General features: G+C 39.5%; 2 protein-coding genes, 1 long non-coding RNA gene and 1 other non-coding gene across 10 annotated transcripts; 2 read left to right on the forward strand and 2 right to left on the reverse strand.

Moving 5' to 3' along the window:
- The first annotated feature begins 230 nt into the window (after positions 1–230).
- Positions 231–82,401, forward strand: RPRD1A (regulation of nuclear pre-mRNA domain containing 1A). 5 transcript variants are annotated; one of them, XM_038543493.1, is made up of 8 exons: positions 234–569; positions 35,820–35,949; positions 40,455–40,561; positions 40,641–40,738; positions 43,692–43,818; positions 43,928–44,103; positions 78,890–79,087; positions 81,613–82,401. In XM_038543493.1, the coding sequence occupies exons 1-7, from the start codon at positions 419–421 to the stop codon at positions 79,037–79,039; spliced, it is 939 nt and encodes a 312-aa protein (XP_038399421.1). In that variant the 5' UTR covers positions 234–418; the 3' UTR covers positions 79,040–79,087; positions 81,613–82,401. The 5 variants fall into 5 exon arrangements, 4 of the variants coding, with proteins under 4 accessions (XP_038399422.1, XP_038399424.1, XP_038399421.1 ...); XR_005362508.1 differs by lacking the exon at positions 43,928–44,103 and having other exon boundaries at positions 231–569; XM_038543494.1 differs by lacking the exons at positions 78,890–79,087; positions 81,613–82,401 and adding an exon at positions 45,376–45,523 and having other exon boundaries at positions 232–569.
- Positions 82,402–98,252: 15,851 nt separating this feature from the next.
- C7H18orf21 (chromosome 7 C18orf21 homolog) lies at positions 98,253–105,885 on the reverse strand. 3 transcript variants are annotated; one of them, XM_038543497.1, is made up of 5 exons: positions 105,650–105,872; positions 105,516–105,538; positions 102,102–102,301; positions 100,562–100,758; positions 98,253–98,452 (listed from the first exon to the last, which is right to left on the reverse strand). In XM_038543497.1, exons 1-5 carry the CDS (start codon positions 105,724–105,726, stop codon positions 98,299–98,301), a joined length of 651 nt encoding a protein of 216 aa, XP_038399425.1. In that variant the 5' UTR covers positions 105,727–105,872; the 3' UTR covers positions 98,253–98,298. The 3 variants fall into 3 exon arrangements, 2 of the variants coding, with proteins under 2 accessions (XP_038399425.1, XP_038399426.1); XM_038543498.1 differs by lacking the exon at positions 100,562–100,758 and having other exon boundaries at positions 105,650–105,885; XR_005362509.1 differs by lacking the exon at positions 105,516–105,538 and having other exon boundaries at positions 98,266–98,452; positions 105,650–105,808.
- A 2,088-nt stretch (positions 105,886–107,973) lies between these two features.
- Positions 107,974–118,142, reverse strand: LOC119872591. Its single transcript, XR_005362511.1, has 3 exons — positions 117,942–118,142; positions 108,812–108,950; positions 107,974–108,113 (listed from the first exon to the last, which is right to left on the reverse strand). It is a non-coding gene; the product is annotated as an uncharacterized LOC119872591 (long non-coding RNA).
- LOC119872779 lies at positions 108,927–109,033 on the forward strand. Its single transcript, XR_005362795.1, has one exon. It is a non-coding gene; the product is annotated as a U6 spliceosomal RNA (small nuclear RNA).
- Positions 118,143–144,179: the final 26,037 nt, after the last annotated feature.

Raw genomic sequence — 144,179 nt, forward strand, 5'->3', positions numbered from 1 at the left:
CTTCCAAATTGGCTGTATCAATTTGCACGCCCATGTAGAGATTTTTAATCACCCTTTCTTTAACATACAGCTCTACCCCAGAAAAGGTGCAGGCTGGGGAAGCCCCACCCCTCCCCTGGCCAAAACCCCGAGGGCACGCCCCCTCGTGCGCCCCTTGCGCCAGCTTTGGCCCCGCCCTTCCGCTCAGAGGCCCGACGCTTGGCCTTGCCTCTTCCGATGGGCGGGGCGTGGAGGGGCCCTGACGTCACTACCGGCCGGACGCCATCTTGCTGGTCTGCGGCCGGTCTTGGATGTGGCGGCAGCGGTGGTGAAGGCGTGGGGAAGGGTGGGGTGAGGGGGCGAGGCCGCAGCGCGGGCGGCGAAACTCTCCTCCCCTCAGCCCCACGGCGTGGGACGGCGTGAACGCGGTGTCGGAGGGATGTCAGCCTTCTCTGAGGCGGCGCTGGAGAAGAAGCTGTCGGAGTTGAGCAACTCGCAGCAGAGCGTGCAGACCTTGTCCCTGTGGCTCATCCACCACCGCAAGCACTCGCGGCCCATCGTTACGGTGTGGGAGCGGGAGCTGCGTAAAGGTGAGTGGCCCCGCCACCCGGCCTGTTCCCGGGTGTCGCCGGGACCCTCCTCCTCGCCAGCCCCATTCTCCCAGCGACCCCAGCTCCCCGCTGCCCGGCACCGCCCTGCCCGGCGCCCCGGGCTCCCTGGCGGCGGGGGTCTGCGGGCTGGGAGGAGCGGCGTGCACCGCGCTTCCCACCGAACCTGCGCTTAGTAGGTATTGTTGCGTAAGGATTAGAGGATTAAACAATAATAACGACAGCAAAACAAAACAAAACAAAACAAAAAACCCCTTCTGACTAAACACAGACGCAATAGCCAGGGGCTCAGGACTCTGTCCCTGATTGGGGCCAGAAATTCAGTCAGGTATTTTTTTTCATTCTCTTGATTATAATGGAGGATGGAGGTGGAAAAGGGAAGTGGAGAGACAAAACGATGGGTGGTGTGGGGATGGGAGTTAATTCCATCATTTCTATAACACATCAACTCAATCTCGTAAAATTCGCAGGGGAATCTGAGTTTTGCAATTGGGGAATCTAAAACTGCATCTCTGCATGATGCAGTGGGAGAACCCTGAATTTGTAGATTTTAGAGGACTAGGATTCGGGGAATTCATGAATGCCTGGGTTGCAATTTCCTCACCTCGAAATGAAAACGTTAGATTGAGTGATCGAAAGCCCTTTTTGCTGTATGATTATGTATCTCTAGGGCAGCGTGCTTGTTTGCCAAAACATTAGTTCTCCTTGAAATGAAGTAAACTACTTTGAGCAGTAGTCTGTTCTCACTAAAATACTCAGAATCCTTTCAGTTCTGCAGAGCAACTTTTATCTGTAAGAACTGATTCTATGTCAGCGTGACTGAAAATAAAAATTTTTCATTTGTTTATGGAGTCTTGATTTGCACCTTAATTCATTGGGTCGAGAGAACGGGAACTCATTGTTTCAGACATCCTGATGTAGCCATATGATGGTTATTTACTAATTAGGGGTTTTAGCCACCGTATTTAATCAAAATAGATGCTTGTTTACTGACCCGTATGAAATCTGTATGAGGTATGGATATGAGGGCTAAAATATGGCATTGGCTATACGGAAGGAGAAAACTTGTCCTTAGGTATTTGCTTGTTTTTTTTTTTTTTTTTTTTTCTTCTTGTGGTTTTAATGTCTTAGGAGAAGATGACTTAGAACCCTGTTTTTCAGTTCATATATAAGTGTGTGTGTGTGTGTGTGTGTGTGTGTTGGCACTCAGGGAAGAGTTCATCTTCTGTGAGTGGCCAGAAACGTTTGAGAAAGGAATAGGTATATGAAGGTCTAGAAAATAGTTGTGAACTCTGAAAAGGTAGTAATTGTCTTTGCTTCTCCTATACTGTCCTGATTTCAAAATAAGCAAAAGGCTTGGAGGGAAGAGTTTTAGAAACACACATAGTCAATAAAGGATTGATACCCAGACTATCTTATAAACTACCAGAAATTAATAGATAAATAGCAGTATTGTTAAAGGCATTGCACATGAGAGAAAACCTGAAAGGCCAATAAACGATACATAATAATAGTAAAAAATAAACCAATGAGGTACCACTTTATACCCTTCAGTGTGCAAAAGTAAAAAAAGTATGACAGTATCAAGAATTGGTAAGGATGAGGAGAAACAGGAACTCTTATACTGCTGGTTTGAGTGTAAAAACGAGATCAACTTAGTGACCTCTTAGGAAGTTGAAGGTACAATAATCTTTGACCTAGTAGTCCTCCTCCTAGGAGTGTATCCTAGAAACTAGTATCTGTGCTCAAGAAATTTTGGATATTGCAACTTCTTAGTAACAAAATTAGGACCTGTTGGAGTATGGATAAATGTATTGTAATATTCACAGAACAGAATCCTGACCAGTAGTTGTCATGAAACAACATGACTGAATTAAAAAACAACAAACAAGCAAAATGTTGAGCTAAGAAAGCAGGTACAGACAATATGCCATTTGGTAAAGTTTGAAAACATGTAAAAACAAACAGTACTCTGTTTTGTTCACAGATACCTGTGTGGTTACAATTAAACATGCATAGTAATGATTAACATATTGCAAGATAATGGTTACCAAAAAAGGGAGAGAGGAAGTGAAAATGGATCTGTGTTACCTTGTATTTCATATATATATATATTTTAAGATATGATGCATGTGGGAAAATGATAAGATGTGCTATTAACTGGGTTTGAGGATATTTCCATACATTTAAATGCTTCATTATTAGAAAAAAAAAGTCATATAAATAGATGCTTTAAGAGGAGAGTGGTGTTGAGTGATCATGGGGGTGGTGGCGGCGGTGGCGGTGGTGGTAGTGGTGGTGGTGATCATGCTGCTGCTGCTGCAGTTTTGTTTGGTCTTGGATTATCTGCCAAAAGTTTTCTTGGCATGACTGTACCTTTGTAGGACAGAGCCTCTGTGTCCCCCTCACCCCCACTGTGGAATTTTGCTCTTCAACTTTCGGATCCTTCATCGCTTGTAGCATAAAGATAAAGAATAATTTCCTGAATATCAGGCTTTGTTTGAGCCATCTTACTGTGATATTGTGAATTCTCACATTATCTCTACAAAATGTGTTTATAAAAGGAATGATCAAACTTGAAATAAGTCAAAGAATAAACTCAGTTGAACATTTTATATTAAACTTGACTTTCTTGAAATACTTAAAGGAGACAAAAGTGTAACACTAGTAGGAAAAATTACTGTTCAATATATGAGAATGAGTAGGTAAAATGATAATGTCACAGATGGTAATCATTCACTTTTGAAGATTTCCTTTCTTGTTCTATCTTCCTTATTTTTGCCTCCTTTAAAGAAGGAGAATTTCTGGAGAGGAGAGAAAAAAGAAATTTCTGTTTAGAGGGATATACCCCAAGGCCTTTATGAGGACTAATGTAGCTATAATATCCCTGAGAAATCCAATAGAGTGTAACCAAAAAACAAGAAGATTTTGTTGTTTTGTAACAGCTTTATTGAGATATAATTGACATATCACACAATTCACTCATTTAAAGTATGTAGTTCAGAGGTTTTAGTATATCATACAGATGTGAGTCTGCCACCACAATTTTAGAATGTTTCATCACCCAAAAAAGAAAACTGCCTTTTAGCCATCACCCCCGCCCCCCACAATCCCTTCCACCTTCCCCAGCCCCTAGGCAACTGTTAATTTACTTTGTCTCCATAGGTTTGCCTCTTCTTAGCATTTCAGTAAATGGAAGCATACAGTATGACATTTTTCATGATTGACTTCCTTTGGTTAGCATTAATGTTTTGCCAGCTCATCCATGTTGTAGCATTTATCAGTATTTCATTCTCTCTCTCTCTTTTTTTTTTTTTTAAAGATTTATTATTTACCTTGGAGGGCATGGATGGGAAGGGGAGAGGGAGAGGGAGAGAGTCTTAAGCAGACTCTAAGCTCTGAGTGGAGTCTGATGTGGGCTCAGTCTCATGACCTCGAGATCATGACCTGAGCCAGAGTCAGATGCTTAACCAACTGCACTACCCAGGTGCCCCAGTATTTCATCCTTTTTATGTCCAAATAATAATACATTATATGAATTTATTCATCAGTTGACAGATATTTGGGTTGTTTCCATGTTTTGCTATTATGAATAATATTGCTCTGAATATTTGTGTACAAGTTTTTGTGTGGATAGTTTTCATATTTTTTGGGAGTATACCTAGGGGTAGAATTGCTAGGTCATGTAGGATATCTATGTTTAACCTTTTTTTTTTTCAGGCATTTTAATTAAAAAAAATTATTTTATTTATTTATTTATTTATTTATTTATTTATTTATTTATTTATTTATTTATGATAGTCACAGAGAGAGGAGGAGAGAGAGAGAGAGAGAGGCAGAGACACAGGCAGAGGGAGAAGCAGGCTCCATGCACCGGGAGCCCGATGTGGGACTTGATCCCGGGTCTCCAGGATTGTGCCCTGGGCCAAAGGCAGGCGCTAAACTGCTGCGCCACCCAGGGATCCCCTATGTTTAACCTTTTGAAGAACTGCTAGACTTTTCCACAGTGACTGCATCATACATTCCTACCAGCAGTGTAAGAGGATCTAATTTTTCTACATCTCTGCCAACAGTTATATTATCTTTTTTTTTTTTTTTTAAAGATTTTATTTATTTATTCATGATAGTCACAGAGAGAGAGAGAGGCAGAGACACAGGCAGAGGGAGAAGCAGGCTCCATGCACCGGGAGCCGGATGTGGGATTCGATCCCAGGTCTCCAGGATCTCGCCCTGGGCCAAAGGCAGGCACCAAACCGCTGCGCCACCCAGGGATCCCTTATCTGTCTTTTGATTATAGCTATTCTGTTGGGTGGTAAATTGGTGTATGGTTGTGGTTTTCATTTGCATTTCTCTTTTGGCTAAGGATGTTGAGGGTATTTTCATGTGCCTATTGGCCATTTGTATGTTGTCTTTGGAGAAATGTTTGTTCAGATCCTTGCTTTTTTTTTTTTTTTTTTAAAGTATGCTCCATACCCATCCTGGAGCCCAGTGCAGAGCTTAAACTCAGCACCCTCAGATCAAGACCTGAGATCAAGAGTTGGACATTTAACCTACTGAGCCACTCAGGTGCCCTGATCCTCGCTCATTTTCAAATTGGGTTTTTGTTTTTTGATTAAGTTATAAGTGTTCTTTATGCATTCTGGATACAAGTCCCATGTCAGATCCATGACTTGCAGATTCTTTCTCTCATTCAATGGTGATTTCTTCCTCTCTTACCAGCTAGCTGTCTTTTGAACGCAATTATTTTAAATGCTGACTCCGTTTGGGGCTGAATTGTAAAACTGTTAACATATATCACTAAATAAATTACATATTACATTCATTGCTATGGAAATAATGACCATGAACATAACAATTTACAAAACAACACTGACATTTGGCCTTTTTTTCTACACATGAACACAACAGCAACAATCTGTGAGAATTGTGGAAAACAAGATAGATAGAAAGTTCCTTGCAGTCGAGAGTTGCTGCCTTCAGTAGTCTAGTTGGTTGAATCCTTTACACTGGCTTCTGGTATGTTTTTCATATTTGAGTCCTAACAAAAATCATAATTGCCTCAACCCTTTAGAATATATTAATTCATCTTGTATTGATTATCTTTTATGTGCCAGGCATTGGCTATTCCAGTTCTTACATATCAAATGTATTTCAATAAAAAATAAACATATAAAAAGAAGAGTTTGTCCCTGTCCTCATAGAATTTAGTCTCATGGGGAGAGCTAGCAATAAGCAAGAAGATTATAAATATAAAGTTTATTTATTTAGTTATTTTTAAAGATTTTATTTATTCATTCATGAGAGACACAGAGAGAGGCAGAGACATAGACAGAGGGAGAAGCAGGCTCCCTGCAAGAAGCCCAATGCAGGACTCGATACTGGGACCCTAGGATCACACCCTGAGCCAAAGGCAGACGCTCAACTGCTGAGCCACACAGGCACCCCTAAATATAAAGTTTAAATTAAGTTCATTAAAGTAGGAAAACCTTAAGTGGTTAAATGGGTGAAGGGAATTAGCTCTGTAAGGTGACTTTTACTAAAAGACCTCTAGGGAGCGGCATTCAGGTCCTGAGAATATGTGAAGACACTAAGGGGAGAAGAAGTAAGATGCAAAGAGCCAAACCTGGGAGTATTCAGCTGGTGAATGCTTGTTACTACTTTACCAAAAGTGACACCTAAAATATTATTTAGAAGTTAAATTTTTTTTTCTGTGTGTAATCATTTGCTAAAATCAGTACTTTGTGTTAAGTAAGCTGTATTAGACATCTTTCAGGGAACTAATTATCACTTTATATCATATGGAGTGCAGATTATGTCTTGGTTACAAAGTAGATAGTGGGCACCTTTAGGTGATGGTTTTCCTTTTTTCAGTTTTTAGCCTGTATAACCCCAGCATATTGCCGTTGATAAAGGTCTTTAAATATGTTGAATTAACATTTATATTTGTGAGTATGATTAGGTTTGTAAGAAGTGTTAAAATAAGTACAGAATATTCTTAGCAGCTCTAATTTATTTGGTTTTAAAACAATAAAAAAGGTAAAGAACATTTTTGTTTGCTCTGAAAATGGAGCAATATAAACATATAAAACAAGTTCTATTTTGATAGTTCAGTGTCTTTTATGTTGTTTGATACTGTTATTTGCTTCTTATTTTAGAGTTAGAATTGAACAAGTAAGTTAGACAATATATATATTTGTTTCTTAAGTTCTGCTACTTAAAAGGATTTGATGTTCCAAACTGCATGTCTTATGAACTCCCCCCCCCCCCCCCCCCAATGTGGTCATCACCCAGCTTCACTAGTTATACTGTTAATAACTAAAAAAAAGTTAATTTCTTAAAATATCACCAAATATCCAGCTAGTCTTTGTTTTCTTCATTGTCTCACTTTTTTTTTTAAAGCCATTTGTTTGAATCAAGGTACAAGTAAAGTTCATTCATTGTATTTGATCATTGTTTTCCTTAAGATCCATTACATGTATGGATTCCTCTCTTTCATTTTACATTTATTCTTTGAAAAAAACAAATTTGTTGTTTCATAGAAATTCTCTCAGTCTAGATCGGGGGCTCTTGGACTGTATGATTGAAGTACCCCTTTACTGTCTTAAAAATTATTGGGGTGCCTGAGTGGCTCATTTGGTTGAGCATCTGACACTTGGTTTTGGCTCAGATCATGATCTCGTGGTCATGGAATTGAATCCCACATCGGGCTCTGCACTCAGCTCAGAATCAGCTTCAGATTTTCTCCCTCTCCTTCCTGCTCATCCTCTTTCTAAAAATAAATAAAATCTTTAAAAAAATTATTAAGGACTCAAATCTTTCATTTATGTGGGTTTTAGTATCTAGTTGCAATTATATTAGAAACTAAAACATTTAAAAATATTTACTTAATATTTTAAAACTGCAGTGCTAAATTGACTTCATGTTCATATACAGTAACATACTTAATGAAAGATAACTATTTCCTAAAAATATTAGGGAAAGGAATGATTTACAGTTTTGCAGATCTTTATGTCTGTCTTAATTGAAGCCAGCTGGATTCTCTGTTTGCCTTTGCATTTAATCTTGCTGTATTGTATATCACATGACTTCTGGAATACACCACTCTACATGTGTGAGAAAACTAGAATGAAAAAGGCATACTGTTAAAAAATAAAAGGCAAATAATGTCTTGATATTACTGTGAAAATTGTTTTGACTTCATGACTCTGTGAAAATGTCTTGAGGACCTGTAGGGATCCATAGACCATATACTGAGAACTAGACCATTTCCGGTAAATTGGTAGTTCGATCAAGAGGCTAGGATACATTGCATTGCCTAAAGCAGGCATTACTTTGCCTTAAGCGGACATGTTCCCTCCAAATATTAATTCCTTTTCTACTCAGTGTGAACTTTAACTGAATTTATGAGATTTTCCTTTGTCTTGTAATTTTTTTAGGTTCTCTTTCCTACAACAAGCTTTTTTTTTTAAAAAAAAAATTGTTCATTTGATATTTTTGCTGCTGTAAAATTTTAAGCCAGTTACCCTTAAATTTCTAATAAAAATGAAGGTGTACTTTAAACAAACATAGTATGATAATCCATAATTTTACAGTTGTGTTTTGGATAAAATGAATTTTTCATTTGAAATATACCAGTAAGTTAACCCTATTGGTTTCCTTTATTCCTCAAATATCTGTTAAGAGAGCTCCTACTTGGCAGGATGAGCACTGGGTGTTAGGCTAAATGTTGGCAAATTGAACTCCAATTAAAAAAAAAGAGAGCTCCTGCCCTGTTGCTAGACCAAGGGATGATTTCAGCAGATAAGACATATATAGCTGTCTTTATGGAATTTACATATCAGTCAGGGAAATGGACTCTATTAAATTAGTACCTGCACAGTGATACAAAGGAGAAACCTAACTGGGAAACTAGTCTAGGCAATCAGGGAAAGCGTCTTTGATATGAGACTTAAAATATGAGAATTTACTAGGGGTTTACAAAATATATAGACAATTTTTACTGTTGCTTTAATCATTTAAATGTGGTTTTATGTAGAACATACGTTACTTGGCATTGTAAATATAACATTTCAGTTCATGATTCCTTTTTGGAACTAGGTAGAACAATAAAGTAAGTGTTTTAGATAAATTTTAAATGTTCTGTGTCTACAAAGAACTTTAAGTAATTTAAGATATTTTAAATCTTTTTGTTCGTAAAATGCATTAAGAGGCTTATAAGGATGAATTAGTCACCTTGATTTTTTGGCCATTTTTGGTTCTGTAGCATAACTCTTGGCTGCTGATCAGGTACCTATTAGTCTTATTCTTCTTTTTATAGCTTTTCCTTAGTCCTTTCCCTAATAACTGAGAAATTAAGTGTGAATTTTACTGTGATTATGTTAATTGCTTTACTTGCCAGGTGTTTTGAAAACATACACAGCTATATTTTAGTAATAATGTGCCCATAATTTAAAAATCAAAAAGGAAAAAAGTTTATAAAGAGAGGAGTAAGACAGACTCTTTCCCATTATTCACTTCTTTACCCGTACATTTTCCCCACCTAAAGTCAATTTAACAATTTATGTCTTTCCAGAATTTCTTATGTATATATAGTCATATATATGTTACAATTTCCTCCTCTCGTTAGACAGATGGTAGAGTATTATATAGAACAACATAAAAAAAAAAGAACAACATAGATTTCTCCGTGCATTGCTATTTTCCCTTTTAATTTATCTTTCGGATTGTTACATGTTTTTATCTATGGTGTTGCCTCATTTAAAAAAAAATTGCAGTGTTGGGATCACCTGGGTAGCTCTTTTGGTTAAGCTGTGAACTCTTGATTTCAGCTTAGGTCCTGTCAGGGTCCTGGGACTGAGTCCTGCATGGTTTTGTACTCAGCAGGAGGTCTGTTTAAGGATTCTCTCTCTCTGCCTCTCAAATAAATAAGTGGTTCTCAAACTTGTTCAGATACCAGTTCTTGATACTTTATAAATGTTGGTAAAGACCATACTGATATGCATACTTCACTTTAAAATAACTGTGCCAAATGTATCTTCATTAATTCTAGTACTGGCTAATAGAAGGAAGTATCAAAGGATTAAGCCACATTATGCAAAAAGACTTAAAACTGAAAAAAAAAATTTTTTTATATTTTGAGAAAATGGCTTGCATTGGTTGATTTTTGTGATGGCTCACTTTTTGGTCCAGCTCAAAGAATGTCATTCTGCTTCTTCAAGAGCATGGCTTAAAATCCTTATCTATTCAACAAATTGTCTTTTTTTTTTTTTTTTTGATTTGCACAAGTTATAATGTGTACTGTATTCTGTTTCATAGGGTTTTTAAATTTTAAATTTTTTATTTATTTAAAAATTTAATTTATTTATTCATGAGAGACACACAGAGAGAGGCAGAGACGCAGGCAGAGAGAGAAGCAGGCTCCATGCAGGAAGCCTGATGTGAGACTCAATCCTGAGACTCCAGGATCATACCCTGGGCTGAAGGCAGGTACTTAACCCCTGAGCCACCTAGGCATCCCTCATTAGGTTCTTTTTTAAACAAACTAAATTTGTTTGGGTAGTCAAGAACCATGTTTGCTGATGAAAAATTCGGTTTTCTTTTTTCTTTTTTTTTTTTTAATTTTTATTTATTTATTCATAGAGACACACAGAGAGAGAGAGAGAGAGGCAGAGACACAGGCAGAGGGAGAAGCAGGCTCCATGCAGAGAGCCTGATGTGGGACCCGATCCAGGGTCTCCAGGATCACGCCCGGGGCTGCAGGCGGCACTAAACCGCTGCGCCACCAGGGCTGCCCAAAATTCGGTTTTCTTATAAGAGTATCATGAATTATCTTGAACAGTACTTGTGATGGTTAATTTTATGTGTCAGCCTGACTGAGCCATGAGGTGGATAGATATGTGGTCAGATAGGATTTCTTAAAGTAATTTCTGGAGATTTAATATTTGAATCTGTAGACTGAGTAAACCAGATTGCCCTTTAATGTGACTGACCAAAGTCAGTTGAAGGCCTGAATAGAATAAAAAGACTGACGCTTCTGTGAATAAGAAGAAATTCTTCTTGTCCTACTGGCTTCTTTTCCTGCCTTTGGACTCAAACTGGAACATGGACTTTTCCTGGGCCTTGAGCTGGGATTCAGATTAGAATTATACCATCAGCTCTCATGGGTCTCCAGCTTGCTGCCTGCAGATCTTGGGACTTGAGAGCCTTCATAATCTAATGAACCACTTCCTCTTAATATTGTAATCTCTTTATATGTATATACATGCGTATTAAGTAATATAACAACTTTATTTAGATTTATTCCAATTTAGTAAATCACCTCTATTTATTATGGATTTAATCCAAGAAAGCTATTTGAGAATTTTATTTATTTATTTATTTATTTTTTTTTTATTTGAGAATTTTAAAAATGCAATTGATATTGCTATAACTAGCACACAGAAAACTTAATGATTAAAAATAATTTCATTTTATGTATTTATTATTACTTTTTTTTTTAAGATTTTACTTATTTATTCATGAGAGGCACAGAAAGAGAGGCAGAGACACAGGCAGAGGGAGGAGAAGAAGCAGACTCCATGCAGGAAGCCGGATGTGGGATTCGATCCTGGGAATATGGGATCAGGCCCTGAGCCAAAGGCAGATGCTCAACTGCTGAACCACCCAGGCATCCCCCATTTTATGTATTTATAATTTGGTATTATATCTACTTTCTACCATCAGTATGTTGATGACTCGGTGATCTCAGTGATTCTTTTTGCATAGTTCCAGTCTCAGTGTTGTTGAATGGTATTTCTTGAGCACTACAAACTCAGTTTGCACAAAGCATCCCTTTATGTCATCTTTCCCCACTTTTTTTTTTTTAGATTTTATTATTCATGAGAGAGAGAGAGAGAGAGAGAGGCAGACACAGGCAGAGGGAGAAGCAGCAGGCTTCATGCAGGGAGCCTGACGTGGGACTTGATCCCAGGTCTCCAGGGTCACACCCTGGGCTGAAGGCAGCGCCAAACCGCTGAGCCACCCGGGCTGCCCTCTTTCCCCACTTCTATCCCACTGTTGCTCTTTTTAATTTTCTTTTTTAAAGATTTTATTTATTTATTCATGAGAAACAGAGAGAGGCAGAGACATAGGCAGAGGGAGAAGCAGGCTCCATGCATGGAGCCCAATCAGGCCCTGGGCCGAAGGCAGGTGCTAAACTGCTGAGCCACCCAGGGATCCCCCCACTGTTGCTCTTCTTGGCTTTCCTATTCCAGCGAAAGACATTACTGTCCATCAGTAACCTAAGCTTAGAACTTTAAGTTTGTCCTGAGCCCTCCGTATACATACCTCATCTTCAGCTATTTTTTTGCTATTTTAGTAATATCTCTACTGCCCACATCCTCCTCTTTAGTAGCACCTCTGCAGTAGCCTCCCATCTGATTTCCTTGTACTTAGCCTCTTCAGCCAACCAGTTGTCCTACTTACTAATGTTAATATAGAATTACCATATGACCCAGTAATTCTGTTAGATACATATTTCAAAGAATTGAAATATTTAAATATTTAAACATATACTTTACAAGAATGCTTATAGCAGTGCTATTCACAATACCCAAAAGGTGGAAACAACCTGAATGTCCATCAGTGGATGAATAGATATATGTAGTGTGATGGAATATATACAATAGAATATTATTCAGCCATGTAATGAAAAGGAATGGAGTGCTAATTCTGCTACAGTGTGGATGAACCTCAAAAACATGTGAAGTAGAAAGAACCCAGACACAAAAGGTAACATATTTTATGATTACATTTGTATGAACTATCCAGAGTAGATAAATTCACAGAGCTAGAAGGTGGAGCCAGGAGCTGGGGGGAGGGAAGGAATGGAGAGTGGGTGATTGTTTAATGGGTCTGAGGTCATTTTTGTGGGGATTGTGGGGTGGGGTGTGACAAAAATGTTTTGGAACTAAATGCAAGTGATGGTTGCTCAACCTTCTGAATGCACTAACTGCTGCTGAAATATGCACTTTAATGTGGTTAATTTCATATGAATTTCCCTTTTTAAAAAGTGATATAAATACCTGCACATTTATGTGTTTATATGCTTTTATACACACTCTCTCTCTCTCTTTTTTTTTTTTTTAAGACAGAGAACTTGAGCAGGAGAGAGAGGCAGAGGGAGAGGGGAGAGAGAATCTTAAGCACACCCAGTATGGAGCTCCATGTGGGGCTCAGTCTCATGTCTCTGAGATCATGACCTGAGCTGAAATCAAGAGTTGGACGCTTAACTGCCGAGTCACCCAGGCACCCCATATATATACTCTTTTTTTATTTTTATTGTCTCCTAACCTCAGAGCTCTGGTGTCAACTCCTTTCTGCAGCTTTCTCTAATCTCCAGGAAGTTAATTGTCCCATCTATAGTCCCTAATCCTACTTTTTGGGGGATGAGGGTTTTTTTTGGGGGGGAAAATTTCCAGTTAACATGCTAAATTTATAACAATGTAGTTTGATACCAACTTTTTTTCAATAGCATACAAAAACTGTTCTTACACAGTTGTCTCCCCCCTTTATGTTATTATTGTCACAAGTTACATCTTTATAAGTTATATGCCCATCAAAAGAATTACTTATGCATTTGTCTTTTATGCATGGGAAACAAAGAGTTACAAACCAAAGCATAATACTGGTTTTTATATGTGTGTGTGTATTTGCCTATGTGTGTAGTTGCCTTTGTTGATGATCTTAATTTATATGGCTTCTAGTTACTATCTAATGTCCTTTCATTTCAGCCTGCAGGAGTCTGTTTAGCATTTCTTGTAGGACAGGTCTACTAGTGATAAACTCCGTAAGCTTTTGTTTAGCTTGAAATGTTTTAATTTTAGTACTGAAGTATAGTTTTGCCAGATTTCTTTCAACAGTTTTTTTTTTTTTTTTTTTAATTTTATGGCATCTCACTGCCTTTTGGCCTCTATAGTTTCTGATCAGAAGCGGGATGTCGATCTTAATTGAATTTCCTTTATACATTACAGTGTGTCATTTCTTGATGCTTTCAAAATGCTTTGTCTTCTAGGGGTGCCTAGTTGGCTCAGTTGGTTAAGTCTGTCTTTTGCTCAGGTCATGATCCCAGGTCCTGGGATTAAGCCCTACATTGGGCTCCCTGCTCAACAGGGAGTCTGTTTCTCCTCCTCCCTCTGCCCTTCTCTACTCTTCTTTCCCTGCTCATGCACGAGTGCTCTTTCTCTCAAATAAATAAATACAATCATACAAACAAAACCAAAATTCTTTGTCTTCTGAAAGTTTTCTTATGATGTGTCTCAGTGTGGGTCTCTTTGAGTTTATCGCACTCTGAGTTCATTGAGGGATGCCTGGGTGGCTCATCAGTTGAGCATCTGCCTTCGGCTCAGGGTATGATCCTGGAGTCCTGGGATCAAGTCCCATATCAGGCTCCCTGCCTGGAGCCTGCTTCTCCTTCTGCCTATGTCTCTGCCTCTCTCTGTGTGCTCTTGTGAATAAATAAATCAAATATTTAAAAAAAGAGAGAGAGTTCATTGAGATGCTTGGATTTGTAGATTCATGTCTTTACTAGATTGGGGGTCATTTTTGGCCATTGTTTCTTCAGATATTCTTTGTGCACCTTCCTCTCTCTCTCCTGGAATTCCTGTAATATTTATGTTTGTTGTATTGGTAGTGTGCTACAGAACCCTTAGGTTCTGTTCACTTTTTTTCATTCATTTTTTTTTCTGGTCCCAGACTCCATGTCAGTGGTCTTATCTTAAATTTGCGGAATCTCCCAACTCTGACATACTCTGTGGTGTTGTGGTGTCACCTCCCAAGTACTTTATACTGCTATTCTTATAGTACTTATTGTCCAGTATTTTAATGGTTCTGTGTTGAGTTTCTTATTATTGGAGGGCTGAGCCTCTTCCTTTGTTGCCTTAGAATCTAATCTAGCACAAGGTTACATACTCAGTAGATATGTGTTGAATGAGTTATTCAATGAATGTTGAAAAATATGTAGAATCTGAGATTTTTAGAGTTGGAGTATTGCAGAATGTTTTGGTGTTTCTTTTAAAGGCAGTGCCTGATGTAGGAACTTCTGACATTTTAAGGCCAATAATGCATTCCAGTTATGAACATTTCCCTTATTGAGAAAGACTTGGAAAATTTCCAGCATTTTTTTTTATCATATTATTCTGTTCTTCCTGTATTTATCAATTCTTAAGAGTAGTGTTTCTTAAAGTGTGGTTGGTGGATCACCAAGACTCTTGTAGGGAGCATATGAATCTACAAGGTAAAAATTATGTCCATAATACTTCTAAGACATTTCCCCACTTTCAACTGCTGATATATGCTGTGATAGTGTAAAAGCAGATGTGGGTGAAAACTGGTAGTACATAAATATTAAGGCAGAGGGATCACTCTGTACTAAAATTGTTTTTCACATGATGTTCACAGCTAAACTATCACTTTTCTGACTGCTAATCAAAGCAGTTCACACTAATTTTGTTCTGTCTTGACCCTTGAGTGCACATCCGTGTTTGTGTGTGTGTGTGTGTGTGTGTGTGTGTGCAGGTGCACATTTCTTTATTGTGGTAAGCTACACATAATATAAATTTACCATTTTAACCACTTTTTAAATGTGCAGTTCAGTGGCACTATGTACTTTTCACATTGTTTTGCAGCCAACATTGCCATCCATCTCCAGACCTTCTTTCATTTTCCCAAACTGAAACTCCATATCCATTAAAAAATAACTCCCCATTCTCCCCTCTCCCAACCCTAGCAACCACCCTCTACACTCTATGGATTTGACTACTGTAGGTACTTCATAGAAGCGAAATCATATAATTTATTTTTGAATGTGTGTGACTGGCTTATGTAACTTAGCATGCCTGCAATGGATGAAACCATGTTGTAGCATATGCCAAAATTTCTTATCTTTTTAAAGGCTGAATAATACTTCATTTTATATATATACCACATTTTGTTTATGTTGATGACACTAGGGTTGCTTCCATCTTGTGGCAATTGTGTATAATGCTGTTATGAACATGGGTGTACAAATATCTTTTGAATCGCTGCTTCATTTCTTTTTAATATGTATCAAGAAGTAGAATTGCTGAGTCATACATTAGTTCTGTGTTTAATTGTTTGAGGAATCACTATACTGTTTTCTACAGCAGCTGTACTATTTTATATTCCTACTTGTGTAGGAATGTGTACCAGGTTCCAATTTTTTTTAAAGATTTTATTTATTTATTCATGAGAGAGAGAGAGAGAGAGAGAGAGAGAGAGGCAGAGGAGATACAGGCAGAGGGAGAAGCAGGCTCCATGCAAGGAGCCCAGTATGGGACTCAATCCTAGGACCCCAGGATCACGCCCTGAGCTGAATGAAGGCAGATGCTCAACCACTGAGCCACCCAGGCGTCCCCCATGGTTCCAATTTCTGCACATCCTTGCCAAGGCTTATTATTTTTTGTGTTTTGTTTCTATTTTTGAAAACAATTCTAATGAATTCGGAGTAGTATCTGTTTGGGGTTTTAATTTTGTATTTCCAAAATCACTAGTGATAATTCTATAGGTAAAGGTTATTTCTGGGCTATTTTGTTCCTTTGATCTACTTGCCTGTCCTTATGCCTGTACAATACTATTCCAATTAGTGTAGCTTTCTAATAAGTTTTGCAGTCAGGATGTACGAGTCTTCCAACTTTAATTTCTTTTCTGAGGTTCTTTTGGCTATTTGATACACTTGAGAATCTATATGAATTTTAGGATTTTTTTTTTCCTGCAAAAATACCATGGGGAGTTTAATAGGGTTTGGATTTAATCTGTAGGTCACTTCAGGAAGTAAGTACCTTAACAATAGTTAAGTCTTCCAACCTATGGACATGGGATCCATTTGAATTTACGTCGTCTTTCATTTCCTTCAGCGGTGTTTTTAGCTTGCAGTGTATAAGTCTTACACTTGTTGATTCAGTTTATTTCTGTATTTTGTTGTTTTCATATGATTATAAATGGAATTGTCTTTAGTTTCCTTTTTGAGTTATTATAATTTACAGAAGCTTTTGGGACGACTGGGTGGCTTAGTTGGTTAGGCATCTGCCCTCAGCTTGAGTCATGATCCCAGGGTCCTGGAAATGAGTCCTTCATTGGGCTCCTTGCTCAGTGGGGAGCCTGCTTCTACCTCTGCCTGCTGCTCCCCCTGCTTGTGCTTGTGTGCACATATGCTCTCTTTCTCTGACAAATAAATAAATAAAATCTTTTTTAAAAAACCTGACTTTTGAGTGCTGATTTTGTATGCTGCAACTTTGCTAAATAGGTTTGTTTTTTGTGGCATCTTTAAGGTTTTCTACAAGTAAAATCATGTCATTTATGAATAGTTTTTTGGAAGACTTGCATGTGCCACATTAGGCCTGACAACTTCCCAGTACTTTTAAACACTTTTCTAGTGACATCAATAATGATATTTACACATGTGACTTTTGATACTGCCTGATGAAATGAAATGTTTCAAAATTATTATTTTGATACTGCCTAAGAGTTGGAATGTCTCTGTAACTCTGAACCAGTATTTTTCAGAAGACCAATGCATGATGTTACAAAATGATGCATGAATAAAAGATCCATTCGAAGAGCATGATAGATAGGATTTTAACATAAGTTTTTAAAGTTCATTGATATGTTTTAGGATTCCATATTAGAATTTAGAATTTAGAAAATAGAATTTATTTATTTATTTGAGAGAGAGATCACAAGCAGCAGGGAGAGAGAGAAGCAGACTCCCTGCTGGGAGGGAGCTGACTCAGGGCTTGATCCCAGAACCCTGGGATGATGACCTAAGCCGAAGGCAGATGTTCAGCTGACTGAGCCATCCAGCTGCCCCAGAATCTTTTTAAAATTTAAAATTTGTTGAGTTTTGTTGTAGTTTCAAAAAAGAATATCAATAGTTATCTGTAATAGCTATTAAAATACTTGGACTGACTGTATCGGGGTGAAGCCTGCCTTTTTTCATTACTTCTACTGAAACAACATTATCATGGTTTATTTAATAGAGAGCAGATAATGAGAATCCAGCTATATTCTGTTGAGCTGGAGGTTTGCAAAAAATGTATAACAGAGCTCTTTTCACTTTTAAGTTTTGGAAATACATTTTTTAAACATTATGTTAATTTTTTATTACTATTTTAAAATCAACAAATATATATTTTAAAGTTCTTCTGTTTTAATTTTTAATAAGGTAAGCATTGGTAAGTATAAGCTATGTGAAGAAAATCTCTTTGGTCTCAATAATTTGTAGGACTGTGAGGGGCTCCTAAGAGCAGAATGTTTGAAGACTGCTCTTAGATTAATATATATACCATGAATGTTTTACATTAGTTTTGTTGTATTTAATCTTAATCTTGCCTAATTTAACATATTAATTGTTTTAATTTTTAGTTTTTTTTTTTAAGATTTTCTTTATTCATGAGATACAGAGAGAAAGAGAGAGGCAGAGACACAGGCAGAGGGAGAAGCAGACTCCATGCAGGGAGCCTGACGTGGGACTCCATCCCGGGTCTCCAGGATCACACCCTGGGCTGCAAGCAGCGCTAAACCGCTGCGCCACTGGGGCTGCCCAATTTTTAGTTTTTTTAAAAAAAATTTATTTTTATTTTTTTATTTTTTTTAAAGATTTTATTTATTTATTCATAGAGGCACACATTGAGAGAGGCAGAGACACAGGCAGAGGGAGAAGCAGGCTCCGTGCAGGGAGCCCGATGTGGGACTTGATCCCGGGTCTCCAGGATCACACCCCAGGCTGCAGGCGGCACTAAACTGCTGCGCCACTGGGGCTGCCCAAAAAATTTTATTTATTCATGAGAGATGCAGAGATACAGGCAGAGGGAGAAGCAGGTTCCCTCCAGGGAACCTGATGCAGGACTCAGTCCCAAGACTAGGGTCACACAACCTGAGGTGAAGGCAGATGCTCAACCACTGAGCCACCCAGGACCCCCTGTTTTAATTTTTAAAGCATTAGCCTTCAGATCTTTTGGGGTGAAATCAGTGATATTGCTATCACTATCTGTTAAATAAATATGTAAATACTGTATGAAGTTTCTTTCAGTTATCTTCTTTTTTTTTTTTTTTAAGATTTTATTTATTTATTGAGAGACACAGAGAGAGGGAGAGAGAGGCAGAGACAAAGGCAGAGGGAGCAGCAGGCTCCATGCAGGGAGCCCGATGTGGGACTCGATCCCAGAACTCCAGGATCATGTCCCAGGCTGAAGGCAGGCACTAAGCCACTGAGCCACCCGGGCTACCCCTCAGTTATTTTCTTTTTTTTTTTTTTTTAATGTTTTTTTTTTTTTTTTAATTTTTATTTATTTATGATAGTCACAGAGAGAGAGAGGCGCAGAGACACAGGCAGAGGGAGAAGCAGGCTCCATGCACCGGGAGCCCGATGTGGGATTCGATCCCGGGTCTCCAGGATCGCGCCCTGGGCCAAAGGCAGGCGCCAAACCGCTGCGCCACCCAGGGATCCCCTCAGTTATTTTCTTAAGGGAGTTGCTTGTACACTGATTCTTAGGCCCTGAAACTAGAGGTATTAATGTGAAAATTTAAAAAATACTGTTTAGGGATCCCTGGGTGGCTCAGCGGTTTAGCGCCTGCCCTTTGGCCCAGGGCGGGATCCTGGAGTCCCGGTATCGAGTCCCACGTTAGGCTCCTGGCATGGAGCCTGCTTCTTCCTCCTCCTGTGTCTCTGCCTCTCTCTCTCTCTCTCTCTCTCTCATAAATAAATAAATCTTTAAAAAAATAAAAATTAAAAATACTGTTTATTGAGACGCCTGAGTAGCTCAGCGGTTGAGCATCTGCCTTTGGCTTAGGGCATGATCCCAGAGTTCTGGGATCGAGTCCTGCATCAGGTTCCCTGCATGGAGCCTACTTCTCCCTCTGCCTCTCTCTCTATGTCTCTCATGAATAAATAAATAAAATCTTAAAAAAAATACTATTTTTAGGTAATTGTAGATTCACATTCAGTTGTAAGAAATAATACATCCTGTTTAGCCTTTGACAGCTTTCCTCAATGGTAATATCATGCAGAACTAGTTTTTATGATTTCAAAAAAAAAAAACATATTGGGAAACACCTGCTAGAGCTGTGATACTGACATTATTATAGTCAAGATATAGAACGTTACCATCGCCACAGGAATTTTCTTACTGCCCTTTCATAGGTATATTCACTTCACTACCAGCATACCACCTACTTGACCACAATTTATCCAATTTTTCTATTTTGAATTACGCTTTTTTTGAAGAAAAAAAAAAAGATAACTGTATTTTAGAGAGAGAAGGGAAAGTGTGGACCCAAGGGGTTGGGTGGGAGTCAAGAGGGAGTGAGAGAGAACCAGACTCCCTACTGAGCACAGAACGCAATGCTGGGCTCCATCCCATGACTGCAAGGTCTTGACCTGAGCCAAAATCAAGATTCTGATTCTTAGCTAACTGAGTCCCAAGGCAGCCCAGAATTATGCTTTTGATGTTGTTTAAGAACCTTGCTTAGCCCTGGATTTTGATTTTTTTTTCTACGTTTTGTTCTAAAGTGTTTATAATTTTGTGTAAGTCCATGATATGTTTTGAGTCAATGTTTGTATAGGGTGTTAAATTTAGGTCAAGGTTTGGTTTTTGCATGTAGGTGTTCGAAGTCTCTAGCACAGTTTGTTGAAAGGCTTTCTTTCATTGAATTGCTTTTGCACTTTTGTTAAAATTGACTTGGGCTTATTTGTGTGACTTTATTTCTGGGTTCTCAGTTCTGTTGAACCATGTGTCTTTCCTTCCACCAATAGATAACATTCATAGTCTTTTTTTTTTAAATTTTTATTTATTTATGATAGTCACAGAGAGAGAGAGGCAGAGACATAGGCAGAGGGAGAAGCAGGCTCCATGCACCGGGAGCCCGACGTGGGATTTGATCCCGGGTCTCCAGGATCGCGCCCTGGGCCAAAGGCAGGCGCTAAACCGCTGCGCCACCCAGGGATCCCACATTCATAGTCTTGATAACTGTAACTACATATCTTGAAATTGAGTAAATGGATTCTTTCTACAGTATTTTCAAAATTGTTTTAGCTATTCTAGTTCCTTTGGTCTTGTATACAGACTTTAGAATAATCTTGCCTATATTAATAAGTTATTTTGATAAGCATTCGTTAATGCTATAATCAGTTTAGGGAGAATTGACATCTTTATTGCTTTGAGTCTTTTAGTTCATAAACATAGCACATCTTTCCATTTACTTAGATCTTCTTTGATGTTTTTAATCAACATTATGTAGTCTTATATGTGTTCTGTTGTTTTTGCACTTAAGCATTTCAGTTATTTTGAGCAATTTAAAATGGCATTATATTTTTCATTTCACTGCCCATACGTTCATTGCTTATATATTAAAATACAAGTGATTTTTAAGTGTTTATTTTGTTTTCTGTGATCTCGTGAACATAGTTCTTAGTTCTTGGAGGTTTTTTGGTAAGTTTCCTTGAGATTTTTTCTGGGAAAACAGTCATGTCATCTGCAAATGGGTACGCTTTTATTTCTTCATCTTTGACCTCTGTTTTTTCTTTTTCTTATGTTATTGAGTTTGCTGGCATTTCAAGCACTGAGTTGAGTAAGAATGGTAAGAATGGACATCCTTGACTTTTTCCTTAGTGAGAAAGCAGTTAGTCTTTCACCATTAGATAAAATGTTACCGGTAGTTTTAGTTTTAGATTCTGTATCAAGGTGAAGGTCCTCTCTATTTCTGTTTTTTTTTTTTTTTTTTGAGAGATTTTTAAATGTTGAATTTAGTTAAAAGCCTTTTTTGCATCAGTGGATCATGTGATTTTTTTTTCCTTTAGTTTAATATGCTGTATTACTAACCAATTTTCAAATCTTGAGCCAGGTGTACATCTCTACCATATATCCCACTTATTTGATTGTGAATTCTTTTTATATATTGCTGAATTCTATTTGCTAATATTTTGTTAAGGATATTTACATCTGTGTTTATGAAAAGTGTTAGTCCGCTGTGTGTGTTTGTATGTATTGTTTTGAAATCAGAGGAGCACTGAATTCATAAAATAAGTTGGGTTTGTTTTCCTATTCCCTGGAAGAGGTTGTATAGAATTTTTAAGGTTGTTTAAATGTTTGGTAGAATTATTTGGCAGAAACCATCTGGATCTGGAGATTTCTTTTTGGGAATTAAATAATTACATATTCAATTTTGTTAAATGTCATAGGACTATTGAGATTTTCCGTATCATATTGGGTTAGTTGCTGCTGTAGGTTATTTTTTTTTTTTTTTTGAAGTGTAGTCCATTTCACCTAAGTTGTCAAATTTATGTGTCCAGGTTGTTCGTTGTATACCTTTAGTATCCTTATTGTCCTTTTGATATCTATAGTGATATTTCTGGTACTGAAAATTTGTTTTTTCCCTTTTTTCTCTTGTTGTTCTTTTTAGAAGTTTGTCAGTTCTATTCATATTTTCAAAGAAACAGCTCTTTGATGCTCAGCCTTACTAATCATTGGAAAATGCAAATCAGAACCACTATGAGATACCACCTTATACCTATTGGAATGAGCATGATCAAAAAGATAAGAGATAACAAAAAAGCTGGAGAGGATGTGGAGGAAAGGGAACCCTTGTGCACTATTGATAGGATTATAAACTGGTACAGTTACTAGGGAAAACAGTATTGAGGATCCTCAAAAAATTAAAAATAGAGCTCCCATATGATGCAGCAGTTCCACTTCTGGGATATATCCAAAGGAAATGAAAATGCTAACTTGAGAAGGTATTTGTATCCCCTACTAATAATATCAGTATTATTTACCGTCTGCAGGATGTCAGAACTACCTAAATGGTCATCATCAGATGAATGGATAAGGAAATTGTTCTGTATATACACAATGTAATATTATTCAGCCATAAAAAAGTGAGGAAATGCTGCCATTTGTGACATGGGTGGACCTGGGGGGCATTTGCTAAGTGAAATAAGTCAGACAAAGAAAGACAACTATTGTATGATCTTATTTAGATGTCAAATCTTAAAAAACGAAACAGAACCCTAGCAATAGAAATTTGGCAAAAAGAGATCAAACATGTGGTGGTTGCCAGAGGTGGGAGACGTGGGAAGGGAGAATTGGAAGAAGGGGTCAAAAGGTGCAAATTTCCAGTTACAAGGTAAATAAGTAGTAGGACTGTAATGTATACCATGGTGACTAGTTTATCTTTTGCTGTATTATATAAATGAAAGTTAAGAGTAAATCCTAAGAGTTCTTATCATAAGGAGAAAAATCAGTTTTTTGCTTCTGTCTGAGATGATGAACGTTAAAATCTATTGCAGTAATAAGCATTTCCCAGTATACGTATGTCAAACCATTATGCTGCATACCTTAAACTTGATGTATGAGATGTATGTCAATTAAATCTCAGGGAGAAAACAGCTCTTTGTTTCACTGATTTTTTCCCCCTATTTTTGTTTTCAGTTTCATTAATTTCTGGTTTTATTTTTTATTATTTCCTCTGTTTCCTTGGATTAATTTTGCTCTTACTCTAGGATTTTGAAGTGGGAGTTTAGATTATTGGTGGGGGACTTGTGTATCTTATATACATTTAGTGCTAAAAATTTCTCAGCCCTGGTTCAGCTTTATTCCACAAATTTTGATAGGTTGTATTTTCAGTGTATTTGTAGGTTTTTTTTTTTTTTTAATTTTTATTTATTTATGATAGTCACAGAGAGAGAGAGAGGCAGAGACACAGGCAGAGGGAGAAGCAGGCTCCATGCACCGGGAGCCCGACGTGGGATTCGATCCCGGGTCTCCAGGATCGCGCCCTGGGCCAAAGGCAGGCGCCAAACCGCTGCGCCACCCAGGGATCCCCTTCAGTGTATTTGTTAAAGCATTTTTATGATGGCTGCCTTAAAATTTTTGTCAGATAATTCTTCTCTCTGTCACCATAGTGTTAGCATCTATTGATTGCCTTTTTTCATTCAGTTTGAGATCCCTTTGGTTCTTGGTTTAATGAGTGGTATTTGCTAGATCTATATTCTTTGTGTGTATTATGTTTTGAGAATCTGGACTTTATTTAATACTGTTTTATCTGGATTTCTATGATATTACCCATCAGGGGAGGGAAGTACTCTTTGTTACTGTTGAGTGCATGTAGGAGTTTGGCTAATACTGTGGAGTGGGGAGTTAGGAATGTGTGGTCTTAGGACTGCTGAGCCATGGTGGAAGTCTTTGCTCTCCACTAGGCCTTCTGTCACACCATGAGGGGCTGAGGGGCAGTGCCTCCTTACTGCTTGCTGTGTGGGAGTAGAAGTCCGGGCCTCCCTAACTTTGCTTTCTCTGACACTACTCTGGAGAGGTATTGGCTCCACATCACAGCCTGCCTTCCCATTTAGCCTTTGTGTGGATGTGGGTGGAGCATGGTTTTTTGTGCTGTTTTATTTTTCCCTGCGGTGTTTGGCTGGAGTGGATTGATTATCATCTAAAAGTTTTCTGTCTTTCTAGGATGTCCTTTTCCTGGTGCTTTGCCTAGAATGAAAAGATTTGTATTGGAACTTTTGATGTTGGCACCTGTTAGGATTTCTGGGTTGCTGACTTTTCAACTCCCAATCTAAGATAAAGGCAAAAAAAAAAAAAAAAAAAAAAACCAAGAAGTTACCTTTGTATTGTTCTTTGGGTCCCAAGGTCCCTAGCCTATCTGCCTTTGTTTTTCTTCTTATGTTTATTTATAATGCCCAGAATTTGTATTATACTTCTCAAGAGAAATAGGGAAAACAATCTGTTCTATCTTCCTGGAAACACAAGTTCCCTACAAATTGATCTTTATATTGAACGGGGACATAGCATTTGGAACTCTGAGGCTGGTACTTATACTAGTATTTTCTTGTCTTAGATATTATAAGAAACTTTCTGATTTGGATATTAATATTTTAACAAGTTTATTTTATCTTATTTTTTTATCTTTTTTTTTTAAGATTTATTTATTTATTCATGAGAGACACAGAGAGAGGCAGAGACATAGGCAGAGGGAGTAGCAGGCTCCTCACAGGGAGCCTGATGTGGGACTTGATCCCGGATCCTGGGATCATGCCCTGAGCCAAAGGCAGATGCTCAACTGCTGAGCCACCCAGGTATCCCACCAAGTTTATTTTAATATAACTATGCTAAACAATTTTAGTTTTTATTGCTTTAAAATACACCCTTACTGACGTGCCTGGGTGGTGCAGTCGGTTAAGTGTTTGCCTTTGGCTCAGGTCATGGTCTCAGGGTTTGGGGATTGAGCCCCACATCGGGGATTGAGCCCCACTTTGGGCTCCCTGCTCAGCAGGCAGTCTGCTTTTCCCTCTCCCTCTGCGCCTCCCCCTGCTTGGCCACTCTCTCTAAAATAAATAAAATCTTTTTAAAATCTTTGAATATAGAAAATACCAAATTTCAGTTTTAAGCAACAGATTTGGAGAAAATATTTTGCAGTGTCTAAAATGGATCGTAGCTAATATTAATAGCATATAAGATGGTCCTGTGATTTCATAAGAAAAAGCAAACAGTGAGGTGCCTGGGTGGCTCAGTGGGTTAAGCATCCAACTTGATTTCTACTCAGGTCATGATCTCAGGATCATGAGATCCAGCCCTGCATCTGGCTGTGCTTTGGGTATGGAGTCTGCTTAAGATTTTCTCTCTCCTGGGGTGCCTGGGTGGCTCAGTCTGATAAGCATCTGGCTTCTGTTCAGGTCATGATCTCAGGCTCTTGAGATCAAGCCCTGCATCTGGCTCCCTGCTCAGTGGGGAGTCTGCTTCTCCCACTCTGTCTGCCCCCCCCCCCAGTTCCCCCACTCTCTCAGATAAATAGTCTTTAAACTTTAAAAAGGATTGAGACTGATTACAAATGTGTTTATGAACACAAAAATGTCTTGGATATATGAATTGGGAAGAAAGTGTAAGATATGTGTAGTATTTTATTTATTAAAAATCTTACATATGTTTGTATAAATGTGAATAAGTATATAATGTTTGCAAAAATACTAACTAGGTCTGAAAAGGATTCATCTACTAAGTAACTTATTTATGATAAGTGAGTAGAGATTAAAGGAGGTTTCACTATGCTCAACTTTTAAGTTTTTAAATTAACTTTTTTTTTAAAGATTTTATTTATTCGAGAGAGAGAGAGGCAGAGACAAGGCAGAGGGAGAAGCAGGCTCCATGCAGGGAGCCTGATGTGGGACTCGATCCAGGGTCTCCAGGATCACGCCCAGGACTGAAGGCAGGCACCAAACCGCTAAGCCACCCAGGGATCCCCAAAATTAACTTCTTATGATAGTTTTAAAGTTCTCTGCAAATGAAAACAATAAGATATTGAACTTCCATGAACCCATCATCACCTAGTTTCTTTTTTTTTTTAAGATGTTACTTATTTATTCATGAGAGACACAAAGAGGTGGAGACATAGGCAGAAGGAGAAACAGGCTCCCCGTGGGGAGCCCAATGCGGAGCCCAATGCGGGGAGCCCAATGTGGGGATTTAATCCCATGATCCGAGCCAAAGGCATACAGATGCTCAACCACTGAGCCACCCAGGCATTCCCATCACCCAGTTTGACACAGTTAACATTTTATCTTTTGAGTTTTATCTACCTAAATCTTCTCACATACACATACATAAACCCCTCTTTTTTTTCCCTAATTTTTAAGAGATTTCATTTATGTATGTATGTATGTATGTACATACGTACGTACGAATGAATGAATGAATGAATGAATGACAGTGAGTGAGAGAGCATGCAATCTCACAACCCTGAGCCACCCCAGCATCAGACACTCAACCACCTGACTCACCCAGGTGCCCTTCCTGGTAATTTAAAGCAAATTTCAGACTTTAACCATTTTAACCATATACATCAGTATATGTTTATAATAAATTCAGGCTTATATAAAAAATGTAATACAATTGTAAGAGCTCTATCATAGCTGAGAAAGTCAACATTAATTCTTGATTATTTTAAGTCCAATCTATGTTCATTGTCCCAGATTCCCTCAAAGATGTCTAAAAAATAATTTTAAAAAGATGTCTAAAAAATAAAAAAATATCTCTTTGTAATTAATGGTGAAAATAGCCTCCAACAAAGTGCACTGATAAGATTTGGTTAAAAGGTGTTCATAAATTCATGATCTGCTACCCCTTCTCATTTCTTTCATGCAGTTTATTTATTGAGGAGACTCTCACATGGAGTATAGAATATCCCTCCCTGCATTCTGCGGATTTCATCCTTTTGTTGTCATTCCCAAGGGATCCTTCCTTCATTGGCTCTGTGTTATATGCTTCTCTTGCATCACATTTAGAGATACATAATGTCAGGTTGTTTAATATTTAAGGATAAGACTGATCTGTGAGTTCAGTTGTTGTCATGAATCCAGTATAAAGTTCTTTATCACCTTTCATCCTATGGTTTTAGTCAGCTACTGATGGTTGATTAGGCCCTTTAGTTTATGAGGTGTTGCAAAATTCTGAATTTCTAATTTTTTCTTTATTCAGAATTCTATAATCGTGAATCTCTAAAGTATGGTCCTCAGACTGCAGTATCAGTATCACCTGATAATTTGTTAGAAATGCACATATTTGGGCCTATCCCAGACCTACATCAGAAACTAAATGGGCAGGAAGCAGTAATCTATGTTTTAACAAGTCTTCTAAGTGATTTTGAAACACAACAGAAGTTTGAACATTTGAGCATTAACAACTTGCCTTCAACCATTGGTGATTCTGGAATACAGTTAATGTAAGAAAAGCAGGATAAATGCTTAACTTTTCTCCTTTGTAAACTGAATTAGTTCTTTAATTCTCCTTTTTAAAAGTATTTTTATGAATTTTTGCATTTTCAGATATTTGTGTTTCAGACCATTATAGTCATTCTTTTTGATGCTCTTTTGCCAGTGGCTGCCTCTTGGAGGGTTGTTCATGTCCTTTCAATACAACCTCAGTAATTTTTATTTAAGAATTTATTTATTTATTCATGAGAGACACACACAGAGAGAGAGGCAGAGACACAGGCAGAGGGAGAAGCAGGCTCCATGCAGGGAGCCTGATGTGGGACTCGATCCCAGGACTCCTGGATCCACCCTTGGCCGAAGGCAGACGCTAAACCACTGAGCAACCCAGGGATGCCCAACCCCAATAATTTTTAAATAGCTTTCTTGTTTTCTATTATGACAAGTTATGCCAGGCTTATCTTAATGTATTTCCTGCTTTTATTGGCAAAATGTGTAGGGATCACAGTATGGGTCCTGGGATTGCTAATTGATTTCGGTGAATTTCTTTGCATTTAATTAATTTAACAATTGTTCATTGGTAAATGGAGATGATAACTTACCTGTATGATTGTTTTGAAGATTAAATGAAATACACAATAGACTTTTAGAGCAGTGCCTAGTTATAAGAAAATAGTCCGTATGTATTTTTTTAATCAAGTATAATTAACATACAATATTATGAGTTTTAGGTGTACAATATGATTCAGTGGTTCTATACAGTTGTCAGTGCTTGTTGTGAAAAATGTACTCTTAATCCTGTTTTATCTGTTTCACCTACCATCCCACCTAACTCCCCCCAACAATCACCAGTTTGTTCTCTGTATTTAGGAGTCTGATTTTGCGTTTCTCTTTTTCTCTTTATTCTCTTTCTCAAATTCCATGTATGAATGAAATCATATGGTGTTTTTCTTTCTCTGGCTGACTTACTTGTCTTAGGATTACATCCTTTAGGTTCATCTGTGTTGTTGCAAATGGCAAGATTTTATTCTTTATGGCTGAGTAATATTCCACACTATATAAGGGTGGTGCGTTCTAGCTTCTTTTATAGTTCGGGGTCGGGGCGGGGGATGGAGGGGAGAGGCAGGGGAGTAGGAGGAGGGGAGAGGGTGAGGGAGAGAGAGGAGAGAGAGGACGAGAAGGAGAGATCGGGAGGGATAATTTATTGCTTCTAGGGCGTAGCTCTAGTCGATGTATATCTGCTCTTCCTCCTTTCCTTTCCTTTCCTTTCCTTTCCTTTCCTTTTTCTTTTCTTTTCTTTTCTTTTCTTTTTTCTCCTTCCTTCCTTCCTTCCTTCCTTCCTTCCTTTTCTTTTCTTTTCTTTTCTTTTCTTTTCTTTTCTTTTCTTTTCTTTTCTTTTCTTTTCTTTCTTTTCTTTCTTTTCTTCATGAGAGACACAGAGAGAGAGGCAGAGACACAGGCAGAGGGAGAAGCAGGCTCCATGCAGGAAGCATGACGTGGGACTTGATCCCGGGTATCCAGGATCACCCCCTGTGCCGAAGGTGGCACTAAACTGCTAAGCCCTATATCCATTTTCTTTATCCATTCATCCATTGGTGGACACTTCGGTTGCTCCCATATCTTAGCAATCATTATTTTTTTTTTAGATTTATTTATTTATTTGTTTGTTTTGAGAGGGAGAGTGTGTGCTTGTTCCCACAGGTCTGTGCAGGCATGAGCAGAGGAAGGAGCAGAGGGAGAGGGAGAAAATCTCAGCTGACTCCCTGCTGAGCACAGACTTGGGGCTCCATTTCACAACCATGAGATCATGACCTGAGCTGAAATCAAATCAGATGCTCAACCTACTGAGCAGCCTACTTGCCCCTATAATTTGGCTATTGTAAATAATGCTACAGTAAACATATGGATGCATATATCTTCGAATTAGTTCTTTCATTTTCTTTGGGTAAATACACAGTAGTGGAATTATTAAATAATATGGTAATTCTATTTTTTATTTTTTGATGAACCCTCATACTGTTTTCCACAGTGGCTGTGGAAATTCCACAATATTATTTTAAAAATATTATTTTTGAAAGAGCAAAAAAGTTTTAGTATCGGTCCCACTCTAGAAGTATAATTTGAATAAACCATATGGTGTATTATTCTTCCAGAACTTTTCCAGTTGACAGTGTCTTCTCTAGTGGTCTTGACAGTTCAGGATAAAGATTGTTCTTTTCAAGATCGTAAAATTCATTTGTTGCATATACTAGGATCAAATTTTTTTTTGGTGGGGGGGGTCTATAGATTGTTTATTAGGGGTGGAGACAGAGCTGTCCTCTGACGCGCGCCCCCCCACCGCCCCTCCACCGCCCCTTGGGCCTCAGAGAATCTCAGGCTGCAGGTCCTCCAGGGATCCCAGTCTAAAGCCTACACCCTGGCTCCAGCTTGCTTCTCCTCAGCCCAGGAGACAATCAAAATGTTTGAAATTATTGTAGGCACTTGAATTGACTTTGACCTGTTACACTGGAGAAGATGTGCATTTGCTTGGTCTAGGTGGAGTTTTTTTGTTTTGTTTTGTTTTCTCCCACCAAACATTGAAATAAGATCATGCTGCTCCTATAGGAGTTAAATTGATGGAACATTAAGTGAGCACTACCCAGAAGCCCTTTTCGGTATCTAGGCCCAAGTTAATTGTTTAATATGTAACTCATGTGGGGATCCCTGGGTGGCTTAGTGGTTTGGTGCCTGCCTTCAGCCCAGGGCGTGATCCTGGAGTCCCGGGATCAAGTCCCACGTCGGGCTCCCTGCATGGAGCCTGCTTCTCCCTCTGCCTGTGTGTCTCTGCCTCTCTCTCTCTGTGTCTCTCATGAATAAATAAATAAAATCTTTAAAAAAAAAATGTAACTCATGTGTTTTCCCTTTATTTTATTTTTAAAGATTTATTTATTTATTTTAGAAAGAGAATGCACGGGGGGAGGAGCAGAAGAAGAGTGAGAGAAAAAATCCCAAGTGGACTCTCTCCTGAGCTGGGAGCCCGATGTGGGGCTCACTCCCATGACCCTGAAATCAGGACCTGAGCCGAAATCAAGAGTCGGACATTTAACCCACTAAGCCACCCACATGCCTCATGTGTTTTCCCTTTATTATGTAATTCTTTGTTGGTAACTTTTGACACATATCCCTCCCCAAATTATTTTTTAATCTTTCCCCAAAGTAGGTCTGTCTCCTGTGTGTTTGTATCAATGTATGTAACTTAGATATCTTTCCGTATCAGTATATTAATTTTTCTCTTTTCTTTCTTTTTTTTTTTCTTTTCCTTTTGTGTGTGTGTGGGGGGAGGTTGGAGGGGCAGAGGCAGAGCAAGAGAGTATCTTAAGCAGACTCCACACTGAGCATAGAGCCTGACTTGGGGACTTGATCCCACGATCATGACCTGAGCCAAAATCAAGAGTTGGATGCTTTACTGACTGAGCCACCCAGGCACCCCTCTGTCTCATTTTTGAATAGCTGTATTGTATGGATGTACTATGATTTATTTAGCGATACCTTTCTTGTTATCATGAGTATCCTTAGTGATTTCTTTGTGCAATTATGATAATGTATCCATAGGGTAAATTCCAACACATGAAATTTACAGGGTCAAGGGATTTGTGCATTTACACTTTTCATGGGTATTGCTAAATTCTAAGAGGTTGTTCTAGTTTATATATTAACCACTAATCCCTGAAGGTATCTAAAGGTGATAAACTTAGTTGTACTTTTGCCAACTTTAGTTAGTGTCAGACTTTGATCTTGATCAGTCAAATGGGTGGGAAATGATGATTGGTTTTAATTGCTTAATATTTGTATTTCTTTTAGCTTTCCATTCACACTAGCCCATTTTTCTATAGGTTATTGATTTGTGAGAACTCTAGAATGGAGGAGGAAATAAAAATATTTGAATTTATACTATGAAAATAAGCAAGATAAGCTAGGTCTGTAAGAAAATTTGTCTTTCATAATCTGAATTTGAAGTTGAGGTGTTTTGTTTTCTTTTAAAGATTTTATTTGGGATCCCTGGGTGGCGCAGCGGTTTAGCGCCTGCCTTTGGCCCAGGGTGCGATCCTGGAGACCCAGGATCAAATCCCACGTCAGGCTCCCGGTGCATGGAGCCTGCTTCTCCCTCTGCCTGTGTCTCTGCCTCTCTCTCTCTCACTGTGTGCCTATCATAAATAATAAAAAAAAAAAAATTAAAAAAAAGATTTTATTTATTTATTCATGAGCGACCGACAGAAGCAGAGACCTAGGCAGCAGAAATAGACTCCTTGCAGGGAGCTCAGTGCAGGACTTGATCCCCAGACCCTAGGATCATGCCCTGAGCCAAAGGCAGATAGATGCTCAACCGCTGAGCCACCCAGGCATCCCAAAGTTGAGGTTTTTGAGAGCAGTGTAATTTTATATTTTCCCACCCTTTAGCTATGTTGGGTAAGGTTAAGACCCAGAAGCCAAATTAGTGGAACAGATAATTAAAGGGACAGGTCTAGGCCAAAAGTTATTAATTTAGTAAATAACCAAGCAAATTTTGAATCAACTTGATTCCATAGATGGATAGATGAGAGTGACAGTTGTTGCTTTCAGTCGAGCTTAGAGTAGTTGGGAAGCATTAGACTAAATAAAAAATTTATAGTTGGAATAAGTCCTCCATAGAAAAGTATAATAAGGTGCCTGAGACCCGTATTCAGCATTGCCTAACCTAGTGTGTTGGGTGGTCAAGGAAAACCAGAGGAACCTATTTAACTGAAGTCTAAAGGATAGGGTCAGATATCAGAAAGGGAGACAGAACGTAAAGACTGCTAACTCTGGGAAACGAACTAAGGGTGGTAGAAGGGGAGGAGGGCGGGGGGTGGGAGTGAATGGGTGACGGGCACTGGGGGTTATTCTGTATGTTAGTAAATTGAACACCAATAAAAAATAAATTAAAAAAAAATAAAGGATAGGGTAGGAGTTGGGGAAGTAGAGGAGTAGTTGTATTGGGTGTGAAGAGAGAGTAGTATAGAGGGCAGAGAGAGACATTTTAGGCCTTTGATTATCTGGAGAACAGAAAATCTTTGAAGGATTTTAAAACAAGGGATGAGCTGCCAAAAGTCTGAGGCATTGTGGCAGTGGTACAGGAATACACTGGGTTTATCCACCTCATTTTTCACCCACCTCAGCTATTATGAAGCAGCCAGCTGTGTCTGACTGAACTCATGGTCCTGTCTGGGACAAATAAAATCTATTCATGAATTATCTGTGGATTATGCACTTTCTGTGGCAAACAGTTAAAGCAGTTTCTGCCAAATAACCGACTCTTTATCCATATGAACAGGTCTTGTTGTCTATAGTGATAATTAGTTTACCAGGGAAATAAATGAGGTTGTCCTGCAGTTGTTAGCAAGTCTTTAATAGATTTTTGTTTCAAGGTAATGGCTTTTCTTCTGATTTCCTCCTATAAGACCTACAGTAATGCTCATTGGTAAGTGTGCATCTGTGTGTGTATATATTTGTTTATTAAGCTTTTAGCTGCTTCTCCCATGTAGAAGTTTTCCTGCATACATAAAGAGGGTTCTTGTGTTAATAGGTAACACGATAAAATTTTAGATGTTTTTTGTACTTATTGGCATTGTCATCCACTATGATTTTAAATTTCAATCACCTTGAAAGTGTTATTAAATTAGATTATGATATTCTGCATTATACCAAAAGAAATACGAATACCATTGGTACAGTTATAAGAAAATAATGATTCACTTTTTGTTTTTAAAGATTTTATTCATTTATTTTGAAGTGAGAGAGAGCGAGAATGCATGCAGTTGGGGGAAGATGCAGAAGGGGAGAGGATGGGAGGAGGGCGTGGGAGCCCATCATGGAGCTCAATCCCGCAACCCTGAGATCCTGATCTGAGCCAGAACCTGAGTCATATGCTCGACCAGTTGACTGAGCTACCCAGGCACCCCAAAACTGTCACCTTTTGATTATGAATAAGTAAAACTAGATTCTGAACTGATGAATTAGTGAAACTGTGTGGCATTTATGTATCCTTTGACAGGCAAAGTTTGTTTCATATTGTTTATCTAATAGCCTTAGGCTCTTCTTTTTGAAGCCTGTAGTTGATTTTTCTTTCATTTCAATTGTGAATTATTACGTAATTGTTTCTTTTCATATCTTTTCTTTTCAAGATTTTATTTATTTATTCATGAGAGGCACAGAGAGAGAGAGGCAGAGGCAAAGAAGGAGAAGTAGGCTCCCAGTTGGGAGTATGTAACTGTTTCTTACTTATGTGATGACTGAATTTGTATTGCCCTGTGACATAGAAATAAACGAAGTGAATAGGTCACACCCAGTATTAAGGGTTATATTCTTTTGCCAACAGTTTTTTTTTTCTTTTTTTTCAGTTTTTTCTTTAAGGAATTATGAAATGGTTTCTTTGCCCTTTCTGTTAATTTTGTATGCTTTAATAACGATTTTTGGCTTTGTTATTTTCAATTATCAAAATTCATTTGAAAATCATTTTTGTGATTTTCTTCTAAAATTGCTTGTGGGTAGTTCCATTAGCTTATTTTTGCTCTACATAAAGGTACAAATAGTTTTATTTTTTATTTTTTTATTTTTTTTTAAAGATTTTATTTATTTATGAAACACACACGCACAGAGAGAGAGAAGCAGAGACACAGGCAGAGGGAGGAGCAGGCTCCATGCAGGGAGCCTGATGTGGGACTTGATCCCGGGACTTCAGGATCACGCCCCGGGCCAAAGGTGGTGCTAAACCCCTGAGCAACCTGGGCTGCCCTACAAATAGTTTTAAATGGAAGTAAGTTTTTTTACTGAAAATTTGGAGAAGGGGTGGGTACACCTGATAGCGGTTTCTAGGTATTTTTCATATTTTAGCCTGGGTTTCACAAAGGGAAAAAAATGAAAATAATGTCTTGATATTTGAACCTTATACAAATCCATGCTCCTGGTGTGGTTTGTTTGTTTGTTTTTTTAATATACTGGGAAATATATTTTGAAATCTTGTAAATTTTTGCTTTAATGTACGTTGTAGAAACCATTCTGAAGAGATGGTAGCCCATGGATTTAAAAGTATTCCAGGACCCCAGGATCATGACCTGGGCCAAAGGCAGAGATGCTCAACCATTGAGCCACCCAGGCTCCCCAGGCCACATCTTTCAATAGGCCAACGAGACCATTCTGATGGATGGCACAGATTTGTAAAGTCTGGCCATCTCTGACTCACTATTTTAGTTTCTCCTAAGAAGGTTGTGTCACTAGTTTCCCTTCAAGAAAGATGTGAACTCAGAAATGGCTTTTACTGTATTGAATGATTAAACTGTGAATACTCAAATCTAGAGGACCAAATGTAGTCTGCCTGTTTTTGTCGTAAATCCAGTAAACTGGCCTACGTTAATGGTGCACTGGATTATCAGTCCTGACCCTGGGTTTCCTTTACCATTGAATGTGGATGCCACAGAGTACAGTGTTTCTGAATATAACTGTACAACTTTGAATAATTCATATTTAATTCTAGTAAAATTATAAAAAGAGCCAATATAAAAGATTATGTTCAAATAACTAAAATTTACCTATACCTATGACTCTTATTTGAGTGACACTCAATACTATACTACTTAGCATTGTAACTAGTAAAAATGTATTCTGGCCCACAATTGTTAAAATCTTTTCTGTTCTTTTAGAAGGATGATTACACTCACAGAATATAGTGAGAAAGGACATCCTTTTGTCAATGAATCAGTTATTTAAGGCCATGTCATCCAAAGTGGATGAAAATCTAAACTGCCCATTTGATCTCCCTAACATTTACTCTGTTAGCTTGGGAAATATTTATTTCATAAACAAAAAATACATAAATAAATTGAAGTGATGTGTCTTTCAGCATATTTTACATTTCATACTCTTGTTTTACAATAACTTAATGATAACTGTAAAACCAGTGTGGGTATTAGAACAGTCATAAATTCAAGCTTTAGGATACCATCTTAACATGACCACTCACTATCTTACTTTAAATAAGATGTATTTCATGTAGTGTTTACTAATTTTAACAAAATTTAGTACAGATAGAGTTACAGATATGCATTTTTACCGACTTGAGGATTTTGGTGTTATAAAACTATTAATTTGGGATTAATGATAAAACTAGGAATCAAAGGTAAGTAATTTGGGCAATTTAGTAAAAGAGCAAGGAAACAAATTAATTATGGACGAGTTCCTTCTCCTGAGTCCTTTTTTTTCCTTCACATGATCCATCTCCAGAAACTAGAAACCTAGTGAATTAAAGAATAGTGACTTGATAAGTCTGGTAGTAGAATGAGAAGCTAGAGTTGAACATGATACATAAAAGTTAGTATGTTTGTTGTAGTTCTCAAACTACTTGATTTAGATATTGGGAAGGTTTGTCCAAGTTAAATGAAGATATTTTAAATAGATTTTTAATTTTTTTTTTTTTCCAGCTAAACCAAACAGGAAGCTTACTTTTCTCTACCTAGCCAATGATGTCATTCAGAACAGCAAAAGGAAGGGGCCGGAGTTTACAAAAGATTTTGCACCAGTTATAGTGGAGGCTTTTAAACATGTTTCAAGGTATGGTAATTGTTTGGGTACTAGGTAATCTGTTTTAAATGCACATAATATGTCCTTTTGTTAAAATTTGCTGTAAGCCATTCAAACAAAAAACAGGGACTGTATTTCTTTGAAATTTTCATTTGAAAAGACTATAAATAGCTTTTGTAAATACATTAAATACTTCTGTGAAGGGAAATTTTTGAATTGTTGCAGTGGTGATAATTTGAAGTACTTGAATTAACAGCTTTAGGAGACCAAAAGCAGCTTCCATATTGGAATGAAGGTATTGAATTGAAAATTTGTGTGCTTATAAAGCTATCAGTTTTCCAACTAACATTTCTGGATAATAGTTGTTCCCTTTCCTTTCATATTGCTTGTAATTCTAAGGGTTTTTTTAGCGTTAGAGTATATATCATAACATTTTAAAATGCTTTAGAACTATAGAATATTTATTTAGAATATTTACAAGCCTGTTGAAAAATTTTGCTACAGAAAAATTCTAAGGAATAAAGTCAATGCTTTGGCTTAAGCCCTTTTTAAAGCTTATTTCCAAACCTGCACAAGTATTTGGTAGATTACTGGGTAAACATTATTGGGGTAGACTACTGAATCCATCTGAATTATAGAATCCAGGGGTAAATAAAGATCTGTGTTGAATGATTTTAGGATGAAAATATACTCCAGGCATGCCCCGCAACTTTAGTCATAGTGGATACATTTTTCAAAAATTAGTGTGTAAAATACTGCTGTATGTTACTTTCTTAAATGAATATTATTTATCTTTCCATTTATTTATTTATTTATTTATTTATTTATTTATTTATTTATTTATGATAGTCACAGAGAGAGAGAGAGGCAGAGACACAGGCAGAGGGAGAAGCAGGCTCCATGCACCGGGAGCCCGATGTGGGACTTGATCCCGGGTCTCCAGGATCGCGCCCTGGGCCAAAGGCAGGCGCCAAACCGCTGCGCCACCCAGGGATCCCTTATCTTTCCTTTTAGATAACTTTTACCATCTTTTCAGATGTTGGCATTTCTTAAGAGTTCAGTCATAGGCCCTCTTCCCTGTGGTCATATTCTTCACTTGACCTCTGGGCAATTTCATACATTATATAAATTTAGTTATTATCTACACCCTGATAACTCACAATCTTACATGCCAATCCAGATGTGTTTCTTTCTTTTAGTTCTTTGTGTCCTGTTGCCTAATAAATTTCTAGTTCCATGCCTCCAGACATCTCAAACATATAATGTCTCATATTGAATTCTTATTATGTCCTTGCTCTCTGCCAGACTTGTTCCTCCTTTAGTTTTCACTCTCAGTGGATGCCAACTCCATCTATCCAAAGGCCCATCTGAGAAATAGGGTGTTATCTTTAACTTTCTCTAATACTGTGATTTATAGTATTATCACATTCTCCTTTCTTCTTCATTCCTCTTCTTCTTTGTAGTATATATAGTTCCCACAGTTCTTTAGATTTCTTTCCATTCCAATTTCCATAATGTCTTTTTTTTTTTTTTAAGATTTTTATTATTAGAGGGGGGAAAGAGAGAGTATGCAGGCATAATAGCACAAGTGGTGGGGCAGAGGGAGGTGCAGAGGGAGAGAGAGAAGCAGACTCTTTACTGAGCTGGGAGCCTGACATGCACCTTCATCCCAGGACCCCAAGATTATGACCTTAGCTGAAGGCAGGCACTTAACTGACTGAGCCTCCCAGGTTCCCCCATATTGTCATTTCTATATAATTGCAGGAGCCTCCAGTATTATTTAATCCATTTAGGAAACTAGCCACAGTTGCAGAGCTGATCATAACATTCCCTTGCCTTTGAGTTCTCATTTGTCCCAGAGATCACATCTGTAGTCCTGAGCAAGACTTAAGGTATTGTTTCATGGCCCTGTCCACATCTTCAACTCCTATCTCACATTTCTTCCACATATACACTTTATAGTCCAAGTTTAGGTTAACTGAACTCTTAGTTTTTCTACCTTAAAAATATGTTGCCTCTCCTGAAAAATTCAATAAAGTGTTTATTGACTACCTACTATGTGCTGGGGCCTAAGAATACTGTAGTTAACGGGATAAAGTTCTGTCCTAGTGGAGCTTGCACTTCAGTGGATGACAAAGGTAATAGCTAGATGGAGAGGGGAATATATATTATGACAGTAGGTAAATACTATGAAGAAACAAATTAAGGAAAGAACTAGATAATATGAGAGCTTTATATCATGAGATAAAGAATGACTATTTTGGGGAAGTGGCATTTGAACAGAGACTGAAGGAAAAGATGAAATGTGCTACTTGAGCATGTTGAGGGAGAGGATTCTAGGTAGAGGAATACTGGCAGAAACAGTTGCGTGCTGGGCATATTTGAGGATCAGCAAGAAGAAGGTATCTAGAGAATGTGTACTGAGTAGCCAGGAAGTAGAACATGTCTACTTTGTGGTCCAGGATAAGGATTTTGGTTTTATTCTTGGTATGATTTTTTTTTTTAAGATTTTATTTATTTATTCATGAGAGACAAAAGAGAGAGAGAGAGAGGCAGAGACATAGGCAGAGGGAGAAGCAGGCTCCATGCAGGGAGCCCGATGTGGGACTCAGTCCCGAGACTCCAGGATCACGCCCTGGGCTGAAGGCAGGGGCTAAACCGCTGAGCCTAATCTTGGTATGATTGATAGTTCTTTGGGGATTGAAGAGCAGTATGATTTGTTGTTGTTGTTGTTGTTGTTTTAATAAAGATTTTACTTATTTATGCATGAGAGACAATCAGAGAGACAGAAAGAGAGAGGCAGAGACACAGGCAAGGGAGAAGCAGGCTCCACTCCGTGCAGGGAGCCAGGCATGGGACTCGATCCCGGGTCTCCAGGATCCCACCCTGGGCTGAAGGCAGCGCTAAACCGCTGAGCCACCAGGGCTGCCCGATCAGTATGATTTGATTGACATTAGTGGAGCATAGAGCGAAAAGTAAGAGCCTAAGAGACCAACAAGAAGACTTAAGAAACCCAGGGCAGCCCGGGTGGCTCAGTGGTTTAGCTCTGCCTTCAGCCCAGGGTGTGATCCTGGAGACCCAGGATCAAGTCCCACGTCGGGCTCCCTACATGGAGCCTGCTTCTCCCTCTGCCTGTGTCTTTGCCTCTCTCTCTCTCTCTGTGTCTCTCATGAATAAATAAATAAAATCTTAAGAAAAGAAAAGAAAAATCCAAACAAGAGGTAATAGCAGTTCAGTGTACAGTGGTAGTGATGAAGGCAGTAGGAGGTGGTTGGGAGTAGTCTGTTTGCCACTTCCCTGTTTCAGGCATCTGATCTCAAATATCATTTCCTCAGATTATTTGTTTTATTTTTTATTATTTATTTTTAGATTTTATTTATTCATGAGAGACATTGAGAGAGAGAGAGTCAGAGACATAGGCTGAGGGAGAAGCAGGCCTCCATGCTGGGAGTCCAATATGGGACTCGATCCCGGGATCACACCCTGAGGCGAAGGCAGACAGACGCTCAACTGCCAAGCCATCCAGGTGTCCCCCTCAGATGCTTTTTAAAATCTTTCTTGAAATGGATGAGGCCTCTGTATTATGCTTGTCTCTAAAACCTTGTTCTTTTTTTGGCACTTATAAATAACAACAGCTGCCATAAAGCTCCATTTGTTTCTCCAGTGTCAAAAATAGAGTGTTGATCAATAAGTATTTGTTAAATAAATTTAAAAATCACAATTTGAAATCTTCTTAGCGTCATATTCAGCCCCCATTCAGTTAGGGCCATCTTCTTTGTAAGCCCCTACTAGCCAGTAAGAGTACTTTTTACATTTTTTTTGATAATTTTTTGTTTAATAATGTGTTTAGGGGCACCTGGTTGGCTTAGTCGGTAGAATGTATGACTCTTGATCTTGGGGTTGTAAGTTTGAACCCCATTTTGGCTATAGAGATTACTTAAAAAATAAAATCTTTAAAAATATATATCTATAAGCTTTTTTTTTTTTTAAAGATTTTATTTACTTATTCATGATAGAGAGAGAGAGATAGGCAGAGGGAGAAGCAGGCTCCATGCCGGGAGCCTGATGTGGGACTCGATCCTGGGACTCCAGGATCACGCCCTGGGCCAAAGGCAGGCACTGAACCACTGAGCCCCACCCAGTGATCCCCCCTATCTATAAGCTTTTTTTTTTTTTTTTTCATTTATGATAGTCACAGAGAGAGAAAGAGAGGCAGAGACACAGGCAGAGGGAGAAGCAGGCTCCATGCACTCGGAGCCCGATGTGGGATTCGATCCCGGGTCTCCAGGATTGTGCCTTGGGCCAAAGGCAGGCGCCAAAGCGCTGCGCCACCCAGGGATCCCTCTATAAGCTTTTAAAGGAAGCAGAGGATATGTCTGTCTTAATCACTTCACCCCTGAACTTCTGGTCACATACTGGTGCTCAGTAAATATTTGGACAGCTTTTTTCAGGGAATGAGTATGTGGTTGTATTGAAAATCACCATTACCTTTTCAGTAGCTCTATTAATTATTTTATTTATTTTTTTTTCTTTAGTGAAACTGATGAAAGTTGTAAGAAGCATCTTGGAAGGGTATTATCTATTTGGGAAGAAAGGTCTGTTTATGAGAATGATGTGTTAGAACAACTTAAGCAAGCTCTGTGTAAGTGTGTAATCTTTTATTATGATCTCTTCGTTAAAATGTTTGCTTTCATTAAAACTTCAGTGTTCTTTCAATTCAGATGGTGATAAGAAGCCTAGGAAGCGAACTTATGAACAGATAAAGGTGGATGAAAATGAAAACTGTTCCTCTCTGGGATCTCCAAGTGAACCACCACAGGTAGAAGTTTTTCTCTGTTAAGGGAGTTATGTTACTATTACTTCATGTGGCCTTGAATCAAGCTTTATTAATTTCAAAGTTTTACTTTTATAAATTGATTTTTATTATTGTAATTTAGTAAAAGAAGCTATATGAATATTTATTTTCTGATTAACAGATTGCTTATGTTTAATGTAGCATGTTATATGTTGTGTATTAGGCAACTGTATTTTGCATAGAAAAGGCAACTGTATTTTGCATAGAAAGAGGATATCTGATTGTTAAGTATGATTAGGTCTGGTGAGATATCTGCCATTTAAATAGTTTCATTTTAAATAAAAAAAACATTGTATGATAAGGCTATATTTTAATATAATTTAAGTGCATTGAAAATGCCATTCCTTAACATTGCCCTTTAGAGTACTTTTTCTTTTAAACATGTAAAAATGAGTGTTAACAGTAACAAGCATGTATTCATACAGTTCTGTGTAACTATATAGAATCATTTAATTCCATGGTAAAAATAAAATGGATTAGAGTCATTATCTTAATACCCCATGTCCTCCCAAGTTGATACAGTATAGCATTCTTTACCCGTCAGATGATTCCAGAAAGACATTTTTAACTTTTAATTATGTGGGCATTGAGTGTTAAAGCTTCCTCCTTCTATGTTTCAAACATATAGGAGGGACAGATAAAATTTAAAAGGAGAAAATGAAGACATAGCCATACTCATAAAACAAGGTAAATATCTTTGTGGGCTAGAAATGGTACAGAAGCACAACTCCATATGTGAACCAGAGCCTGGTTCTTGCTAAACTTTGGTCTGGAAGCAGACATGGCTTTCCAGAAATACTAGGGTAATAAGAACTCACAGTGCTCTGTGAGAGTTGGAGGACTGGACCTGAATTCACTGCATGAAACCAGAGGCTGGGTGAAACTCTTTTTCCATTGAACGGAGCTTGAACGAAAGATAAAACCAGTTACTCCTAGAACTGTGGGTTTATTATATCAATATTTGTACTGGAGAGGGAGAATAATCTGACCAAGGTGCTCAGCTAGGACCTGAACTCAATTAATTGCCTGTTCACTCCCTGACAGGAGGTGCTGAAGCCCACATAAACACTAGGGGAAAAAGCTTGAGTAAAAAATAAGAACATAACATTTCAAACAACCAAGCGCTAAGGATTATATCTCTTTTTATTTGATAATAATTCAAGACAAAGCACTTTGTGCTAAGAGCCCTGTTATGATTTCATAAACAGTATTTTACCTGAGTTCCTAGATACAGGGTCTGATCCTCTTGTGTTCTCCCTGGTAAGAAGAATAGCCTCAGTTGTACTTCTTAGGAGTATCTGTCCAACTCTAATCTAGTATTTAAATGCTGTTGCTTTTCATTTTATAATGATTATTTTCAGATTAGTTGTACTGCTTTATTCTTAGTGATTCAGCTTTGTAGTTACCATTTTATTTATGTCATTCTTTATAAGAATGGCTACAATTTCTCTTTGTAGGATCCAGTTGAACTCATTTCATTTTCCTCTATTAGAAAGTTTTAAGGTAGTAGTGTTTTCAGACAACTTTGCTTTTTTTTCTGATCCTTGACCCAGCCCTGGAAACTTTGAATTAACTCACATGGAAATGTGAAGGTGAGATAAGAGTAGGTTTTAGTTAAAGCATGCATGTCAAGACTATAAAGCCAGATTGCTTCTCAGAACTTCAGAAAATTTTAGAGCTTTCTAAGTCTGAGTAAAAATGACGATATAAAGGTTAATTGGGGTACCATGAGAAACAAGCTTCCTGATAATCACTGTTGCTCTTAAGCTCACTTTCATTTGTGGGGGCATATATATCAAAATGACTTTGTAAAATATTAGAATTAAACACATAGTAATGAATTAAAAGCATATGTGGGATAGTATATTTCTTACTAGGCTCCATTCATTCTTACCATGTGTGATGATTTACTGTGTGCTAGACCCCAGTGACAGCATTTTCTTGGAATAGCTTAAAGAAAAATCAGTAATCATCTGTCAGTGTCCTCTTAATGTATACACTGAATTGGTTAGATCTTATATTTTTAAGAGTGTGTGTGATTACCTACTGTTCCAGAAACTAGTCTTAGAGATTAAAAAAAGAAAAGAAGGAGGTGGGATGGAAATGGAGTCCAGTAAAAAGAAAATGTATTCATTTTTCTTTGAAATAAATTTATAGACATTATGAAGTTATCAGCAAAGGCTTGCCATTCCATCCTAATTATATCTGATATAAAAACAATGCAAATAAAATATTCTAATGATAAAATAATTTTTATATTGGTTAAGTGTTATGCAAGTATTAGTCATCAGACATGGAATTTTGTGATATTTTAATAATCTTATTAACAAACTGTAGGATAGTTGTAGATGCCCTATTTGAACATACTCCAGAACTACACTGTTCTTGTGCTTTAATTACATCATGTAGAAATAGAATCTGTGAGACTCTTTGTTGTAGTAGAACATGCTTTGTATCCCCCTTCCCAAATATCCAATTTGGTATTAAAAGATTCTGCTCATGTATAATGATAATATAATGAATATGTTGTATAAAACTTTATTGTCTAGGTTGAAATTATAGCCTGATTTCCCTTTTGCCATTGTATGTATTTGGCATATAAATCAAGCAAGTCACTTTCAGAGTCTGATAATTATTTTTACACTATCTGTCTCTGCCATTGGAGTATGACTTCCTCAAGGCTGAGGGCCATGTCTTATTTTAGTTTCCAATTTATATATTTCTAATACTTAATAGAGTTTAACTTCTTTGTCTTAATATTTCTTAAAAGAAATGGACTACCTCAAAAGTAGTTTATATTTAAAACTTTGCACAGATGTATAGCCCATAGGGAGTGAAAAATATGAAATAAATTATAAGTCTTTTGTATTTGTTTAAGCTTCATTTATTATGGTTCTAAAGTTGTGTAACTTTTTAGACTCTAGATCTTGTTAGAGCATTACAAGATCTAGAGAATGCAGCTTCAGGTGATGCAGCAGTTCATCAAAGAATAGCATCTTTACCTGTTGAAGTCCAAGAAGTATCCCTACTAGATAAGATAACAGGTAAGAAAAGAAAATGTGATCTGGAACTTTTTTGGAAGTCAGGGTGAGGGAACGGCATATGGCATTGTTTTTGTTGTATAATAATGTTATTATTCTGTGCTTTTCTTAGATAAAGAATCTGGAGAAAGGCTTTCTAAAATGGTAGAGGATGCTTGTATGTTGCTGGCAGATTACAATGGCAGATTGGCAGCTGAAATAGATGATAGGAAGCAACTCACTCGAATGTTAGCAGATTTTCTTCGTTGTCAAAAGGAAGCCCTTGCAGAGAAAGAGCATAAATTGGAAGTGCGTAACCTTTTCCTTCTTTAGTGCTTATTTGTTTAATTTATTTTTTGGTAGGAATTTCAAAATACTATGTTCCCACACATTTTGCACTTTTTTGGACATAGACCTTTTTAGACAATGGCGCAGGTAAGCTACTCCTTGCAAGAATGGGCTTCTTTCTGCTAGAAGCAAATCAGCCTAATTAAACTTAGAAATTTGGTGTTATGAAAATTACTTGCTTTATAAAACTATTCATGTGAAATTCCAGTAATATTAATTCATCCAAAAAGTTTAAATTCTATTGTCAAGAACAGAACTAATGGGAAAATAGTAGTATAAAGTCTGGTGTCAGCTACAGGAAATTATGGTTGGATTTATTGAATTCCTGTTCTGAGTACACGTATGTACTTTTAGGTATACAATTAAGAAAAAAAGTTTTTTGGCATTGAACTTATGGGATGCTATTCCCCCTCTCTCTGTCCCTGAACAGTTCATCAGTTCTGTTCAAGAAGTTAGTCTTCAAGTTAGTCTTTTGTTCCATCCCTGATTCTGATGCTTAACATATTCCCACACCTCACTTCTGGCTCTCACACACCCTTAGGGAGAAGAAAGTCATCACCCCTTTAAGTTAAGTGGTGATTGATACTGTTGATGAATCTGGAGGTGCAGGGGTGAAAAAAGAAACATTTTCCGATTTCCTTCGAGCAGAGTAGTTGTTGTCAGGGGTGGATGAGCCAGAATCTTTTTTGACTAGTTTTTGTTTAAAATTGTTTATTGCTATAGCAATTTTTATTCCATATGTATATGTACAAGAATTTCTCATTTGTCTGGATCCCTTTATTAAACCATTTTCTATAAATTTGTAGGTATGATACTGCCTCTATTTAGAGTTGCTTTTATTCGTGTTTAGTTCTTGTTTTAGCAGTCTCTGCCAAAGAGGATCATCATTTCTATCTGTGAGACCAGCTTTTTGATCAAGAGCTCTCCCACCCCAAATTCTCAGCTTTTAATTTAACATTGCCCCTTTTCAATATAGAGCGTAGTTGTTGGCATCATACTCTGCATTTAGAAAAGTATCGTCATTGTACATAGACAGGAGAAGGTAAAAAATTTTAAGACGATAACATATGTTATTTAACTTGGCCAGTTTTTGATCTTGTGATGCAACTTCACTCTTAAACATACTGTTACTTGTTTTATTGTTAGCAGAGTTAAGGGTAAGTAATGTTATGCAATTTTTGTCCTCAGTCTTTTGGTATGGTTTCTTTAACTTCTATTGAGCTTCTGTTGCAGGTATTGGACATGGGCGTATCTTCTAACGATGTCATCATCATTAGCATATTCTTCCTGCTAAAAATAAATATCAAACTCCAAAGCCTGTATTGTCTCCTGTTTTTGAGAATTGAAGACTGAAACTGTTATGCTTGATTATTTAATCACTGGTTACAAAAAATAGAATTTATGTTTGAAATGTAATTAAGTGTAGAAATAGATCAGATGTCACCCTCCACTTCCTTCTTTTCCCAGTTCTTTCAGCTAGATGGTTATAGGTGATGAGGCTGATGATAATAATAGCAATAACATTTACCATGTGTCAGGTACTATTGAAAGCACTTCACATCTCTCAACTCATTTAATCCTATATAGTAGGAAGAATGATCCCCGTTTTACAGGTAAAGAAAGGGAGGAGGCCCAGGAAAATTAAGTAACTTGCCTAAGGTCACAAAGAGGTAGTGAGTTGTTAAGAACCCAGGAACTCTTTCTCCAAAAGGCACATTTGCTTCCAGGTTTTACATAAAGAGATTTAAGATCACAGCAAAAGCTAAAAAATCTCTCTTCAGCTCTTTCTGTTTCCTCCCTCCTCAGAGGTAATCACTGTCTTAAAGTGTTCTAGGCACTTTTTTGTTTTTCAGTGTCACTGGATATTATATTAAAAAGAGACCACCTAAATTATACCGAACATTAGTTTACAAGTAATAAAAATTTAGATTTCCAATAAATTAGGAAGTCATTCCGCAGAACTCTTTGTTACCATTTAGAACTAAGTGATTCCTTTGTCAGATTATGGAAATGATTTGAGGTAGACATTTTTTGTATTGAGTAGATGGCATCATTTTGAAGTTGACACTGAACGATCAAGATTTATATTTACCATATAAGCTTTTTCAGTTATCTGCATCTTTGAATACCAACTGTCATTGACCAGGTATTGATGAGTCCTTTTTTTGGTTTTCATTTTTTTTTCTTTAAATTGAACATAAATGTAAAGTATCCATTCAGGGATTGTCTATTTCATATATTTTTTAAAGAGGTTGCTGTTAAAGCATTTGTAATGAATGAAAACATGAAGTGTTTTTTTTTTTAATTTTGCAAATTATGAATCATTATTTTTGGAACTTGTGACAAACATAGCTGGTTATTAGGCAGATAACTTAAAATATTTGACAATCTAATGTTTACAAAATGACATGTCACAGATTGCTATAGAAATCCTATTTCACCATTCAGAAGTTGAAATTATTTAATAAACTCTTGTTCACTTAGTTTATTTTTGGAAGGCATTCATGGATACGGTACTTAAAATGACATTTTGATTTAGTTTGATACTTTTGGGGAGGGGAAATACAGAGATCAGCAATTCTTTCATATTTAATAAGAATTTCTTTGATGCTCGGTTTTGGATACTTTTTTCATGATACAGCTGGTATAAGGAAATACAATTTTATAAAATCCGTTTTTATGTCACTGATCTGTTTTAAATTGCTAGAATTCCATGGAAAATTGATTGTCTAGTCCATGAAATAGATTTACATAGAAGATTGGAAATCACAATTTATGGCTCTTAAATTATAGTTCAAAGTTCTGTAAGTCAGGATGGGAAAGCTGTCAGGACTGTGTTTATCTTTTGCAGTCTTACATCAGTATATTCAAATTTAGCTTATTTTAAAATTGAGGGCATAGTATTCATTGTATGAATGTTGTTTGTTTAGTTTAAGTCTGTCCCTCTTCTCATGGTGTCAGATTGCAACCACTAAGTTGCTTTTATTAGTTTTGTACATTATAGGTAGCGCTGCAGAGAACATCCCAGTGATGCAGACTCATACAGTTTTGCAAGTATATATGCAGGATTGATTGTCGGAATCAGAATAGAATATCTGGGTCCAAGCGAATGTATGTTTAAGTGTTGACAGGGTATTCAAGTCCACCAAAAGGTTCTGCCTTTTTATTTTTTTAATTTTAATTAAATTTGTAATTTTTTTGTTCTTTCTTTATGAGTATAATTGATGCATAGTGTTACATTAGGTTCAAGTGTAGATGTTCTATCTTTTAAAACATCATGCAATATGAGTTCATCTTTTCCTTTACCCTTTCCTTTAGCCCACACCGAATATCATTGATCTTTTAAATTTTTGCATATCTGTTTAAAAATTATTTTTTTATTCACTCAGATTGGTCATCTTTTAAAAATACTAGCAAAACTTAATAAAAATAAATAAAAATACTTATTAGCCTTTTTTGTTGCCAATTCCCTATTTCCTTTGACTACTTTTCTATTTGGTTCTAAGTTTGTGTGTTAATGTTTGTCTTGTCTTTTATATATTCTGGGCTTTCTGGTTATAGTTAAGATAGTATTCTCAATTCATAAGTATAAACATACTATGCTCTTTTCCTGGAGATTTTTTTCTAGTAATTTTATTCATTAGGATTTTTTAATTTATATGACCTAGGGATCTAATTGAAAGTGATAGTAAGTAAATGTCCCTTGTCATGTATCAATTAATGATCAATCAGCTATTGACTGTCTTTTATTATGTTGTGAAATGCTATTTTTGGTTATACTTAATTCCTATATATGTATATATGAGAATGTAGTCCCTTTTTTATTCTGCTGGCCCATTTATCTTTTACTCATCTTTAATTATGCAGTAGAATTTTATTTGTATAATTTTTGGTATTGTTTGTGTCTACAATTTTAAATAATTATTATGTATGTGAGTTTTTACTTTCTTCCACTTATTTTATACATATTTGCTTTCATACTAAATATTTCAAATGGCACTTTCCTAAGTAGAGATTTCTTAATTTAATGGCCTTCTCCATTTCTGAATGCATGGTTTTACTTTTGTTGTCCATCCCCTCTATCTGCTAGACCGTATTTTCCAGGATTTTCTAAAGTTTACTTTCATAAAACTTTGTTTTCCAGAAAGTTCAGTTTTCATTATTTAAATGCTTAAGATAAATTTTGTTTTGTCTGGGACATTTAATGATTAGATGTTTCTAATGTCTCCTCTTACTATAGGAAAGAAGAATATTTTAAATAGCACTGAAAGTACAAATTTAAAAACCTTACTGAAGATATTACCTGCATGTAGCTTTTTGATGGTTATTTATCAAGTTTCATATATTACTAAGGGTATAGTAGTAAGAATATGGAGAACTGCTTATGTATGCTTTCATCTGTAGTTCACTTATTTCTTACATTTTACTTTTTTTCGTTGAAATCATACTGATTTAAATTTAGAAATTTGATAAGATGGAGCTATATGAATTTTTTTATTTTTAGATTTTAATTATTTACTCATGAGAGATACACAGAGAGAGAGGGGAGCAGAGGCATAAGCAGAGGGAGAAACAGGCTCCACACAGGGAGCCTGATGTGAGTCGATCCCAGGACTCCAGAATCATGCCCTGGGCCAAAGGCAGATGCTCAACCCCTGAGCCACCCAGGCGTCCCTATGAATTTTTTTAAAAAGCAGATATACTAATTACTCAATGGTTTCTTATATTATTTTTTGAGATCTAAATATTAAGTGTAAAATTTTTGTGATTATTTTTCAAGAACCATAATCTTAATCACTTTTTTTGATTATGCAAGTAATCTATTTTCATCATAGGAAAAAAGCTTCTTGAGCAAAAGGCTTATTAGCCCTGTGTTTTGGCACCTTGTATTTTGCATACTGTTGTTTTCATATAATATATGTGCAACTTCTATGCCACTGTTTTCCTTTTTAATGAACGGCTGTATTGTAAGTTAACAGCTACATGTTCTTTGATAGTGTAGGTGTTTCAGTTGCTTGGATATTACTAGAAACAGTATTGGAGTGAACATCTCTTGTAGTATATTCTTGACTCCTGTATATCTTTTTTTATGATAAATTCCTAAAGGTGAAATTGCTGATTCATGTTAAGGACTTGATACATGTTATCAATCTAACTTTCAGTAAGATTATACTAGATCATTGTGATGGTCTTCTTTTTGGGTCATTCATTTTCTCTAGAAAAAAATGCATCCGATTGCTGGGTAGATAACATAGGGCATCTGTTTTCAGAACAGTGCCTTTTATCTGATTTGGATTTTCAAATGCAGATCTTCGGCTTGGTTTCTCACTCCTATCTTTTGCTCTATGGGATAAGAGTTGTAACAGACTGATGTAGGGATTTTCAGGTGATCTTTATTGTCAACCTTAAGACTTACTATTGTATTTCAAGGAGCTTGGTACTTCAAAGTCCTGAGCCTCTCCAAAGTTCCTCAGGTTGAATTATATCACTTTCGATCATTATTTCTTGTTCCAGTTTTTTCCATCTTTCACAAGTGTCTTGACAGCTGTGTACTTCGATTCCCTCTTCTCCATTCCTTTGGGTTTCCACCTTTATAAATTGTTTTATTATTTTAGTGCCATTTGGGGAGTGAGTGGAGATAAATATGAGCTCAATTTATTATGAAAATGGAAGCCCATTATGTCTTGTTAAATAGAACTAGTATATGTGTTTTGTAACTTCTGTGAAACTACCCTTGTCTAAGGGGTTGGTCCAACATTGCCTAGATTGTTAACAACTGATCTTCCTGTTTTTTCTCTTAGAGCCAATGCAACTGCAGCCTAGTTTATCTTTGAAGAAGTCAGATCTCATCATACCCTTGTTTAAAACTCTACAGTGCTTCCCATTACACTTTTAGATCTTACTTGAAACTCCGTATATGGGCTATGAGATCACTAGTCATGAGTCTCCATTTAGCTTTATCTTGGGACTATCTAAGCAGCATCCATTTTACTCTAAAAGCTTGTACAGGTGAAACATTTCTCACATAAGGGTTTCTGCTTTGCTAACAAGGTAGCTGGAATGCTCTCTCCACTAGATCTTTACTTAGCTGGTGCCTTTTTAAATTTAGATTTATGTTCCTGTGTCACCTCTTCAGAGTCCTTCAAGTATCCCTTTGCCCTCTTCCTACCTATTATGTTACACTGTCATTTTCTTTTTTCTTTTTTTAAAGATTTTATTTATTCATGAGAGACACAGGCAGAGGGAGAAGCAAGCTCCATGCAGGGAGCCCCACGTGGGACTCGATCCCAGGTCTCCAGGATCATGCCCTGGGCTGAAGGCAGCGCTAAACCGGCTGAGCCACACAGGCCGCCCCACTGTCATTTTCTTTTTGGCTTTTTGTTTTTTATTTTTCCTTCACGGTACATATCATTATTTGAAAATTTAAAACTTTGTATATGTATTTAGCTATCATCTGTACCTGCCATTAGAATGTGAGCTCCATGAGAGGAAGAACTTTGTTTTGTTTTTCATGTTTATTGCCATATCCTAAGCTCTTGGAGTAGTGCTTTTCTCCTGATAGGCATTAAGTTTTTTTTTTGTTGAATGAGTAAATGATTCAAATGATGAATGAGTGAATACCAGTACAAATGTAATTTGCAAGAAGTATATAAATATTTATATTTTAAATGGTGATTTATTTTGTAGTTAAATCAAAAATTATTTTACCCGTTTGCCCTGTTTTTCCTTCAGTAGAATAACATGTTAACAATATGTTAGAAAGTATGAATAACAAGTGAACAGTACTCAGCAGTGAAGAAACACTGAATTTATAAGAGTCACAGTGCTACCTGGTGGAAGAACTGAAGCCACAAATGAAATCAGAATCTTTAAAGCCAGTGTTCTTTATTTTTACAAAGAAAGGGATTTAAACAGTAACTGCCTTTTGCTTGCTTGCTCATTCAAAGAATAGAGCTGATAATAGAAATACCCTTCTAGAGGGGCTTTGTGATTAAAGAATTTATGGGCACAAAGCAATTAGCACCCTGCCTGAAGCAAAGTAAGTGCTCAGTAACTGTTAACTTCTACTATTTTTACTGTAGCATTTGAGAATTAATAGAAGTGAGGTGAGATTGAAAAGTAGATTCCAAATTCAACTGATTGTTAGAACAGTGCAGAGGATGGAAAGGAATGGTAGCACTGGCAATGTTTGCAAGCCTGGAGAAATTTGCAATAAGGAGACCAGGCAGGGTTTAACTAGAAAGCTTTATAGTATGGGTATTGAAGGCCTGAACCATAGTTGGTGATAGCAGTGAGAAAATAAAGGGAGAATAGGTATAGGGAACAGTTGAATCATAAGAATATGTAAATTGGATCTGAGGGTAGAGAGGTAGAAGGAATCCATGATAAAGAAATTTTGAAAACCTTGGAGCAAATGATTCTGGCATTGGCTAAAAGAATATTAAAATAGGGAACTATTTTGTAGTTTTGGTGGGAAGGATGATTTTGGTTTTAGGTAGGTCAAATTTAAACTTTTTTTTGTTTGTGCAGTGAAGTCTTTATTTTTTCCAGCTTTATTGAGATACCTGACATATAATGAGTGAACTATTTCAAAATTCCTTTTTTTTTCTTTCTTAAAATATTGACCAGTTGCCACCAAAGTTTTCCTAATTGTAAAAGTAATAAGTGTTTCGCATAGTTTAGAAACCATTCATAAGAACGCAGCACCTCTAATCTCATTACCTCTTAAATATTGACAAGATTTGGAAGATGGAATCATATAGTGCATGCTATTCTACATATTTTTTACACATTTACAGGAACATTTTTTTAATACTCTGATCTAAAATGAAATCTTTCTTTTATTTAGCAATTTTTTCCAGTTTCTTGCTATTGAAAAACATTGTTTTGAATTACCTTTTAGCGGGATCCCTGGGTGGCGCAGCGGTTTGGCGCCTGCCTTTGGCTCAGGGCGTGGTCCTGGAGACCCGGGATCGAATCCCACATCGGGCTCCCGGTGCATGGAGCCTGCTTCTCCCTCTGCCTGTGTCTCTGCCTCTCTCTCTCTCTCTCTCTCTCTCTCTCTCTGTGACTATCATAAATAAATAAATAAATATTTTAAAAAAATGAATTACCTTTTAGCTAAATCTTTGCTTATCTATGGTAATTTTTTCATAAATTCCTAGATGTAGGGGAGAAAATAAAGCAGCGAGATCAAGTGATTTTCATGCTCAATCTGCTACAATTTAGGAAAACAAAATGATATCTGGTGACAAGAGGAGGTGAAAGTGGAGATGTCTCAATTGCATTTTGTTGATGTAAATTGATATGACACAATCTGTGTAAAGATAGTGATAATAAGTATCAGAACCCCTTATTTTACATAATGATTTTTTTCTGCTCTTTTCCTTTTACCAAGTCATCTAAATTGCATAATGCCCTAAAAGTAGCTAGTTAGGGGTACCTGGGTGGCCCAGTTTGTTAAGCCATTGCCTTCAGCTGAGGTCATCATCCCACGGTCCTGGAATCAACTCTGCCTCAGGATCCCTGCTCTGTGGGGAGTCTGCTCTCTCTGCCCCTCCCCCTTTCTGTGGGTGCACATGCATGTGTGCACTCTCAAAATCTTTAAAAAATGCAAGTAGCTAACTTGTAGAGGAAATTCTGGGAGCCATTAAAATGATGTATAGTTTTTGCTTTCATATTTTAAAATATTGTAAAATACACATTACATAAAATTGACCATCTTAAGCATTTTTAAATGTACACTTCAGTAATTTAAAAAACATTATCATTGCTGTGCAGACTATCTTCAGAACTCTTTCATCTTGCAAATTGAAACTCTACCCATTAACCAATTCCCCCATTCCCCACAGTCCCCAACCCTGACACCCACCATTCTTTCTGTCTCTGAATTTGACTAGGAACCTAATTTAAGTGGAATCATACACTGTCTTTTTGTTACTGACTTACTTCACTCATCATAATGTCCTCTGGTTTATTAGTGTTGTAGCATGTGCAAAATTTCCTTTTAAAGGCTGAATAATATTCCATGGTATGTATATACCATATTTTGTTTTCTCATGCATCTGTTGATGGACACTTGGGTTGTTTCCACTTTTTGGCTGTTGTGAATAATGCTGCTACGAACATGGCTTCTTGGCAAATATCTCTTTAGAGTCCTTGCTTTCAAGTCTTGGGTTTATACCCAAAAGTTGAATTGTTGGATCACATGGCATTTCTGTTTTCAGTATTTTGAGAAACTGCTTGTACCATAGCATATCACTGATAACAGCTGCACCATTTTTTATTCTTAGAGCAATGCACGGAGTTTTTTCTTCACTTCTTTAACAACACTTGTTATTTCTTTTTGTTGATGGTAGCCATCCTAATGGATTTGCTTTATTATCTTGAAGAAATGTCTATTCATATACTTAATTCATTTTGTTTTTTTGTTGCAATAAAGGGATGACATATATAGACTAAGGTTGAGGATAATTTGTTCCTGGGAGAAAAAGTTTGAAGATTATGAATCCACCAGTGCTGGATTGTCCTAGATGTTATTCTAGAACATTTCTCAAAAGATAGCCTCTGCTTGAATGTTTCTGATGTAAAAGGGAGCACACTGTTTTGAGAGCAGTCTTTTCCATTTTCTGGAAAAGTGCTAGCAACATATGTACTTCTTTAAAATTTTCACAAACATATTTGATTAAATATATATATATATTTATGTGTTTGTATATGTGTCCACACACACTTCTGCATTGGAGAAAATGGAAAATACTAAAAATCCAGAATGGAAGATAAAAACCAGAAACTACTGTTGATATTGAAAATGCATAATTCGAGATAATAGCCCCTTAGTTTTCCCCTCTCTTCCTTTCCTCCTTCTAGTCCAATTTTGTTTATAGGCTTTTTTTCTTTTATTCATGTATAAAGAATATTTTTATTTTTTTATTGTTTCATTACCATTTTTCATGTATTTGTCATTAAAAATTTTACACGAATAGCTATTTCAGTCAACTGTCAAACAGGTATAAAAATCATGAAGAGTGACAAAAATAGTGCAAGTCCTTGCATGTCTGAGAATGACTTTCCTTTTTACTCATGAATGACTGGTTGGCTGCATATAGAGTTATTGAATCATTCTTCTCTTTTTCTCTTTTGCCCAGTTACTATATTTTTCCTTTCTCTTGCACATTTAACGCTCGCTTTGCCTAACACACATGTAGGATATTAGTCTTTTGTTAATTTTTGCTTGATATTTGGGGCAGCCCGGGTGGCTCAGTGGTTTAGTGCTGCCTTCAGCCCAGGGCCTGATCCTGGAGACCCGGGATTGAGTCCCATGTCAGACTCCCTGCATGGAGCCTGCTTCTCCCTCTGCCTGTGTCTCTGCCTCTCTCTCTCTCCCTCTTCCTCTCACTCTCCCTCTCTGTCTCTCATGAATAAATAAACTCTTAAAAATTTTTTTGCTTGATATTTAATGTTCCCTTTAATTGCAAAGATCTAAGTTGCCTTTTTTTTTTTGATTCTTCAGTTTTTCCTTAGATTCCTGTTATATTGAATCTTCTGAATCTTCATATTTATCTTTCCTCATTTATCCTTACTTCTATAATTTTCCTTTAATATTTTCCTTGAGTTTTTGTTGTTGCTGTTTTTGTTGTATTCATCCTTACAGCATGCTTGTCTGATAGGAGTTGAGATTGTTTTCCCACATTTTTATGGGATTCATAAAATGGATTTTATCTGTTGAAAGGATTTATTATAACTTTACTGGGACAATTCACAGATTCTACAATTCTGGGGCAAGTCAGAAGGAAATCAAAGGAGATGGTAGTGCCAGAGTTTTGTGAGTTTGCCAAGTCAGCCCAGACCTGACTAGAACTTTGCCTCTTTTTGCCAGCACAGCAGCCACACCATCCAGTACCAGTGACAAAAATAGTGCAAGTCCTTGCATGTCTGCCTAGATCTTCGTGTTGTTGAGACTCCCAATAGGTGTGGGTTGTCTTGTTAAAGTGACCCACACGAAAATCAATATTATAAATGTCCATAACTACTAGAATAGTCATGCCTGGAAGAGTTTGATATGGTCTTACTGAGAATGTTTGGACCTGTTTAATGTAAATGTAAAATACTGTTTAATTAGGTGCTAATTTTTTACAAACCTTAATGTGGGATTTTTGTTGTTGGTTATCATTTTACTTACTGCAATGAGTGCTTAACGCATTTGCTCTGCCTGCTTTTAGATTACTTTTCCTAATCCATGAGTTGAGGAATTATGTAAGTAAATATTTAAAAGTGTATGTCTGATGAAAGTAATGGGCTCCGAGAAAGGATCTAAGGATTTCAGTAAACAGTATAATTATAGTAAGATCTATAATGTGTCTTTATGTTTTTTTATTTTTTTAATAAAAATATTTAAGGTCCAGTAAATAAAATTTTTACTTTAGCATAAATACTTTTATGGCATTTATTTCTGCTGTTTATAAGCTTTACTCCTTAGGCTCTGAAGTGTGTATGTGTGTTTGTTTTTTATGGAATGTACATATTTTTAACAATGGAGTGTTGGCATTTTTTTATCATGTTAGTATTGGGACTACTTCATACCTCTTTTTTTTTTTTTTTTAACACCAGCCATTCTGTGAGTTGTTCATCAGATTCTTACAAACTTAATTTTTAAAATATGTTTATCTTTATTATCTTATTGAGTCAATATTTCAGCCCTTAGAATTTCTTGAAAACTTTTCTCATTTCTTATTTTGGTTTTCTTTGCTTGCTTTCTTTTCAGATTTCTTAAGGATATATTCTGAGTTCTAGATAAAATGCTTTTATGTGTTGAAGAGATAAGGCCAGAACAGGTCTGTGGTTAGAAACTTTTCTTAGTTGACTTTGGTCTTAGATTAGTGAACAGTTCGAGAAGCACATTAGCTTTGTGATGGATGAAGAGTGAGAACTCTAGAACTGGATAATCTGAGTTTAAATTCTGGCTTTACCACTTAACTAGCTCAGTGGCATTAGGCAAAACATTTGATCTCTTTGTACATTAGTTTCCTTGTTTGTAAACTAGGAATAATAATTATATCTGCTTTATATGGTTATTATGAGATTTACATGAATTGAGTACTTAAACCTGCCCAGTGTATAGTAACTAACTACTTCAGAAGTTCTAGCCCGAGATAAGAAAACTTGGAGGTTTTCTAGATAGCTTATATCTATCTTCCATGGTCTTCTCAAAAAATGAAGTGTTTATATTGCTAGTTACATTATTAGCATCTCAAGGATTGTGCCTAGATTCCTAAATTCTTTTTAAACAATGTGTTTAATCATTTTTTGAGATTCTGACTTACTGTATCAGACCTACTTGTCTCTTCTGGAATCTGCCTCTTTAAAGTTAAGTATAGTGTTTGTTCATGTTCACCTTTTTAGCTCCTTAGGAAAGTAATTGTCTCAGAAATCAAGTTGGTCTAGGGTGTTTTCTGCATTTCACCCCAGTGTTCTGAAGTGTAATTGATTATGTTGAGAGATTTGGATTCAAATAAAGTGTCACATTATTTCCTTGATGATTTAGATTTTCATTCTATTCTGTAGATAAAAGGATAGTTGCTTAGGTAGACAACCCTTGACTTCTATTTTAAGATGTTAGAATAAATGTATAAAACTTAGTATAGACTGTCTTTATCATATAACTAATAGATGTATATATAGATACCTTACATATTATATTACATATCTATTATATAAATACAAAACAAGGTGATATATATATAATAAAAATAGAATAAGTGAGAGCAGAGAAATAAAATGGAAAGCCAGATAAAATGGAGAGGTTGAGATGAAATGGAGAGAGATACAGAGCTGCATGCACTATGTCAGTAGATGGACACTAGCCACTTGTGCTATTTAAGTTAATTAAAATTTATCCACTTTGTTGGGTAGTATAGATACACAACATTTTCACTGTCACAGGAAATTCTGTTCATAATGATTGGTCAAGGTTGCTTAAAAGATATCGATATACGAGAAATGAAGAAGTTATACTTTATATAATACATGTCATAGCTCTGCTCTGATAAGAAATGATGGGTGCTTCCCAATGGCAGTATTTTTTTTTTTAAGATTTTATTTATTTGAGAGAGACACAGTGATAGATCAGGAGCAGAGGGAAAGGGCAGACAGAGAAGTAGGCTCCCCCCTGAGCACAGAGCCCAATGCGGGGCTCAATCCCAGAGCCCTGGAATCATGACCTGAGCCAAAGGCAGGCTTTTAACCACCTGAGCCTGTCCTAGTGAACAGTATTATTAGAAGATAGGTACTGACAGGAATTGAATTGAAGAACCACATCCTGGCATTTACTCTCCCTAAAAGTGGGAACATTTATGCAAGTGTTCTACGTCCCACATGGAACACCTGGAAGCAGGAGATTGGAACTAGCGTACTCCAGAATGGAAACAATCAGGGAGGTCAAATTCTGATGTATATCCTTTCTTGGACCAGATTGCAATGGTGAGGAATTGGTATCTGTATGGGAGCTTGCAACAGAGGAAAAGAGCAGTGTCTCTTTTGGCTGGTGAGGCCCAAGAGTGATGAGGATCATCTATATTCAAAAAAACAATCACTATAATCCATGTTGGAATTTGTCCACTTTACTGACAACCCAAGCAGGTTACATAATCTATAGATAATGTAAAGATGATAATATCACTGGAACCACCGAGCATTTTCAGAAAGCCAATACATAAGGCAGTAGATGCAGCGGGAAGAAATTTCTCCTAGGAAATAATGGAAAACCCAGCACGGTGATGTACTGAAAATGCCTAAACACCTGGAGATCGCAGCCCACCCCTAATTAGTATCCATCAAAAGATAACAGGGTCCTTGCAGCCATGTTACAAAAAGCTCTGTATTTTTACATGCTGATTGACAAAGGAGTAGTTGGGAATTCTAGGTAAGTAAGGAAACAATATAAGCAAAAGCTTTATAGTTAGAATGGCTATAAAATGAGAGCATAAGAGTGAAACAGTGGGATAAGTTAGCTACTTTGTGAGATTGTGGAAAAGTAGACCTGCTGATGAAGTTTGAACTTAATATAGTCAGTGTTCTATCTTTGCACATAATGCATTCCTAAAAATGTGAATAAAAATAGTTTTTAGGACATTTTAGCAAAAAAATTATATATTATGTAATATATAATGTTCTCCCCAGGCAAATTTCTTTCCTTTTTTTTTTTTTTTTTTAAGATTTTTTATTATTTATTTATGAGAGAGAGACAGAGACACAGGCAGAGGGAGAAGCAGGCTCCATGCAGGGAGTCTGATGTGGGACTCGATCCGGATCTCCAGGATCAGGCCCTGGGCCGAAGGTAGCACTAAACCGCTAAGCCACCCGGGCTGCCCCCCAGGCAAATTTCTTAAAAATCAATATTTTTTTAAGGTTTTTGGTTTGTTGTTGCTATTGTTTTGAGAGTGTAATCAGGGGATAGGGAGGCAGTGGGAGAGTAAGAGAGAATCCCAAGCAGACTATGCTCAGTGCAGAGCCTGACAGGGCTGGATCTCTTGATCCTGTGACCTTGAGATAATGACTGGAGTTGGATGCTTAACCAACTGAGCTGTCCAGGTACCCCTGCAATTAGGATTTTTAAGCCCCTATGTGTTACTTGAGATGTAAAATTAGTAAGGACATAGATGAATTATTTAAAAGATGCAATTTTAAATAATATTCTCGTGACTTAATAGGAATGACATTTAGTAGGAAGAGCTAATGTTTAAATTGGAAGAAGGATTTAGTTTTTAGTGCCTTGGACTAAACTGCAGTGTTGATTTTGACCATAGTCCCATCAACTTTCCTTCAGTCTATAAAGCAAAACATGTGCTACAATTTGCTATCTTCTCTTGTCTTTTCATGTAAAGAAGCAATATCCTTCTCTTTGGATTCGTGAAATTCCTTTTGTGTTTGGACCCCTGGTATTTTTTTTACGCTGAATCCCAATTTAGAATTATAAAATTCTATTTTCATTTTCCTTTAATATGGAACATACAGCCAACCAGCTGAAGTCCAGGGAGTATCTGAGTGTACCTAAATATTGCCACCTGTAGCATGTCTTTTTTATCATTCTTATCACAAATATTAGTACCCACATAAGTTCACAGACTGCTGTACAGAACTGAAATGACTATAGCATCATGGGGTAGCTTTGACCCGTTTGTTAACTATAGTGTGAAACCTGAATTTGGTGTCAAAGCTGTTCTGAATTATCTGTATATTTTGTATATACATGTGTATGTTAGGCATATTGATGTATATACGTTTCAAATAAAATGAATTTTGTGTGAAAGTTGGAGATGCCTTGTAAGTAAAGCAGAACTGAAAATTTCACATTACAATTCTAAATGATAATAGTGTAAGTTTCCTTTGACAGTAGAACACAGGATGAGGCAGGGCAACAAAAGCAGAAGAGGAAAAAAAGATGAAGGACAGAAGGAAAACTGGGACAAAGAAGGAAAATAGGACAAACAGTACAGCTTGCTTTATGCCTGCCGGAATCTAGTGTTGTGTTCCCATCCAGTAGCTGGTATCATGCATTTATACCAGGTGGCCCTTTTTCCTCAACTCACTACCTGTCTTAGAAGTTATCTGCAGGGAGGAGTGGACCATCTGAATGACCGGTACTAGTGAGTTTGCTTGGGTTGTCAGTTTGGGCTCTGTGTGCTAGATTACATTCTGTCTGCAATCCCTTACTATTTTCCCTTTTTGACTAATCAGTGAGCACCAGTGCCCTTTGTTCAAGCCTTGTAATGCAAAAAAAAAAAAAAAAAAAGAAAAAAAAAGAAAGAAAGCACATTCATCAAGAAGCTCTGCTCTTGAAGCCTCTAGTACTTATTTTCATATCCTCCGAATTATTCAACCAATAGTGCTTAAAGGATATGTTTCCATAAATTCTGTGATTGAAAAATTACCAATGTCTTTGTACCTAACCCGAAACCCTACTGGTTGATGTGAGTTGATGCTTAACCAACTGAGCTGTCCAGGCACCCCTGCAATTAATATTTTTAAGCCCCTGTGTGTTACTTGATATGCACTTAAACTTGACTGTAGGAGAGATAATTTAAAATTGAAAACTTTATCATAAAATAACTAATAGCATTTACTCTGTGCCAAGGTACTGTTGTAAGTATTGATCCTATTTTTATTTGTAACTATGAAGTAGATAACTATTGATAGCATGTTTTATGACTGAGAACATCGGAGCCCAGGAATATTAATATATTACAAGGAAATTTGAAAATTCCATTACACTGAATACATTAAAGCCACGCAGCTCCTGATGACATCTTGATATATTTCCTTTTATCTTATAAAGATCATAGATTGAAATATCATGGTAAACAGTTATGGAAAGTTTTTTTGAAAACCAGTTAATAGCCATACCATATGTAGAAATTTACATTCTACTAGGATATCTTAAGTCTTCAGTGCATATAGAGTATGGACTTAAATAATGAACTGAGAACTTAAGAGTCCTGGGTTCTGGAACTTAGTAAGTGAACTTGAAATTGTATAATACCAAGCCTGTTCTTTTCTCATCTTTAAAATGTAGATATCAAATCTAATGATTTATAAGATCTATTCAAGTTCTGAAATTCAGGGCTCTTTTTCCCGTCTTTATCTCATACTTGGGAACTTCTAAGTAGTTTAATTCAACTTATAAAAGTAACATACAGAGCTTAAAACTTTTTCTTGCCTTTTTTTTTAATTTTTTTTATTTTTATTTATTTATGATAGTCACAGAGAGAGAGAGAGGCAGAGACACAGGCAGAGGGAGAAGCAGGCTCCATGCACTGGGAGCCCGACGTAGGATTCGATCCCGGGTCTCCAGGATCGCACCCTGGGCCAAAGGCAGGCGCCAAACCGCTGCGCCACCCAGGGATCCCTTTTTCTTGCCTTTTTTTCCTAGGACACTGTCCCATCATAATACATGTTTAATTATTGAAAATCTGAAAAATAAGGGTGCTTGCCTGGCTCAGTCTGCAGAGCATGTATGTGGCTCTTAATCTCAGGGTTGTGAGTTAAAGCCCCATGTTGGGTATGGAGCCTACTTAAAATAAATCTGCAAAATACTGGAAAAATACAAAAACACTCCTGAGTTTACACCAACCACTGAAAGCAATTATTATTAATATTTTGATGTATTTTGCTACACTCTTGTATTTAAGTGGTTATATATATTCACTTTCATTTTTTAAAAAGTATGTGCAAGTGATTTTCTAAGCTTAATACTTATAGCTGCTGGCCACCATTTTTTATTTCCTTCATTTCAGATAGGATAGAACTTTAAGAAAAAAAAATTAATCCACATTGGGTTAAATAAGTTATACTTGGTGGACCTATTTAAAGAATTAGGTGTGACAAAATTGTGGAGAAATGTGTACCATTATGAATATTTAAGTTATTCGTAAATAAAAGTTATTGCCTGTAAGTCCAATTCCTTCATTACACTGTTGTAACTTATTAGGAGAGTCGTATTACGGGTAACTATGCCATCTAATTTATCCACTGCTTGAAGTAAGATTTGTTGTTAGAACTTAAATCTTGGTAATTTTAGGGACGCCTGGGTGGCTCAGCGGTTGGGCGCGGCTGCCTTCGGCTCAGGGCATGATCCTGGAGTACCTGGATCGAGTTCTGTATGGGGCTCTGTGCATGGAGCCTGCTTGTGTCTCCCTCGGTCTCTGCCTCTCTCTTAAAAAAAAAAAAATCTTGATAATTTTAATATCATTGCATACATTGAATTTAAGTAAAATGTAAGTTTCTTACATAGTTCAGTCAATGAAAAATTTATGGAGAACTGTGCATCATTCATACCAACTGTCTCCTAGAGTTCTGTCAGACAAGAACTGTCAGACAAGAACTGTCTGTCAGACAAGAACTTACAAAGCAAGAATTCTTTGTAAAGCATCTCCTAAATCTTGTCCTGTTTAGATCAGTTTATAGAGAATGTTAATTGCTTCAAAGCAAAGCCTGTTCTTGGAACCTTTCTAAGATCCAGTCATCTGATTCCAATGTGAAATAATTCTTGGAAGGTTTTAGGATTAATAAAGAATACATTTTATTTTATTTTATTTTATTTTATTTTATTTTATTTATTTTATTTTTTAACAATACATTTTAAAACATAATTTGCAGGGCACCTGGATGACTCAGTGAGTTGAGGATCTGCCTTTGGCTAGGGTCATGATCTTGGGGTTTTGGGGTGGAGCCCCACATTAGACTCCCTGCTCAGCGGGAAGTTTACTTCTTCAGCTTCTGCCCTACCCCCCTGCTCATGCTCTCGCTCTCTTGCTCTCTCTCGCAAATTATTTTCTTAAAAAAAATTTACGTAACAAAATGCACAGATAATAAGGCAGCTCATTATCTGTAAATTTGCTAAGTTTGGTGACCTACTCGATGCTAGACCTAATATTATGCTGTAGTAATATGTTTTGTATTCTCATTCCTAATGAGATATTATCATTTGACTTGGAATATAACTAAGTGTGTTTAGGATTTTTTACTTAAAAGTTTATGAGGGATGCCTGGGTTGCTCAGTGGTTGAGCGTCTGGCTTTGGCTCGGCATGATCCCAAAGTGCTGGGATTGAGTCCCACATTGGGCTCCCTGCATGGAGCCTGCTTCTCCCTCTCTCTGCCTATGTCTCTGCCTCTCTGTGTCGCTCATGAATAAATAAATAAATTTTTTTAAAAAGTTTATGAAAATCAGAAAGATTATAGAATACCGTAAGAACATGAACATTCTTAATAACCTTTTTTTTGAGCTGCCAACAGCTTTGAAAAATGCAGCGTGCACACAGATTTGCTTACAACTTCAGTTAAATTAGGGCCACCTTTGAGAATAATAATGGTTCACATTTTAGTGACCATTGTTCCATAACCAGTGCAAATTGAATGGGGGGGGGGTCTGTGGGAATCTTGCAATGGTTTCTCTGCTTATAAACTTCCAGTCAGTTCCTCCTAAGTTCACTGCATCAGTTTGGTCAGGACCTGGCTTGCATCACTTCACAAGAGGAAGCATTGGTCATGTAGCAGTTAGCATGGTGATGTAGCTGGCATAACAATGTTAAACTACGTTAAATGTTCAGAATATGGCAAGCACATTGTTTTATTGGTTGCCAGTTTAGTCACAGATGGGTTTCTTTTTTGACTCTGGATTCCACATTAGAAAAAGGAATGAACTACAGTGTATTCAGAGGCAGGGGCTAGGATGCAAAGGAAATAGAAACAATACTTTGGAAGACATTTGAAGGAAATAGGGATATCAGAGACCAGACTTGGGGACAGGCATAACTTATGTGCTATGTGTCTTCACATGCTTTGAAAACTATCAGAAGAGAGGAGGTGGGTTTAGATAAGTGGGTAGAACTAGGACCAGTGGATATGTTACAGGTGCCAAGACCATTCTATTAGCACTGACTAATGTGAAAGAACTACTTAATAAAGTACAGAGTTTCAGCCTCTCCCATCCACATCTACAGCAAACACAGCCCATCTCAGGCCAAATGAAGGTAAAACCTCACAATAAAGATCTACTTACCTCAGTTCCTGTTAGCGAATAATCATGTTCAACTTTTTAAAAAATTACAAGGAATGCCAGAAGTCAAAAAACATCCTGAAGAGACAAAACAGACTCATGTAGGACATATTTGGAATTAACAGATGAAAAATGTTACTGGTTAATATGTTAATAACTCTAACGGAAAGTAGATACCATGCTAGAAATAAACACTGACAGTGAAGAGTGCCTTTGATGGTCACCTCAATAGACGGAACAGTTATTAATGAGCTTGATAATAGGTCAATATAAACTTCCAAACTGGGGATCCCTGGGTGGCGCAGCGGTTTAGCGCCTGCCTTTGGCCCAGGGCACGATCCTGGAAACCCGGGATCGAATCCCACGTCGGGCTCCCGGTGCATGGAGCCTGCTTCTCCCTCTGCCTGTGTCTCTGCCTCTCTCTCTCTGTGTGTGTGTGTGACTATCATAAATAAATAAAAATTAAAAAAAAAAAAAACTTCCAAACTGAAATGCAAAAAGAAAAAATAAGGGGGGGTAACAACCAACATTGAACATTTAAGAATTGTGGTATAATTTGGAAAGTTGTCACACACATGCTTGGAACACATGGAGAAAAATTGAAGCAGTACTGACCAAGAGTTTTCAAAATTAATGACTGACATCAACGATCTAGGAAATTCCAAGAAGAAACACTAGGCAGGACCCCCCAAAAACCTGCAGTCTACACTTAAGCATATCTTATTCAAACTGCAGTACGCCAAAGAAAACCTTGAAAGAAACAGTAAGGGCAAGAGAGACATAGGATGAGAATTATAGGGGTTTCTTCCAGAAACACCCAAGAAGGGAAGAAGAATGAAAAATGTTAAATGAAAAACTGCACCAATCTAGAAGTTTATATCCAGTGAAATTACTCTTTCAAAGTTAAGGATAAATAGTTTGCTGTTGGGCATACTGAAGAAGAGGTTGAATGATGAGGACAAGAGAAATGATGGGTCTGTTACTTGTATATATATAAACTACTAGCCCTGGGAGTGGGTAGAATGTATTCAGCAAAAACGTATTTCAGTGATTTTGAGGAATGTTATAAATAAGATTTTGCTCTTGGAGCTTTGCCCTGGACATGAGTATATTAAGGGTTGGAGGAGGGATGTAGCCAAAAAGCAAAAATACACAAAACAAAAAAGCCAAAAAAAACCCACAATTTTTGCTCCCAAACAGCCAGAATCTCCGATTTATGGTCTGCCTGTTAAAACCTTGTGTAACAGTGTTCCATGAGATAACCAATTATGGAATTATCTGACCTTTATGACCCTGAGATAGTGTGATTCTTTAGTAACTGGATAATATTTTTACTATGGGAGTGAGGCTGAAAGGTCACACAGAAAATGAAAATAAAGATAGCTTATTTAAGTCTACTTCCTCATTTAAATGAATAAAAAAATTAACTTGATTTTTTTACAGCTTATTGACTTAAATTACTTCTCCTGACTTCATTTTTGTTTTGTAAACAGAATTAGTCTATATGCTGTTAACTCCTGGACAACCTCTTCCCCCCCAAAATCAAAACTGATGATTATCAGCAGGTTCTGCTTTCTTGGAATATTGGTCATCACTCCTGATTAGACTAGCTCCTTTTCTTGTGTCGTTTCTGCTTGTGTCTTCTCTGTTGTTGCTACTTTTACTAGTATTGGTCCTTTTTGTGTTTAAAAAAATTAGTCTTAAGGCCCATATGCTGTTATTCATGAGAAAAGGACAGCTCATCACTACTGGGTATTTCAGAGATATTTTAATGGCAGAATTAGATTACCTAATACAAGTCACAGTTTATTTGTAGAATTTTGTTTTATGGACATGACGATCCTGTCACTGTGGTGATCCTCTATTTGATGTAACTGCAGTTGGATAGCGTATTTCCTCAAAATACCCATCCTATTAATAATTCCAAGATATGAAAGGGCAGTATAATGGTTAAGAATGAGGACTCTGAACCCAGACTGTCTAGGTTTGAGTTCCTTTTTGTTCCTTAATTTGTTGACTTTGGGGGACATTTCTTAATCAGTGGTTGTTAATTGTGCTTTAGTTTCATTGTATGTAATGCATGGATAATGGTAGTCTCTACCTATGAAGATTAAATGGATCACTTAGAACAATGGTTGACATTTAGTAATAAGCACGTCAAAAAATCAGTTTGGGTCACAATATGCTAGATTCTATCTAAAAATGTATAAGGCTTATTTATAACAGTATCTACCCTCATTACAAGTGAGCATTGATTTTTCAAAACCCAGTTGATAAGCAGGTTGGCATTGAGTTCCTTGCATAAAAAATTGTCCCTGAGGAAACTTTTTTCCACTTGTTAACAACTTAGAAAGCTAATGAACCTTTGTAGTAATAGGTTTGTAACTTATTAACAGGTAGGAATTATTTTTTTTAAGATTTTATTTATTTATTTCATGAGAGACACAGAACACAGGCAGAGGGAGAAGCAGGCCCCATGCAGGGCGCCTGATGTGGGACTCGATCCCCGGACTCCAGGATCACGCCCTGGGCCGAAGGCAGGCGCTAAACCACTGAGCCACCCGGGATCCCCTTCAAGGATATTTTTTTAAAGTTAAATCTGCCTTTAGAAAGCACATTTAAGAGAATGAGAGTAAGCCTACAAAGGATGTCAGAGGTTGTGTTAGGGATTATTTATTTACACTAAAGTATTTGCCACTAAATGATAAAACTTGTGCACACAGTCAAGGGAAAATGGCTCCATCAGAGAGAAGTGGAATGTGAAAAGAAATGAGAAGGAACTTGGTAACTGCGTTTTACATATTTTTAAAAAATTATCAAAAGCAGGATTAGATCCCAAGCTAAGTTTGAGTATTAGTAGAAGACAAATTCAAGCAAACCACTGAATATCTTTATCTGCTTTGCCCTCTTTCTCCTGGAGATGGCAATAGACAACTAAGACAACTAATCAATCTCAGAAAGCCCCTAACATGGTGGAATTTTTTGGCCTTCTTAAAAACAAAACTGCGATTTTTTTTTTTTTAAGTCTTAATACTTCAGTTGACTTTTCCTATCTATCCTACCAAAGAGCCCCAACCCCAGGGTAACCAAAATGAAGTCAATTATAGTGAATCCTGAAAAATGAGAATCCAAGCTAATAGTTATATTGAGAGCAGAAACTTAAGAAAGACATGTATGTTAACATTTTAAGAGAGGGAACTGACATAATGGAATACACGTTAAAGAACAAAACCACTAGGGGTCTTCAAGAGAATAAAAAAAAGGAACCAAGATTGTGGAGATGGGGTTCTATAATATAAAAATTGTGTCTCGATACTATTTTGAGTGAAGATAAGTAACCTTACCTTCAAAATTTATTTGTTCTTCTGTGACTCAAGAATTCACTTACTTTAATTCTCAAATGGGTAAAGACTGGTAAGAATGATAAATTTTAAATAAAACAACAAGATTTCAGACTAAGGATACATATATTGAGGTATTCAGGGAGAAATTAAGTTGCTTGGATATTGCATAGATATGCCTTCGGAAATAGGGTGTCATGGGAATACTACACCACTGTCTCCATCGTTAAGAAACACTGTTGGAGGAGGAGGAGGGAAAGTCTTAACTATCATTCTCAGATGTACCCGATTTCCTTTGCTGAAAAAGACTCAGCATGTCTTTCTTACTGGGTTTTATCCAGTCCCATCACATTGTTCTACTTGAAAGGGAACCTAAAGATTGATTTTACAAATGAAAAGAGAGAAAGACTTCTCAAAGGCCTGTTTTCAGAACATCCTGAAACCTGGACTATGCTCAAACTTGCATGCTAAGCTACACAGCATGCTCAGTAGAATTAGGATTGGGCTTCCTGGCTTGATGCATTCCTCCTGCTACAGAAGCTCTCAAGAAGTGGATACGGAGAAAGGGGCTGTAACATGGTAGGCCTGATACATGCAGTTGTTGCCCATGGTTTTTAATGACCACATGCAGATGCAGTTGAAATTCTCCCAAATCTTTTTTTTTTTTTAAAGTCCTAATCAAGTATGACCCAAGAGTGTAATTATTAGTAGCATCTGCAAGAAAAAAGCAGCCATATAAATACTTAAATTCAGAAATAGTTAAAATGTTTATTTACAGCAATTGGAATTTTAGAAGAACTGTATCTGGGTCAGCCCTAAAATAATTAAGAACTCCAAATTTGGGGACATTTATTTTCTTTGCTCTTAGTGCACGGTGGTTCTGGCACCATCCCAGAATGTTAACAAGTTATATAACAATTCATAATTTGAAAACTTGTGCTTTAATTTATTCATCCTTACAGCCCTATAAAATAGGTATCCCTGTTTTATAAAGAAAGCAACAGGCTTAGATAATCTTAGGGAGTCCTTGCCTAAAGTCACATAGGTAGTAAATCAAGGCAGTACTTGCACCCAGATCTTTTGACCTCATGCTTAGAAGTATTGACTAGGGACCTGTTCATAGCCAGTGCTCTGCTGGACACAAAGTGTGTTTCCCCCTAATTATGGGTATGAAGACCAGAATAGTAATAGTGTAACAGTATTTAAGTTCAGAAATAACTCTAATAGTAGCAGCTCAGGAAGTTAGTGTGAGACTAACGTAGAAAGTTTGTGTGACAGTATCTGGTCTTAACGTAGCTCTAAAATGGAGAAGATTAGTCAATATATGCTCAGGTGTAAAAGGCTTTTCTATAGGTAGTTCAGATTTCAAGCTAGTTCTAACCCACTCTGAGTGCACACAAGACATCACACCTAATTCATTAATGTTGAAGTACAGAGAGGACAAATATGGGCATTGTTAAGTGAGGAATATAATGAAGGAGATGTAAAGTGACCCATGTAAACAGTTAATAAGAGTGAAGTGTAAAGCATTGGTTCTCAAAGTCCTGCCACAATGCTGCCTGAGAACATTTACTCTAGTAATTGTTTTAGTGAGTGAATGAAATCCAAAGTAGCACAACAAAGTGTGATTATATGGATGTTTCTTAGAATGAAGCTCTTAAAAAGTGAGGTAGTTTCAATAAAAATACTATATAAACAGTATAGGTGACTCATGTGGTGAAGAAATAAAAGATGGCAATTAGCTCATTGAAGTTTGGAAAATAGTGATTGAAAGTTGGGAGAGGTGGTTTGAGGAAGCCTGAGGTTCTGAAAAGCCTATCTCTTGTAGAGTTTTGGGTATATAACACATACCTACTCAAAGTATAGTATGTACGTAATTGTTACGGACTTACAGGGTGCCTGGCTGGCTCAGTCAGTGGAGTGGGTGACTCTTAGGGTCGTCAGTGTGAGCCCCATATTGGGTCTAGAGGCTACTTTAAAAAGTAGTTGTGGACTTAAGATGTGTCTCATTTAAAATACTGTAAATAGCTATTAGCTAAATAAAGGTCGTTAAGATGGAAAAGAACAATTTGTAGAGAGAAAAGATGCAAAGTTGGTTTTTTAGTTAATTTAAATATCATTTCCTAGTAGAAAAGTATGCAGATAAATTTTTCATTTGATCTGTATCCTCTTTTCAAAAACTAATTTTTGGGGCACCTGGGTGGCTCAGTTGAATGACCAACTCTTGATTTCAGCTCAGGTCATGGTCTTGGGGTCATGGGATGAAGCTGGATCAAGTTGCATTGGGCTCCCGAGCTCAGTGGGGAGTCTCCTTCAACATTCTCTCTCCCCTCTGCCCCTCCCCTTCTCCAAAACAAATCTAAAAAAAATATTTTAAGGCTGTAGCTAAACAATTATATAAAGAAAAGATATGTATTCTCTTATGAATGTTGTATTTCTTAAATACATGTGTGTCTGAAAGGGCTTTAGTTATTCAGATGACTAGAATTGTTTTCCATTATTTTTTGGTGTACTCATTCAGTTTTTTTAGTGTATCTTTGTGCATATGTGAACAATCAGTAGGATGTCAGAGCAGGACATTGTTGAGTGATCAGCAAGTACTAGTGAAAGTACAGTGTGGGAGAAGTAATCAGAGAAAGTTCAGTTGAAGGGTTTGGGATTTAAGCTGGCACTTGAAGGATGGTTAGAAATTGGATGTGGATAATAGGTAAAAGGAATAATTTGGACAAAAGATTCTGAAGAGGAATTTGTATCAATTTTGGCTTTACAAAAATTTTGTGTTCAGAGCAGTCTTAATACTACAGAATTCCTTATTATTTATCAATAAATAGAGTGTATTGCTTTACTGTGTCTTTGGAGTTGAAAATTACAGATTGTTCTGCAAAATTCTTAACAAATCTGCAGCAGAATATGGATAATTTAATACAAATGGTATTCAACAAAACATTTTGAATAGTTTTTGATGATACCATCTTTTTTGAATGGTGATTGTTGTAGTAGTTGTCCAAGGATAACTAAGATCTAATTGTTTATTCATTAATTTTGACTGATGTTATTAAATTGTGTTGTGTGGCTGGCGTCAGGCATTTATCTTTTGGATTAAGGTAGTACATGCATACAGTGTAGTTTGTAAAGTGCACTGCTACTTGATGTACAGTGTAATTTGTGAAGTGCTCTCCTACTACTGGTTTGGTTCAGACCCTAGTTCTCTTTCTTAGACATTAGCAGTGAACTCCTAATTGGGTTTCTTCCTCAGGTTCAAACTCTTAAATGTGGCTGTCTTGGTAATGGAATTAATTTCTTCACTCTGTACCATACACTGGTGGTAGTGAATTGGCATGCTCATATCATGCTCTTTATCCTCTCTACCCTGTTATCTTGCTGTTTCCATGTTCTATTTTGTTCTACTCACCTCTTTCAATTCTGAAAACCTTCCTGAACTTTTCATTGTGGCGAAGTCCTCCATCCTGCAGTTCTGGTATGTCATAGAAAGTGGGTTTTGCCTCTAATGGAGCACATCATACTTTATTGTAATTATTCATTTGTTTACATGTTCTTCTAGGTAAGGATTATGATTCATCTTTGTGTTCCCAGCATAGTGACTGGGTACATTCAGTAGTAGATACTCAAGAAATGTTTAAATGAAGTATCGAGTAGATCAGTTGAGACCTTCAAATTCAATATCAAATAACAGAATGATGCATTTGTTGGAAAAATGAAAATAATACACAGTAAGAACTAGAATCTAAAATCCAAAGACTGTCACACTGCATCTAACATGTTGGTATATAAATTGATAGGTGTTATAAGTTATAGATGTATAGAAAGTAGTTATTATAAACAATGTCTTTATTTTCTGTGGAATTGCTTTTGTTTGACCCTTTTGACCATCGCTCATGTTCATCACTGGTTTTTATGTAATATTTGCATTAACAGATTGGTCTTTCCAAAAAGTCAGGTTGGAATTTGATGGAGAATATTTATATTGTATAAGCTTGGCATTTACTGCACTTGAATTTTTTTTTAAGTGAATTTCTTGTGAAGTAGCAGAACTTGGAATCCCTTTCCCATTATAAAAACAATTCTGTTCGAGGGTGCTAGCGTGGGTCAATCGGTTAAGCATCCTACTCTTTATTTTGGCTCAGGTCATGATATTAGGGTCATGAGATCAAGCCCCACATTGGGCTCCATGTTCTGCTTGTCCCTCTCTGCTGCTCCCCACGTGTGCAGTCTCTCTCTCTCTCTCTCTCTCTCTCTCTCTGTCTCTCTGAAATAAGTAAAATCTTTAAAAAAAAGAAAAATAAACAATACTATTTGTGGCACTGAGGTTCTCAGACTAACTCACAAAGCCTTTTTTCCTCCCTTTAATATGTTTATTGAGATGTAATTCACATACCATGTACAATGTACAGGGTTTTTTTTAAAAAGATTTTATTTTTAAGCAATCTCTGTGCCCAACAGGGGGCTTGAATTTATAACCCCCAGATTAAGAGTCTCATGCTCTACTAATTCAGTCAGCCAGTTTTTAAATATATTTACAGAATTTTGCAACCATCACTACTATCTATAATTTTAGATTATTTTTATCCACTCTAATGGAGACCTCTTAAACCATTTCCACTTCATCCCACCCCCAAGCCCTAAGCAACCACAAATCTCATTCCTGTCTCTATAAATTTGGCTCTTCTGGAGATTTCATATAAATGGAACCATACAGTAAATGGTCTATTTAACTAGCTTCTTTTACTTAGCATATTTTCAGGGGTCTTTCATGTCATAGGATATAACAATACTTTGTTTATTTTTATGGCCAAATAATATTACATGGTAAGAATATATCATGTTTTGTTTCTCTATTCATCAGTTGAGGGATATTTGGATTATTTTTCCTACTTTTCACCTATTGTGAATTACTATGAACATTCATTAGGCATACATTTTCATTTCTCTTTTGTATATGTCTATGAATAGAATTGCTGGGTTATATGGTAACTCTGTATGGTTTTTTAGGAACTGCCAGACTACATTTCCACCAGCAATGTGTGAGGGTTTCAGTTTCTCCACATATTTGTCAGCACTTGTTGTCTTTTTTTCTTTTTTCTTTTTTTTTTTAGATTTATTTATTTATTTGAGACAGCATAAGCCCTGGGTGAGCTGGGGTTGAGGTGGAGGTTGGGCAGAGAGAGGAGGAGAGAGAATCTTCAGCAGACTCCCTGCTGCTTTTACATTTCCAGTAAAAGCAGTATACATCATCTCAGTATTTATTTATTTATTTATTTATTTTTTAATTTTTATTTATTTATGATAGTCACACACACACAGAGAGAGAGAGAGGCAGAGACATAGGCAGAGGGAGAAGCAGGCTCCATGCACCGGGAGCCCGACGTGGGATTCAATCCCGGGTCTCCAGGATCGCGCCCTGGGCCAAAGGCGGGCGCCAAACCGCTGCGCCACCCAGGGATCCCCATCTCAGTATTTATTGCTAAGAGAAGGGGCTTAATTTCTTAATGGGTTTGCTCTGGGGAAATGTTTAATCTTTATTTATTTATTTATTCTTTTTATCTTAAAGTTTAAAATTCAAGTTCTTCCCTTTCTTTGGAGCTGGAACAGAAATTAATTTAGGGAAAAAAAGTTAAGTTTAAACACAAAATAAATTTTTTAAAGGCTGTTTTTGCAAAATGCAGGTTTAGTTTAAAAAGAATGAGAAGATTCTGAGAGGGATTTTTAAAACCAGTATTGGCTTTGCCTGTTGATTGACTTTGTCACTTTGACTTTTCCTGATTCAGTGCATATGTGCCAGTGGATCCACAATTTGTATTTTCTCTTTCATGCTTAGGTTTTTTTTTTGTGGAGTTTTTTTAGGGGCGAGGTTGGGGTTGGTTTACTAATTGAAGAAGGAGATACTTGTTTTTTTCAGTTTTACTAATTAAAAATGGACAGATAAAATTGTATATATTTAAACTGTACAGTGTGATTTGTTATGTCTACTTTGTTGAAATGATAACCACAATTAGGGCAATTAACACATCTATCATGTCACATAGTTGTCTGTATGATGAAAACACTTAGGTTTCCTCTCAGCAATTTTCAAGTGCACAGCATAGTATTTTATTAACTATAGTCAACATGCTCTACATTAGATCTCCAGAGTTTATTCATCTTATAACTGAATACTGGTTTCCTTTGACCAGCATTTCCACATCTCCCCCTGCCATCCCAACTCTTGGTAACCACCACTCTACTCTGTTTCTATGAGTTTTTCTCTTTTCTTCTTTTCTTTTCTTTCTTTTCTCTTTCTTTTAAGATTTTATTTATTTATTCATGAGAGACACACAGAGAGAGAAGCAGAGACACAGACAGAGGGAGAAGCAGGCTCCATGTAGGGAGCTCGATGCAGGACTCGATCCCGGGACTCCAGGATCATGCCCTGAGCCAAAGGCAGACACTTAACTGCTGAGCCACCCAGGTGCCCCCTTCCTTCCTTCCTTTCTTTTCTTTTCTTTTTTTTTCTTTCTTCTCTTCTCTTTTCTTTTTTCTTTCTTTTCTTTCTTTCTTTCTTTCGTTCTTTCGTTCTTTTGTTCTTTCCTTTCTTTCTTTCTTTCTGATTCAACATGTAGTGAGATTACATAGTTATTCATCTTTCTCCGACTGATTTCTTTTTTTTTTTTAAAAGATTTTATTTATTTATTCATGATAGTCACAGAGAGAGAGAGAGAGGCAGAGACACAGGCAGAGGGAGAAGCAGGCTCCATGCACCGGGAGCCCGATGTGGGATTCGATCCCGGGTCTCCAGGGTCACGCCCTGGGCCAAAGGCAGGCGCCAAACCGCTGCGCCACCCAGGGATCCTCTCCGACTGATTTCACTTAGCATAATCTCCTCTAGGTTTGTCCATTTGCAAATGCCAGAATTAATCTTTTTTCTTACAGCTGAATAATATTAATTATATATATATGTGTGTGTGTGTGCATATATATATGCACTACATCATCTTTATTCCTTCATCTGTTGACAGAAACTCAGTTGGCATATCTTGGCTTTTGTGAATTATGCTGCAGTGAACATGGGGTGTAGATACCTCTTTGAGATCACTGATTTTCTTTCTGAGGTCAGTGTTAGATATTTGTTCTAACATCTGGAGGTCACCTCCTAGCTGTCTTCCCTTTTTCTCTCCTGCAAACTAGTTGGCCTACAGTTTAGCTATTATGAATCTCCTAATTGCCTTTCGCCATAGCCTCCACTGTTCTTGACATTACCATTAGGCTTGAACTTTTCCTTGCTTTGTTCTAACTAAAATCAGTTCCTTTGTGAAGAAATTAGGTTCTGTCTGTTTTATGGCCTGCTTCTTCTGTCAGGCAAAAATCTTTTGTGTCAGGGGTCTATAACTAGGGATGGGGACAATGTAAATTTTTGTCTGAGTGTTACCCCTGCTGTATAGGAGCTGAGCTTTTAGTAAGTGAGGAGGGGTGCAGCAGCCTGTATTATCTCAGTTTTGCCTTTGTGGCCTATCACCTCCTGAGTCGGGGCGAGGGTTCTCAGCGCCACAATATTCTTTACTTGCCACGTCCAAGATAGAGCTTCTGTTTTACCAGTGGGGGCCAAGTCAAAAGCCCTTTGGCCCTTAACTACACTATGCTGAGGCAACCTTAGCAACAGGTAGCTGGGGATAGGATGATAAATGCCGATGCCTTGCCCTTCTCAGGAAGAAAGCCCTCTGACTGGGAACTGCCAGAGTGATCCTTGTGTTCTTGGCTGCAGGTGTCTGAGGGGAGTCTGCCTTGCTGAGCTTCGAGTAGGAAGGGAGGGAACATCTTGGTTGATACCACGGACGCTTGCCTTTCTTAATGGATTTTTTTGGAATAGATGTCCTTTAAGATCATTTCCAGAGGCTTTAAATGGCTAGTATGTTTTTTTAAAATAGTTTTCATCAGGGAGTGGGTCAGTTGAACTCCTCACACTATCATGCTGAAAGTCAGTCTCCTCTAGGTCAGTAGTTCTGAAACGACATTTTGAATCTTTAATGCCCTCTTCTCCTTTTGCCCAATTTTATTTTCTTTATTGTATTTATAGCTAAAATAATACTTAAATGTTTTTTAGGTCTCCTTCCTTCTGAAATGTTAGCTTTGTGGAGGCAGGAGACCTTATCTGTTTTGTTTAATGCTATATCTCCATTGCTTTAATAAATATATACTTGCCATATGCCAGGGACTGCTGTGATAGCATTTCTCTAAAAGGGCTGTGAAAAAGGAGAGTACATTCATGGTGCTGTGATTCTGATCTGAGAGAAGTACTGTTGTTATTGTACAGCAAAATCAAAGTAATGCATCCTCTTGTAAGCATTGTTGCCATAAGAAACCAATCTGGAACCTTGGAGCCTCTGTCTAGACCACCTAATCAAGCAATTTAAAACTAACAGGGCTGTGGTCTGGTTCGTGTTATCGAGTAGTTCCCAGGCTTCATCCAGTTCTTCAGGCTCACATCAGACAACTTGCCACAGCTCTTTAAATCTTCTGGGTAGGAGATCCTGCCTGTGGCAATAGCAGAAAGCTTTGACTACTACATACTTTTGTTTCTGAGTTGGGGAAGTATGATTTCACATGCTTATGAAGGATAATAACTCTTCTTTCACATGGAACTATTGAGAGGATTGAATGAGTTAATATTTTTATTCTTTTATTTTTTTAAAGATTTTATTTATTCATGAGAGACACACAGAGACAGACAGACAGACAGACAGAGGCAGAGACACAGGCAGAGGGAGAAGCAGGCTCTATTCAGGGAGCCTGACATGGGATTCAATTCGGGGTCTCCAGGATCAGGCCCTGGGCTCAAGATGGCGCTAAACCACTGAGCCACCCGGGCTGCCCCATGAGTTCATATTTTAATGCCTGGCATATCATGGACATTCAGTAAATGGCAGCTTTTGTTTATATACACCAATTAGCTGAAAGCTTGTAGTTGCCAATATCATTTGAATTAAATCTTAATTGAAGAACAACCTACTGGATGCTAGAAACTGGAAATTAGGGTGAGCAGTAATGACCGCTAAAGGGACATGACATTTCTCAAAACATATTTTCTTTTCTTTTTTTTTTTTTTAAAGATTTTATTTATTTATTCATAGAGACAGAGAGAAAGAGGCAGAGACACAGGCAGAGGGAGAAGCAGGCATCATACAGAGAGCCTGATGTGGGACTCGATCCAGGGTCTCCAGGATCACGCTCTGGGCTGCAGGCGGCACTAAACCACTGCGCCACCGGAGCTGCCCCTCAAAACATATTTTCTAAAAAAAAAAAAAAAAAAGACAAAAAACCCCCACATATTTTCTAGCAGAGAAGAATTGCTTTTGAGTATGTTTGAACAACATCTGAATATATCATGCTGGCCCCAGACTGCTTTATGTATTTATTCAAAAATGATTTATCTAAGAACAGTGGGACAGATGGAGAGAAGTTGTCTGCCCCATACCAGTGTGTTTTGAGGAAGAAACTGCTAAATGTGGACATGTGTAATGAGATCTTACTGAGAGGTATGCATCTAGAATGTGAAATATTCTGGTGCTAATCTTTTGTATGCCGCTCTGAGCTACTATGCTGAAACTTAATTGGTGTTCCAGTGTGTATCACTTGTGAAGGGGATAAGGGAAGAGGAAAATTCATACCTTGAAATTCTAGATTTCTATTAAATTCTTATACTCCATCTTGATCTTCATGATAAATTAGAAATGCAGGGACATGTAGATACGGCAAGAATTGACACCTACCTCTTATGTGCCCAAAGCTATCCTTGAACTTTTCCAGCCTTCAGCCTTGCCTGCTTTGCCTGCCACTCTGCCCAGTTCCCTGTACTTCAGAATGCTTCTGTTCCCCATTCCCTTAGAGCAGTTGAGGTTTAGTAATTGTTATAAATCCCTTTCCCCTTGTGTGGTTATTCTTTAAGGGAGAAGGCTCAGTCATACAAAGAAACCTTACTAGTTGATTTCATTTAGGCAGAAAAACTAAAGAAGTGGCTTACAACTTTATGTATTAGCATCCTTTTGGGAACTTTACAAAATCCATGAACTTTGGACCCACTTCCAGAGATTATTCTCATTTAATTAATAGGTAGTAGGACTGAAGTTCTCTTGAAAAATCTGTTCCTTCAAAAATTCCTTAGCTGACTCTGTACAGAATTGAGAACACCAAAGAAGAAGGGCTTTTGATAGTTAGACCTTCTACCTAAAAGAAAGCTTATCAATTACCTTTTCTGTCTTATTTGTGAGACAAATGGTTAGAGGGAAGGAGAAGGTTCTAGGCTTTTCTAGAAGGAAAAATACCCATTTTCTAAATTCCCTCTTTCTAAATAAATTAAATAAATAAATAAATTAATTAATTAATTAATTAATTCCCTCTTTCACATCTCCCCTCCACTAGGTGATCGAGCATAGAAGAATCCTCTCTCCATGTTGAATTCTGGAAACCAGTTAAAAGGAGATATTCCCAGTGTAGAGAATGGGCTGTTTCCCTCTAAGCCAAATGATCTTGATTGGTTTCCAGTCTCTGAGTCTTTGGACCACTGTTAGCAGGGTTTCCTAACCTTTTTTGGGCCGTTGAAATTGTTTGGTAGTCTGGTGTTTGGACCCCTTCTCAAGTTCAGTATCTTATTTTTTTAAGATTTTATTTATTTGACAGCACAAGCAGGAGGAGCGGCAGAGGGAGGGGGGGAAGCAGGCTCCCAGCTTGATTCCAGGACTCCGGGATCATGACCTGAGCCAAAGGCACCTAATGTGACTGAGCCCCTAGGTGCCCTTCAAGTTCAGTATTTTTTTTTTTAATTTTTTTTCAAGTTCAGTATTTTAATGTAGGAAGTAAAATGCATGGCATTACAAAGGAAACAAATTATATTAAAATACAGTTGTTGACATAATCAAATTTGTACAATAATATATGAATCTTTATTGACACATTAAATAACATTTAGTGGTTGGTCTAATAACTACCGTAATTTCAAAGTTGTAACAAATGTAAACAGTATTTCAAGATAGCTTTAAAAACTTGTAATATTATAGCAACTTGTTTCTATTGGAGACAAACTCACAGGTACTAATAATACTCCTGTGATGTGTTGCCACCATTCACAATTGAAAACAAGGCTAGGTGGCTCAGTGGTTTGGTGCCTGCCTTTGGCCCAGGGCGCAATCCTGGAGTCCCAGGATCGAGTCCTGCATCGGGCTCCCTGTGTGGGGCCTGCTTCTCCCTCTGCCTGTGTCTCTGCCTCTCTCTGTGTCTTTCATGAATAAATAAATAAAAATCTTAAAAAAAAAAAAAAGGCTAAATTTGAGTTTAGGTTTGTGAAAACAAATACATAATTTTTCTTATCTAAGCTCAAGGACACTTGGAAATCTTACATGTTGAGGTTGGAATATTAATATGTTAGTCTTCTTTTCACAGATGTGTAACAACAACTGTTTAAAATTGTGGCTTCTTGGGCACCTGGCTGGCTCAGTCAAGCTAAGCATCTGACTCTTGATTTCCCCTCATGTCACCATCTCAGGGTTGTGAGATTGAGCCCCAAGTCAGTATGGAGCCTGCTTAAAATTTTTACACTCCCCCCCCCCCCCAACTTGTGCTCACATTCTCTGTATCTCAAAAAGAAAAGAAAAGAAAAGAAAAGATTGTGGTTTGTGGTTTTTTCATAATAATAGTTTATCCTAGTAGTGTATTTCCAAAGTCCCTTTTTGATCCTAAAGCTAACGTTGTAATCATCCTTTTTTATTCAGCATTAACTGAGTGTAATACCAGGTTATATGCAGAGTATTAGTTAGATAGCTCTTCTCTCAACTCTCAGAATGCTAATGAAAGTGGTTTGATTTACAGGAATACAAGCGGAAGTTAGCCAGAGTTTCCCTGGTACGCAAAGAACTCAGGTCCCGGATCCAGAGCCTGCCAGACTTATCCCGATTGCCCAATGTTACTGGAAGCCACATGCACCTGCCCTTTGCAGGGGACATCTACAGTGAAGATTGATGACCAGTCTCTTTCCAGGGCCCAGGACTTTGCAAGAGATGGAGACAGGTTAGGTGGACAGTCCTGTAGCGTTATTTTTGTATATGGTTGAGAGAATGACTAAGAAAAAGAAGTGAAAAGTAATTTATAAAAATTGTTTAAAATGTTGGTTTGTTTACTATTTTATTGGTAAGTTAACATGACTTAGTTTAAACAAAGTGATCTCTGTGTATTAATAAGCCTAGAAATAGTGATTATTTTCAAAAGATCTTTTTGTAAATTTTTTTGATTCAAGGCCTTGTGAGAAATTCCATGTTTCTATTTCTTCATGTATTTTCAAATATTTTTCTTTATTTTCTTCAGTATCTAATCACTGTAAAGTATGTAATTCCTAAAGGGTGAGAATTAATCAAGAGTTGGTAGAGACTTTATTATGGTATAGTTAGGACTTGATTGTAGGAGTGACTAAATGTTCCAACTTAATCTTCACCCTTCTTCCTGACCAAAATATCAGTTCTGTGCCTCTTAAAGCTTTTGATTCCTTATTTTCTAGAGGTCAGTAATTTAACACAAAAGTAAGGCTCAGATTAAAGTTTAGGGAACTTTTCCACAATAGTACTGTCGGGGTTCCATTCCAGCTGCCAGTGTAGAATAAAAGGAGTGTTAAATAGGGACCCCCTTGATCAAATGGTTTAGAATTATTTGAGTAGGTTAATATGAAAATGCTTTGGAAATGTTGTAAAATTTGACCTTCTACCAAGAGGACAACTTTAATTCTGGAACTGATTGCTATTTTCAAATCAGTCTCCTTTTAACACAATAGATCCCTTTAACATAAAGCCATCTAGGGGATTAAAAGAAACAAAATAATGATAACTTTTACTATTTACTTAGCCGTTTAACTTTAAAAACAATAGTATTTTTAGCTCTAAAATCTCAACACAATATTCCTTGAAGTTCAGTAAAGTAGCCTGGAACATTTTTAATGTTTCCTTAAGGTTTTTGAATGACTGTATATTTGGAAATTAAGCAGTGCTACACTACAGGGTAGATCTGGCAAATACTATATTTGTATATTTAGAATTACCAAAACAAATGTACTTTTACCTTTTATTTCTAACCCTGTGTGTTAGAGCAGTTGCATGCTCTCCTGCTTTCTTTTTAAATCACATTGTTAAGCTGTGGATTTATACTCAATAATGACTTAGGATAAACATTATTTTCACTCATTACATATTAGACATTTTTCTTTTCCTTGTAAGCAGATTCAAACTAGGTAGTCAATAAAACAAACATCTTTTAAATCCCATAAGCCAGTTAATGTCTTACTAGTCTGAATGGCTTCACTCTTTTGTTCTAAATATTAGAAATTATAGTTAAAATTAATTTATATGTGAAGGAAAAGGCAAATACTTACTTTCAGTACCCAGTAGTTCTGGAAACAGTGCTTTTAACACTTTGACCTCTCCAAAACATAGACACATTTTAGTAGTCCCCATCTATATATGGCTTATATTCCAAAGTCTTTTAGTCAACTTTTGGGACTCTGGGCACATTTTCTCACAGAAACAATAGTAATTAGTTTCCCTGTAAACACTACCACAGAAAGCTCACCTGGGAATCTAATCCACTTAACCATGAATGTACTTAACTTGTAATGTGTTTGACAAATTACTAATAGATCCTGACCAGCATTTGTAACATCACTCTAACTAAGAAAATGGTGTGCAGCAGCCAGACTCATACATTGGGGTGTCTGTCTGTCTTGTGTACCTCTGTCCCTAGGTGTAGGATATGTAAGAAGAAGATTCAGCATGGGGGTGGTGGGGTAACCAATGCACAATTATAAAAACCTAGTTATACCTGTTATAAAAGTATACCATGTAAGTTAGTTTTTCTTGTTAAAGTGAAAACAAAAACTTGTATATTAATTTATTTTCAGTGTCTTGATCTTATTTATGATCTGCTAAAGTGGTGATTTATCCATTCAAAATATATTTTTTCCATTTAAAACTAATTTATAAACTATGTACTCCTGGGAAGATTTGAATTATTAGAAGTTTGTTGAAATATTTTCACCATTTAAGACAGACTTCTTAGATACTGATTTTATTGCCAGTATCTGTTCTAAATATTTATGATAAAAATGCATTATTTTTTTAAAGAGCTTGATGCAATTTGTGATAAGTGATAGTACTCAACCTGAATCCTACCCCCAGTCCCACCCTTTGACCAAATCCTCCACAAACCTTTAGCTGTTGGTTAATTCACTAACTGTAAACACAAATGACATGGTCTGGTTTAGAAGTTATTTTTTTCAGCCTTATGATAGTTAACATGGTAAGCCTTAGCAGTGAATAGTCTTCCTTTCTAACAGGTAGACTTACATGTTCTCAAGAAATAGGGTAAGATGGGGTACTATAATACCAAATTCTAAATCATGAGCATTTTCTCCGCTGTGTATGTACATGAGGCAAATCATGCATCTTTGAGTGCAGTTTGGCCTGGCCCCTGAAGAGAAAAGCATGTCACCACACTTGCAGTAGGGGTACTGTGGTTTGAATGGATACCATCACTCTTTTCTCCACAAACAGTGCAGAGAACTGTCTGGAGTGGCAATTTGAACAGATTCCCTGACGTTCCCTCTGCTCCTTCCGTCACTACAGTAAGTAAAAGAACCACCTGGGGGAACCCGGGAGTCTGAGAAAATCAGCTGTGCTCAATAGCCAACCTCCCTCTCTAGGAAAACCAGTCCAGATGCAGCTATTTTGGTACCTCTTCTCACATGCACTCTGAATCAGGGTTTTTCTATAAGAATTCTTTCAGAATCAGCAAAAGCTTGGATGACCTGGTTATCTTGATTTGCAGAATTAAAAGAACAAAACTAGGTTGTCAGTTGTCACTGTAGATGAGCAGATTCTCTATTAGAGTATAGTTATTGAACTGGCTCTGAGAAATCTTTAGAAAGAAAAAAATTCAAAAGTACAAATTAATTGGGAAAGTTAGAATGTCCTTTCTGAATTTTCCATTCTAAAAATTTGTATTATATGAAATAACATAAAGCTACAAAACTGCTTTGTATTCTATTAAGAAATAGCTCCTAAAGATGTAGTCTTGTTTCATAGTTGTTGCACTATATCAAAGCTTTTTAAAGTGTAAACCCAGTTCTTCTCTGTATAGAAAGGGAGCATTGTGTTACTGAATTTATTTATACAGAGCATTTGTTGCCATCTGTAATTCCAGCCATTCGCACACGAGTCTGTTCTGAGGTGGCAATAGCACATGGGAAGATGACGTTTCCCTGTTTATTTACCCCTTTTTCTTTGGCTGTATCTGATGATAATATAAGATGTTCTTAATAAAGTTTTATGTTGTTTTTGAAATGTGTACATTGTTTTTGGGAATTGGTTAATTGAATGTGGGGTGGGGAGGGGAGAGATTAATGGACTGGGAAGGAAGCAGAATACTGGAAGTATTCATTGACTTTATGGTGGAGAAAGTGTTGAAGGAGATTCCTTTTGCTTGGTCAGTGGTTCCCAAACTTGAGCGAACGTCAGAATCACCTAGAAGGCTACTAAACTACAGATTACTGGGCTCTGCTCCCGGAGCTTTAGGGTAAGGCCTGATAGTTTAGATTGTTAACAACTTGATGCTGATGCACTGAATTTAGGGACCACATTCTTGACAACCATTACTCTAGATCAACTTTCAAGTACATGACATGCTTCACAATTTGCAATTCCAGATAATAATGAAGTATGGCTTTTACAGCTCATTCCTCAGCAAGTTCCTTATGGGGAGAGAACAGGATCACCACTTCTTTTGTGACCTACTGCACTGTAATGCCAAAGTGTTTTTGAGTGAACAAATTCGTTTGGTACTTTGCACTTGTAGAGCATGGGCCCTCACCAAATCTTGAATTTAAAGCAGAATTAGGGAATACTAAAAATCTGTGGGAATCTCTAGGTCAGTGTTTGCCAAATTTCTTTGGTAAGGTTCATTTGGGACATTTTCAGAAAGGGTACATACCTATTGAATCAGAATTTTCTGTGATTCTTATTGTCTAGAAAGCTGGGGAAATGTCCTCTGACCACTGCTCCTGGTTCTTTGTTCCTGGGAGTCCTCTGGTTACTTTATCTGAATCCAGATGTATCTCATTCCCACTCCAGTTCTCCCCCTTTGCAGTAGCAGGTTTTATACAGTGGCACCTATCCAAAGATGCTGCTTCAGAAGATTTGAGATCTAGAGGTCTACATTTTAACAAGGTACTCCCATGATTTTGATGCACTTTGAGAAAGACTGTACTTTGAGAAATAGTGCCCCACACAGCAAATTCTAGTCTGTACTCTACAATAATGGTAGTTCACACATATGTGGTACTTACTGTGCATCAGGAACTGTTCATATGAATATTGCTTCATATGTCCTTTGCAATAAATACTCTGGGGGGATCCCTGGTGGCCCAGCGGTTTAGCGCCTGCTTTCAGCCCAGGGCGTGATCCTGAGTTCCAGGATCAAGTCCCACATCGGGCTTCCTGCATGGATCCCGCTTCTCAAACCTCTGCCTGTGTCTCTGCGCCTCTCTCTCTCTCTCTCTCTCTCTCTCTCTCTGTCTCGCAGAAATAAATAAAATCTTTTTAAAAAATAAAAATAGATACTCTGATTATTCCACTTCTACATACGAGGAAACTAAAACACAGTGTAAATTCCGTGTGACCCTGAACAGATCAAATGGCGAGGCTGGGATTCAGATCCATCTGCAAGTTCTGCCCTGAGCCTGTGCTTCTTAACCAGTACATGATGATGCTTGTTAACTGATACATTGTGTAGCAGCTCCATGATTACCAAATCCGCATTTTGCATCACATGTCAAGTTGTATATATATGGGATCCCTGGGTGGCGCAGTGGTTTGGCGCCTGCCTTTGGCCCAGGGCGCGGTCCTGGAGACCCAGGATCGAATCCCACGTCGGGCTCCCGGTGCATGGAGCCTGCTTCTCCCTCTGCCTGTGTCTCTGCCTCTCTCACTGTGTGCCTATCATAAATAAAAAATTTAAAAAAAAAAAAAAAAGAAATTATAACATTATTCAGGTATGCAAATTAAAAACCAACATCTTAGCTAAAAGCACTACTGGAGGGGGCTTGTGAAAGGATGTTACACTCAGGTTTGTGTTTTTATTGAGGTAAAATACATGTAACAAAAAAAGAAATGTAATAAAAAATTTACCATTTTTAAGTGTACTCTGGTATTAAGTACATTGATGATTAACGTTGTGCAATCATCACCACCATGAATATTTAGACTTTTTCATCTTTCTCAACGGAAACTCTGCCCATTAAACAATAACTTCCTATTTCCCAGCCCTTTGCAACTGTTATCCTATTTTCTGTCTCTTTGAATTTGACTTCTCTAGGTACCTCATATAAGTGGGATTAAAGATATTTGTCCTTTTGTGACTGAATTATTTCACTTAGCATAGTGTCTTCTAGGTTCATCACATTGTAGAGTGTGTCCTTTTTAAGACCGAATAGTATTCCATTGTATGGATGTGCCACATTTTGTTTATTCATTTGTTGATGGATGCTTGGATTGCTTCCACATTTTGACTTTTGTGAATAATACTGCTATGAATATGGGTGTACAATATCTGTGCAAGTTCCTGCTTCGATTTCCATTTGTTTCTTTCAAAGCAGTAATTTATATTCACATCAACAGAGTCAGAATGAAGCATTGATAAGTATATTCTAGACATTTAGTGTCAAATCTTTTGAGATATACAGAGATGATTCAACTGCAGGTCTTCTCAAAGAGTTTACAGTCTAGTGGGAATGAAATATAGTAACAACTTTTAGAAATGGCCAAAGCTTACTTTCATTTTAATTCTAACATATTTCTTCTAAATTAGTGGTTCCATAGGACAGCAGGATTAGCCTTAGCTGAGAATTTGTTAGCAGTACAAATTCTTGGACTCCAGATCTATTGAATCAGAAAAATTTGAGAGTGGGAACCAGCAATAATATATTTTTAACAAGCCCTCTAAATAATTCTGAAGCACACTTAAGTTCCAGGTTTGCCTTGATGCCTTGTGCATCACTTCCAGGCATCTAACACTTTACCTCATAGAGATTTCTTCTCTATATGAGAAACTATTGGAGTGAGAAGATTTGCTCCAACAAAAAGCAATTGTTAAAAAAAAAAAAAAGTGTGCTTTCTTGACAAGCCAAGAAATGCTTTTCATCTGGCTTCCTTCAAGTCTTAATGAACCCCACTCTGCATCCTGGCAAATTTTTCCATATTTCCTTATTTCATTTCTCTGTCTAGCTCATGTCTTGCAATTCTTCAGAGGTTGATAGACTGAAGGGGAAACTGAAATGCAGTATGGGGGCTGGCCATCATCTACAGTATCTGAAAGACTCATTAGCCCTTGATGTATTTATACCACCACAGGTTTAGCCATTTTCATGCAGAAATCCCTGTGATTTTATTTCCAACTGTTAAATGACATCAAAAATAGAAATTGTTTTTACTGCCTTTTTGGTGAAGATAATGATAATTATCTTAATGATAATTGACTTAAAGTGGAATATGGAATGAATTTTAGAATTATACATTTCACATTTGAATTCCATGCATCATGGAAAAGCTACAAAATTGAAATTTTGAATTTAAGTGAAATTGTTATGTTGAGCCATTAGCTAATTCAGACATTCTAGAAAAATTCAGTTTGTACTTTGTTTGGTTAAGCTTATCATCTTTTTAAAGTCCTATTTCTTTGTCCAGGAAAGAAATTTCATTTTATTTATGGAAATTCAAATGAGAGATTTTAAGACGTTTTAAATCATGCATTAATACAGTAGTGTTTATTGTTTTCTTTTTCCAGCTCTTGATATTTGTTATAAAATCTTGTACTTTAAAAAAATAAATAAATAAAAAATAAAATCTTGTACTTTTATGGGATCAAGTTAATAGAGCACTACTGTTGGTAGTTGAACTCTTCTTAAGATCTCTATGTAATTCAGTTATAACTGCCCAAAGTGGGAAGTGGTGCCTTGGTTATAGACTATAGCTGGTATGGGCTTAATGGAGGGACATTAAACTACTTTCATTCTTCTTTTGGAGCTGGTGTTTGAGCTATGCAGGATCTCAGGTGAGCTCTGTGCCCAGTTCCTTTTCCTATCTAGCTGGTAGCTCTAAATATTTTAGCCTAACACAAATGTCATTATTAGGGCTTAACGTTCTCCCTGTTTGAATTACTAATCTCCATGTCTTAGCATGGTGAAGAAAGCTCTAGCTCCTTTATCTTTGGTTTCTTGCTTTTATATCCATTGATGAACAGAACAGTTAACATTGTGAAATTTTACGTCAATAGCATAAAGCTCGCTCTTTTTCCAGGTGGGTGTAATTTTCCCCACCAGGAACCAATAAAATGCTAACTGCTAGTGATTGAGCTTATTGATTATTTTTTCTTATGACATGACTTTTTTTGTTGTTTTAAGACTAATACCTCTTTCAAAGCATATGATTGAAAATAATACTTAAACAGAAAAGCTATCTTTTTGGTTTTTTTTTAATTTTTATTTATTTATGATAGTCAGAGAGAGAGAGAGAGAGAGAGAGGCAGAGACACAGGCAGAGGGAGAAGCAGGCTCCATGCACCGGGAGCCTGACGTGGGATTCGATCCTGGGTCTCCAGGATCACGCCCTGGGCCAAAGGCAGGCGCTAAACCGCTGCGCCACCCAGGGATCCCAAAAGCTATCTTTTTTTTAAAGCTATCTTTTTTAATGTAAGTGTTTTCAGTGTGAATTTTTAAAAGCTCTATATTATTTAAATTAGTCTAAAAATCCTTGTAGTTATACAGTGAAACAACTGCTAATTAAAATAACCTATGGCATGGTGCTTGAGTGGTTCAGTCCATTAAGCATCTGACTCTTCAGATCATTATCTCAGGGTTGTGGGATCAAGCCCTGTGTCAGTCTCTAGCCTCAGCACAGGGTCTGCTTCAGACTCTCTCTCCCTCTCCCTCTGCTCCTTCCCCTGCCCATGCACATGTGCACCCTCTCTCTCAAATAAATAAAATATTTAAAATAATCCAGGGCAATAAATATGAAAATTTATTTTCAGATGTTACTTAGTAATATATGAAATAAAACATTCATTAGAGGGGCACTTGGGTGGCTCAGTTAAGTGTCTACCTTTGGCTCTAGTCATGATCCCAGGATCCTGGGATCGAGTCCCAGATTGCACTCCCTGATCAGCAAGGAGTCTCCTTCTCCCTTTCTCTGTCTATACTCTTATGCTCGCTCTTTCAAATAAATAAAATATTTTAAAAATATATATTCACTAAATATATTTTTGGCAGCTTAATAATTACCTTTGAATAATGAGGTTAGATAAAATGAGGGGATTTACTAAGTGCTTGCTTTCTGTCTTTTTTTACAAATTATGAATAGTTACTTATAAAAAGCACCAGTAATAAGCATCATTTGGTTAAGATATTCTTGTTTCATGTTCACTTTTGGACTTTGATTTGGTTTCTATTTTTGTTACATTAGTCAGGCACTTTAAAACTTCTTTACTGTATTAGAAATCTCATTTGTTATTAAAATACAGTGCTAAGGATGTATAGAGTTGATTCATTGTGTGCTACTTAATGAAATGGTAATTTGTATTTTATGTTCTCTAAGAATGCTTCTGCACAGCATACTTTGGTTTTCTAAAGGATAAAACTGGGACGCCTTGGTGGCTCAGTGGTTGAGCATCTGCCTTTGGCTCAGGGCATGATCCTGGAGTCCTGGGATCGAGTCCCACATCAGGCTCCCTGCATGGAGCGTGCTTCCCCTCTCTCTGCCTGTGTCTCTGCCTTTCTCTCTGTGTCTCTCATGCATAAATAAATAAAATCTTTTAAAAAAATAAAGAATAAAACTGAAACCTGATTTCAGCAATTGTTCGCAGAGGTTATATCAGATTAAAAAAATAGTCTTACTTTCTAGAAAGATATACCATCTAAGAGCCAACAAAATTTAGTTATAAACTCAAAATTGTATCATCAGGTTCTTACAGTCCTTGAAGATAGTTTATCAGAGTACTCGACAAGTTTTCTTTCTTCTGAATTCATGCCACATTTTTTTCAGAGCAGGGATTGCAAGTATAGATCATACATGCCCTTTTCGCCATCAGTTTCTCCGTCTCTTGTTTATGGCATATGTCTCTAGTTCTGTGAAGCTTTATCAAAATCAGAGCTTCATGCAGCCATCACTGGTTCACTGGGATTAGAACAGGAATTGAAATACATTTCTTTGCTATTTCTCTTGGAGAAAAGTTCAGTGCTTTTCAGTTTCAAGAATGGTGCCACCTGGGATCCCTGGGTGGCGCAGCGGTTTGGTGCCTGCCTTTGGCCCAGGGCGCGATCCTGGAGACCCGGGATCGAATCCCACGTCGGGCTCCCGGTGCATGGAGCCTGCTTCTCCCTCTGCCTGTGTCTCTGCCTCTCTCTCTCTCTCTCTCTCTCTCTGTGACTATCATAAATAAATAAAAATTAAAAAAAAAATTTAAAAAAAAAAAAAAGAATGGTGCCACCTGAACTGTAGTAACCAGTAAGAAGAATAAGTTCTCAGAGTTTATAGTTTCCCTAGAATACCCAGTCCAGAACTCTTCCTCAGCTTTTCAAGTTTTTATGTGCCTATGTACTTAGGCACATAAAATTAATTAATTTTAATTAATATGTCATAATTAATTAATTAATATGTCTAAATAATTACTCCTTTTCCACTTAATAAAGCATATGTAGTTTCAGTGGTTTCTGAATGAATGTGTTCAGTGTCTAATATGTAGCAAATACTATACCAGAAGCTGAGAGAATTAAAACGTAAGAAAGATACAGCTTTGCCCTATAAAACTCAGAGTCTAATGTGGGAGAGACACTGACTATAAGTTCTACAAATGGTGTGAAAAAGTGCTTTAGAATAGATAATTCACATTTGAACTCATTTCTGCAGGTCAATCAACTGACCATGGGTTGAAAAAATAATGGAAAAGATTTTTTTAAATGTGTTTTTTAACTGAGCAATACTGATGAATTAAAAGAAAAACTAATGGGATAGGATATATATAAACATACTTTTTGCTCAGTGGAAATCTGAAGGCATTAATCTTACTCATTCTGTTGGATAGAAGGGTAAGGTTTTGTTTTTTTAAAGATTTTATTTATTTATTTATTTATTCATGAGAGACAGAGAGAGGCTGAGACACAGGCAGAGGGAGAAGCAGGTTCCACGGAGCCCGACGTGGGACTTGATGCCCGGTCTCCAGGATCACACCCTGGGCTGAAGGCGGCGCTAAAAATGTAGTGGCCTGATTTCAAGTATGTGTTGCTTGGGTCAAACAACAGAAACTCTTTAAAATTGTTCCGTGTGACCCCAACCTCCCCACCCCTGCAAACCACAGCTGTGTATTTATTCTTCTCTGTGGCTACAGTTTTTTATTCTGTTTATGTAGCATGAAATATTGTGATGGCTAGAACATGGCTCCCTATCTGAAATCAATTGCAATGATTGTTATAGTATGGACCAGTAAAATAAAGACCTTTGCAGATGAAAATGAAACATGATGGGCAATCAAACTTCTTTCATTATACTTGTTGCCATGACTAGGATTGACTGTATATGACAAAAAGGAATGGGACAGACTGTCCTAACCGTAGACCAAGGACCATGCCACTTGTTCTCACTGCTAAAATTACTAGATTTACGTTTGGATGGATGAAACATCAGTTTGACCACATAATATGAGGAATGCCATTTCTGATTGTGTAAAGTATCTGTAGCAACCGCCAGAACTATGTACTAGCTGAAGAAAAATATTTGAATTTTTCCTTGGAGGAGCACCTCTTACCCAGCTTTGGCTGTGTCTCTCAGATCTGGACTTTTATTATACTCGAGCGAGGGTTCTGTTTACAGTTTAACCCAAAGACTAACTAGGTGGCATGTATTCTTCTGCTTTTATTAAAGTTAGTAACTCCTATGTGAGCCTGAAGGTTCACATATTAGTTGAGGTTATCAGATTCCCGCAGGTAAAACTAAGGCTGGACTGGTCTGAGTGTTTTACTCTCATGAATTTAGGTACTGTAGTTTTCAGGGAAATGCTTAGAGAGAACATAAGCATATTTGGTGCCCATATATTAAGACTGATCAGAAAGTTTATAAATTCTTTAGAATTCATATGCCAGCAATATTTTAGATGAACCATTCTCTCTAATGAGGAATTTTATCCTAGATAAGATAATGCATCTTAGAGGTATGCTGGAAACTCATGGGAATAGTGAACTTCTTATTGAATTGATATGAGGAAACAACACAGTACTTAGCAAAATCTTAGCAGGGGAGTATGCTCCCTGCAAAATCCAGAAGTCCAAGTTAGAGTTTTAAACACAAGCTTGAAGGCAGCCATACTGCTTCCCAACTATATATTCCCTTTATATTCCAGTTATCTAAAAGTCAGGTATTTGATCAGTCCAAAGGCAGATGTCTGAGTACTTATTTAAAAGTCATAAACAGGAATCCCTGGGTGGCGCAGCGGTTTAGCGCCTGCCTTTGGCCCAGGGCGTGATCCTGGAGACCCGGGATCAAATCCCACGTCGGGCTCCCGGTGCATGGAGCCTGCTTCTCCCTCTGCCTATGTCTCTGCCTCTCTCTCTCTCTCTCTCTATGACTCATAAATAAATAAAAATTAAAAAAAGTCATAAACATTGCTTGTATTGAATTGGGAATGCAACAAACTCTTTTTAAAGGATAAAAACTGAAAAATAAATAAATAAATAAATAAAGGATAAAAACTGGGAAGCCTGGGTGGCTCAACAGTTTAGTGCCACCTTCAGCCCAGAGCCTGATCCTGGAGACCCGGGATCGAGTCCCACATCGGGCTCCCTGCATGGAGCCTGTTTCTCCCTCTGCCTGTGTCTCTGCCTCTCTCGCGCGCGCTCTGTGTCTTTCATGAATAAATAAATAAAAAATAAAAGATAAAAACTGTCACTAGTAAATAAAATAGGCCTGCTTTTGGCCACAAAATTTAAAAATTAAAAGACCATTTTAGACCTCACCTAAAAAACTTCTATTTATCCCTTATTAGTCACATACAATTATATTTAAATACCAGGTATCCTGCCTGATGTTTCCCCGTCGGTATATGATAAAAAGTAGCTTGTACTGTATTTAGCAAATGCTAGCAGGGAAAATTTAGATCTATACCCTATAAGTGTAATTCCAAGATACTGAAACAAAAACCCAAAACATAGATACTTAACACCATTATCTAATCCTTACATGAGTATTGTGTGATCTTTTCCTAAGTTCAGAATGAAGTGATGAAATAAGTAATCTGAAACCAGTATGATTTAATGGTAGGTCTGAAGATTTTATATTTCTAAAAGTTAAGGATTTAAAGACATTCTTTAGGGGTGCCTGTGTGGCTCAGTTGGTTGAGTGTCTGCCTTCAGCTCAGGTCATGATCCCAGAGTCCTAGGATTGAGCACCATGGTGGGCTCCCTGCTCAGTGGGGAGCCTGCTTCTCCCCTCTCCCTCTGCCCCCTATCATGCTGCTCTCTCAAATTTAAATTAAAAAAAAAAAAGACTTTAAAAAAGTATTATAAATTATATATGCATTTGATGCATGTGTGTGTAATTGGATACTAATGTTAGTAAGAAGGTGTTCTGCAAGCTAATTGGTCTGCAGAGATGTAAAATATTTCATATCAAAACAAAGTTAAAAGGGCTTAACAATATTGAATTGAATATAATAAAAACCATATGCTTTAAACACCTGTACCACTGCATTCTCTTTTGTCTGTTAACTTTAATGACAACTGATAATTGTAGCCAGAATTTAAAATTAACATTTTGGGATACCCAATTTATAAAAGAATATATTAATTCCAAAAGTGTTGCTACGGTTTCTGTCTTTGAGAAAAATAAAAGGTGATTTGGAATTATTCCAGAGAAACTTGTGTTTAAAAATCATGCACTAAAAAAATAAAATAAAATAAAATAAAAAATAAAAATCATGCACTTAGAATTATGGATTGAGCCCCTTCAGGAAGACAAAACTGAGGCTGGAAGGACCCCTTGTACATAAACTTTGGAGATTGAACCACTTGGATTTTCTGCATTTCACAAAGTAAATTCATAGAACAGGCTTCCCTTAATCTCCAGTACTTACAGGCCACCTCAAGGAATTGGTTGCCAAAGTAAGTCTGTCACTTTTTAGGAAACTGCCTTGGATTAAATATGAATTTAAGCAATTAGACTGAAGATATATTAGACAAGTATTGATACTGTTAAAAAATTATTCTAATACTTGTTAAAAGAGTAAGAAAGACTTTTTATTAAGGTCTTTTGTGATACATATCAAGACTATCCCAACAGGGGAGAAAGATGGGGCTCAACTCTGAAGATGTCAAAGACAGTTTGGGATTTGTAGCCAAGGAGCAGAATGAGGGGGTCAAGGGGTGGGAGATTACTAAGAGGAGACATCAAGGGTGAGGAGATTCTTGCTGTGAAGGCAGACCAGGGTGGTCAGGTGTCAAGGTTCAGGGAATTCTCCCTAAACTGACCTAGCAGGATTTGTGCTCAAACTGAGAAGGCAGGTGGAAGACCGAGCCTAAGCAAGGATGGTGCCTGGGTTCTTTTTATTCAGAAAAGCCTGTGTAAAGTTTGGTCAAGAAGAGTGTTTGCCAGTATAATTGCAACAATTTTTTTACAAATGCCTCAAGACAATTTGCCTATATCAGTGATATGCATTCAAAGGACTGCCACCCCAGGATAATGCTAGATCTTATCCTCCTAGTGTTTTTTTTTTTTTTAATTGGTCTTGATACCCTATTTTATAGATGTTTTTGGACAATTACGATAACAGGACAAATTGCTTGAGCACTTTCAACATGCCATCTTCTGAGTGTTTTTCATGTACCATCTCGTGTCCTTAAAGCATCCTTATCAGGTTAAGTACAATTTTTTTTTAAAGATTTTATTTACTTGAGAGAGAGATATATAGCAAGAAAGAGCAAGAGAATGCACAAGCAGAAGGGAGGAGCAGGCTCTCCACTGAGCAGGGAGCGTGATATGGAGCTCGATCCCAGGACCCTGGAATCATGACCTGAACCAAAGGCAGATGCTTGACCAATTGAGCCACTCAGGCACTTCAAGTAAGTACTATTAATATTGTCGCTTTATATAGAAAGAAGCAGACTCTCAGAAATTAAGAATGCCAAAGATAACACAGTTAATTAAATGACATAGTCTACTGCAAAGACTACAATCTTAAAAAAAAAAAAAATAGTACAATCTTAACAAGTAGACTGTACTGCCTCCCAAACAAGTCATTCTTTGTCAGGATTAGGAATTATAATTAAAGGAATAATTATATGGTTTATGACATTATCAAGGATACTGTCATTTGGTTGAAGGGTTAAAACATTCAAGTAAGCATTTTGGTAATGTTAAAGGTAAATTTAAAATAGGAGAATAGGATTTTTAAGAATTCATCTTTTCCATCTCTTACTCTGGGGAAGTCTGGTAACAGTACCATTACTGTCCCTCAGTAAAAGTATCCCCAGCATCACTACTTTTCTGCTCTATTTTGAGTTTCTTGGAGAGTGGGCGCTTCCATGTCTTAGACCTGAGAGAATGAAGATGGTCCTGCAACTTTCTTTGCAAGAAAGCAAGGAGAATGCTTTCAAAGTTCTCATGGGGTTGCAAGAATAAAGCCAGCTTAAAGAGAGCTCTCACTGGCCAACATGTAACAACTTAATCATCCAAATAGAAAATAAAAATTGTATGGGGTGCCTGGGTGGGTCAGTTGGTTAAGCAGCCAACTCTTGATTTCAGCTCAGGTCATGGTCTCCAGGGGTCCTGGGATTGAGCCTCACAGGCACCACGCTCAGTGGGGAGTCTTGCTCTTGCCCTGCCCCCACTCACATTCTCTTTTTTTTCTCAAATCTTTAAAAAAAAGAAAAAAAATTGTACTTAATTAAAGCAAGTAGTCTTTGGAAAAATTGTCTCCATAATGTCCTTTAAAAGAAAAATTGGTATTTTTTCAAATAACTCACATTATAGAAATTTATTTTTAGGGAAGCCCGGGTGGCTCAGCGGTTTAGTGCTGCCTTCAGCCCAGGGTGTGACCCTGGAGACCCGGGATCAAGTCCCACGTCGGGCTCACTGCATGGAGCCTGCTTCTCCCTCTGCCTGTGTCTCTGCCTCTCTCATGAATAAATAAATAAAATCTTTTTTTAAAATTATTTTTATACATAAAAATTTATTTTTAATTTTAAGTTTAGTTCTAAGATAGATAGAAGCATATTGAACACTTTCTACCTGAATTATACCCTGGCGGTTGCAGCACTCCCCTCCCAAGAGTTCAGACAGGGAGGCACACAGGCACATGTCACATCTCACCAGGGCTCTGTGTGAGAGGAGCTGTGTGCAGGCAGGAAGGGCTCCTTACAAGTCCAGTAGAGGCATCCAACCCAGGCTTGTGGTCAGAGCTTTGAGCATTTTCTCTGTGGGTGTTACACATCAATAAAGGGTTTACTGAAAGAAGAAAAAAGTATGGAGGGGAAGGATCCAGAAAACAAAGAAGCTGAAGATGAAGGAAAAGGCAGGACTATTTCATTGACCAACAACCCTGAATTGAGCAGGGGTGGCATCTGGGCTAGATGGGCAGACTGGTCCGTTGGGTAAGAGGAAGGCTGGGTTTTCTAGCAAGAAAAGCAAGAGAGGCACTGGTAAGAAAATGAGAGACGTCAGCTTTAAAGTAGGGCGATGTCTCAAATGTGCAATTGCATTTTGAGTCCTGGCTAATTCACTGGCACTGGCACTGTCCCTCTCAGGGGTGAATCACCTAGGAAGATTACTCAAAGTTCAAAAATCTGAGTAGTGGTCACAGTAAAAGTCACCGCTGTGCTTTCTGCAGTTAAGGTCCAAGGGGCTGTGCTGAGGGAGAGAACAGTGGCCTACAGATTGTCATCAACTATGTGACACCAAAGTTCTTTGTGACACAAATGAGTCAGTCATTAGATCTATGCTCTCCCCCCTTTCCCACCCATTCCTGATGAGGTTTTCTTCCTCAGCATTCTACCTCATCTCATCCCTCTCTGGATGGTGAGGGCCTCTTTTTTATCCTCAATGGCTGCCTTCCTCACAGGGTTGCTGCAGTCCCTAGGGTCAGTGGTGCTCTGATCCTATGTTCCAGGCTCCGTATCCCATGACTGGACAAAGAGCCCGGAGCTAAGTGGAGCTGTCTTCAGGAAGTACTTACAGTAGTTACATCAGTGTATGAACAAGCCCTATAGCAATGGGATGGAGGTCCAGGAATTAGAGCCCTACAAAGCCTGAGCTGTATATTGCACATTTGCAAAACTATCATTTTCATTTAAACCTAAGTATCTACACTGTTTCATTTTCATTTTTTTAAGAATAGCTTTACTGAGATAAAATTCACATACCATAAAATTCACCCTTTTAGAGTGCAGACTTCAGTGGTTTTTAGCTTTCAGAGTTGTATGGCCATTGCTACTAATTCCACAACATTTTGATCACCCCAGAGAAACTCCACACATTAGCAGTTATTCCTTGTTCCCTCCAGCCTCAGGCAGCCACTATTCTATTTTTATGTATTTTCCTATCCTGAGCATTCCTTATAAATTGAATCATACTGTATGTGGCCTTTTGTGTCTTTCAACTAACATACTTTCAAGGTTCATCCATGTTCTAGCATGTATCAGTAATTCACTTTTATGGCTGAATGATATTCTACTGTATGCATAGATCACATTTTATGTAGCCATTCAGTAGTTAGGTTGACATTTGGGTTGTTTCCACTTTTTGGCTCTTAACAAAAAATGTTGCTATGAATATTCATATACAAGATTTTGTTTCCAGTCCTGTTGGGTATGTAACTAGGAGTGATATTGTGGGTCATATGGTAATGCTATGCTTAACTTCCTGAGGAACTGCCAGATTCTTTCAACGTAGTTGCACAAATCTTACCATGCCAGAAGCAATGTGTGAGAGTTCCAATTTCACCACATTCTCATCAATGCTTGTTATTGTCTTTGTGATTTTATCCATCCCAGTATGACTGGTAGCTCATTGTTTTGATTTACTGTCCCTAATGACTAATGTTAGATGTAAGATGTTGAGCATCTTTTCATGTGCTTGTTGGCCATTTATTTCTTTGGGGAATTGCTCAGAATCTTTGTTCATGTTTTGTCTTTTTATTATTTAAGTTTTTTATAATTCTGGACATAGGCCTCTTAAGAGATATGTGATTTGCAAACAGTTTCTCCCATGCATCATTTTCTACATGCTGTTCTCATATAAAACACACAAGTTTTTAATTGTGAAGTCCCATTTATCTATTTTTTCTTTTGTTGCTTGCACTCTTGGTGTCATAGCTAAGAAACCACTGCTTAATCCAAGGTTATGAAGACTTGGTTCTAGGTTTCCTTCTGAGTTTTTTTCTTTTTTAATTTTTATTTATTTCTGATAGTCACACACACAGAGAGAGAGAGAGAGGCAGAGACATAGGCAGAGGGAGAAGCAGGCTCCATGCACCGGGAGCCTGACATGGGATTCGATCCCGGGTCTCCAGGATCGCGCTCTGGACCAAAGGCAGGCGCTAAACCGCTGCGCCACCCAGGGTTCCCACCTTCTGAGTTTTATGTCCACAGTATTTGAATATTCTCTTTAAAGTTGCTCATAGACCCTTCTGCCAAACAAAAGAAAGTCAAGAATCCATGGTATTTTACATTACTGAGGTAATATATGAGTAACTTCCCACCTAGAAGTTCCTGCTTTTAGTACTTCTTATCCATTTCCCAGTCAGGTGGCTGAAAGGACCTTAGTTCTAAATCTGGTGCGTAACAAGTGGGCTAAGGAATTCAAATGTAAATGTAGTGGCTTAGGGAGATTTGCTGAGCTTGCTTGCGCTATGGTGCTGGGGCACTTCAAATGAGATCATGCAGTCCTGCAAAGAGTTCAAAGGCAGTTGGGTACACAATCAGAAACAGGAAACTACAGAGTCACCAGCACTTTGATAAGAGTGTGGCCCTTCATATTGCAGTGGGGTTGGAGTGGAGGGCAGTCTGCAAAACCATGCAAAGGCCCAAAGCTGGCGAGAAAATGGTATGTCCTAAGAACTATAAAGAGCTATTAGTGATCAAGGAGAGTGATAAGCAAACCAAAGAGCAAGAAGAGAAACAAATATTCCAGTGAGAAGTTAGCCAGAAAGGTAAGGTACCATGACCAAAGGATTATGCTAGATGCTCTGGACACAGAGGGAAGGCCCAGCTCCTCAGCCTATGGCTCACAGGCTAAAGAAAGTTCAGAATGATGACTCCTGCCATCCCTCTCTGAGGCTGACACTATTAGTATAATTTCACTTCATTTAACTACAAGACCAACTTGTTAATAACCTTGGCCTTTCACAGTTTGCCAAACCCTAATGGGAGAAGTTTTAAATTTTTAAACAGCAGAGAGATTGGAAACAGTTTATAAAGTATCTAAATTATTTATTTAAGGAATTTTTAAAAGAAAGGTGGAATACAACCCTAACCTATCATTTTAGTATATCTGCATTCCAGGAAAGATTTAACATAGCTAAATCGTTACTATGTTATATTTTGCTCTAAATTTTAGACCTAGAAATAAGTCTTCACCAGAGCAAATGAAATGCCACTTATGATAAAATATTGCTTGGAACAATAGAAAGTTGTAAAAACGAAATTTGGGGTATCTGAATGATTTACAATTAAGAATGCTCCATATATTTACTTCAGCATGCAAAATAGGAATAATGTTCAGCTTTTACATAGTTATGCAGATGATTGAGGAAAAACAAGGATCACATACTTGATTCTTTGTCTGAATTAGCAATAAAGCCAAAGACACCTAGAAAGGAGTGAACAGGCCCTCTCCTAAAGGTCTCAATGTCCTTATGAAAGAAAATGACATTCCTTTGGTCATGGTACCTTACCTTTCTGGCTAACTTCTCACTGGAATATCTTTCATATATTTTTGATTCTTACAACAACCCTGTGATGTAGGCAGGTTTTGGTTATTCATTTTCATGAGGTATTTTCTGCATAAATATTGAAAAATGCCCAGAAAAGTTTGTTCTTTCTGTTCTCCGCTGTTCCATGTACTTAATGAATAAAAATTTTAAGAAAGATGTTTTTAGGGCTAACTTTAGTTTCAGAATTGCATTAAACATTTATTTTCACAGCCCATCTTTTACAAAGACAATAAGAAATTCCTGAAGTCCACCTTTGAGTTCTTTTGGGATTCACTTTGACTAAGTAACATTTTTAGTTGAGAAAGGTGTTTCTTTCTTTTGCTCATATTCTTTGAGGCGCAAGTGGGTGTTGATTGTCCAGATGTAGGTGTCCTGAAAACAAACATAAAACCACACTTAGGTATACTGATAAATAAGTTTTAAAAGTGCTTTTCCTGTTTAGACTAGATAATTGCTACTAGAATCCTTTTCTACATTTGTGTATTATGGCCATAAACAAGCAGTGGCTGGACCCAGCATTCATTCTTATTTTGTTAAAAGTCTCCTCACTACATAGGCTTTAGGGAACATTCAGGAGGTATACTGGGTAGTTCTGGAAGTTTCTGTCACACCCAAAGAATGCTAAAGGTAAAGTGTCATCATGTCTGAGTTCGCTCTAAGTCTGGCATCAAGATTCATAACCATTCAAAGGATTTTAAAAACATATTTCTTCACAGCTCAAGACCACTTCCTTTCTCAAAAGTGAAGAATTTCAATCTACACATGCAGGTACCACTCCATTGTATCTCCCCACCTACAATGTAAGCTCCAAAGGGCAGACTTTGTACAACTAACTGTATATTCCACTGCTTTTTAACAGTGCCAGGCACAGAAGAGGCCTTCTAAAAATATTCGTTGGATAAATGATTCCCCAGCTGCTGTGTGTGTATTTTTGTTCCCTTCTATTTCATGCCCTCCAATTGTGTTTCACACCCGTGAAACTTTATTGGGGTTTGTCAGTCTGATCCCTCTTCTATTCCCCATCTGTCTGATAAATGTGAACTATCTTTCTCACTCCTGTATATATCTAAGAAGCAGTCTGGCCTAAATGCAAGTGAATTATTTTAAATATGCCATATTCCTTTTTATCTACATTTATCCAATAAGGTAGAAGCTTCTATGAATTCCTATCATGCCAAATATCAAAATAATTAAATCAAAATATAGAAAAACTGACTTGAAATTGTAATTCTTATCCAATTTTACAAATGTCAACCCAATATAAAAAACTCAATTCAGGGGCACCTGGGTGGCTCAGTGGGTTAAGCATCTGCCTTTGGCTCAGGTCATGATCTCAGAGTCCTGGGATCTAGCCCCACATTGGGCTCCGGCTCAGCGGGGATTCTGCTTCTCCCTCCCTCCCCTGCTCATGTGCACTCAGCACGCTCTCTCTCAAATAAATAAAATCTGAAAAAAACCCAACCAAACAAAAAACAAACCACCCTCTCTCAGTAAACAGATAATTCAGTCCTTGCTGCATTTTGCTATTTATGTTGAAGAAATTACCAGACTCAGTTTCTCTTTTGGTACAAAATATTCAAAAATTCCTTTCCCAGTTTCTATGAAACTAAATTTACTATCACAGTGAATAAGTACTGTGCACTACAAAAATAGTTCAGTGCTCGGTCATATAGTTAAACTTATTAACATCTGACAAATTTCTATTCAGTGAGATTTCCACAGGAATTACTGACAGAGGAAATACCAAGAACAAAGGTTTAGAGCAGGAATGTAATTGTGAGTTTACTTCACTTCAGTTTTGCTAACACATAGGATGAATCAAGGCAAAGTAAGAAAGCAGATGCACTGGTACCAGGTAGGAAGGGCTGGGAAACCATGCTGGAACATTTGCTCTACGTGCTATGGTGTGAAGTGTTAAAGGCTTCTCATTGGAGTGGTGCTTTAGGGAAATTATCAGACTAGCAGAGTTTGAAACTAGAAGCAGGAAACTACTGTAGGAGTCCCAGCAAAAGGTGAATATAGACTGAACACAGCAGGAGGAGAAAAGGAGAACAGATGCAAACCCCATGGAGGAAGGGCAGATAGAAACTGGTGACTAACTGGACAAGGACCAAGGGAGTAGGAGCTGTCTTACTCACCATTTCAGGTCAGACTGTCTACAAGGGCATGTTCACTAGGAGGATGAGCAGCTTTAAGTAGTCAGCTGTGGGGACATGTTGGGGGAATAAAGTGGATATATTTGGCAGCAGCTGGGAACAGGCCCAGAGAAAGAGAAGTAGAGGAATATACCAGGAATATAAGCAGACGTGAGAATGAAAGATACGTGAGCATAGGACATTAGAGAAGAAAACGGTATGGAAGGAAAAACCAAGGGCCAAGTCCTGAGCTGCGTGGCAAATTTAGGGAGTGTATATTAAACAAAGGAAATTAGAACAAATGAGTTCACACCAGCTATGCAAATAGCTTAACAAATTGGGATACCTGAATATCGAGGCAGGGCTCTTGCCTTTGGAACCATACATATGACTCAGCTTTGCAGAACTCGGAGTCCTTCTCTCTGGTGTCTTCAGGCTGAGCTTACTCGTAGGAGTGGTAGGACTGCTCTTCAGTGCTGAGAGAAAGCTTCTACTTTTACCATGATGTTTAACTGTTCTGTTGCATGTTTTACAAGTAGTCAACTACCATAAAAAGAAGAAATATTGGGCCTGATTTCTCTTATAATTTAATCCAATAAACTACATGTTCATTAAATTTCTGTATGTAAGGGACTACACCAAGTACTACTGGGTAAGTAAGAGAGGCTACCCTCAGGGAGTCTGTAAACCAACAGCAGCAATCAGACAAGATACAAATTTAAAATGAGAAAATCTTCAATAAAAAGTTACTAAACATTTGTATTTAATTTAAAACCTTTTAGGACACCTGGGTGGCTCAGTGTGGTTGTGTGTCTGCTTTTGACTCAGGTCACGATCCCGGGAGTCTTGGGATCAAGTCCCATGTTTCTCCCCCTGCCTAATAAATCTCTGCCTCTCTGTGTCTCTCATGAATAAATAAATAAAATCTTAAAAATTTTTTTAACATTTTCATTTTTATTTTTTAATTTATTTTAAAGGTTTTATTTTATTTTATTTTATTTTTTAGAGGTTTTATTTTTAAGTAATCTGTACACACAATAAGGGGCTTGAACTCGACCCCAAGACCAAGAGTCACATGCTCCACCAACTGAACCAGCCAGGTGCCTCCTAAAACACCTTTTTAAAGATAACAAAGAAATATAAAGACTTGTTTCAGGAGAATGGAAGAGACTGTGACTAATATCCATTAGCATCTGGAAGGATGTTCTTTTTAACAGCAGTTGACATTTAACATTTGTTGCAGAACTCCAAGCTGTTTTCCAATAAAACATGGCAAATTATCACTGAAAATTTAAGTGACCCCTTCAAACCTTTAGTGATTCTATAAATATATGTTTAGATCAATTAAAACCAATCAAATTAATTCTCACATTCTCACATCTCTTTACTTCATTAATTCCAGAGGCTGACTTATCACGGTCAGAATTTCATAATGTATATAATTATCAAATCACTGTGTGTAAACTTGAAACTAATATGTCAACTATACTTCAATCAAAAACTTTAGGGGATCCCTGGGTGGCACAGCGGTTTAGCGCCTGCCTTTGGCCCAGGGCGCGATCCTGGAGACCCGGGATCGAATCCCACGTCGGGCTCCCGGTGCATGGAGCCTGCTTCTCCCTCTGCCTGTGTCTCTGCCTCTCTCTCTCTCTCTCTCTGTGACTATCATAAATAAATTAAAAAATTAAAAAAAAAAAACTTTAAAAAAATAAGCTTTACTCCTGATGAAACATCAATCAACAGAAAAAAAATTATGTACATATTTTGACAATCTAAATATATTATCACAAACCTCTGAGTTAATATGTAGCCTGATCCTTAATCAACCTCATTTTAAGTAAAAGAAAATTCTAGTTTATTTATACATACAAGAATTGAAATCTTACCAATACACCTTTGGAGTCTCTGTATTTTTTCAAAATTTTTGCTTCTTTAAAACTGAGTGTACAATTTCTTGCCTCTCGGTTAAGAAGTTTCTGTATTTTGGGTGTTAGTCTGGACTTAGGTTTGAGGCGCACTCTAGAGTTATCCAAAACCAGAAACTGGAAACAGTATGGACATGTTCCTTCAAAAGTGCTGTTATCATCTGAAATTATAAAATGAAACTCATGATTCAGCAAATCAGAATATTTTATCTCAAATAGCCAATATTCAGTGATAAAGTATACTATTTAGTATGAGGAGATATAATATTCTCCTTAAGCAAACTCAAAATATGAGACAAATTTGCAACAATTTATATTGCAAAACACTAATTCTATCCATTCACTCCTTTAGCCACAGGTTAAGTCCCCACTCTTTGCTATCTTACTCATTACTTGTTACTAAGTAATAGTAACAAGTAATAGTTACTTGTTAGATAGTAGATAGTAAAAAGCTATCTCACCAATTTTACAAACATATTTATCACAAATCAATAAATTATACTGATTTTTTTAAACAATTAGCACAATTTTGTGATTTGTGGGCCAGACTTTCTGCAGGTAGCTCTCAGTACAAGGTTACAAGACAACAGACTTGCCCCAGCATGTTTATGCAATCAAGACAATCATCTTCCATGCTAGGCTGAAGAGTCAAATATGGAATAAAAGATCTGCTATCTTGGGGTGCCTGGGTGGCTCAGTTCATTAAGCTTCTGCCTTCATTTTTTTTTTTTTTTTTTTTTTAATTATCCCCAGCCCCGGCCCGAGCCCCAGCCCGAACCCTGGCCCCGGCCAGCGGAAGCTTCTGCCTTCAGCTCGTCATGATCCCAGGGTCCTGGGATTGAGCCCTGCATTAGACATCTTGGTCAGCAGGGAGCCTACTTCTCACTCTCCCTGCCACTCCCCCTGTTTGTGCTGTGTCAATAAATAAATGAAATCTTAAAAAAATAAAGAGTTTTTTTTTTAAGATTTATTTATCCATGAGAGACACAGCGAGAGAGACAGAGACATAAGCAGAGGGAGAAGCAGGCTGCCTGCAGGAAGCCCAATGCGGGACTCGATCTCAGGACCCCAGGATCACGCCCTGGGCCAAAGGCAGACGCTCAACCACTGAGCCACCCAGGTGTCCCGAGCTGCTATCTTTAAATAACTCAAATTCTAGGGGAGCCCTAAGCAAACAAAAAAAGATCAGTAACAACTGTAACACAGTATGATTAAAATGCCCTGGAAACTATTAAACTCTGTATAGACTGGCCAGAAACACTTCAAAGAAGTGGTGGTCAAATAATCCAAGTATCTGTACTTGGAGATGGCATCCCTTACTGGTAAAAAGGGCTTTCAGGTAGAAGTACAGTGAAAAAGAAAGCATGGTTATTAGGGAAAGGTGAGGGTGTGATGCAGCTGGAAAGGAAGGTGGGCACACCATGGATTTATTCAACAAATACTTATTAGTGAACACTCTGCTAAGTATACAACAACTAACTACCATGCTTGTAACTCAGCTCTGCCAATTTTTAAAAAAAATTTATTTATTCATGAGGGACAGAGAGAGAGAGGCAGAGACACAGGCAGAGGGAGAAGCAGGCTCCATGCAGGGAGCTCAATGTGGGACTTGCTCCCAGGATTCCAGGATCATGCCCTGGGCCGAAGGCAGGCACCAAACCGCTGAGCCATCCAGGGATCCCTCAAATGTTACATTCATTCATTTACTGAGTATTTGGAAAGTGCCAGGCAGAGTTCTGGGCACAAGAGTCAGGACAGTGAATAAAGGACAACTCATAGAGAGAGAAAGTAAATATAGCAACACAAATGTGTAGTGTGCTGGGAAGAAAAAAAGATTCAAGGGCAGCCCAGGTGGCTCAGTGGTTTAGCGCCACCTTCGACCCAGGGTGTGATCCTGGAGTCTCGGGATCCAGTCCTACATCAGGCTTCCTGCATGGAGCCTACCTCTCTCTGTGTGTCTCTCATGAATAAACAAATAAAATCTTAAAAAAAAAAAAAAAAAAAAAAGATTTGAATAGGAGTGGCAATGGAGCTGCTGTAGTTTGTTTTTTTGTTTTTTTTTAGATTTTATTTATTCATGAGAGACACAGGCAGAGGGAGAAGCAGGCTCCAAGCAGGGAGCCCAACATGGGACTCAATCCCGGATCCCCAGGATCAGGTCCTGGGCCGAAGGCGACGCTAAATCGCTGAGCCACCCGGGCGGGCTGCCCGGAACTACTGTGTCTTAAATAAGGTAACCAGGGAAGGCTTTGTGGAATAACATCTGTAGAAAGCAGAAGAAAATGAAGATGGAATCCACACAGATATGTGAGCTAAGAGTTCCAGGCAGAAGGAAGGAAGGGAAGCTGCGAAGGCTGCAAAAGAGCAAGGAGGCCTAACAGTGCTTGTAGTTGAGTGAGCAAAAAGGAGAAAGGAAGTCAGGCGAGGTAATGCAGGCGTTTGGTGTAGGGCCTTGTAATCCTTCTAAGATTTTCACTTTTACTCTGAATTGGGAAGTCACTTGAGACTTTGTGGCAGAGAAGTGACATGATCAAGCTTAGGTTTCTCCTGCACTCACTTTGGCTGCTCAATTGAGAATGGATGTAGAAATGCTGAGAGCTGCTGCCCCACAATCCTGCTATTAACTTGGTCCAGGGTGGTAAAATAGATCGGTGAGAAGATGCCAGGTTCAGAACGTATTTCAAAGCCGGCACGATTTGCTGGCATTGGCTTGGGGAAGACGACTTTTAGGACGCCAGGAATGGCCCCAGGGTTTGAGGGCTGAATTAACTCCAAGGACAGAATTACCATTTACTGAATTTGGAAGAACTGGAGGAGGAAGACTGTGTTGGGGGGGGTAAAGCTCCACTTCTGGCCTAAGAGACATTAAAAAGGTGTCAACGGGGCGCCTGGGGGGGTGCTCAGGTCCTGATCCCAGGCTCCTGGGATCCAGCCCCGCATCGGTCTCCCTGCTCAGCGGAGAGCCTGCTTCTCCCTCTCCTCCCCACCTGTGCTCTCTGATGCTATCTGTGTCTCTCAAATAAGTAAACAAAATCTTAAAATAAAAAAAAAAAGTCATCAAGAAGGCATCTGGATAGGAGTGTAGAAGCGGGAGAAGTCTTGGTTGGGCGCATACATTTGGAAGTCCTCAGTATAGAGAATTTAAAAGCTAGGGCACTGGATGAACAACCGTCACCAGGGAAGGGAGTGTAACTAGAAAGGAGGTCTAAGGAATTTGGAGTTTTCACTAACAGAAGGCTCTGGGAGGGCGGGAGGGGCGGTTATGAGGGCAGTGGGTCGACGAGGTTTCCCTTCTGGGTCATCCTGAGCGCCGCGCGGAGCTGGGGCAGCGGGGCGACGACAGACCGACCCACAACCGACGGACGTTCTCCCTACCGTGCGACGAGCTGTAGGCCCAGCTGCAAAGGAGGAGGAGACCGGTGAGGGAGCAGAAGACCCCGCCGTGCCGCCCCTGACGCCCGCCCCGCATCCCGCCCCGCATCCCGCCCCGCATCCCGCCCCGCTCTTACAGGAGATACCGGGCCTGGCCCGGGCAGCTGTCGTGCAGTTGCCGAGCCGCAGCCTCAAGGTAGTGCTTCTGCCTCATTGTCACCGCCGCCCCCACGACACGAGCAACCTCCGGAAGCCGGGTTCGCAGCCAGCCGGACCTTGACTTCGGAATCCGCGCTCCCTCCGGAAACTGGCGCCGGTGGCTGAAGAGTTCCGGCGTCCCTCGCTCCCCGCCCGGCGCGCAGGCGCGCAGGCCCACGGTCTCCCGCCCCCAGCCCCAGGCCCCGCCCCCAGGGCCCGCGCCGATGCGCCGCAGACCTGCGCCTGCGCGGAGCATCGTGCTTCAGGTCCCGGTGGCGACGTCGGCGCGTGGGATGTTGCGTCCGCCTCTCGCTCGCTCCTGAGCGTCCCCTGTGGCGCTCCTGTCGTCACTTCCTCCCCCGTCGCGTCGCCTTGTAGATTCTCCATCCGGGGAATCGGTCTGGGCCGGGCGGCGGTGTGCGGCCCGCGGGAGGCCGCCGTGGTCCGCGGGGCCGCGAGCCTGGGAGGGGACCAGGCCAGACTGCCCTCGGGGCAGCACCAGCCGGCTTCCTCCTCTCCTCGCCTCGCCTCGCCCGCAGCGGGAGTGCGTTTTCAGTGTTGGCAAACCCTGCTGTTACCGAGTTTGGAAACCTTTCTGTCGCCCTGTCGGAAACCCCCTCCCGGTTCTCCTCCGCTCCCAGCCCCCGGCCACCCCGAGCCCGCTTTCTGGCTGTATGGGCTTATTCGGGACGTTTCTTGTAAAGAGAGTCATTCGTAGGCATGATCTCTCGTGTCTGGCGTCTTCCACGTAGTGTGTGATGGTTTTGAGGTTCTTCCACCTCGTAGCTTATGTCAGAACTTCGTTCCCTTTTATGATTGAATATTACATTATATGTATACCAAGTGTTGTTTATCCATTCATCCATGATGGACATTTGGGTTGTTTCTACCTTCTGGCTGTTGTGCAATATGCACAATCTGTTTTCTGTTTTGTTTTGTTTTTAAATTTTATTTATTTATTCATGAGAGAGAGAGAGAGAGGCAGAGACACAGGCAGAGGGAGAAGCAGGCTCCATGCAGGGAGCCCGACGTGGGACTCGATCCCAGAACCCCTGTGTTGTGAGTTTGTTTGTTTTTTTTTTTTTTTTTTTGGATAAACACCTAAAAGTGAATGCTGGGTCATATGGTAATTCCATGTTTAGCAGTATTCTAATTTCCTCACATCTTCCCCAACTCTCATTTTCTACTTTTGTTTTATTTTGTAATTTTTTTAAATAAATTTTTATTTATTTATGATAGTCACACAGAGAGAGGGAGAGAGAGAGAGGCAGAGACACAGGCAGAGGGAGAAACAGGCTCCATGCACCGGGAGCCCGACGGGAGCCCGACGTGGGATTCGATCCAGGGTCTCCCAGGATCACACCCTGGGCCAAAGGCAGGCACCAAACCGCTGCGCCACCCAGGGATCCCCTATTTTGTAATTTTTTTTTTTTAATTCTAACCATTCTTAGTGAGTATGAACTGGCCTCTCCTTGTGGTTTTGATTTGCATTTCCCAATGAATAATGGTGTTGAGCATCCTTTCACGTGTTTGTTGACAACTTGTATATTTTCTTGGAGAAATGTCTATTGAAGTCCTTTGCCCATTTTAAAACTCGGTTGTTTGCCTTTTGTTGTTGAGTTGTTAGAGTTTCAAAAAATATGTTCTGGGGGTGCCTGAGTGGCTCAGTCAGTTGAGTGATTATATATATGTGTGTAGATAGATATATATATCTATCTATCTACACACATATGTATATATATACATGTATATATACCAGAGACTAGACCATTATTTATCCTTCATTTTTGATATCCAAAAGGACTCAAATTGAGATAGGGAAACTGAAAGGATTCCATTTTTAGAAAGGTTGAATTTCTGCTGTTTTCTGCAAGACCCCATTTGCTCATATTCTGTATTTCACCCTGCATTTGAATAAACCAAAGAAGCTATGTTCCCACTCGAAGAGTGTGACAAGAAAGTTAATCATTCTTTGAGTGTTGTCCTAGGCATCCAAATACCTGTTAACGTCTAAGAAGAACTGAATCTCAAACATGTTCCAGGACATTAGCTTTGAACAAATTTCACCCAACACTGGCAGCAATACCCCCACCTTCGATGATTTATGAAATATTATCTGTTATTCACCTGTCACTCACCTTTGAATTTGACAGTACCCTGGATTCCTGAAGGAACATGTACCATGTACCCCTTTCCAGTATGAACCCTTAACCCCAAGGGATGAAGAGACTGACTCTCATTTCCTTTCCGAGTCTCCCAGACACTCTGCCTGCTATACTCTGTTATTTACACTATTCAATAAACTGCTTTTACCTCCCAGTTCCGATTTCTTTCCTGCACAAAGCCAAGGATCCTCTTGGCTGGTCTTGTGGGGCCTCCTCGTAGTCCTTGGACCTGGCCTGTCTACATCAAAATGACAACAGAAGTTTGTAAAGAGAAAATACACATTTACATCTGTATAGACATATTTTAATTTTTCAAAAGAGAATTTATTACATCTGCTCTTCTCACCTTTCCATCCTACTTTTCTGACTGATCAATATTTAGCAGTTACATATCTTCTCTATGTCCACATATAAGTAAATGGATGAGTGTGTAAAAAATCCCCTCTCACTGCTCCCCCCACACTAAAAAGCCAAAACATATATGAAAAAGGTAAACCGAAAATAGAAAGTTATTCCCTTACTACATAACTTGCCTTTTTCTTAACCATAGACATCTTTCCAGGTAGGTACATACATTTTTGTAACAGCAAAATGTATATGTACTGGTATTTTTTATTTTATTTTTTTTGTCTGAATTCCTAAAAAAACTATAGAGCAGAATGATATGCACATTTTTATTTGCCAGATCATCCAAAACAGGTTGTAGCAATTTGCATTCCCAGTATCAATATCTGAGAAAGCTGGGTCAAACTGGTTAAGCCATTGGTTTACCTAAGTACTAATGAGATAAAGTCTCTTTTCATATGTTCCTTGATGCTTTGCATTTTCTCCTGTAAAGACAAATATTCTTTTGGGTTATTAGTTTCTAGGAGGTCTTTGTGTTTTGGGGAAATTTTTCCTCCTCTGCTTGTCATATATAATGCAATACTTTCTTACCTCTTATCTTTGGCATGGTTTACAGCATTTTTGCCATACAGGATTTTGCATGTAGTCAAACGTTTTTCATTATTGGGTCGGGGTTTCCTGTGTAGCTTTTAAAAAGCCTCATGTAGTGCTTGCTTCAGCAGCATGTATACTAAAATTGGAAGGATACAGAGCAGATTAGCATGGCCCCTGTGCCAGGATGACATGCAAATTTGTGAAGCATTAAAAAAGATAAATAATAATAAAATTTAAAAGCCTCATTTATGCCAAGACTAGACAACTAACTATTCATCCAAATGTTTTTCTCATGCTTTTCTAGTTTGATTTCTTCCATGTACATCATTAATCAATATGAAATGTATTTTTACTTAAGTATAAGGTAGAGCATCTAACTGACACATTTTTCCAGATGGTTAGCAAGTTATATGGATATCTCTTACTAGGTAAATTACTCTTTTGCCAATGGAATTAAGTTTTAAAAAATGTAATGAACACTGAATATGTGCCAGGTACTTTTCTAAGCATCTTACTTTGTAACTCATACAATCCTCATAACCCCATTGCATAGGTAAAATGCCGATTTATCACAGATAAGCTTTTTAACATAGTTGCATCTGTTTCTGGATTCTTTATCCGCTTTGCTAACCAAAACAGCAGAAAAGAGGAGAGATGTGCTGCATGCACGCCTACTTCCCCTGCCCCCCAGCACACTTTCCTTCAGTTCTCTCGCCTCTGAGCACCACACTCCTCTATCCAGATGCCTCCCCAGCATCTCTGCTTGCGTTGCAACTTGTCTTCTCAGACGCGGTGTGGCCCAGATGGCACTCTTGATTTCCCCCACCAACCTGCCCAGCCACCCAATCTTCCTCTGTCTCAGCCTCACCAAGTGCCATTGGGGCTTCCTCTGCCCACCCTTTGCAGCCAGTCCACCCTGGGGTGCCAGCTCCCCACCAGGAGGGAGATGGGGTCCCTAATTCTGCATACCTTGGCCACCTTCTCCTTTTGCCTGCACCCCTGCCATAGCCCCCGATACTTTTTTTTTAAAGATTTTATTTATTTATTTATGAGACAGAGAGAGAGAGAGAGAAGCACAGAGACACAGACAGAGGGAGAAGCAGGCTCCATGCAGGGAGCCTGATGTGGGACTTGATTCCAGGTCTCCAGGGTCACACCCTGGGCTGAATGCTGCGCTAAACTGCTGAGCCACCTGGGCTGCCCAGCCCCCGATATTCTTTTCCTGCATCCTCTCTTGCCTGCTTCCTCCCTCCTTCCTGCCCTTCTTCACAGGGCAAAGTGGCCTTGTTAAAGTGTAAATCATTTTTTGGGACAAGGAGTGTCCTTGCTAAGGGTTTCCAGGCTCCTCATTGCACCTGGACCACCATCACCATGCAGATCCCTGCATGGCTGGTTGCTGCCCCACTTTAGATCTCTCCTTGTCTTACCTGCCCACCCTCACAATGGCCCTGCTACACTGTCCTCTGACCCTCAACATATCCTGCTCAGATCTACCGCAGAGTCTTTGCTATTCTCTGCTTTGAGGGAGTATCCTTCCCATGGCTCCTTTTCCTCATAATTCCAGTATCAGTTCAAATATCACCCCTCATGAGGCCTTCCTCGGGCTACTAGAATAAAAAACTCCCCCCCCCCAACACACACCCTTGCCCATCCAGTAACTCTCTGCCATAATTGGTGTTTATTATTGACTATCTGAAATTATTATTCACTCACTGTTTACCTGTTCCCCTCCTGAATGTGAACGTATGGCAGCAAGACTTGTTAGCTACCCCATACATGGACCCCAGCCCAGGGCCTGGCACAGAGCAGGGGTTCAATAAAGATTTGCTACAAAATCATAGTGGAAGGAAAGGAAGTTGAAGGGGTTGAAAATAAAACTAGATTGGCTATGAGTTAACAATTGTTAGCAGTGAGTTGGGATGTTGAATTTTGTCAAATGCTTTTTCGTATCGTTTGAGATATGGTTTTTTTCCTTTATTACCTAAATATAGTGGGTTACACTGATTTTGTCATACCAACTCTGTATTCCTGGGATAAAACCCACTTTCTCCTGATGCATTTGTGTATTGTTGGATTTGATTCACTTACATATTTTTTATTTGCTTAAAATTTTATTTAAGTAGTCTCTACACTCAATGTGGCACTCGAACCTGTGACCCCAAGATCAAGAGTGTCATCCTCCTTTGAGCCAGCCAAGTGCCCCAACTCACTTATATTTTATGAATGTTTTTCGTATTTATGTCATGTAAGGTTTAGTGTCAGAGATATGCTGGTCTCACACAACAAGTTGAAAAACATGGCTTTAGGGATGCCTGGGTAGTTCAGCATTGCATGTCTGCCTTCGGCTCAGGGCTTGATCCCGGGATCTGGGATTGAGTCCCGTGTCAGACTCCTTGCGTGGAGCCTGCTTCTCCCTCTGCCTGTGTCTCTGCCTCTATCTCTCTGTTGTTCATGAATAAATAAATGAAATCTTTTTTTAAACAAATAAAAGCATGACTTTATCCTTGTTTTTAAAAAGGATTTAGAGAGAGAGAAAGAGAGAGGGAGAGAGTGCTCGGGGGAGGGGCAGAGGGAAGTAGAGAGAAAGAATCCAAACAGACTCCCCACTGAGCTCTATCTCAGGACCCTGAGATCCTGACCTGAGCTGAAATCAAGAACTGGACACTTAACCAATTGAGTCACGCAGGTGCCCCCTGAATTTTTTGTAAGATTGCTATTATTTCTTCCTTAAATGTTTGATAGAATTCACTGGTGAAACCATTTTGGGCTGGGATGTTCTGGGAGGGTTTTTTTTTTTTATTTTTTTATTTTTTTAAAATTTTATTTATTTATGATAGTCACATAGAGAGAGAGAGAGAGAGGCAGAGACACAGGCAGAGGGAGAAGCAGGCTCCATGCACCGGGAGCCCGATGTGGGATTCGATCCCGGGTCTCCAGGATCACGCCCTGGGCCAAAGGCAGGCGCCAAACCGCTGCGCCACCCAGGGATCCCGGTTTTTTTTTTTTAATTTTTATTTATTTATGATAGTCACAGAGAGAGAGAGAGAGAGAGGAAGAGAGAGGCAGAGACATAGGCAGAGGGAGAAGCAGGCTCCATGCACCGGGAGCCCCACGTGGGATTCGATCCCGGGTCTCCAGGATTGCGCCCTGGGCCAAAGGCAGGCGCTAAACCGCTGCGCCACCCAGGGATCCCTCTGGGAGGGTTTTTGATAACAAATTCAATTTGTTTAATAAATCTAAAGCTATTCTATTTCTTTTTGTGTTAGATTTGGTAAATTGTGTTTTGAAGCCATCTATCTATGTTATCTAAACTGTCAACTTTTTTGGCATAAAATTATTTGTAATATTCTGTTATTATCTTTTTCATGTCTGTAAGATCTGTATTGATATCCCCTCTTTAATCTCTTATTGGGGTCCTTGTTCTGGATAAGAATGGAGTAAGCACACTCCCTCTTGTCTCTCCCACTGACTGTAATCATAAAACCTGGGCAGAATGCATAGAGCACCTATAGGAAGACAGAAGCGTACATACTAGCATGCTAAACAGAAAGGAAGACTTCAAGTGCCAATGAACTGGAGGTGAGTTTACCATTATTGTTCCTTTGATATCAGCTGGCCTGAATGCAATGCAGCCTGAAGCCCCGAAGTGGGAAGTGGGAAGTGTGTAGGGAGAGATCCAGGGGAAGCTTTTGAGTTCTGGCTGAGTAGCTGGAAACATGTAACACTGAGAGAAACGGTGAGAGACACACACAGAGAGAGGCAGAGACGCAGGCAGAGGGAGAAGCAGACTCGATGCAGGGAGCCTGACGTAGGACTCGATCCCGGATCCTGGGATCATGCCCTGAGCCAAAGGCAGACGCTTAACCGCTGAGTCACCCAGGTGTCCCTCTTTCTTCACTTTATTAGGAAAATCCCATCAAATTGTGTGAGAATTTAGGAGCTCACTATTTAGCTGTGCACACATGGGTCTGATCAGTGTACCAGTGACTTTGAGAACAGAACTAACAAACCATCAATCAGGTTCCAAATGACCACTGAGCAGTACCTATTCAGGATCTATGCATGTGCTTGTTTTGGCAGCACATATACAAGGTCTATTCAAATAGCAATGCAAAGGCTTTAGACACTGAACTTAAGGGCCTCCTGGGTGGCTCAGCGGTTTAGGGCCCAGGGTGTGATCCTGTTGACCCGGGATCGAGTCCCATGTTGGGCTCCCTGCATGGAGCCTGCTTCTCCCTCTGCCTGTGTCTGTGCCTCTCTCTCTCTCTCTCTCTCTCTCTGTCTCTCATGAATAAATAAACAAAATCTTTACAAAAAAAGAAACAACTTAAATCTGAAGCACAACTCACAGAAGGCACGTTGAACTTCTATCGTAGTGTGAACCTAAGTAGGTCTATTGCCTAAAACAAAAATAAGAACATTCTCCATAGGACTTTAAAAAGACTCACAAGGGACCCATAAGGACCGGGGGCGCCCAGGTGGCTCAGTCAGCTAAGCATGTGCCTTCAGCTCAGGTCATAATCCCAGGGTCCTGGGATGGAGCCCCATATTGGGCTTCCTGCTCAGCGGGGAGTCTGCTTCTCCCTCTGCCTCTGCTTCCCCTGATTGAGCGCTCTTAAATAAATAAATAAATAAATAAATAAATAAATAAATAAATAAATTTTAAAAATTACTTGGCATATGAAAAACCAAGAAATATCTCAATTTACATGGAAAAAAACAACAGACACCAATAGTGAAGTTGACAGAGGTGTTGGAATTACCTGACAAAGACTTAAATTTAAAGCAGCTATTGTACAACTGCTGCACCAAACAGGCAGTCACACTCCTGAAATGAGTAGAGTTAGCAAGCTTCCCACAAAGGGTGTGATAGTAAGTATCAGAGGCTTTGCAAGCCATGTGGTCTCTGTTGTATCTGCTCAATTCTATGAAAGCAGCCACAGGCAGCCATCCACAATACATAAACAAGTGAGACTGGCTGTTTCCGAGTAAAACTTTATTCATGGGATTTGGCCCACAGACCATAGTTCACCAATCCCTGAACTAGAGTGTTTTTTTAGATATTTAATTGGTTTTTCTGTGTTTACTTGTTCTATATATTATCAAGAGCAGGGTCTTAAAATCTTTCGCTGTGATTTTGGGCTTGCTTATTTTTCCCCTTAGTTCTATTAGTTTTTCTTAAGATATTTTGAGGCTCTGATATTAGGTGCATAAATTACTTTCATTGTCATGTTTCCCTGATGCATTGGCCCCTTTATCATTGTGAAATTTCCCACTTTATCTCTAATAGTGTTCTCCCTTAAAGTCTATTTTGTCAAACATTAATAGAGTCGCTTCAGATTCCTTGTTTTTAAGTTGAAGTAAACAACATAGAATATTAAATTCACCATCTTAACCGTGTTTAAGTGCATAGGTTGGTAGTATTAAGTATCCCCACACTGTTCTGCTACAGATCTTTAGAACTGTTTCATATTGTTAAACTGAGACTCCATAGCCTTCAACAGTAGTTGACCCTCCTCATTCTCCTTGGAAACCATGTTTCTATGTTCTATTTCTATGATTTTGACTACTTTAGATACTTCATATTCGTGGAATCGTACTGATTTTGTCCTTTTGTGACTAGCTGATTTCAATTAGCATAATGTCCTTGAGGTTTAACCAGGTTGTAGCATGTGACAGGGTTTTGTTCCTTTTAAAGTCCGCATGGGGTGCCTGGGTGGTTCAGTCAGTTAAGCATCTGCCTTTGGCTCAGGTTATGATCTGGGGGTCCTGGGATGGAGCCCTGTGTTGGGCTCCCTACTCAGTGGGGAGTCTGCCTCTGCTCATGCTCTTTCTGTCTCTCAAACAAATAAAATCCTTATAATAAATAAGTAAATAAATAAAGGCAGCATAATATTCCCTTGTATGTAATATACCAGATCTTCTTCCTCATCTGTTCACCGGTCAATGGACATTTGGGTTGTTTCCACTTCTTGGCTACTTTGAAGACTGCTGTGATGGACATGGGTAGGCAATTTTTTTTTTTTTTTTTGCTTTAAAAACTTTCAGATAAATACTCAGAAGTGGGATTGCTGGATTGTATGGTAATTCTATTTTTAACTTTTTGAGGCATCTCCATACTATTTTCCAAAGTGGCTGCATACCACTTAGTCCTGCCACCCTCACAGAAGCATTCTGGTTTCACCCCATCCTCACCAATACTTGTTACTGCCTGGCTTGTTTGTTTAGTAGGGAGTGTCTTGATGGATATGAAATGGTATCTCACTGTGGTTTAGATTTGCATTTCTGATTAGTGATGTTGAACATCTTTTCATATGTTTGTTGGTTACTTCAGATTTCTTATTTTTTCTCTCTGCCTGGTACAACTCTTTCTATCCTTTTACTTTCAACCTATTTGTGTCTTTGTACAATATCTATCATTGAATTGGCCCATGTAGTGTATATAATGTACTTACTGATATCAGGATGTGACATCTTTGAGGCAGAGGGCAGACTCTGGTAGGCAGCATAATGTTCCCCTGAAGATGTCTATGTCCTAATCACCAGAACTTGTCTGTGAGTGTGGTGTTGTACATGGCAAGAGGGATTTTGCACATGTGATTAAGCTTACTGACCTTAAAATGGGGAGATTAGGGACACCTGGATGTCTCAGTGGTTGAGCGTCTGCCTTCAGCTCAGGGTGTGATCCTGGGGTGCCGGGATGGAGTCCCACATCACGCTCCCTGTAGGGAGCCTGCTTCTCCCTTTGCCTGTGTCTCTGCCTCTCTCTCTATGTCTCTCATGAATAAATGAATAAAACCTTTTTTAAAAAATGTAAGGATTATTCTGGATAATCTGGGTGGACCTAATCTAAACACATGATTCTTTTTTTTTTTTTTAAGATTTTATTTATTGATTCATGAGAGAGAGAGAGAGAGAGAGGCAGGCAGAGGGAGAAGCAGGCTCTATGCAGGGAGCCCGATGTGGGACTTGATCCTGGCACCCCAGGATCATGCCCTGGGCCTAAGGCAGGCGCCAAACCACTGAACCACCCAGGGATCCCCTAAACACATGGTTCTTAAAAGCAAAGAACTTTTCCCAGGTGGGTGAGAGATAGGAGACACAAGAAAAAGGAGGACAGATTTGAAGCATGAAAAGGACTCAACCCAAAGTTATAACCTTTGAAGATGGAGGGAGGAAGGAAGCCTCAAGTCATGGAATGTAGCCTTGCCCAGGGGGAGCTGGGACTGACCCTCTGCTGACAGCCAGCAAGAAGGCAGGACACTCAGTCATAGACCTCAAAGAACTAAATTCCCTCAACAACATGAGTGAGCAGAAAATGGATTCTCCCCTCCAGCCTCTGCAAAGAAACATAGCCTGTCAATATGTTGACTTTGGTCTAGTGAGACCTGTTCAGGAGGTCTGACCTCCAGAACGGATCTGTGTTGTTTTAAGCCATTAAGCTTGTAGTAATTTGCTATGGCAGTAATGGAAAACCAATACAGCACATATTTTGGGGTTCATCCTCTGCACGGATTCCTCCCAGGAATCTAACTTTCCAGTTCTCCTACTGGCCTCAAACTGTTCTCTGTCCCCTTCTGGCCAATCCGGCTCTCTGCAGTTGGAGCAGCTCTGGCTTGGGAGTTGCCCTCAGGTAAAAAGCCACAAACTCGCAAATCTCAACAATTTCTGTTCATCTTTCAAGTTTGCCCTCCATCCAGTTTCTGCCTTCTTTTGGTCAATCTCCAAGGCCTTCAAATACTGCTTTAACTGTTTTGCTCAGCTTTTATAATCATCATCTGCAGGAAGCTTAGTTTGCCGTTTCCAAAAGCTGGGACCTCATTATACTCTTCTGCCTACTTTGACGTTTGCAATTTTCTTTTCTTTTCTTTTTTAAGATTTTATTTATTTATTCCTGAGAGACAGGCAGAGGGAGAAGCAGGCTCCATGCAGGGAGCCTGATGTGGGACTCGATCCCAGGACTCCAGGATCACGCCCTGGGCTGAAGGTAGGCACTAAACCGCTGAGCCACCCGGGGATCCCAACGTTTGCAATTTTCTTTAGAAATAAATTGTTAAGGGGCACCTGGGTGGCTCAGTGGTTGGGTGGCTGCCTTTCGTTCAGGGCGTCATCCTGGAGTGCCTGGGTTGAGTCCCACATCGGGCTCCCTGAGGGGAGCCTGCTTTTCCATCTCCCTCTGCCTGTGTCTCTGCCTCTCTATGTCTCTCATGATTGAATAAATAAAATCTTTTTTTAAAAAAAGAAGAAAAATTGTTAAAAATTAGTTTGTGCAAAGTGTTAATTTTTCTCATTAATCTGAAGGCTAACACTGAGTTGTCTTTTCTTAGTATGGCACTTTACAAATGAATAAAAGGTAAATTAGAGAACTTTTGCTGGAGGTGGGAGGTGGGAAGGACCCAACCTTAGCAGCAGAAGGAACCAGGGTGGCAGGTTTGTCGCACCATATGCAGTCCCGCACAATCACCAGCAGGGGGAAAGATTAGTTTTCTGTTTCCGAAGGATCCCCGCGCCTCGCCGCCAATTCCCTAACCAAAGGAAGAGGGAAGAGTGCCGGGGAGGTCTCGGTCAGTGTACGCAGGGCACTGGCTTCGAGGGGATCCCCGAGAACGCCAAGACCCCGCGAAATAGGGTGTACCTGTTCCCTGCAGCCGTCTCTTTTCGAGGCACACGGACAAGTTGGCTGCACCTCCCTGGCGACCCTGCGGGCAGGGGCTGCAGCAGCGCGGAGCCGCCTCCAGAGCGGCCGCGGCAGCGCGGGCGGGACGCGAACCCAGGTGCGGCCGCGCGGCCCGCGGAGCCCAGGTGAGCCCGCGCCCGGGTCTGAGTGATCCAGGTGAGTCCGCGCCCGGCCCCGCGGCGCGTGCAGGTGAGCCCGCGCGCACCACCGCGGCGCCTCGGTCGGAGTCGGCTGCTGGGACTCGAGCGGTCGGGGGGGCAAAATGGGTTGAAGCGGCGAGCGCGAGGCGGCTGGCGATTCGGGACCCGGGCCTGGGCTCGGTTGCGGCTCCCGGGGCTGGGGTCGGGAGACCGGGAAGGACCCTCCCCTAAGCGGTTCATAGTATTTTAGTCTTAAACACAAGCCGTGCAGACGAGAGGATGTGTATGGGAGAGGCGGCTGAGTGGTTACCTTAGTGGCGCCGGGCACTCATCCTTCCCCTGCGGACCGAGGCGAAGCTGCTTATGATTTTGTAACCGGTGGTACAGCGAGGGTCTGTGCCTCCGAGTTTTAAGTGGCTGCGTGGGTAAATCATGAGCTGCAGACGGGAAGAAACAGCCACCACTTTAGGGTTGTTTTAGGATCGAAAGTCAGTGGATGCTGAAGCAGTGAGAGATCGGAAGCGGAAAGCAAAAAACAGAAAGATGAGAAGCACACATATGGGAAGTTAAAGCAAAACACAACCAAACCAGACCGCCTGAAAACAACCTAGTGGATCCCATAGCTCGGTGGGGCGTGCAGGTGAACAGCAGCGTTGCCACGGGTTGGGGGGGAACATGACCCCCAACAGATCACTGGAGTCAGAGGAGGTCTCTGCTGGAGAATGTACATGGGTTATCGCTGGGATTTTAAAGTTACCACGGGAGGTATAGAAACGGGTGCAACATGTAGGCAACAAGTTTTCTTTTGACAGAGTATCAAATGATAAGGTATAAACATGTAATTGGATTGGTACACAAATTGCCAAGTGCTCTGTTTTTCTATACCTTGATGAACATTCAAAGTGGAATCTCTAGAAAAGCATTCAGTGTAAATAATTAGGCTTTAGGATCAAAGTGTTACAACACAGCACAACAAATTTTTCTCAATATTGCCTATGGCAGCAGAAATCTATATTTAAATGTATTTCAGGAACGTGTCCATTTGTTTTAGGTAGCTAACTGCTAGTTTAAAGTAGATGAGAATATAAAATATTCCAATACCTTGAAATATATACAAAAGTCAAATAAGGGACTGGGTGGCTCAGTGGTTGAGTGTCTGCCTTTGGCTTGATCCCAGGGTCCTGGGATCGAGTCCCACATCCAGCTCCCTTCAGGGAGCCTGCTTCTCCCTCTGCCTATGTCTCTGCCTCTCTCTGTCTCTCATGAATAAATAAAATCTTAAAAAAAAAAAAGTCAAATAAAACATTTGCCAAGCTCTACATGAAAATAACAGAGTCGAGTTCAGCTGCTTTTCAAAAGATCCGTATTATGTTTGGATGCTGCCCTTTCTGCTACTCTGGTATTTGAGGGCTGAGGGGATATTTGTTATTGCAGACTTACCTCTGTGTGCCCATAGGCCTGTAATACCTAAATGGTCTTCACACTTTTCTAGTTGGTTAGTCCTAGGGTTTTTCCTAGTTATATCATTTTTTTTTTCTAAGTCCTAGTCTTGTGTTATAAAACTTGCCTATTTGTTTGATGTTTTAAAAAATTTGAAAGGGGGAGAAAAGGCAGGTTACGTATCCATGAATCAGACATGGCAATAAAACCTCAGTTATTGGAGAGGCTGTTGAGAGGGAGTTGTTGATTGAATGGGAAATGAGAAATGAGGGGCGGGAGGATATGGTGATACTGTTGGAACTTTGCATACTATTTCTTCCTAAATGGTGAGGAGTTCAGAACAGGCACTCAGGCTTAGTTTTGGCCGAAAGACATTAGAAGTATTTTTCTTAGGCAGTGTTTATATGAGGAGCCTCTTAACACTTTCTCATAAACTCTCAGGGATTGCCTCCTAGTGCTTTAGAGGCAAGGTACTTGTCACTAAACTATTATCTTAAATCTTGCTTTAGTATATTTTATATGGCTCTAATGGAACTTAACAATCAGAATATGTACTATTAGTTATTTTTTATTTTTTATTTTTTATTTTTTTTTTTGCTAGTTTGTTTAAGATTTTATTTATTTATTCATGAAAGAGAGAGAGGCAGAGACACAGGCAAAGGGAGAAGCAGGCTCCACGCAGGGAGCCCGATGTGGGACTTGATCCTGGGACTCCAGAATCACACCCTGGGCAGAAGGCAGGCACTAACCGCTGAGCCACCCAGGAGTCCCTATTAGTTATTTTTTAAAGACAAGAAACAAGTGTGGGCTATGTGATTCCTTCCATTAGTTGTTTACATTTGAGCTTGTGTCCACTGGAAAAAAACTATTAACTGTTGCCTGAGTAAGATCTGTATTTTATTTATCTATTTATTAATTATTATTATTTTAACTCAAAGACACTCTGGAAATAGAGGCAATCCTTGGCTGGTATAGCAGCTCCTCTATCTCACCTAGAACCTAATCTCCTCTCTTTCTTTCTGCTCTCCTCAGTGTGTAGCTTCCGTCTTCCAGGTAACCTCATGATTAGAAGATGATGGCTGAAGTTCTGATCATCACACCCACATTCTAGATAGGAACACAGAGGAAAGGGAGAAGAGCACCGGGTAGCTGAGTAAGATTTAACAACGTCCACTTAGGTTTTATGGTAGATTGTCTGTAAAGATGGCTGCCAGTAATTCTTGCTCATGCCCCTTTTCCCATCAAGGAGTGGAATTTATTTCTTTTCTTTGTGAGTCAGGGTTGGCCCTGTGACTTGCTTTGACCAGTAGAATGCATTGGAAGGCTTTACTAGGTCTTGCTACTTCTGTTTTGCCCTCTTGGCTTCAGGCTGCCATGTAAAGAGGCTTGCACGAGACTACTGAATAATGAACAACCATGTAAGGAGAGGTCTAGCCGGTCCCCAGCTATTCCAGCTACCTCAGGTGAGGTATCAGTCATGTGTGTGAAGCCATCTTGGATGTGCCAGGCCTCAGCTGCACACCAGTAGGCACCACATGGAACACAAGAACCACCCAGGTAAGCCCTGTCAACTTACAGAATTGTCAAGGCAAATCAGTGCTGAATTGGGCTGAAAGACAATCAGTTGGCCCTTGCCTCCAAATGCCAGGATGTCCAAAAAGTAGGTTCATTAGTGGTGTCCTTGGGTGCACTGGACGTGGTAGAAATTCACATAGCATCCCAGCAAGCCTGGGATGGTTACCTGCATACTTGGCATTGATGGGATTGGGGCACCCACACAGGCTGGGCTCCTGGGTTCAACTTCAGCTCTTCTCTGCTCTGAAGCTTCTGTGCCTGCACCCCTCAGGTGGCCACTGAACCCTCGAGGCACACTTGTGAGCTCACAGCTCCCTGCTGCTGTCAGGTCACTTAGCTCTTGTTCTCAGAGTGGAAGCCTGATTGGATCAGATCACTTTGCAACCAGGCCACAGTGAGGTGATTGCTCTGCTTTGGATTCGCTGCACATCCCTTACCTCTTATTGCCTTTCCTAGTCAGCCCTGCCAGGAGAGGGACATGGTCCTTGAGCTCTGAGGACACTGGATCAAGTTATGGCTATACCCCTTTCTGGCTATGTGACTCTGAGCAGGCTTGATCGCTTTTTGCATCAGTTTTCTCATCTGTAAAGTGGGACTAGGGATGCCTACTTCATAAGGTTATGGTGAAGATCAAGGCTAGAGTGCCTGTAAGCACACAGTGTGTGGACAGTAACTGACCACAGTGACCATGACTATTTGTGTTTTATTGTAACTTACACAGCAGCTAGGTGCGCCCTTTGTGGAATCCATGATCTTGAAAAGTCAGCTGTCAGCCCAGTAATACTTTCCCACAGATGTGTGTCATAAAATGAGAATTTTTTCCCATGGAAGTTTATTTTCTACTATGTTACTACATTTAAAGTTTCTTTTAGGGCAGCCCGGGTGGCTCAGCGGTTTAGTGCCGCCTTCAGCCCAGGGCGTGATCCTGGAGTTCCAGGATCGAGTCCCACATCGGGCTCCCTGCATGGAGCCTGCTTCTCCCTCTGCCTGTGTCTCTGCCTCTCTCTCTCTCTCTGTGTCTCTCATGAATAAATAAATAAAATCTTAAAAATAAAAAGTTTCTTTTAAAATATTGCAAAACTTTTTTTTCAAAATCATGAATTGAGAGGAACATTATCTGATAATATACTTAACAATAACCAAAAGTCTTTGCATATCGTATACCCCTGGTTTTGCTCTGTCTCTGGGGTAGGTGGGGAGGTTGAAAGTGTGAGGTGTTCCTCTGCGTTCTGTGTCACACAGTCTCCCAGCACAGCTTTTGGGTGGGACTTACACTGCTCCCCTGGGACAAAGACGACTGAAGAGAAAAACCAGGGACATCTGAGTGCTTTTGAAGACACACTTTTGATTTGTTCTAGGCTGTACCTTAACCCAATGTACATATGAGCTTCCATACAGGGAGGGCTTAAAAATCTTGTAAAGTGGATTCTCTCATAATTGCTTATTTAATAGCTATGACCAGGGATGAGGCACTTTGTTGATGCATTTATTTGATATTTTTTTAGAGGTGTTTATAGTGAGGACAGGTTTGCCATTCTGTTTATGATGTACCTTTACAATTACTTCCTGTGGTATATATTACTTCCATAAAACCAAATTCCTGGGGATGCCTGGGCAGCTCAGCGGTTGAGCATCTGCCTTTGGCTCAAGGTGTGATCCCAAGGTCGTGGGATCGAGTCCCACATCAGGCTCCTTGCATGGAGCCTGCTTTTCCCTCTGCCAATAAAATAAAAATAAAATCTGAAAATAAAACCTTAAAAAAAAAAAAAAAGACAAATTCCCCAAAGGGGACTTTTTGACCTTCTTAGACTGTAAAGCACTATAGAGATGTAGGCATGCCTATAATTCTTTATGTTGGACACACCCTAACTTGGTTGTAACATTTCTTAAAAAAAAAAAAAAGATTTTATTTATTTATTCATGAGGGGGAGAGATAGAGGCAGAGACACAGGCAGAGGGAGAAGCAGGCTCCATGCAGGGAGCCTGATGTGGGACTCAATCCCAGGACCCTGAGATCAAGCCTTGAGCCGAAGGCAGATGCTCAACCACTAAGCCATCCAGGTGTCCCGGTTGTGACATTTCTTTTTGTAACCCTGGAGGGCCAAGGGAGTGCCGTATGTAGAAAGCAACGATTGATTTCGTGAGCTTCAGCCTGACACAGGATTTATAACTACTGGTCCGAGTACACACTCACAGGGTGCCTGGGTGGCTCAGGCAGTTAAGTGTCTGCCTTAGGCTCAGGTCATGATCCTAGGGTCCTAGGATTGAGCCCTGCATCTGCTCCCACCTCAGTGGGGAGTCTGCTTCTCCTTCTCCCTGCTCATGTTCTCTCTCTATATCTCTGTGTCTCTCAAATAAATAAAATCTTAAGAAAAAAAAAGAAGTATACACTCACATCTCAGTGTCTGCCAATCAGAGGCAAGAGGAGGGATGCTTTTCCCCAAAAATAAATTTTTACTTATTTATAAACTAATCTACTTTTATCAAGTTCAGATAGGACAAGAGGGTATGAGACCTTCCTCCCATTCTCCAGAGATAGGCAGCCACTGCTAAGAGTCTCTTATCCTCCTCCTAGCAATTTTCTGTATGTTAACAAACGTGTACTCACATGATTTGCTTCTCTCTCTCTCTCTCTCTTTTTTTTTCAAAGATTTTATTTATTTATTTGAGGGAGAGATAGCATGAGCTGAGCAGGAGCCGTAGAGGGAGAGGGAAAAGCAGACTCCCCACTGAGCCAGGAGCCTGACCCAGGGCTTGATCCCAGAACCCCGGGATCATGACCTGAGCCAAACGCAGCTGCTTAACTGACTGAGCTACTTAGGTACCCCTTGTGTGGTTTGCTTCTATTTCAACACAAATGGTTTCATACCGTATGTGTTGTAATAGCGTCTTTACATATCTCTAGGGTTGGAATGAATTTCCATTGCAGCATCTATACTCCATTTTATTCTTTTTAACTGCTCCAGAGCATCTCCTTGAATGGCAGGACCAGGATCGACCGATCCCAAGTGATGATCATTTCTAAATAGGTTGTATCTAAAACTAAACACTTTGGGGCAGCCCGGGTGGCTCAGTGGTTTAGCGCCTGCCTTCGGCCCAGGGTATGATCCTGGAGTCCCTGGATCGAGTACCATGTCAGGCTCCCTGCATGGAGCCTACTTCTCCCTCTGTCTCTGCCTCTCTCTCTCTCTCTCTCTATGTCTCTCATGAATAAATAAATAAAGCTTAAAAAAAATAAAACTAAACACTTTACTAGACTTTTTCAGAATTATTAAACCAATTTTTAATAAATTTTATATTTTAGAACAGTTTCGGATTTACAGCAAAACCAAGCAGAAAGTACAGAGAGGGATCCCTGGGTGGCACAACGGTTTGGCGCCTGCCTTTGGCCCAGGGCGCGATCCTGGAGACCCGGGATCGAATCCCACATCGGGCTCCCGGTGCATGGAGCCTGCTTCTCCCTCTGCCTGTGTCTCTGCCTCTCTCTCTCTCTCTGTGTGACTATCATAAAAAAAAAAAAAAAAAGTACAGAGAATTCCCATATACCTTCTGCCTCTACATATGCCCAGCCTCCCCGATCTACACAGAGAATGGGACATTTGTTACAACCCATGAACCTACACTGACACATCATTATCATCAAAAGTTGATAGTTTACATTAGAGTTCATTCTTAGTGTTGTATACTGTATGGGTTTTGACAAGTATAATGACATGTACCCACCACTGTAGTGTTAGAGTAGTTGCACTGCTCTAAAAATCCTCGGTGCTTCATCTGTTCATTTCTGCTGCCCCCTGACCCCTGGCCATCACTGATCATTTTATTCTTTTTCCTAATTTTGCCTTTTCCAGAATGTTCTATTGCTGGAATCATGCAGTATGTAGCCTTTTCAGTTTAGCTTTTTTTTTTTCACTTAATAATACACATTCAAGTTTTGTCCAGGTCACTTCATGGCTTGATAGTTCCTTTCTCTTTTGTGCTGAATAATATTCCATTGTGGGGATGTACCACAGTTTATGCATCCATTCACCTACTGAAGGGCATCTTGGTTGCTTCCAAGTTTAGGCAGTCATGAGTAAAGCTTCTATAAACATCGTTGCGCAGGTTTTTGTGTGGGCATAAGTTTTCAACTCATTTGGGAAAATACCAAGGAGTGTGATCACTGGATCATATGCTAAGAGTATATTTAGTTTTGTAAGAAACTGCCAAACTGTCTTCCGAAGTAGCTGCACCAGGTTGCATTCCGGCCAGCAGTGAATGAGAGGTCCTGTTGCTCCACATCCTTGCCAACATTTGGTGTTGTCAGTATTTTGGATTTTGGTCATTCTAATAAGGATATAGCAGTATCTCGTTGTTGTTTTAATTTGCAATTCCCTAAAGACATATGATGTTGAACATCTTTTCATATGCTTATTTGCTATTTTTATATCTTTTTTGGTGAGGTGTCTGTTCAGATCTATTGCTTTTCTTTTTTTTAAAAAGATTTTATCTAGATTATTTATCCATGAGAGACACAGAGAGAGAGAGCCAGAGTCATAGGCAGAGGGAGAAGCAGGCTCCTTGCAGGGAGCCGGATGTGGGGTCCCGTGATCACGTCCTGAGCCGAAGGCAGCTGCCTTAACTGCCGAGCCACGGAGGCATCCCTTATTGCTTATTTTTTAATCAAGTTTTCAGTTTTCTTATTGTCCAGTTTTAAGAGTTCCTTTAAAAAAATTTTTTTTGTTTATGTATGGGAAAGAGAAAGAGAGAGTGCATGCATGAGTACAGGATAGGGGAGGAGCAGAGGGAGAGGGAGAAGCAGACACCCTGCTACTGATCAGAGAGCCCAATGGGGGGCTCAATCCCAGAACCCCAGGATCAATACCTGAGCCAAAGGCAGATGTTTGACCGATTGAGCCACCCAGTGTCCCTAAGAGTTCTGTATCAGATACACCTCTGTATCAGATATACCTTTGGCAAATATTTTCTCCCAGTTTGTGTCTTCTTATTCTCTTGACTTGATTTTCTTTTCTTTTTCTTTTTTTTTTTTTGAAGATTTACTTATTTATTTGACAGAGAGCACAGACAGGAGGAGAGGCAGAGGGAGAGGGAAAAGCAGGCTCCTCAGTAAGCAGGGAGCCTGATGTGGGGCTCAATCTCAAGATCTTGGGAACATGATCTGAGCCGAAGGCAGACACTTAACCAACTGAGCCGCCCAGGCACCCTGACTTGATTTTTTCTAATTACTGAAAAAAAAAAAAATCATGCCCATATGGCAAGTCTAACAAAGCAAAGATATATTAAGAAAAATGCAATAATCCTCTCTTTCCCATGGTTGCACCCTTTGAGACAACTAATCTGAATTATTTGATTTGTAACCTTCTGTATTTTTCTCTCTGCTCAAATGCTTGTGTGTGTGTAAATGTATATGCATTTTTTCTTTTTCTTTTTTCTTTTTTTAATTTTTATTTATTTATGATAGTCACAGAGAGAGAGAGAGAGAGGCAGAGACACAGGCAGAGGGAGAAGCAGGCTCCATGCACCCGGAGCCCGATGTGGGATTCGATCCCGGGTCTCCAGGATCGCGCCCTGGGCCAAAGGCAGGCGCCAAACCGCTGCGCCACCCAGGGATCCCTTCTTTTTCTTTTTGTTTAAAACTAAGCTTCTTTATATATATCCATAACTTTTTTTTTTTTTTTTTTTTTAAAGCAGAGGGCACCTGGGTGGCTCAGTAGATTAAGTATTTGCCTTTGGCTCAGGTCATAACCTCAGGGTCCTGCAGTCGAGCCTACATCAGGCTCCCCTGCTCAGCAGAGTCTGCTTCTCCCTCTCCCTCTGCCTCTCCCCACCCCCACCCAACTTGAGACTCAAACTCATACCTTGAGATCAAGAGTCACATGTTTATTGATTGAGCCAGCCAGTCATTCCCATAATTTTCTTTCTTTCTTTCTTTCTTTCTTTCTTTCTTTCTTTCTTTCTTTCTTTCTTTCTTTCTTTCTTTCTTTCTTTCTTTCTTTCTTTCTTTCTTTCTTTTTCTTTCTTCCTTCCTTTCTTCCTTCCTTCCTTCCTTCCTTCCTTTCTCTTCCTTCCTTCCTCTTTCTTTCTTTCTTTCTTTCTTTCTTTCTTTCTTTCTTTCTTTCTTTCTTTCTTTCTTCTTTCTTTCACTTTATTTATTTATTCATGAGAGACACACAGAGAGGCAGAGATGCCAAGGAAGAAGTAGGCATCATACAGGGAGCCTGGTGCAGGACTCAATCCAGGATCCTGAGAACATGCCCTGGGCCAAAGGCAGACACTCAACTGCTGAGCCACCCAGGTGTCCCTATAATTTTCTTTTATATACTTCCTCTAAACAATACATCACTGGTAGATTTCTAGGCAAATATGTATAAATGTAACTTGTTCTTTTTCATGGCTGTGCAATAATCCTTGGTACAGATATTATAATCAGGTCAAGTGCTCCTTAATTGTGGATATTTAGGATGTTTCCAAATTTATTTTCCTGTTCTATTTTTTTTTAATATTTTATTTATTTATGACAGATACAGAGAGAGAGAGGCAGAGACACAGGCAGAGGGAGAAGCAGGCTCCATGCACCGGGAGCCCGATGTGGGATTCGATCCCGGGTCTCCAGGATCACGCCCTGGGTCAAAGGCAGGCGCCAAACCGCTGCGCCACCCAGGGATCCCTTTCCTTTTCTATTTTAAACAATGATGATACTTTTATTCTTGTACGACAGATCTCTCAAAGTGAGACTCCTGGATCAAAGGTTATATTATTTCTAATTTTAATGGAAATTGCCAAATTATTTTCCAAAAGATTGTAATGATTCATACTCCCACCAGCAATGTAAGAGGTGCACATTTCCCCACATTCTCATCAGTGCTGTTAGTGGTCTTTAAAATGTTTACCCATCTGTTAATATTGTTTGTTTCTTTTAAAAAAAGATTTTATTTCTTTATTTGAGAGAGAGAGAGAGAGAGAATGAGTCGGGGGTGGGGAGGGGCAGAGGGAGGGAGAGAAGCAGACTCTGCTGAGCAGGGAGCCCGATGCAGGCTTGATCCCAGGACCCTGAGGTTATGATCTGAGCCAAAGGCAAATATTTAATCTACTGAGCCACCCAGGTGCCCTCTGCTAGTATTGTTTTAATTTGTATTGTGGACAGCCCAGGTGGCTCAGTGGTTTAGCGCCGCCTTCAGCCCAGGGCCTGTTCCTGGAGACCCAGGATCGAGTCCCACGTTGGGCTTCCTGCATGGAGCCTGCTTCTCCCTCTGCCTGTGTGTCTGCCTCTCTCTCTCTCAGTGTCTCTCATGAATAAATAAATAAAATCTTGACTTGAAACTCCTTGGCCCAACTCTTTCAAGCAGTGTGACCCTGGGCAAATCATGTAACCACTTTTTATTTTTTATTTTTAAAGATTTTATTTATTCATGAGAGACACAGAGAGAGAGAGGCAGAGACCCAGGCAGAGGGAGAAGCAGGCTCCATGCAGGGAACCCGTCGTGGGACTTGATCCCGGGTCTCCAGGAACAGGCCCTGGGCTGAAGGCGGCACTAAACCACTGAGCCACCCGGGCTGCCCAAATAAAACCTTAAAAAAAATTTTTTTTTGAATTGTTTTTACAACCAGTGGCGCTGGGCATCTTTTTTGGAGGCATGTGTGTTGGTTGTTTATATCTTTGCCCACATGTCTATTAGGTTTAAATGTAGCCTTTTAAAGGCCAGAGTAGGAGACACAGCAGAACAGAGCAGCAAGTGCAGGCCCCAGATTTATGGTGGACAGGATGTAGGGTCCTGTCCTCTTGGCAGCTGCCATCATCACAGTAGGATGATGATGCCCACTGGTGACATACCTTCCCCACCCATCTGTGTGTGTGCTTGCAGAGTTTACTCTAACCCCCGTGTGTGTCTGTTTGCCATCTCTGTAGACTCTGAACTGCCTAAACTTTGATCCTCAATGCCTAGTATGGTGCATAATTTGGCCTCCAAAGTGTTGGTTGATTGGATGAATAAAAGTGTCTGTAAGAGCTGGCAGGCCTCAGGTGGTGGTGGTGTGTTTGTGTATATATGTGTGTTTGTGTGCAAGCGTGCATAAATGTCAGGCATTTAGCCTGGCCCTTGGGTAGGGGCTACTGTCAGGAAGCTCAGTCTGAGCATGGAGGAGAGGTGCCCGGCAGGTGAGAGTCCCTGGTTTTCTACTTTCCTCTGTCTACTTGGCTTGGCTTCTCCCTGTTGCTCCCTCTCTCTGAAACTTTATGTAGGAGTCGCTCCTTTTCTAAGAACTCCCTCCCACAGCTTGAGGGGCCCTTCCACACCAGAGCAAGGAGACTGTGTTAGATGAAGCCAATTATTCTCCCAAAATATTCCTCCCAGGGAAGGTGGATTCTACACATTCACCATTGACTTGTATGTGGTTTGAAAGGAACTTGGCTTGAACCCCAAAGACAGAGCTCAGGAAGATCGTAACCAGCTATTAATGATTAAAGGAACCAAGGATTGTGTGTGTGTGTGTGTGTGTGTGTGTGTGTGTGTGTGTGTGTGTGTGTTGGGGGGAGTTGAGATGCAAGGTGAGTGGGGAGGGAGTGGGGAAAAGAAATTGAATGGACAACAAAAGCCATTTTATTTCTTACTTTTCTTCCGTTCATTCATACAACAGATTTTCGACAGGTTCAGGATTCACAAACTTCTTGAGGTCAACAAATTCTGAATATCTGGAGAAAACTATTGACATCTTCTCTTACAAAAGCACAGGTCATAGGCACAAAAGTCTTGCATACAATTGTGTGGAGGGGAGCTTCCTGAGACCTCTAAGTAGCCTGGTTCTTTGCCTGTAGCCTCAAAGGCGGACAGATATCCTGGAGGAGGCTGACTTCTTAAGGGACCATTACCACATTATAATTACTTCCCCCCCCAAAAAAAGCTAATTAAAACACCCAAAAAAAGCCATTAAAATTTACTTAGTTGGATTAAGGCACGGGGAACAGTAAGGAGACAGGAAAGAAATGTCTGTTGCCAAAAGCACATGAATGCCAGGTGAAGATTAGAAAAGCCTTATAAGAAAGATAAAAGGCATAGTTTTCACTTTGAACTTGAAAAACATCCACTCTGCAGAGAAGCAAGTAGCCAAAGTTAAACGTGACAAAAACAAACAACAGGGTTCAGAGCCATAATCATAGGCATTTAGAGCTGTGGGGACTTTTTAGAAGTCGCATAATGCATTTGCTCTCGGGGCATTTTTATACATTTATTGCATAATTTTGCCATATTTTCCCATTCTGAACTTCAGTGTCGGCTCTATCATTGTTTAGTAGGAAAAGGGCTCGCAGGGTGCCCGTACCAGGGGCCATGATGCCCTCTTGTGACCGCGGGTGAGGCAGGAGCGGTGCAGCCACCAGGCCTGGAGAGAAGGCCAGGAAGTGGAGGAAGGGCCTCTTCCTTCATGGAGGGGCTGAGATTTCCACCCTGAGGTCTTCAAAAGGTCCTCACCCTCTCAGGTGCTGGCTGTGAGTGCAAATCTCACCGAGCTCATTGCCCTAGGATTTGCTGATTTCCTTTTCTCGATCGTCAGCAACATGCTGGCTATCCCAGGACTTCGAACATGAATAATTCTGAATTCATAAATGCCAGCCCTTTACATCCACATGTTCTTTATTTTTGAACAGAAATCATTCCCAAAACACGACACGTGTTTTGACCTTACTCAGCTGAGTGGACTGTTTAGTTCCAGGGAGAGAGCCCAGGACCACCAGCACTTCATGCCCTGGGAGGGACCTCATGTGGGCCGCCAGGAGCTCCCAGTATTGGCCTGCTTTCCGGCTTGCCTCCTCACAGAAGTGCAAAGAAGGATGTGGGGCTGCAGACCTGGAGGCAGTTAGAGTGAGGCTGCTTTCTCCAAAATGAATGAATTATAGGCAGAAGTGATCTTTTCCCACAATGCACAATGCTTTCCTAAAATGCCAGAAAAACTTCCATCTTCTCCCTTTTTCTCTGTGATCCTCCTTGTCCTTTGATTTTACTGTGGCCTCCCAAGTGCCGTCTATTGCTTATGCATCTCTAGCACGACGCAGTTCTTCAGCCAGCCTCTACCTCGCTGATACAGAAGTTGCTAAAATATGCAGGCGATGCATCCCTCGCTGTCTTCAACTTGTATCCAAAGCCCCCTTTCTGAGCTGAGTGCACTTTTACCAACATAACAGGAGACTGAAGTTCCTCCCTAGCTTCCTTGATAATTTTACTTTTTCACTGAATTCCAAGCAGAGGAAATATTTGGAAATGAGAGCTTTAGTATTCTGGGGCTGAAAGTCTTGGTGAGTGCTGTGCCAGTCTTTCAGGTGATGTCTCTGCACTGCAGAGCCATCCTCCTGGGCTCTGTGCAGCTGGCCTGCGACTTTGCAAACCTCATCCCGGCCACCCTCAACTCCCCCTACACCCCCTCACCCCAGCCAGTTAGGCTCTGCCAGGAGGCAACGCTTGATGGAAGCAGAGGCTGAGGAGACAGGGACTTGCCCAGGCTCCCTTCTCCCAGTTTGGAGGTTCCTGTGAATATCACTCCAATAAAGGTTCCCTACTCTTGTGGTGACAATTCCTCCCAGGATGCAGCTGGGTCCTATTTGAGCCTCTTGGTAGATTTTCCAACACTTGTGAAGTCAGATGCACCATACTCCTCCGAGAGGCTGCAGCACCAGCTACCCAGAGCCTCTTCCTGGAGATCTGAGTTCCAGGCACACCTGTCCTCTGCCTAAGTCAGATGCCTCATACCCCCTGGCCGGTGCCTCCTTCTCAGGGCTCTGGGTCTGGGTGTCGTCTTTCTTTGAGCAGCTCAGAAACACCAGCGTCCGAGGAAGCACCTTGTTCTCTTGTGTCTGAAGAAACTAGCCTTCCCTGGCTGGAGAACTTTCTTGTGAAATGTCTCATGAAATGAAATTCTTTTTTTTTTTTTTTAGGATTTTATTTATTCATGAGAGACACAGAGAGAGGCAGAGACACAGGCAGAGGGAGAAGCAGCTCCCTGCAGGGAGTCTGATGTGGGACTCGATCCCAGGGCCCCAGGATCATGCCCTAAGCCAAAGGCAGACACTCAACCACTGAGCCACCCAGGTGCCCCCATGAAATGAAATTCTTTAATAGCATTTTCTATTCTGAATAATGTCTTGGACCATAAATTGAATGGTTGAGGTAAGAGTGATGGTAGAAAAAAAACTAACCTTGGACTCTTTCCTTGCTCACCACCTTGTCTAGATTCATTTGCTGTCCTCAGGCAAACCCCTGGTTCTGTAATGACTGTGGGATACAGTTGCATAGATACAATGCAATCATGAAAGGTCTCTTAGTGCATTGGCTCACACTTTGCAAACAGCTGGTAAAAATAAAGAGCTTGGAGAAGATTAGATTTCTTTCTTTCTTTCTTTCTTTCTTTCTTTCTTTCTTTCTTTCTCTTTTATTTTTTTTTAAGGATTTTATTTATTTATTTGGGGGAGAGAGAGAGAGAGAGAGAGAGAGAGAGAGAGAGAGAACAAGCAGGGGGAGCAGTAGAGGAAGAGGGAGAAGCAGACCCTTGCTGAGCAGGGAGCCCGATGCAGGGCTTGATCCCAGGACCCCAGAATCATGACCTGAGCCAAAGGCAGAAGCCCAATGGACTTAGCCACCCAGGCACCCCTTTTCTTTTCTTTTCTTTTCTTTTCTTTTCTTTTCTTTTCTTTTCTTTTCTTTTCTTTTCTTTTCTTTTCTTTTCTTTTCTTTCTTTTCTTCTTTTCTTTTCTTTCTTTTCTTTTCTTTTCTTTTCTTTCTTTTCTTTCTTTTTTTCTTTTCTTTCTTTTCTTTTCTTGATGCCAGTAGCATTAGGATATGCAAAAGGAGTCAACATGTCCTTTTTTTTATGCTTCAAATCAGGGACATGTGCTCCACTTATGAGGAATGACAAGCAACATTACCAGACCCATTTCATCAGCCTTGTACAACTGCCCAAGAGAAAGAGTACTTGGTAGTGCATTTATCTGAGAATTCCACATGTTGTCCAACAACTCCGTGGTCTGATCATTCCTGTCATGATTCACTTTGAAATGGACAAGTCAACCTTCAGAAAATAGATCATTCAAGCAGACATAATTTGGTCCTTGAAAGCTTTCGCCTTTGGCTGGCTATGGCGCTGATCCTTCCCTGAACACCTCTTTCTCCTCCGTAGCCTCTTTCTCCAGAGTACGGCAGTGGTTAATGGCTTTAACCATGTAAGTCTGAACCTGCTAAGAATTTGGTGAGCTGTCCCTTCTGAGCTCTGATGTCCTATACGCTGATGCCTTTTCTGGGTTAAGTTTGCATTTGAGTGGAGCCTGAGACAAGGGCTCTGCTGCCGGCAGTTTCTTTGGAGGTGACTCCAGCAGAGGGGAGAGTGAGGCAGAGAAGAGAGGTGAGGATGAGTGGGGGCAGTCTCTCTACCAGGACCTGCAGGAAGCATATGGAAGCCTCTTAGAGCCATCGCTGAGCCTCCCACTGCATGGCTCCTGGAGCCTCTCTCCTCTGGCTCCCTTGGCCCACTGCCCGCAGGCCACCCAGAGCTCTTCACTGCCTTGAACTCAGGGCCCCAAGTTGAGTGGGATAGTGTGGGAGTGCGGAAAGGTGCCGCACAGCTGGAGGGGCTGCTGCAGTTCCTAAGGCGCTGTTCCCTGCAGCCTGGCTCCCCTTAGAGGGGATGGATGGGATGGCCATCTTCCATTATGGCTCCATCACTGATTAGCCATGAAATTTTGGTCAAAAAAACCAACCATCACTTTCTTTTTTTTTTTTCAGCCCCTCCCCTCAACCATCACTTTCTGCCTCAGATATTAGCAGCCTAATAGGGGTAACAGTACTTGACCTCCTGGAGTGTTGTGCTCAGAAAACACTAGCTGTGGTTATCCAACCATGGTCTCCTAGTCCAAATTGTGTCCAGAGCACCCTTTTCTCTTTCAAGGCAAATACAACTTCTCTCTGCTTCCATATTTCTCCAGCGAAATGTGGAGCTGTGGGTCAGCATAGGGAGCATACCTTCTCTCTCCTGCCACATGCATCAGGGTCTTGCAGCTTAGCTGCCTCTCCAAGGACTCCCCACATGGACTCCCTTCTCCTCTGTCATCCCTCTGCTTCTCTACTTTCCTGACCTGTCTGTCCTCTGTGCTCAGAGAGGCTGAGAGCTTAAGCCCTCACTGTGCCCTCCTGTTTCTGGCTGGAGCCCTATGGCACTGGTGTCACATTGTGTTTCCTTAGAAAAAATTCACTGCAGTTTGCTGTATTTTCTTATAACTGCTGATATAAACCTTGTAATACTGCCAGTACTTAGATTAATGTTGACACCCTGACCCTCTAATACAGATAAGCCAAAGTGCTTTGGCCAATGTCAGTGTTCATTGGCTTAAACTTTCCAAACTGACTACAACCACTGTAGAATTTACTTACTGCTGGGGTAAAAAATGTCATATCTTCTGGCAAAAAGGGATTTTTTTTCTTTCAGATAATAAGAATATGAAAATTAAGGTTTTTTGTTTGTTTTATTTTGTTTTTTTACCTTGGCTACCAGGATGCCCTGAGCTAAGTTGTATGTTTCTGTATAATTATACTTCACTACTGTTTTCTGATATATCCATTTTTCCCTGTGGATATTTAATTTGTCTTTTAATTATCCTAATATATAGGGTTTTTAAAATTGTAAGCTCACTCAAATCCTCTTAGAGCAGTGAATAAGTAGAAAACAGTGCATGAATTATTATCTTTTTAAAAGATTTTATTTATTTATTCATGAGAGACACAGAGAGAGAGGCATAGACACACACAGGCAGAGGGAGAAGTAGGCTCCATGCAGGGAGCCCGATGTGGGACTCAATCCTGGGACTCTGGGATCATGACCTGAGCCAAAGGCAGACACTCAACTACTGAGCCACCCAGATGTCCCAATGCATGAATTATTGGATGTGTCATTGCCCCCATGAAAATATACAGTTATTGTTGGTTGTTTGGTTTTTGAGTATAGTACTTTTCAAAGCCAGTATTTTTTTTGTTAAGAGAGAGAACATGAGCTTGTGCAAGCTGGGAGAGGCAGAGGGAGAGGGAGAGAGAATCAAGATGCAGGGCTTGGGCACCTGGGTGGCTCAGTCAGTTAAATGTCTGCCTTTGGATCAGGTCGTTGTCCCTGTTCCGTGGGGAGCCTGCTTCTCCCTCTCCCTCTGCCTACCACTCCCTCTACTTGTGCTCTCTTTCTCTGTCAAATAAATAAATGAAATATTAAACAAAAAAAAAGATGCAGGGCTCAATCTCACAACCCTGAGATCATGACCTGCGCCGAAATCAAGAGTCAGATGCTTAAACAGTTGAGCCACCCAGGCAACCCATAAAAGCCAGGATTTCTAAAGCCTGTTACACAAGATGTTGGCAGTTTCCATTTTATTAACTGTTTAGTAATTCAGAAGATGTACTTCAATTAGGATAGTTTTGGTTGCAGGTTACTGAAAATCCCATTGAGTGCATTGAGGGCTTGAATATCAGAGGAGATTTGTCACCCAAGTGTTTGATGAGCTCCAGGAGTGGTTTGATCAGGTCTCTGTTTCTGGATCTATTTCTCCTATTTTCTCCTTGCTTGGCTCTCCTCTGTATTGGCTTTTTCTTGATACTGGCTTTCCTTGGCAGGGGTGGGGAATGCCAGCTGCCTCTGATGAAGGCCCTGTGTTTCACTCTGCTTGGGCCATAGTGTGAGAGCTCATTGCTGAACCAGACACCTCAGCCAGCGTGCCTTGACTGGGCCAGGCTCATCAGATCCTGCCTGGAGTTGCAGCCTGCAAAGTCCCCTCTAAAAAAATAAATAAATAAAAATAAAAATAAAAATAAAATAAAATAAAATAAAAATAAATAAAATAAAAATCCCAAAATCCTATCTTTCAGGCTGCAGACCCTTAGGTGCTGCACAGTGAGCTTAGATGGGGTGAGCTGAAGACATTTAACCAGGTGAATGAAAAGAGAACACAGGAAGGACTTTGACCCACCAGGAGAAAAGCTACTATAAAACTGTATTTGTATGTATTTGCCACGAACAATGCAGATTGTGCCTTGATGGGCCTTGTAGGTTCTATTAAAACACTCATTTTTTGTTGGTCTGCAGAAAGAATTTGCTCTGCAATGCCTCTTGAATAGGGCAGGTGGAAAGCTTCCTGCAATTTTATGCCTTATATGTCACGTTTCTCCAACAGGCATTTGTGGGTTTATAGAGCCCATCAACCAATGGGCAGCTGATTTGAGATCTGAGTTTAGAGCATCAGATAAGGAGAGGTAGGCTCCCAGGGAGCAGACTCATGCTTGGCTCAGTGTATCCACTATGTTGACACCAGGTAAATCTTAAAGGAGTGAATACACTTCTGAAAAAGTGCTCAAAGAAAGCACTCTAGACACTTTGTCCTCTTACTTAACCAAGGAATATTCCAGTTCTTTTAAGAAAATAACCCTTTTCTTTCCCAGTTCCTGTATTTTCCTATATCTAGTTATAATTAATGTCTGCAGGAAGCATTTAGGAGAGAGCTCTCAGAATTTATGAAAGATGCCTGAGAGCGCATGTGCACATATGCACGCACACACTTACACTCAGCTTCACAGCAACCATGTCCTTTTCTCTGGCATATTTCTCATTGCTGGACTAATTGTAGGACAAAGACCTCTGTCAGATGCCTTTTCCTGGAAGAGCACTGCGGTTTTCAAGTTCCCTTGCAGAGCTGTGGCTTGGTCATAGGCCACAGCATAGGGAGCTTTGAGTTTGTGAGTAAAATGATCCAGGGAGAAAGAATGAGTATATTGGCTTGGTGATGATGGAACATGCCCCAGGAGACCACCTTTGCCACTTCTGTACCCTGACTCCGATGTCCTGAAAGCCTGTCTTCTGTTGGGGGAGGCGAGGGAGTCTGCGTCTCAACAGGGCTTGGAGAGTAGTATGAACCTTTGTGGCTTTGTCCTCAGTGAGGAAAACCAGGCCAAGGTAGACTGAGATTCTGTTTATAACAGGAAAGAGGCTGTGTATTCCAGGCGTTGTTGCTATCTTTTGGGTAATTACTGTCAACTGCTTAACACCTCTCGCCACCTGTTTTCACTTCTACCTAAAAAAGCAGGAATGAAGAAATCAAAAAGGCTGCTTGTTGAATCCACTGTGTTTTTTGGTGATAGTATAAGACAACCGAGTGATCCAGGACTGATTCTTGCACTGGGAAACATTGCTGCATGTCCATGCCAATAAATGTGAATCTCCACCCAAATGGAGCCAGTGGAGGAGATGTGTGCAGGTGCTTATGTGGGCATAGCCATAGGGTGCCAAGCAGGACAAAGGACGGATAGGCCAGGGCTGGGGAACCAGACCAGCTAGAGCGCCATGCTCAAAGAAGTGATTGACCATTCAAACTACAAGGTTCCAAGGATTGTGGGTAGCTCTGGATTGATCTGACAGGGACATGAAGCTCTGGTTCTTGGGGCCCAGCCTGCTGATCAGGGCCCTGAGACAGAAGCCCCATCATGTGAATGTTATGAAGATTGGGATTTCTAGAAAGACCCTCAGGTAGACTCTGGGAGAACAATTTTAAACTTACCACTGTCTGGTCTTTAGCAAAAGTCTGAAAGATTACTCAAAGGCCATGGAATTACTCAGCCATGGAATACATCCCCAGCTCCACCAGCTGGAGACTAAACTGGGAATGCAGGGATTCTGGTCCCTGGACCATGACTGGGCCCAGCATCTGCAGAATTGTTCACGTAATTGCAGTCTCAAGGTCAAGCCATCACCCTGATGTTGATGAGGGCATTTGCTCTGTGACACAGTCTTTGCTTTCTGGGCACCCTCAGGAGAAATGTGACCTACTTGAAGAAGAGGAAACTGGCACTTCTCAGTATGAGACTTATTTTTATCTTAAGGACACTTTGAACTAAGTAAGCTTCCCTCAGTGCTGGAAGTTTCTTAAAGCCAAATGGGGAGTGTTAAACCTGTTCTTAGGGCTTTATTGTAAGCATTTTTATATTTACTAATTCCTGGCTCCATTTTATACCTTTATCCTTGTTTCATTCTTTCTTTTTAACCTACTTTTTGCTTGTGTTGCCCTCTTGCATTTTATGTATCCTTTTAGTGTGCCTTCCAGGGGTGTGCTAGAACCTTTGCAGTTGTTAAACACTGTATTCAGGAATTTTATGATCCCCTTGTTAAATAGTTGATGGCTTGAAATCATCCAGGGTGGTAGTATTTACACCATGGATAGAGGCAGACACTACAAAATAGACCTTTCTTTTTCTTCAAGAGAATTAGTTAACCAGCATACCACTGTCTTCTATCTTCTCTAGAAAAGGTAGAGTCTTAATAAACGTTTTTAAAAGTATTAGGAAAATATCTATCTTGTTTAAATATTATATGTTTTTTTTTAAAGATTTTATTTATTCATGAAACACACACACACACAGAGAGAGAGAGAGAGAGAGAGAGAGAGAGAGGCAGGGGCACAGGCAGAGGGAGAAGCAGGCTCCATGAAGGGAGCCCGATGTGGGACTCAATCCCCGGTCTCCAGGATCACGCCCTGGGCTGAAGGCAATGCTAAACCGCTAAACCACCTGGGCTGCCCTATATGTGTTTAAAAAAATTTTTCTTGGGATCCCTGGGTGGCTCAGCCATTTAGCGCCTGCCTTTGGCCCAGGCCTGATCCTGGACTCCCAGGATCGATTCCCGCATCGGGCTCCCTGCCTTGAGACTGCTTATCCTCCCTTTGCCTGTGCCTCTGCCTCTCTCTGTGTGTCTCTCATGAATGAATAAGTAGAATCTTTAAATAAATAAATAAATAAATAAATAAATAAATAAATAAATAAAATATAAAAAAAAAATTTCTTTTTAGTAAGCCCTGTCTCCAGTGTGGCGCTCAAACTCACAACCCCAAGATCAAGAGTCGTCGTATACTCTACTGACTGAGGCAGCCAGGCACCCCTTATACGCGTTTTAAAATCTAAGAACAGTGGCCCTGATTGGGGTCCAAAAATGTTTCAAGGGTAAATAAATTTAGAGGCGCCTGGGTGGCTCAGTTGTTAAGCATCTGCCTTCAGCTTGAGTCATGATCCCTGGGTCCTGGGATCGAGCCCCTAATTGGGCTCCCTGCTCAGTGGGGTCTGCTTCTCCCTCCCCCTCTACCCTTCCCCTCTCCCACTAGTGCTCTGTCACTTGCTCTCTCTCTCAATAAGATCTTTATCAAAAAAAGGTAAATAAATTTATGAGATTGCTTTTTATTGATGGCAAGGGAAAAATGGGATTCATCCAAAATGTGCCTTCTGGTCAACTTGGCTATCGTGCAGCTCTTCTATAAAGGAGGATATTTATGCGTGTGGATGTGGTGACAGCTGTTTACATTTCTGTTTATCACATTTTAAGTTATACTCTGGAAGGGCTAAGTTTTTGGTAAATCTAGCAGTATTACAAGCAAGTTGATATCCCATTCAATGTGTGATGGTTGCTAAGGGACCATTCAATGCAAATTAGAAGTAATAATAGCTCTGGTTTAAAAGGGCAGAGAATTAGGACAGGGAGGAGAAAATGAGTCCCTGCAGAAGACAAGGGTTTTTGGTGATGAATGTGGATAGATGCCTGCTATACAACTCTTCTTTCTGCTCTGTCCAGTGACAGAGAGCCAAGGAGTAATGGGGACAGCACAGGGACAAGGAAAGCTACTGTCACTCCTGGCAGGGGCCCAGGCTACTCTGGTCTTGGTTTACCTTGGAATAGGTGCAAATTGCTACAGAAAGCATGTTTGTCATCCAGAGTTGGCAGCTCAGCATTTGTAAACTTCAGCAATAACATGAAAGAGAAGGGGAAAAACTCTCCAGCAGTAAAATTCGAACTCCTAGGCCACAAACAAAACAAAGGCAGCTGGAAAGTACCCCAAATCTGAAGAGCCCCCAAAGGCATTGCAGTGGGATGGTTTATTGACCATGGAAGAGGTAACAATGACCGTGCATTTACTGCCAGGTTCAGGACTGTGCTAATAAACACTTTCCTGGTATTAACCCATTTAATGCTCACCGCAGACAAAGAAACCAAAGCATAGATAGGTAAAGTCCCTCCCTGAGGTGCTCAGTGAATGAGAGGAGCCAGGATTTGAGCCTCTGCTCTCCATTGCTCAGATCAAACATCCTGTGGATGGCAATGGTCTGAGATGCAGTGATCAGGGCGTGGTGAAGAGTGAGAACGTAAGGAGCCCAACAACAGGGAGAGAGAGGCTGGTGGCAGATTGAGGGGTGGGGACGAGACAGGGCCCAGCTCAGGAGGTCTACAGCCTGAGCCAGAGGGAGACAAAAACCTACTTCCAACAGCTAGGCAGTCTGCCAGTCTCCTGGCCAAATAGCACCATGTCCTGAGGCCATCGCCGAGCCCCCCTCCTATTAAAGGCAGCTACAGGTGGGGGATTCGAGGGGTTGGGACAGTTAGTGAAAGGGCCAGCCAAGGCTTCTGTCGTCTTCTCTCTATCAGTTTAGCATTGAGAAAGAGCCCAGGCAGCTTCTAGAGGGGAACATGCTAAACCATACATCGACAGTAATGCCCTATAATCCAAGAGGTGGATTATTATCACACAGGGGACCCCAGGGGGCCGGGGATTGGGACAGAGATCCAACCTCCTGAAACAGGAGCAAATCCCAAATTGAGCTAAACCTTAGGGGAGAAAATGGGAATCTCTGCATCATTGGAATGGAATGAGCAACACAGATTGGTTGGATGGGCACCACCTTGGTTCTTCCTAGTGAACTCCATCTAGTTATCTCTGAAGCCCACTGCCGCTTATCAAAGAGCACCAGACACCATACTCCTACTGATGCTGGCAGGAGTCTCATCAGGGGGTCATAGGGTCAGCCAGGAGGGTCCTTGGCTTTGTGAAAGATGGAAATCAAACATGAGCCAGCCGGAAGTAGGAGCAGAGTTTGTTGAAAACTTAGGGAGAGCAGATACAGATGGAGCGTCAGAGAGACTTGGAAAGGAAAGGAGCATGAGTCTCATCTTTGTTCAGGGTCTGGGGTTTTTACTGAGGAAGGTGACCTGGTACATGTGTCCTCTCAGGGATCCAGGAACTGGTTAGAACAAAGACAAGGGCCCAGATGTTATTCCTTGTAGCCAGGGGTTCTTGGTGCTAAGATAGATGTCTAGCTCCTGTAACCTGAAATTTGTCTATGATAGATTCATCTGGTCATTCACACTGGTGCTTCCTTAGATGTATTCTAGAGAAATCATTAACTCCTGTCCCACTTACAAGGAGTACATACACTATTTGCATTCAAGCATGTGTAATGTGGGGTGGGGATGCAGGTGCCAGAAAGAATAGGAGCAGGAAAAGGAGCAAAAAAGTAGATTTTTATCGAGTCCTTCAATTTCTCTGTCTCATTATTAGCCTATGAAAATCTTTGTGGATTATGGGTAAAGACATTACAGCTCAAACCACAACACAAACACACCAGGAGCCAGACTTTGTCTTGTTTGAGGAGCTCCTGCTGCTCATTTTTGACAGCGCCCTGATTTCTGCCAAGTGACTTTGGCATTTCCAGATCCAACAGCACTGAAGACAAGCTCTGCCTTATAAAAAGTGAGCTGGAGGTCGGTTGCATCCCCTCTTAGCCATCCCTTGAAGGATCTGTGTCTTCACAGAACACTTTTCTCTCTCCTTTTATCTTATTTATTTTTAAAGATTTTATTTTATTTTTTTTAAAGATTTTATTTATTTATTTATGAGAGACAGAGAGAGACAGACAGACAGACAGAAACACAGGCAGAGGGAGAAGCAGGCTCCGTGCAAGAAGCCTGATGTGGGACTCGATCCTGGGACTCCAGGATCATGCCCTGAGCTGACGGCAGATGCTCAACTGCTGAGCCACCCAGGTGTCCCAAAGATTTTATTTTTAAGTAATCTCTTTAATTTTATTTTTAAGTAAATAACCCAACCTGGCTCTCGAACTTAAAACCCTGAGTTCAGGAGTCCACCAACTCGGCCAGTCAGATGCCTCACTCTCTCTTTTTAAAAAACAGTTTTAGGGGATATCATTTATATACCATAAAATTCACCTGTTTATAGTGTCCAATTTAATGGTTTTTAGTATATTTATTTTTTTATTTTAATTTTTATTTATCTATGATAGTCACACAGAGAGAGAGAGAGAGAGAGAGGCAGAGACACAGGCAGAGGGAGAAGCCCTCATGTACCTCATGTACCGGGAGCCCGACGTGGGATTCGATCCCGGGTCTCCAGGATCGCGCCCTGGGCCAAAGGCAGGCGCCAAACCTCTGTGCCACCCAGGGATCCCGGTTTTTAGTATATTTAAAGAGTTGTACCTACACGCCACAATCCAATTTTAGAACATTTCCATCACCCCCAAAAGAAATCTCTTGCCCATTTGTATTCACACCCTATTCTTACCCCCGGGCCTAGGTAACCACTAATCTACTTTCCATCTGAACAGTTTTGTATGCTGAACAGTATGTTGTGCAAACAGGATCTGCTCGCCCCTGGGGTGAGGCAAAACACAGACAAGTTGACGGCTTTTGTGTGAGCCCATGTTCAGTCCCACAAACTAAGAAATTTGGTAACTTGACCAAGTTGATGTGTTAAAAAATACAATTACTATTGCTTATCACCTTTGAATATATTCCGTGAGAGACCACTTCAAAATGATTGGCTGACTTGAAGGCCCAAGCTTTTAGATTGCCAGATGATTATAGAGCTGCCCTTGAGAAAGTACGGGGAGGGTCTAGATTTTTTTTTTTTTTTGGGTCTAAATTTTTTTGTTTTCCATTTTCTTTTCCTCTGAAATTCCATGTCCCTGATGTAATGCCTACCCTTGGGTTCTCCTCAGAATGCAAGCCGCTGTTAGAAAGCGGCCCTCATGAGGAAGTTGGTCCTACTTAGACTCAGAATGTCACATGCATTTGAATCTTGGCAGTAGTATTTGATGGCTGAGTGTGGACAGCTCTCTATCCTTTCTCTGGTAGATCCTTTGCTCCTCTGTTTTTCCTCCACTGGACCTTTTGGATTCATCCTTGTTGCGATTTCTCCCAGTTATAGAACCCTCACTTTGACCTGGTTTCCCCTTTGGATACTTCTCAGCATCCCTGATTCCCTTTTCAGAAACTTCTGTGATGGAATTGTCTAAGGTAGCTGTCCCTGTCTCGTCTTTGGTTCTCTCTAGAATTTGCTCTGGGCAGGGCTTTGTACCTGCAGCTCTATTAAAATGGCCCACGGTGGTATTGCCAGTGACCTCCCCATGGCCACCCAGTAGTTGACCCTGAGCCTCTTGTAGCTCATCAGTTGCATTTACACATTGATTATTCTTGCCTTTCTGAGACACTTTCTACTCCTGGCCTCCTAAGCATCACTGTCTCTCACTCACCTTCCTATTCAATCTGCCATACTGGCTACTGCTTATCATCTCTCTAACATGTCTGGATGTTGGGGAGCCCCACATCTCACATCTCACTTCTCCACCTCGACTGTCCCCTGCCTGCAACACCCCCCCCCATATGATCTCATAGAGGCTACTAAGCATGTTACATACTATCTTTGTTAACTTCCCAATTTGTTTTTTTTTTTTTTTTTAAGATTTTATTTATTTATTCATGAGAGACACACACAGAGAGAGAGGCAGAGACACAGGCAGAGGGAGAAGCAGGCTCCATGCAAGGAGCCCGATGTGGGACTCGATCCCCAGTCTCCAGGATCACACCCTGGGCTGCAGGCGGCGCTAAACCACTGCGCCACCGGGGCTGCCCTAACTTCCCAATTTGAACTTCCAACCCATCCCATCCTAAAACTATGGGTGTTCAAGAGAATTGTTCATGGAGATGCTAGAAATAAGGGTCAGAGTTAGAGAGGGAGATGAGACAACAGAAGCAGAGGTCAGAGTGATGTAGCCATGAGCCATGGAGTCACAGGTTAACTTCTAGAAACTGAAAAGGGCAAGGAAACAAGTTTGCCACTATAACCTCTAGAGGGAACCAAGCTCTGCCAACACCTTGATTTTAGCCCCATGTGACTTATATTGAAATTCTGACTTCCAGAACTGAAAGATAGTAAATCTATGTTGTTTTAAGTCATGAAGTTGGTGGTATTTTGTTAATATGAGGAATAGGAAATTAATAGGAAAACTTGGCTCTAAGGAAAAGGTGTCTCATGTCTCTTGTGATGATGGCCTTCCTGCAACAGCTCTGAACTGGTGATGAAGCACAGTGATTCTCTGAGCAGCTCAAAAAGCCCCAGGCCCTGGCATGAGCTCTATGCTGTCACAGAGGTGTGGTAGGCAGTAGAAGGTGGGAAGCCTCTTTCCAAAGGGGATGGCCAGCTCAGGCCTGATTCAGATAAGGACAGCTGCCAGAGTGTTGAGACCCAGCGTCCAGGGTGGTCAGTGCTCGAGAGCTAGGGAGGCCACTTTGCACTCTTTGCCCAAGTGCTAATGGGACCTTGGACTTGGGATCAAAAGGCCCACTGAGGTGGGGCAGTGGGACCTTAGTCACTAAACAGTACTCCTGGGTTGGAACCAGAGCAGAAATGAGTGGC

The sequence above is a fragment of the Canis lupus genome, chromosome 7 (genome assembly GCF_011100685.1).
Source record: "Canis lupus familiaris isolate Mischka breed German Shepherd chromosome 7, alternate assembly UU_Cfam_GSD_1.0, whole genome shotgun sequence".
NCBI lineage: Eukaryota > Metazoa > Chordata > Mammalia > Carnivora > Canidae > Canis > Canis lupus.

Excerpts from the sequence above, each read along its gene's own strand:
- RPRD1A (XM_038543492.1), top strand. The coding sequence starts at position 419 with ATGTCAGCCTTCTCTGAGGCGGCGCTGGAGAAGAAGCTGTCGGAGTTG. Across the intron at positions 570-35,819 it reads GGAGCGGGAGCTGCGTAAAG|CTAAACCAAACAGGAAGCTT; the intron begins GTGAGTGGCCCC and ends TTTTTTTTCCAG. Across the intron at positions 40,562-40,640 it reads ACAACTTAAGCAAGCTCTGT|ATGGTGATAAGAAGCCTAGG; the intron begins GTAAGTGTGTAA and ends CTTTCAATTCAG.
- C7H18orf21 (XM_038543497.1), bottom strand. The coding sequence starts at position 105,726 with ATGAGGCAGAAGCACTACCTTGAGGCTGCGGCTCGGCAACTGCACGAC. Across the intron at positions 102,302-105,515 it reads GGCCTACAGCTCGTCGCACG|ATGATAACAGCACTTTTGAA; the intron begins GTAGGGAGAACG and ends TTATAATTTCAG. Across the intron at positions 100,759-102,101 it reads GAGACTCCAAAGGTGTATTG|TTGACTACTTGTAAAACATG; the intron begins GTAAGATTTCAA and ends TTTTTATGGTAG.